We start from the raw sequence: 144,179 nt of genomic DNA on the forward strand, positions 1-144,179 counted from the left end.
GGACCATATCTTTACTTCGCTTTACATAAGTCTAAATCCTCGGATTATTTCATTGCGCTATACACACGAAAAATAAAACATCCTCGTCTAAAAGACGATCGCATCTGAAATCCTTCTGTCACCGATGTATTTATAGGGATGCTGGCGAAATAATTAGCATAAGCCATTTCATTTACTTTTAGTATGGCTGAGCCTACATTTAGGTGGTCTAGCTGTATCTTTGCAACACGGTCTTCAAAAGCGAGGGGCATTTCAGAAGGATCCAAGCTACGTGAATATTTGTATACAGGGGACCCGAGCATCGCAGTGTGGCGCTGCGGGCGCAGACGAACAGCGGCATCTTCCAGTGGCTCCGCGTAACGTATCGAGCAGGCCGACTCGCTTTCCTGCTGACTTGCGTGTGTCTGCTACATCTGCACGTGAAAGAAATTTCTTTCGCGCTCGCGCGCGTGCGCTTTCTCGCTTGTGCTGAGGCCTCTATGAAAGATTTATTTGGTGCGCGCTCCCGTGGCTCAGAAAATTTATATTTTGCGCATATCTCGTCAGCCATTTTTTTTTCGTGAGGAAATAATAGCGTGGTATACGAAGTGAAAATTAAAAGGCTACCCTAAAAACGAATCTGCGTCACGACGGCGTTTTGTTTTTTTGTGTTTTCAATACCGTACTTCATCACTCGCTGTGCTTGTTCTCGCCGTGTTCGTGTCGTTGTTGCATTTGCATGTTACTTTTTTTCTTTTTCGTTTCTGCGGCGCTTTATTCAGTTTGGCTCCAGTGATTACTCTTGGCGCTTTTATTATGTGGACGAAATACAAAAACGCATTCTGCGATGTCATTGTACGTGAATGAATAGGTGGCTGGAATTGGGTAGTGGCTTTTCTACCGTTTGACCACGTCGAGAATGCAGTGCTGAGTTGGACTTGTGCTGGCATGAGAAAATTTGCCGTAACCGCCTGAGTTCGCGCCGTATGAACAACTCAGGACGCGACGTCGCAATTTGATGCAGTCAGCAAAAATTTCTCAGTTATTCTCAGGGGAAGGCTTGGGCTGACTGATGAAGACTTCGATCGCCTGCGAGCTCGCGCCGCATGAAATACCCAGGACTCGTCGTTGTGGTGCCGCATGTCGATGAGCGTCAGTAACAGCGTGTCCATTTTTATTTTTGGGAAGTCGTCTGCGCTAGCCATTTGACCGTCGACTGGGCACAGCTGTCTGTAAAACCACCCGCAACGGCGCCAGCGTGTTCGCGCCTTTAAAATGGCTTCTAGTCTCCTCCTCGGCATCTCTGCGCAACGAATAAGTCGCGTGTGCGATGCGATGTGAAGATCTCGAACAAAAATGCTGTAGTTTAGCTCCGGTAAACCTAGTGTGTTGCGAAAGCTTTTACGCATGGCTACACGTAGTAAAGCTGCTTATTGTCGCAGCTTGCTTATCTTCTGTTTGCCGCCAGTTCAGCTAAGACGCATATAGGGATTACCTCAGATATGGGCTTCTCGGTCTCGTTATCGACTCGCCTTATACCACGCCGCCACTTTAGAATCTGTCACGTGGCTTCCCGTAGTCGCCGTTGATGTCGGTCGCAGTATACATGTGGTCTTTCCAATGCTTCATCCATCGTTTATGTGAACAAAGAACGCTTCGCATCCTCCTTACATAAGTGTTCGAGTAATGACATCATCTGTGGCTACTGCGCATGCACGACGCGCACAGCGAGCCTGAGGAGTCAGCGGTGGCGCAACTCTGACGTTACGTACGTCGCATTTGTAGCTACTGCTTATGCACAGCGCGCGCAACTAAGCTGTGCGGACGGCGGCGGCCGAGCGGCGCACTGTTTGGCGCAGCGAGGCTGCGGAGTCATCAGAAGCAGCGGCGGCGGGGCAACTGTGACGTCAAGCACGGCGTACCTTTGCTCGGCGCATGCGTAGTACCGACTTCGTGTCCGCACTGTGACCTGAGCTTTACATGGCGTAATGAAGCTTTTGTTTCAATAACCACACTTATTTACGAGCCCGTCATCACTGTTCTTGGTTCAGCATCTTGCCGAAAGAAAAGAGAATGCGCCGAGGACATCTGCGTTGGGCGTTTCGTTGAGGCCGCGATCAGGACTAAACCGAAGTGATCACTGATTAGGCATTAAATATAAAATGTTGATTCTCCGCCTAGGGCCAGGTGCACAGGGGACCCCTTCAAGAATAAGGCCGGAAATTTCCCGTTCCAGTGTTCACATATAAATAAACCTGCTAAGTTCTCTAAATTTCGGTGCGCCTCTGCTTCGGCGACCGCCACCATATATATCTATGTCCGAGTGCCTGAAGACAACGCCTTACTCAGCCCCTGGCAGCCTTGATGTGGCCGTGGTTAGCGTATTTAACATAAGGGATGCTCTAACAAATCTCTAGTGATCCGGAGCGCTCTAATGCGGCTTTGCCCACCCGCTACAATTGTTCTTGGGTCGTTAATCTCTAAAACTACTACCATGATATTGTTTTCGTAGGCTTAATGCGGAATCAGTTTTTCGGAATCACGGCAAAGTCTATAAAGTGTAAGGGTTATAAACTGCAGAGGTGCGCTGCTTGCTACCCCATATGTACGATAGAACGCTTAACGGCAGTCTTCTGAAATGTGACAGTTTTCTAAGTACTGTGCAGAGACGCATAGACCACAAAGGGTCGTTGGCACCAAATGTGTTAGAGAGGCACGTAGTGAACGCGCGCTATGGTGAGTATGACTACTAAGGTATTTTTGGCATGCGCACTAATGTTACAGTAATATTAGTATTAATACTGAAATCAATTAAATAAGAAAAAAATAAGAAATCGCGCAACGAAAGGCGGTGCTTAACGCGCTTCTCCTCTAGGCTTAAGGCGAAACCTAAGTGTCCTCTTAACGATGCTTTTTTGTTGCACTTACTGAGTAGTAATCACACGCTGATTTGCACCAATGTTTCTTTTAACCACCCTGTACTAACTTGTACTAATAGGTCATGGGGGTCGTGAAAAAAGAGCACGTCAGCGTAAGCTACAGCTGTAAATTTAGAGCGGAGGTTTGCACTTCGACACCTTTTCGAACTCGAAGTTCAGTAGTTTATTTACTTTGTTTTGCTCATTTCCAAAGTTTTCAGAGGTCGTTTTCATGGTATATGCGCTGGGGTTTGCGATGGTTGCTCATAAAATAATGTTAATTTTCCTTACACTGAATTTTAATTCTGTTTCTTCCGGGACGGTGAGGTAGAGCGACGACGATTGATGAAATACAGGATACGGATAGCGACTCTACTCGGATATCAAAGAGAATAACCTGAAGTTTATGTACACAAAACTTTCCATTATTTACAGACCCTACAGCAAGGCTGAGCGAAACGTAGGTCTAGGTATATGAGCCTAGCCGAAGGTGACGCGTTAAGCCACAGCTCAGATCTCTTCACTGGACCTTCGAGCTTAGTTTCAATACCTGGGGTCCTAGCCCACACTCGAATCGTAGCCAATTGCAGCAAACATGATTGATTATTTGCTGCACACCACATCCCTTTCGACTTTACTATACTTCGTCTCACAAGTTGTTTGCAGCACTGTAAAAGGCAGGAGAGTCCTGGCCCATTCAGGATCTCGCGCATTATGACAGGTAATGCTCGCACGTCCCTGCGCACTACATTATATTATTGCGCTCCTACTGTCACCGCTACCAATTCGGAGAGTGAGAGACGCGCAGGAGCACAATTAGATATGGTAGTGCGCATGATCCTGATTGGACAAGGTCGCCCCTGCCTTTTGCAGTGCTGCAAACAGCTTGTGAGACCAAGTGTAGTACCAGACTCCTTCAGTATTGAAGGACTTTGCTAGTACTAATAATTCTCTCCCGAGACACACGGGAAAGTAAAAAAAGAGTATGAAAAAGAAGTAAAAAATTAAACATGCCAACGGCAGTGATTCGAGCGGTCAGAATTTGCCTGAGAAGCTATGGGCTCTGCCCCACAACCTTACCCTTTACACGGGTCCCTCTCTTACAAAAAGAGGGAAAACAAACACGGGAACTCAACGTTTTCTTTAGCCCCGTGTAGCCTACGCGACGACATCGCACCTCAGGCCACTTCAAGGCCACGGTTGTCAACGTCAATTTGGCGGCGGCGTTTCGACACATCCTTGTCTGTACCGTCTGTGATCTTTACCCCTTCGGGCGCATTATTGTTGCTTAAACGACACGCAATGTACCCCTTCCCAGCAGCTGCAGCTCTCTTTTGGCATACACGGGCTTGCCGGTGCTGACTCAAAGCCTCAGTCGTTGGACCTTCTTGCTCCTGTCAGTGTAACCGCCTTCGTAGGTGCCCTCACCTTACACCGCGCGAATAGCTCTGCGCCGACAGGCCCCATTGAATACTATGTATACACCAGGAACTATTACGACCGGGGCCTAATACTTCGCAGTGTCCTCCACGTTACCGCGTGGCTACACTGACCTTTACGCTCACCATCTTTCATCATGCAGTTGTGGGGGGACTAGTGAATTTGCATGACATCATTAAAGACACCCTTCTCCGCCAACTCCAGCAAGGTGGGCTGTAAATTTACATCTGCTAATCTTAATATAATGTTTCAGTTTACGACGGTATGCTAATGAGTACGCTTGAGATAATAGATTCAGAAATAATGGATACTGATTAAGCAAGTAGAGACGTGCATGAAAGCGAAAGATTATCGGCAAGGGGAGCTGGCAGATGGGAGCAATTAGCACTGTGGCGTCATACCCTTAAAAGCGAAGCTCAAATGTCTGTCCAATTTTTTTCTAAATCGCGTTTGTTAGGTTGCTGCTAGTCATTTGCGGAGTGGTAAGCATATGGAACAGATTGCCAGATAATTGAGCTTAGCGGTGACAGACCGTTGCACGCTTTATAGATGCAGCTATGACTCTGGCTTGTGCCATAATAGTTTTGGAATTTGCAAACTTGTCTATATTGAACTGTTCAGCGTATATGGCTTTCACTAAGGGCTCGCTCAAATACAATATACCGGGTGCATCAGTTAAAATTAACCAAGCTGTTAATAAAGATGGAGCCTCCTAGCCAAGTGAAACCAACCGAGGACTGTTGAGGTCGAACGCCAATATATGTGCTGCAGTACAGTTTCCTATCTCAAAGTTAATATATCAGTAAAGCGTAAATAGCCAACGTACTAATTAGTACTTAAAGGAATAAAGTATAGATGCAGAACATGTAGACCGTCTTGAAAAATAGAATCGGGGCGAAATATTTCCACTAATGCACAGTTTATTTAAGGTAGCCTTTGTTTTTTTTTTTTTTGCGCTCACCCAAAAGTAATAACGCACCAGACGACAAATAACTTCCATATGGTACAGGTAATGTTTCAGCGCCTTAAGACGCGTCTCAGAAACAAACTCCGCTTTTCTTTGGGACACTCTCCCAGGTGAGGCTTTGCGTGCGTATTTTGCTAGAGATATGAGCCAGCAGCTGTTCACTTGATAGTTTTCTTTCATTGTTGGTAAATCAAGCTCTGTATATTGTACCTTGGAGAAAACATTGCAGTCAACCGTTTTTATAAAGGCCATCTAGAACTTAGAATTTCCGCTTTGTTCTTCAAGCCAATAAATAGTTAGACAATTGGTCATTAATAATATGCTGCGTTTTAAGAGTGAAAAACATATGACAGACTAGGCCAAATGGCTCTCAGCAGACCTCACACGTTTTTTTTTTTTTTCGATGCGTTTGCCATCAGGCATAGTGAAAAGGGAGCGGCGAGTAGGAAGAAACTAGAAGAAAGAGTGCAAACAGGTCTCCCTTAAATAATCATACAGGCTTTACTTGCTTAAGTTACTTTGCATATACCTATTAAAACCTCGGTTACATTTAGCTGGAATGCTGGGCATGAAAGACGAAGAGTACACACGACATGGGCACGCACAGAGTGTTGCGATCGTGGTTGGCTTCTGCACTGAACTTTGTGATCTGTGGGGACTTGCATCGCATCGTCCACTTTCAGTCGCCTTTCCTACACAGCCGCTGTAGTTAGCCTAACTATAAAGAGAGGGCACTCGATATTAAAAATTATCGGCAGCACAAGCGACCCCTACTCGTCATGATTCCACGCTTGGACCTTAGGCCGCCGGTGCCGCTCTCAAGAGCGACGCAAAGCTTCGCGGAAACTTTCCCCGCCATGTCACCTTATCCGGCCTCGAGAGTATATTCCCTGCCCTGCGTGTGCGAACATTTGCTATCAATCTTGACGGTGAGCCGGGCAACTCATTTCCTTAGCGTATTTTATTGCCAGGTGGCGTCGTGGTTATGGACACACTATACCGCCGTAAAGGTGGCTATGGACGCACTATACCGTAAAGGGACACATTATGCCGCCGCAATATGCGACCTGATGGCGTTGAGCTCTTGATCGTCGTTCCGAAACATCTGCGCTCCATCATCCTGGAACAATTTCATGATGCTCCCACTGCTGGACATCTTGGCGTGTCCCGCACGTATGGCAGCGTGCGCCGACTTTTTTGCTGGCCGGGTCTCTATCGCTCAGTGCAGCATTATGTGGCCGCATGTTAGCTGTGCCAGCGTCGTAAAAAACCATCCGTATTGCCATCTGGACACCTGCAGCCAATCTCCATCCCGACTGACCCATATTTCCGTATTGGTGTTGATTTGCTTGCACCCTTCCCAGTCTCTGCCTCGGGCAACAAATGGATCGCTGTAGCGACCGATTATGCTACGCGTTTCGCTATTACCCGCGCGATACCGATTAGCTGCGCTACAGACGTCGCTGATTTCCTCCTCCACGACGTGATACTACAACACGGTGCCCCTCGTGAACTACTCACAGATCATGGTCACTGCTTCTTCTCCAGAGTGGTCGACGAGCGTGTGTGCACCGTCCGGCACACATTTACCACCGCATATCATCCTTACACCAACGGCCTCACAGAACGCCTCAACCGTACGCTCACAGACATGTTATCAATGTATGTCTCCGGCGACCATCGAGGTTGGGACATTAATCTATCCTTTGTAACATTCGCCTATAACTCTTCTCGGCATGATATTGCTCACTAATCTCTCTTTTATCTGCTTTTTGGACGACACCCATTACTCCCCTTTTATACATCGCTACCCGCTACTGACACCACCACTAATACTTACGCTCGTGATGCTATCTCCCGCGCTAATCTCCATCAACTTCCATCTCAGCGCTAAACCTTTCGCACGTCCAACTCGCTTCAAATACGGGAAAACCTCTTTTTTTTTTTTTTTCAAGACACTCAAGGCATCCCTTAACCAAAGGATGAGCGTGCCTCAGTATCCTAAGTTTACGGTGTCTGACCTTTACAGGTTCGGTTCTCATCAAATTACCCCAATTTTCTTTCGAATGCAATTGAAGTTTGAGTTTTATCTTCAGTTTCCCCATGTAAGAAACTCAAGGAAAGGACCAAAAGGTGAGAGGTTGAGGTTGAGGCTGTTGCTGGCTACAGGTGGAATTAGCTCTGCACGAGTTCTGCCGACGATTGCTTCACCATAGCGCTTAAATAATAAATATCGTTCAGAAGTCAGTGACGGCTAATCACACGTAATAGATAATAGTCACTCTTTTGTCACCATCTGGATTCCAGGTCCGAGTCCTGCAGGAAGGTAAAAGAAAGCATGAAACCTTCTTTCTACAATACCGGTTTCTGTCCAGGTAGACTATCTCCTGAAATTAAGGGTGGAGGACTCCTATTTTCCTGAGGGAAGCGAGCAACACACTCACTTGCACCTAACCAGGTTCAAGATCCCAGATGATCTGTATTTTGGGGATTCAGCGGCATACAGATGGAACATGAAAATATCGTTTTCTCTGCATAGAAAGATAAAAATAAATAAATATAGAGAAACAACCATAGTAGACACTCAAAATACTTAAAATTTTGACACCAGTCATCTCGAAGCGCGCGCACACACACACACACACACACACACACACACACACACACACACACACACACACACACACACACACACACACACACACACACACACACACACACACACACACACACACACACACACACACACACACACACACACACACACACACACACACACGCACACGCACACGCACACACACACGCACACGCACACGCACACGCGCACGCGCACGCGTACGCGCACGCACACACACACACACACACACACACACACACACACACACACACACACACACACACACACACACACACACACACACACACACACACACACACACACACACACACACACACACACACACACACACACGCACACGCACACGCACACGCACACGCACGCACACACACACACACACACACACACACACACACACACACACACACACACACACACACACACACACACACACACACACACACACACACACACACACACACACACACACACACACACACACACACACGCACACACACACACACACACACACACACACACACACACACACACACATTTCAAACAGTTTGCATGTCCACACTAATTTACCCATTCTAACAACTTTCTCTCTGCGAAAGAGGAAAGTACATAAAGGAAAACTATAATGCATTCAAAGCACGCTTGAACGTATCAAGGGATGTGTGCCGTTCAATTAAGGTCGCAAGATTGTTATTTTTGTTCAAAAGCATAGGTGTTTGGGATCTTAGGCTTTGTCCACAATAATTTGTTCTCAGCTTTGGTGCTCTGTATTTTATATTTCTTAGATAAATTTTTTTATCTAGGATGATACACGTTTGTGCAAAATGTTCATGGATGTTTTTCTCACTTCACTGTATTATATAAGTTCCAAGCTGGCTTTCATAAAGCCGGTCGAATGTCCTGTACTCCATAGCTATATCGGCATAAGTGGATGCTTTTGCTAAATTTCAAACTTTCTATTGCCAGAATTGACTTCCATTTTGTGATAAAGATGTTTGCCGTATTCGTAGCAGTAATTGTGCACCATATGAGAACAAAGTAATATATATATATATATATGAGACTGAATCATTGCAGAGTAAATAACTGATCTAAGTGTCTCGGGAATTTAGTACCACTCCATTTCCTACCTACGATTCCTACCACTCGAGATAGTTTCAATTTCAGATAGTTTGTGTATGCATTCCACAAGAGATGCTCTTGAAAAAGCACAAACGTTTTATGGCATTCTTGTGCTCTACGACACCATTTTGAAAATGAAAGAAAAATTCCCTAGTACGGCTGGGGTTACATAATCTAAAATTGATGTATTTTGCTTCGACCAACAAACATCGGTAGTTTGTTGAGTAAAATTAGGTGGTTAACAGAGTCGAAGGCTTTGCGTGTACCAAGAAATATTCCCACTCTTAATAATTTGTATTCAATATTTTCTATGAGCCTTTCCTTAACATACAAGAGAGCTAGATCTTAGACTTATTTTTCTGAAATCCGTACTGATACGAGGAAATTATTCTTAATTTATCATGAGAGTCTGAAAATAGACCATAAATAACACGTTCTATAACTTTCGAAAACGTACAAGGCACAAATATAGGTCCGTAACTATTAAAGTTATGTTTGGCACCACCTTTATGCATAACAGTGACTCTAGGCATTTTAAGTTCATCTGAGAATAACCCTTCTTCGAGCACGCAGTCAAAAGCATATATTAGCGGCCACGCAGTCTGAAACCCACCTCTTCAATTGGTCTAATATTAATTTCATCCATTCCTGCTGCTGTACTGTTATTCAGACAGCTAATACCATTTATGATTTCCGCTTCATCCATAGGTTTTAACCCTTTGAGTCTGTCTGTCGCTGATGTGTCTGCGTAATCTCCAGGATCATGTGCTGGTATTGCGGTATTGCTTGGTTTGCCCGAAGAGAGAAAGAGTTCATTTAGCCTTCCAGGCAGTTCAGTTGTAAGTTCCTTTACACTGTTGCATGTCTTACTGAGGTCTGAGTCATGTTGCGACATTAAATTAATCTTTTATCTGATGTTTTAGCCAGTTTCAATTTGCTATGACGTCCCTACCCTACCTGCTAGTCCGGATTTTCTCAACGCGCCAACTAATACGAAGCCGGAATTTCCGCTGAATGGCACCCTTAACGCTACTGCTTCAGTACGCAGCTTTAGAATAGTGTCGGATAGCTTAGAGACATACTAACCGGAACTACATATGCACACCTCCCGCTCTTTCATTCTAGCATTGTGAGCACGATGGGTCACCCTATTCTATAAATTCGCTAATACGGTGTTGATGTGACGGCCATACCTGACACTCATTTTTATGGGGCAAAGCGCACCAGGGTACAGATTTTTTTACACATATTTATTAATAATGTTTTTGTAGATATCCGGTTAATATATTATCAACACCAAAACTAACACGCGGAAGTCTTTCCGGCGAGTCGTTTGTCTATATGCAGGCGGCAGCAGCCGTCCAGCGGTGGCCAGCGGCGGCGAAGAGGCGTACGGCCCCACGCCATGCGGCCAGTTCGGCGGCCGGCAAAAGGCGACAAGTGCTTCGCTGCCGCAGCTGCCGCTCTGAGTGTTGTCTTTGTCGGCTCGACCTAGATAGAAGTGTGTCCGCGCGCTGACTGCGCGCTGTCGCGCATGGTGTACGCGCGAGCCGGCCCTAGGCGCGCACCGCCTCGTCTATCTTGTCCAGCACCACGCTGTACAGACATCTATGCGCACATACACACTCGCACACTCACGCACGCCGCTCGACAAACATGTTTTCGGTGCACTCGTTAGAGCGGACGGCGGCGTCTGTTCTTCGTCTGCGCCGCGGCTGCGATGGCGTCCACGTACCAAAGCTGAAGCGCAGTTGCTCGCCACTGTTTTCCCAGCTCTTAATTCCCGGGATTTATTCTCCTCTGGCGAGATGCAACTCGTTCGTGTGCTGGACACACCGCACTGCTTGATGCTTTTGGCAATATACCGAGGCTCGTAAAAGAAGGGGGTGATAAAGAGTGGTTTCGAGAGGTGCTTCTGCGGTCTTATTTATGGCCTCATACTATGTGGCGATAAATGCAGGTAGTGCTATATATTTATACATGGCATAATTGTAGCTTATTCGTGTCCCTTCATACACGAGGAAACACTCGAATGTAGCCGCAACTCACCTGCTTGCGTGAGAGGCCCGTTTTAGGTCACAGTATACCACTGGGAGGTCACTGGTTTTCTAGCGAACACGAGAACTTCACGGTCGGAATTCAGGCCTTTCTAGTGTTTAATGTGCTGCTTGCGTGAATGCTTTTGCGCGTCGCATCAGTTCCAGTTCTTATATGAGACATGGTACAGGTCTCTTGTCCCCGTTTGTCCAGCTCTTAATTCCGGGGATTGTTTTCTCCGTCCGCGAGATAAGACTAGACTCGTTCTCGTACCCAAATCCTTGCCGCGCCTGCATAAAACGTATGGACAATAACTCGCTTGTAACGTACTGTCGATATCATTACAAGTCTTATTGAATTCCAGGTCAAACCATGATCCTTATGGCGATTTTCACTGGTCGCGCTGCAGAAGCGTTTCTTGTTCCGCGATTGCGATTTCGAATTCCACTCGTAGACCTAGGCAGGTTGCGCGTATTCCGCCGGTCGTTTAAAGCAACTCCTCTCGCAGCATAGCGCTATATTTCCACCCGCAGACCTGAGTCGGATCTCGCCGGAACTTCTAGTCGTCGATGCCGTCACTTCCTGAGGTTGCCGGAGGTTGCCGGATTTTTTGGCTCTGTTAAGTGGTTTTAGAAATTTCGGCAGAGGACGCTGGAAATCGTCATTTTTGTCGCCCGCTCATATCGAAGTGTGTCTATTAAACAACGTTTGTAGGGTTATATAACATGCGAACACAATTGCAGAATTCTGCGCCACCGGCTATTCCACACATCTTCACACATTTTAATCTAGAATGTGACCATAACTTCTGCAAACGGCTCAGCATTACTTTCGCCGTGCGCTCTGCCTGTTGTGCTGGTCGACGAAAGCTAATTTGCTCTATAGAGATTTAGGTAGCTCTGTTGTGATTTGGGCGCCTCGCTCCAATCGACCAGTGGAAATCGACATTAGAATCCGTCGTTGCATGCGATGTCTTCGAAATAGGTGAGAGCTAAGTGGCCTAAGTGTAATAGTTTGAAAGTTTATCAGGAATTAGTTACCAATTCACATTATGCACCTATTTTCTGATTTCCGACAACACTGATGCGATTGTGCCGCAGAAGCCGTCTTCATATCTGAAGACGCATATATTTTGAACATTCTGGTTCGCCTTCGCTGGACTACTCAGTGTAGAGTACGTTAATCGCTGTTTTCAAGACACCACCCAGTCGGAAAAAACTACAGAAAATTTTCTGATGTTACGACAGAATTTCTGTGCGGTTTTTGACGGGAAACCTGTTGTGACAACTAAACATTCTGTCGTAACATCAGAAAATTCTGTAGTTACAACAGAAAAGTGCTACAGAACTACAGGCAACAGAAATATACTACAGAAAAACTACAGAACTACAGAAAAGTACTACAGAACTACAGAAAAATCTGACGGTTACGACAGAATTACAGGATATTTTGTCGTATTTTTGACACAGCTCTGTAGTTTTTTTCGACTGGGCAGGACAAATCACTCGTGCCCACTTGTGAAATGCGTTCATAACTATACGATTTCTTCCGATGATATATCCTTACAAGCTCACGACGATGATACCTATCCTTACAATAATGCATGCCGACTTTATACTTAAATTCCCATATCTGTCAATATAAGTGTGGAAATTACGTTGACAAGAAGGTGGGTCTCGGCTGCTGCAGCGTTAACAGCATGTTAAGCCCTTGTTAAGAGGTGGCACATGTGTTTCTGTTGAGAAAATGCTGAATTAACACAAACTTCCTGGTTATATGTTTACACATCTTGAAATACTGCAATTTCATTTGTGCTAACCTTTTATCAATGAACAGCAAGAAGAAAATGTTTGGTTTTAGTCTTGTAGGGCTTAACGCACCAAAGCGGCTTAGGCTATGACACGCCGTAGTGGAGGACTCCTGATATTTTGACCACTTGGGGTTCTTTAACTTACTTTAACATCGCACAGGAAACGGATGTCTTGCTTTTCGCCTCCATCGAAAAGCAGCTGCCCCAACGGCATCGTAAAGCGGCCGCCTCGGAATAAAATGTTCAAAATTATTGCTTCTCCAGCAGCAGCCTATCCGGTTTGCGTGAGTGTGAATGTAGCGGAATACATTGCCGCACGTGTTTCCGTACATTGTTGAGGCCGTGATCCCGGTGCTGCGTCAGAGTAACAATACTCCAAGATTCTGTAACGGATGGAAGCAAAGAGCAAACCTGCTTAGACATTATTAAAGCGAAAGCCTTCAATGCCTCATTGTTGTCGACAGAAGGTTGTCAGCAAAAGGTTTTCAACAGATGTGTCACGCTTCCAAGATCGAAAGTATTCTGCACTGGGAATCGAACCTCCATCCTTTGGATCACCAGCCCAGCGCTTTACCAACTGCGCCACACCCCATATCGTGAAATGCTCTTCATAATCCCCCTTGTCTACCGTGAGGATGATAGCGGATTCCGTGAGTGACAGATCCTGCGCCTTTAATTTTCTGTAAACGAATTATAGAACGACGGTGAACTGTGGTTAAGTTCGACAAGGGGCGCGCGATGTACCGTCACGACAGGTCATGACGTCACTAGGCGATCCGTGCGTGTACGAAGCTGACCCCGCCGGACGTCCGATCCAGGCGTCCGTGCGGCGCCTTTCATTTGCCGCTTCCTCGAACGCCGCACCACACAGCAAACAGAAGCAGACCCAGATGTCTAGGAGGCGCTAAGTACAGCAGGCATAAGCCGCGTTTGAAATTGATTTACAGGATAGAAAAGCCGCAGTGTCTCCCCAATTCTCCGCGGACACATGTACCAAGCCGTATAGGAAGGCAGGAAGGTTGGAGTGAAAGAAGATAGGGAGATAGAGGTGCCGTAGTGGAGAGCTGCGGTCCACCGCGCTATAATAGATTTCGCCACATCGCACTTTAGTGGTCAAAAGTACCCTCTACAATTTTTTTGCTGAGTCGGATAACGAGCGCAGACTGGTCTCCGCACGAGGTCACATCACGGGATTACCCTAGACATGTCCGCGTCACAAGTCTGCACCAAGAGTCCCCACACTGCGAGCCCGCACCCAAAAAGCCAGAAGGCGTCACTAAATGGCAGCAGTAATGCTGCTCATTGAAGTGCCAAGTGAAGTGTCCCTTGGCGTCACACGGTTGCCAACATAGCTCTTGGTATCGCACAGCAAGCCGCTTGTACAGAATGCTTTACGCTTAGAGGGAAATTGGGAGCGCATTACCACATCGCTTTTGTAAAGCGCTGCAGCCGAAAGTCTGGGAGAATAGGCGGCAAAGGTGCGTAATAAGTATAGTTGGCTGCTTTTTCCGCGCATGGCTTGGTGCCACCCATTGTCGCCGGCTTACGGCGGCAGCGGTTCTGAAAGCATGGAAGTCATGCGCTCCCACTTTACTTTGTGAAACAGCCTCTACTATACATTCTTTTTGGCGTCGCAGCGCTTGACACGAAAGTCACACGTGTCACATCCGATTAGTCACAGCTTCCCGCTTGTCTGCCCACCCATCCTCCGAAGCGGTCCAGAAGGGTAGCGTTCAGGATGCTGCCCGCAGTGAAAAGCGCTGTTTTCTGTGCTCGTCAACTAATATTTTCGTGCTGACGGACACCGTAGGCGAAACATGGGCGCAGTCCGAGAAAAAAGTCACCGAATTTTGCTCCACGCAGTTAAAAATCACTATCCAGCCACGCGATAGCGAACGTGCGCACAGGCTGGGTCAGTATCAAGACGGCAGCAACATACCTGTAATCGTCAGGTTTTCCCACTTCAAAGATAAGGAGTCAGTTCTTGGGGTTGCCAAAAACTTCAAGGGATCTGGCGTTAGCATCTCCGAAGATTTCTGCCCTCGAACTCGCTCCGCCCGAAAACGCCTTCTACAATTTGCAAAATCCGAAAATGCTACCTAAAAACTCCGGTACGATGTCCTAAAAATTGGAGACAAAGCTTATAAGTTTGATCATAAAAGCCAGAAAGTGTTAGAACGTTTACCATAGCAAACCGCATTAGCTCAACCTCAGAACTGTGGCTACATCTCTTTTCTTTTTACTAACGTCCGAAGCCTCCTGCCGAAGAGTGATGCACTAAACAGCCTTATCAGCACATCCCACGCAAACTTAATAGTACTAACAGAAACCTGGTTGAACTCATCTATTAACGACTCCGAAGTTGAATCCTGCTTTCCAGATTTCGACATTTTTAGATGCGACCACTTCGACCGGAGAGGCGGCGGCGTCTTTATAGGTGCTCATCCCACACAGCTGTGCACTCGTGTCCGAATAAATTCTCCGCTGGAAATTCTTTTCATTAAATTCAATGCCGCGCATCCACACTTAATCATCGGTGTTTGCTACCGCCCCCCAGACACAACTAATACTTTTGTTTCCGAGTTTCACGACGCCCTGCATGCTGTAACGTCCCAATTTCCAAACGCGCCCATCCTCATGTTTGGTGACTTCAATTTTCCGTCAATTATCTGGTCCGATCTCGCAGCTACAATCGAAGCAAACCATTGAAAGTCATTTCATTCACACGTGTTTAACATTTGCATTATCACAAATGGTCAATTCACCAACTAGAAGCACCGCACGCGTTTCTAACATACTTGATCTCATATTAACATCGCATCCCGATAATCTCTCTTCCCTCAGTTATCTTGCCGCCGTTAGCGACCACATAGTGATACACGGAACATTTACCTGCATGCGCAAACGTCCGAACGCTAAAACTAAAAAAATATCATTATACGACAAAGGTGATTACATATCTATCAACACTGAGCTCGAAGAATTCTGCGACATATTACTTTCTGAATTTAAAGAACGTTCAGTTGATGTAAACTGGTAAATGTTTAAAACTAAAATGCAGTACCTAGTCAAAAAGTACATACCTGTGAAGATTATTCGCGACCGTCCTTTATCACCATGGTTTACATCATCTCTTAAACGATTAAAAAACAAAACAAAACGACAGTTCAGAGGGGCAAAATCTACTAACACCCCACGTGCATGGCAGAAGTATCATTCTACATTAATACTTTCTCGCTCGCTCCTAGTAAAGTCTAAACGATTATTCTTTTCATCGACACTACCTTTATTAATCCGCAACAACCCTAAACAGTTCTGGAGGATTATTAACCCAAAACGTTCAAATACACGCGTCTTCTTAACTAACGAGTCAGGCATTCCTTTACCTGATGGCGACATTGCTGAGGCCCTCAATTGTGCATTCAGTGCAGTTTTCACTCGAGAGACTAACGCAAATCTCCCTCCCTTTCCCATTTTAACTCTTCCGAACATGACGGACATCACATTTACACCTCATGGCATAGCAAAAATGATCGACTCTTTGAAGCTCACATCATCGGCAGGAGTTGACGGCATCAACACAAAGGTTTTGAAGAACAGCAAGCATATAACTAGCATAATCCTAACACACATTTTTCAGAAGTCTTTATCATCTGGCACAGTCCCTCAAGATTGGAAAGTGGCAAGGTCGTTCCAGTTCCTAAGAAGGGCTCAGGTAACACTTTTCGCCCCATTTCTCTCACAAGCGTATGTTCTAAAATAATGGAACACGTTATTTACTCACATGTCGTCAACTTCCTAACATTCATCAAATTTTTCCATCCCAATCAGCACGGTTTTCAGAAAGGCCTTTCTTGTGACACGCAACTTGCATTGTTTTTAAAGGACATTAGTTCCAACTTAGACCTTAATATTCCTACTGATGCACTCTTCTTAGATTTCGCAAAAGCATTTGATAAGGTTCCCCACAAGCGACTATTACTAAAACTGTCAAGAATTAACTTAAATGCATCTGTATTTAATTGGATCGAAGATTTCCTTACTAACCGCTCCCAGTTTGTTCTCGTTAACGATTACGCTTCCAGCCTCACCCCTGTTCTCTCCGGTGTACTTGGTCCTCTTCTTTTCCTTATTTATATTAATGACCTACCCAGCTCCATCTCTTCTAATATCCGCCTTTTTGCCAATGACTGTGTTATTTACCGTCCCATACATAACCCTACTGATAATTTGGCTCTTCAGGCCGATCTGGCGAAAGTCGAGGAATGGTGTCGAAATTGGTTAATGACCTTAAAAGTTAACAAAACGGCCCTAATTACTTTTCACAGACGCCAACACTATTCTTCGTACAACTACTTACTAAACGGAACTACTATCTCCTCGGTATCTTCTTTGAAATATTTAGGTGTCACAATTTCCAGTGACCTTACATGGCATTCTCACGTTACATTCATTACTAACGATGCTAACTGCACACTTGGCTTTCTTCGGCGTAACCTAGCTCAGGCACCTTCTTCTGTTAAAGATCTAGCTTATGTAACCCTTGTAAGGCCCAAAACTTGATATCTACCATTGAATTAACACAAAACCGTGGAGCTAGATTTATCTTGTCTGACTATTCTTTTAATACTAGCGCCACTAATCTAAAAGCTAATGCCGGTCTCCCAAGCTTGCAAGCACGCCGTAAAATATCTAGACTGTTTATTTCATAAATTTTATCATGCCTTATCATCTAGCACAGCAGTCATCATGCCGATTCATCGAACATCCAGTCGCATCAGCCACACCTTGGCCGTTTATCCGCCACATGCCCGAACGACAACGCACCTCAACTCATTTTTTGTAAGGACAGCCCTCGACTGGAACGATCTTCCAGCTGACATCGTCGCTCACTCTTTCAAGCCTACCCCTCATGTAAAACCCCGTCCTGGGGTCTTTGAGGTATTGGAAATAAAAATAAAATAAAATAATATAATAAAAAATAAAATATAATAGCCGTGGTCTACAAGGGCTTTGTCTGCCACTCTAGGCCTAGGCTTCAGGAGTCAGGAACACATTCAAACCAAGCCTCGATGAGGTGAACACCTAACCTTCCCAAGACTGCCAAGCTCAATTTTCTGCCAATGGCTCCTTTGACGGTTAGGTGCATTACCAGAACAGCCAAAGTCACGCTTCTTTGGCGTTGCTGATTTCTTCTATCCCATAGAAGACCGCTGCGGAAGCGGCCATGCGAACCCGATGAGAATACCGAACGCTAATACGACAGCACGCCCAACAAACGCACCCTAAAGCTTGACTTAAAAATTTTCCCCAAAGAAAGCGATTTGAAATCGGACTTTGATAAAAGATCTTGAAAAAAAAAAAAAAACAGAATTTAGCGACAGTTACTTTAAAGGAACCTCATTATCCTTGGAGAAGAGATTACATGCGCTTGATGGAACCATGCAACTGACTTCCTCAAGCGGAGAGCAAGAGAGCCCGAAAGCCACCTGAACTTATTTGTTTATCACATAAGCAGGAGAGGCACGGTACAAAACAAAGTACAAAAAACTGACCCTGGACAGCATTGGTATTGACAGAACACGCACGAAAAAAAAAAAAAAAAAACGAACAATGAATACTTATACAAAACTAAATGGGGTGAAATTACGCATCAAAAGACTACTCTAGTTGAAAGAAACTCTCAACAATTCAACAACACACCGCATTACAGACAGTGTCAATTAATGATGCAGTCACTCGTCTGAAAGAAGCAGTGGGGAATCATGCGGCAGTGCATTCCAATCAGAGATCGTGTGAGGAAAAAAGAATTTATAGACATTTGTGCGAGCAAAAATAGGTTCTATGTGGTGCTTGTGCTTATGACTGGACTTCCTTAAGGAGTGTTTAGTTATGTATTCTTGTAGATCAATACCTAGTTTCGAAAAATATAAGCGATTAAGGAACTTAATTCGCAAATTTTTCTGCGTTCACTCCAGGTTTGCGTCGTTTAACATAGCAGATGGAGAATCTCGGCGTTTATAGTGGTTATAAATAAAACGAATGGCCAACCTTTGAAGTTTTTCTAGTTTTGCTATTTCTACCTTTGTGTGAGGGTCCCACACAATGCTCGCGTACTCCAAAGAGGGTCTCAGCATGGCTTTGTACGCCTTGTTTCTCAGTGCAGCTGTTGATCTGCCTAATTTATGTTTTAATAAACCTAGTTTTTTACGAGCTGAAGAGCACACGTTATCAATGTGCGCTGTCCATTTAAGCCTGGATGTGATTGTAACCCCTAAATATTTATATTCCTCAACTTGTTTGATTATCTTGCCATCCATGCTGTAAAGAAATTCCAGCCTGTTTATTTTATTGGTAAGGCACATGCGAACAGTTTTGTCAAAATTAATTATCATGTCCCATTTGTCACACCATTCTGCTAGCAATTTTAGATAATCGTTTAGCTCAAGTTGATCAGGAAGAGAATTTATGGTTTTAAAAATGACACGGCCATCAGCGAACAGCTTAATTGATACCGCTGGATTCAGTGAATCGACGAGATCATTTATGTAAATAATAAATAAGATCGGTCCTAGTACAGATTCTTGTGGCACCCCCGAGTAAACGTCTAAATGTTCAGAGCACGCTCCGTCTACCCCTACATACTGCTTTCTGTTGCTGAAGTAAGATGATACCCAGTTGATTATTTCAGAAGGTATGCACAATGCTTTCATCTTTATGATTAATTTATTATGTGACACCCTGCCAAAAGCCTTTGATAAGTCTAGAAATATTATATCTACTTGACCGTTTTTATCTATAACTTTAGCAAATTCATTAATGATTACAATTAACTGCGTGTTAGTAGAGAAGCCCCTTCGGAAGCCGTGTTGTGCTTTAATTATAATACTATGCTTATCTAAGAAAGTATTGAGATGTTTCACCAGAATATGCTCTAGCACCTTGAAAGAAATACACGTAAGTGAAATAGGTCGATAATTACTGATTTCTAGAAGGCTATCTTTCTTAAAAACTGGAATTGCACAAGCCAAAAACCAATCGGTCGGTACTTTACCAGATTCTAAGGATTTATTGAAAATTATGACGTGAAATCTGCCCATAAGCTCCGCGTATCTTCTAAGAAATATGGCAGGAATTTTGTCCGGACCTGTTTGTTTTTTTCGCGTCTAGTCGTAGTAGCAGTTCAATTATACCCTCTAAGGATATCAATAAAGTGCCTGATTCATTAGGTGCGGGAACACCTTCGCAACACTTGCCTGACTTTGAAAATACATTTTGAAAATGATAGTTGAATATTTGTGCTATCTGCCTGCTGTCTGCAACCATATTACCACCTACTGCTACAAGCTCAATCCGCCGATGAGCCTTGTTTCCAAGAAACTGCCAGAATTTTCGGGGGCTTTCTGAAGCGAATCTACCAAGAGTTTCAGTGAAATAGCGTTGTCGAGATTCTGACATTTTATGTTCTATGGTTGTTTTTAGCCATGAAACTACATTATAATTAATTCGCTTCAATTTTCTACGGCGTTTTAGCCTGCGTTTTATCTGGAGTAGCTCTCTGGCTACCCAAGGGCTCCTTCGATCAACCTTTTTTAATCTCTCAGGAACACATTTGTCTATAAAATAGATACAACAGGATTTAAACATAGTCCATAATGCTTCAATGTCATCGTCATGAAACGAAAAAAGCGAATTCTCTAAATAATGCGTGATTTGGAAATCATCAGCAGCTGAGTAATTCTTGACAAGAACAGGTTTCGGCTTGCAAGATCCCGAACCCCGTGGAAAAACGCAGGTAAAGTAAATGAGGCTATGGTCAGAAATGCCATCGTGAACCTGTGTTTTAATGCTGTTAGAACAAAATAAAAGATCTAAAATTGAGGAAGCAGCATCTGTTACTCGTGTTGGGACAAGAACTGTTTGGGTGAGGTTATGTGCAAGTAGCATGTAGCAAGTAGCACTAATGGCTTTTACGACCTCTACAACCTTCAGCATGTAACACGTGCCTTTGTTTTAGCCATTACTGCCACACGTCGGCGCTTTGATTTCACGAAGAGGACGATCGTTCATGCTCCTTTGGGCTTCTGTGCCCTCTTGTGGATCCGGGACATCACTTTGTGCTTGCGCAAACAGCTACGGACCAACAGCATCAAGCACCTATTTCGTACCTATGTCAACTGCTGTACCTCCACGCGCTCGTTCTCCACGTTCAGTTACAGTGATGTATCCGTCTGCCGCCCACTGCGTGCATGAGACTCCGTTCGGCGGCTGCTGCGGTAGCGTTTGTTCCTCGCGAAGCGCCTTGGCCGCATTTCACAAATCTGTACTTTTTCGGCACTAACTATCGCGTTTAATTTTCATAATATGCAACGAGCTGTCATGCGGATTCTCGTAGACTCAACTGGGCTCTCCTAAATTTTTTATTGTTGACGGATCAGTCAAGCGAACACTTTGAATGGGCACTAGTAGCAATGAAACGAAGGCGCTAGTGAGTGCTTTTTCGAAGGAGAGTTTCATTCGAGCTAGCGTTATGGGTGCCTGTATTCTGTGAACATTACCGTCGGACATTTTGTGCACATGGTGATCATCCTTGTGGCACATGTTTTATAAAACTCGGTGCTCAGCAAGGTGCAGTTAGTACCACTCACTGACGCGCTCCATACTGCTCGCTTCTCATTTCTAGCCTCTGCTTCGACGCTCTGGGCACAAGCCCTGTTCGCTGTGTTTTGCGGATTTCATTCTTGTTTTTGTGCGCCCAACGCAGATGTGGCGCGAACGTTATGATATCTGCTGGCTTAGGGTTCGCGTTCTATTGCTCACTGTTGCGGTGACGTGGAGCGGCCATCTGCAGCTTAAAGTGTGTACTCTCGGCCTGCTTGACTACTGCATCTCCAACCATCTCGTATGCCTTCTCATAGTTTGATTTATCTCATCCACTGTTGTCTGCTTTAATCGATATAACATATCTTTATGAACAGGCGCACCCAGTACGCTAGCTCGAATAAAACTCTCCTTCGAAAAAGCACTCACCAGCGCCTGCGTTTCATTACTACCAGATCCTATCGAGAGTGTTCGCTCGAGTGATCCGTCAACATCACGGGGTTTTTGGGTTCTTGTCCATTTGCTCTGATCTGGTGTTCCCATCGCGCATTGCAGCCAGATGAAGCTCGTGGGAGGTAGTCCCAAACTGCTTTGCCGCTGCCTTGACTATCCTTACACGCAGCGCTTCCGCTATTTTCAGCCTCCGCCAGAGATTCTTGATTGCTGACTCCTTGACTACCAGCGTATATTTCGCTTTCACCACCTCTATTAATAGCCTCAATCTTTCAATCTCTCTTTGGATTTCCGAGCTACTTCCTCCATGCGTCTGCGACGTTACTTTCTCAGCCTCTTCTAGATGTGCTCCTGACATCTGCGCCACAATCTCTAAATGCTTGAATTAGATATGGCTTCCTATGAATGTTCCCCTCATCCAGTCCCAGATCCTCGCAGATCAGTACTATAGGTGCGGTTTTCTCAACATTTTTAAATGAATGGTTACTCCGAGGAAAGGCTCCTGTTTTGCCAAGCTGCCGGTAAGGGACCGTAATAAACACACACCTTCAACGAGCACCGACTTTGCACCCCTTTGACAGAGAGAAATTTCATGCCGCATCTGTAGCAAAGGTCTGGTAAAATCTTACAGAGACCAGAGCATTCACGAGTGTTGCAACCACTATAGTTATAGCATTTCCGTTGAGCGGTGTGGCCCTGATCCAATCGCTGTATTAAAGAAACACTTCGAGCTCTTCTTGGCGGGGGAAGGGGAAAACAAACTTGCATTTACAATATTTAAAGGGCGCAGACAGACGGCTCTACATGACACCGAGCCCCACCATGAGACCACGCAGGATATGCTCACATTATGAGTCGGCATCATGCACAAGGAGGAGGAAGAGGAAACGAGCCTTTAATTGTGTTTGTCTTCCTAAGTGGAGCCCTCTGCCCAGGGCCCCAGCGTCGTCCCTACCCAGTAGGCCCACTAGAGCAGCTGGCGCTGGTATTGCGGATTGATGCTGGAGAGAGCAGTCTCAGGAAAAATAAATGTTTCTGAATCCATAGTCGCGTTCAACACCGCTATTTGCTCGGCCCGCTTGACCATTCGGCATTGATTGCTTGGTTCGATGCTAGCCAAGGCTCGTTCCCAGGAGGACGGAGTGGGGAGATTTATAGGTGGAACGTTGCGGGGTGGTGCTGTACAGGCCCAAACTGATTGATATAGTGTAGCTCTGCATTGTTGGCAGCAGGGGCATTTCTCTGGTTAGCAGGTGGGGAAGAATGGTATAAGTATTGATGCTGGAGAGAGCAGTCTCAGGAAAAATAAATGTTTCTGAATCCATAGTCGCGTTCAACACCGCTATTTGCTCGGCCCGCTTGACCATTCGGCATTGATTGCTTGGTTCGATGCTAGCCAAGGCTCGTTCCCAGGAGGACGGAGTGGGGAGATTTATAGGTGGAACGTTGCGGGGTGGTGCTGTACAGGCCCAAACTGATTGATATAGTGTAGCTCTGCATTGTTGGCAGCAGGGGCATTTCTCTGGTTAGCGGGTGGGGAAGAATGGTATAAGTTATGATACATATTTATTTTCGATACTCTCAAGCACCGAGGAATAACAGTGGGGAGTGGGCAAGCAAACAACGCACGAAAATATATATATATATTTTGTTAAAGGCGGCACAACAACGTACGTAGTTAAAATGTAGCAACACACAGTATTCGAAGCAGTCAAGGAAATACCGAAAACAAAGTACAGAAACAACCGCTGTAACAAATGCAACGCAAGAAACTGAACAAACATAGCAGAAAAAAATATTATAAAACAAAGAAAATAACAAAGCACAAGGGGAGGAGGAGGAGGAGGAGGAGGAGGAGGAGGAGGAGGAGGAGGAGGAGGAGGAGGAGGAGGAGGAGGAGGAGGAGGAGGAAGATGAGGAGAAACAGGTTTGCTATCCTGCACTGGGGGAAAGGGGTGAGTGCATATAAAAGCTGTGAGAGAGGAATGGATGAAGTTAGTACAGCCACATCACATCACGTCAGAGTCATATCACGGTACATAACAGCAAACTCATAGGCTTTTGATTAGGCCTGTGCTTTTCATAAAGCGGAACAGTGCCTGGGAGGCCTTCACCGCAGAAGATAGCCGTGGCCAGGGACCTAAAATCTTAATTTCAGTCAATGGGCGTCCATCTAGATGCTCCAGCGCGCGGCATAGACACTGTCTTTCCTCACTGTATATGGGGCACTCACAAAAAATGTGGCCTATAGGCTCGTCGCACCCGCAGTTTGTACATGCAGGGCTGTTTGCCATGCCTATCATAAAAGAATACGAGTTTGCGAATGCTACACCAACCCACAGGCGGCACAGCAAAGTTTCTTCGCGTCGGGGTAGGCCAGGTGGAAGCCGGAGCTTCAGGTCAGGGTCCAGGGATTTTAAGCGGCGGTTCACAAACTGGCCAGACTTCCACAAGGAGAGCGTGTGTTCCGGCGCAAGTGCGCGAAGTCTGGCCGCTGCGTCTGCCCTGGAAAAGGGAATCAACACACAATCGCCGTCTTGGTGGGCTGTTCGTGCGATTTCGTCCGCCCGAAGATTGCCTGCTAGGCCACTGTGTCTTGGAAGCCATTGGAAGATGATGTCATGGCCTCCAATAATTGCACAGTGATGAATTTGTCGTATCTCCTCGATAAGTTGTTTATGGGCTCCACGGCGAAGAGCCGCTTTGAAGGCTTGCAGGGCGGCTTTTGAATCTGTGAAAATAGACCACCGCAGAAGGCTTTGCTCACTGAGATGCCTAACTGCGACACGAAGAGCGGTTAGCTCTGCAGCTGTTGAAGATGTCTGGTGAATTGCCCTAAATTTTATTTCTGTATTAATTGAGGATATGACCATGGAGCCTGAAGAACTCACGGTATTCACTGAACCATCAGTGTAGATGTGCAAACGATTGGCATGGTACTCATGGAAGTATTCAACAGTGATTTGTTTTAGTTCTGTCGGCGACAGCTCGACCTTCTTCCTTATGCCGGGTATTGAAAGAAGCACGTGTGGTTTATGCAGGCTCCGTAGTGGAGAGGACGGTCTGGATGTGGGTGTAAACTGGGACGGTAAAATAGCGCGATGCTCATCAACGGTCTCTGTAAACGATGTACGCGGCCTGGTAATAGGAAGACTGGCCAAATGATGACATGGAACCCGGGAGATGTATCGGAAACGTGCCCTCAGGGCGTCAACTGTTAGGTAGATATGGGATGCTCCTGTGCAATTAATATAGTAGCAGCCGTAGAGGCACATTTCGGCCATCCCAGGCAGGTTCGCAGAGCTTGAGCTTGAACTCTCTGTAGAATTCCTAAGTTGATTTGCCTGATATCTCCAAGTGCAGGTTAGCTGTACCGAAGAAATCCCATAAATAATGCACGGTATAGTTGGAGCATCAACCGCACGGACGCTCCCCATGAATTTCCCGCAATAAAGGCAAGTATGTGATCAATTGTGGTCAGCCTCTTTTTCATGAATGAAATATGGGGAGTCCACGAAAGATTTCGGTCGATGATCACTCCCAGAAAGTGATGGCTGCTTTCGTAGGATATTGATTTAAGATCAATGCGTACGGAGTAAGGTGACATCTTGCGTGTAAATGCAACTAGCGAACACTTTTCAGTTGATATATGTAGACCTTGCAGGTGGAGGTAGGCCGCAACTATACTTGCCGCCTTTTTAAGCTTCGCTCTAGCCTATGGGCGCGTAACTCTTGATGCCCAGATACAGATAACATCTGTATATATTGAAAGTTGCGCCGACTGTGGTATTAAGTCGACAAGCCCGACAAGACTAAGATTGAAAAGCGTTGGGCTTAGTACTCCGCCCTGTGGGACTCCACGGGAAGTGAATGAGAAGATGTTGGGCCATCCTCAGTCTGCATAAAGTGAGATCTGTTGGATGAATAACTGCGTATCCAGCAAAAAACAGGACCGCCAAGCTCGGCGGCTTCCAGAGCGTCCAAAATGGCCTGGTGAGTGACGTTGTCATATGCGCTCTTTATATCCAGGAACAACGACACGGATAAGCGCTTCAAAATTTTTTGGCATTGTACAGATGATACCAGGTCCACCACGTTGTCAATTGAAGCACAACACAAAGCACAAAGAAACTAACTATTCGCATCAGATAAAAGATATGAGTTTGTACCTGGCGCCATGCCACAGCTTCGGCCTTGGTGAGCGTTAGCTGCAGTGTGCTGGTGGTGGTAGGAGACTACACCTCGAGCCCATACTCGCAAGTCTCCGTGCCCTGAACTCGCACACTGCTGGCGTCCGGTGCCAGTCTTGTATAGCCGCTGTAGTCCTTACGAGTCCCCGGATCGCCTTCAGACGCTGGTTTTACTCCTGGCAGGCGCTTTCAACGCAGCCGCAGCTATTTGTCGATTCTGCGTTCAATGCATCCGGTCTCGGGGGACAGGGAAACCACGCCGAGTGCATATTTTCTAGCAGCAGCTCCAGCTCATCTTCATCTTTGAATTCTCCTTCCCACCGGCCACGGTTGTCCTAATGTTGTGGAGGTAGTGAACTATACCGGCCTGCAAAGATATGCAAGTTATTCCTACCTTTTTTAATTTATCTTATGTGCAGTACACTTAACGAGGTCCACATGCGTATGTCTAGGTCGCCTACATTAACATCTGACAGATCAACATGGAAAGTCGACCAATTTGGGAAGTGCACGTTGAATGCTTAGAGGGCAGATGAACCTTTTGCAACTAGTTCGCTTATGAGTATGGCTATTTATTTATTATTTATTTATTAGAGATACTATCAGTCCGGTCAGGACCAAGATAGGAGCGATACAGGGTACAGATTACAAAGGCGGAACACGACAAACAAAACACCAGCACCATCCAGTCGGTGCCAAGTTTTAACATATCAAAAATGGAACTGACCTCTAGGTCCCCTACATTAACATCTGACAGGTCAACATGGAAAGTCGACCAACTGTGATAGTCTGTATAGGTTCAACGCGTTGATGCCTCACTGCACAACAGAAATAAAGCCGTGAGTAAGGGCGTTTTTTGTAAAAGCACGGTTATGAATCTTCCGCATATAGAGATCATTGCATCATTGACAATCATTTCTTATGCGAAAAGAATAGCTTCATAAGTTTGCCTGCGTATGAGCAGGTACTGCGTTTTCACTGAGTATAAAGTGGTAGAGTTGTGTTTACTCCAGGCATGTCTGGGGTACGTGTCTTTTAACTAGTTAACTCTAATACGTTTAACAATTCAGACAAATGATAGAATGCTGACCAATGCTTGCCAAAATTTTGTTGACTTTGCCATGTCAACATCTTTGCCTTTCTGTTTAGTTAGCTGCGTTGTAAGCAGATAATACTGGGAGAAACCAAGCAGAGAGTGGATGCGTGTTCTGCTTATTTGATTTCCCTGCCAACTATAGAAGAAATACTGTTTTTTTTTACACAGTTGAGGCCAACCTCTAGTAATCTCCTGCGCTCATAGCCCACAGAAGAATTGCAGAAAACTGAATTTAAGCATTCAGATTTTGTGACCTGAATAGGCATTAACTTGATGTGATCTTCCACATGAATTGGAAAAGACAACTATAATTTGCATCAAGCAAGATATTCTCTATGTTGAAGAAGTTCGCTATATTTAAACCGTCGGATAAGGTTAGGCGGGAGTAAAATGCAATGCATCAGTGATTGCCCATAACTGCCACAACATAAGTCATTTTTGTGTAGCTTGTAATTTGGATGGGATATTACCCTCAATATCCCGGAATAGTAAATTCAGTAGAGTACTTGCCATTTAAGCATTAAAGAAGACATGCGGTTTTGTGTTTCAGCTAATGAACTTCTAGGCTTAAGTTTGCGGTTTGCATACGTTGTAAAAAACGACAACTAAGAACTGAGTCCTCCCCCCTTAAAAAAAAAAAGAAAAAAAAAACCTTACGTCAAGTGCAATCGATATTTCACCTGCTATTAGTTCAGCGGACTCAGCGTACATTGAGTTAATGTTCCCTTTCTATTCAATATGGGCTCAGCAATGCATCAATAGAGACTTAAATGCCACTTTTGTAAGGGCTAGATCGGTACAGCCGCATTCTGTCCCAAAAGAATTACCTCTGGTCGAACATTGCAATAGCTCCCCTTGAATGAAGACAATGACGGCTTGTTTAGAGGAGCAACTGACGCGCCTCTACCGAAATTCGCGTGGAGCGCGCGCGCGGCACGGCGACGTCACGTCGGCCAAAACGCGACCTGCTACACTCCGGCGGCGCTCGACGCCGGCGCGTTCTAAAGCCCCTTGATACTTGACTTTAGCGCGTTCGGCGGCTTCCGGCGAGGTCCGACGGCGCCCGGCGCCGAATGCATGCGGATGCATTTCGCGCGGGTCCCGCCGTGGTATTGAGAGAGTGTTGCTCGGGAAGGCCGCACGTGCACCCTCTCCCCTCGTTGCTTCTCGCCTTCTGCGCATGCGCCTCTCCAGCTGCAGGCGTCTCTCCGCGGTGGAACCGCTTTCACTGTTGGGAGCTGGTTCCGTGCCTGGTGCGGCGTCGCCGACTTGACGTATGCGACTTCGACCGGCGCTTGCCTGCACGCCGAAAACGTCGGAGTATAACTCCGCCTTAACTGTCCGCAAGAACTCGCGACCGGCTAGGGAACAATACAGAACCGGGCCACTGATTCGAGAGGTTGAGAGGACATGCCAGGAGAGCAAGCGCCTATTTTTGAAAGTCGCGCTTCTCAAAACCGTACCCTGACTTGAGCACTCCGCCACCAACTGCCAATGACGATAGCAACCTGTCCGGCTGCAAGACGCCGCTCCACGGTGAACAAAGATACGGTAAAATTTAACGTTTTGAAAACCATGTTTGTAAGCCCAAAATGCACGAAAGAGAGAAAGTAACCCCAGCCAAGCCGGTGTTTTTGCTGATATGTCGCCAAGGGATTCACCCTGCCTGCGAACAGAGCAAACCACGTTGGAGAATGTTCTTGGTAGCTATGGCTCATGTCGCTGAAAGTTATCATGCCGTGGCAGCACCACAGCGGGCTGTCTCGTCTCTCTGACGTTCGTGAAGGGTGACAGGCAAGTAGGGAACTAGTCGGTTCGGAAGTTTTTCGATGCCTCCCCGATGAACGCGTTTGATGATGTCGTTGATGAATTTCGGCCGTGTAACTCTACTTTAAATGTTTCAAGACATGGCGTTAGTTTAACATGTGGGGAAGCATATTGTTGTATTTTTTCGTTTAGCTCGCGACTGTACTGCTTCAAGATTGGTTGGAAGGGAGCGGTGTCACACTGAGGAAGCACTTCATAAACTCTACTCGTCAACGCGATGCTAGCGTAGCGCTGGCTACCCTTTCACCCCGCGTCTACAAGAACTCTTTGGAAATGCGCCTCTTCCATCGTGTGCCACGTACCGGAATCTTCTGTTGTAACAAATCGAGAACTCCTTGCTTCACCGGAAAAAACAATTTCGGCGGCACTTGATCGCTGCCTCTGCGTCGTTGCCGCTCGCGTGCTCTGTTTCGTGCGGGTTTGCTTCGTGTGTACAGCCGCTGAAAGCAGACATACCCTGCGTTGTCAAGCTGATTACCCGTTTTGCAGCAAAGACCTGGGACGAATAACTACCGTGTGCAGCTACTGGAGCAGTTGCTTTGGTGATGTTTTGTGCCACCGATTCCGGTTCGGGCTGCGCATACACATGAGAGAAAACGAGCCTACGCGTTCGGCTTCGGCGCTCTTGAAACGGATGAGTGCGGTACCAATTGAAGGGCCTAAGCTACGCGTGTCCCCTCCAAATAATTTGGAAGAAATAACAGAACGCAATTCTTTGTTACCATCAAGACAGAGGGACGAAAAGTTTGACCTGTAAAATCCGATCCCTACTCTGTGTCACGATCTATTTAAATAATCTGTTCTTGAGTCGGCGCCGACGATACCACTAGTCCATTATGCCCCACAAGAACTGCGCCTCGTCGACCATTGCGATAGTTCGCATTTTTGACTGAAAACGGCGGCAATAAATTCGCACGAGCAACTCGCGCACTCGCTGACCGATACCCGTGCAGAGTTTAGAAACCTAGAAAGCAGCGTCTCGAGGAACCTGGCCGGCGCCGGTCAAATCGTAAAAAAAAAAAAAAAAAAAAAAAAAAAAAAAAAAAAAAAAAAAAAAATTGCCACTGCAGAGTTGGTAGATCAAGGCACCATGCCATAGTTGAAAGGAGCCCTTTGGAAGGCCGTGATTGTCAGGCATGTACGGTAATTTGCGCACAAGAATGAGGCGGATATTGGCGGGGAAGTGCTTCCCCAGATCCGCCTCAACCACTAGCCACCATTGTCGACGGCAGCGTTCCCGCTTGCATGCTTGCACCCGCCTGCAAGACGCCTCTGCACAGCAGGCAACAATGCGGCGAAAGGAAACGTTTTGAAAACCACCATCGTAAAGAGGAACGACACAAAGGCGGTCGATCATCTCAAAATGCGTGCTTTGGTGGTCGTGTATTGCCAGGAAGTTCGCTCGGCCAACGATCAGGAGAAACTGTGTTGACGAACGCTGCTTCTCTGTAGTTGATGTTGCCGAAAGCTGTCATACCGAGGCAACAACGCAGAAAACTAATAACGCAGCAAACTTTCTCATTTATCAGCCGCTCGTACATGTGACAGCTTCTCCTTTGGCCCGATAAAGAAAGCCTGGCTCTCGTTCGCTCTCTTCTTGACGTGAGCAAGGAGACGGATCTTAATTCTTTAGCCTGTACCCTCACCTGAGGTGGTGGAAGTCAGCCAGCTAGGTGCAGGTACACATGCGTCAGACTTCCCCTTCCTAGGACAGGCCTTAAGCCCCGAGGCAATGAAGTGTGCATGATGGTCTTTAGCGATACTGGAAACTTTCAACTTCCTCCGGAGGCGTTTACTACCCTTCTTAAACATGACTGCTCTCAGCTTGGGGCACACAAAAAGCTTTGTGGTGCCGCGCCCCGTGTGTTCTGCGGCGGTTTGGGCTTTTATTATTATTGCGATAGCGTTAAAGACTCGATTCGCCATAAAATCCGGCAATGACGCCGGTATTGTGAGCGTGAAATTATGTGTATACCTCTGGCATGTGGCAGTTGGCAGGTGACATGACCGGATACTGATTGGTCGATCCCGAGACTTGTCCTGAGACCACATGAAATGCCTCAGTTGGCAGGCACGGCTAAATCGGGCTTCGCCCTTGGGATGGGCATTCATCTCACCGGTACATTGAATCCTCTTTCATGCTTGTCAATCCTATGGCACGTTGGAACGCTTGTATGGTTCGACTTTATACTGCCACCTGGTTTACCATCTGACAGAGAAAGAATAAGGTGGTCAAGGAGAAGCAAAGAAGCTCGCACTGTTACGTTCTATGAGCTTTCGAGGAGGTACGAGGCAGCTGACACCGAGGTACACACTGATACCAGCAGCTCAGGCTGGCATGAAAAGTGTGATAGCGTACGCGAGCTGCACTCTTTCTTGTGCTGAACGAAATTATTCTACATCGAAAAAAAAAAAAGCCTCTGGCCGCTGTGTGGGCCATTATGAAGCTCCGGCCCTACCTCTACGGTCCCCATTTAAAGGTGATAACCACCACTATTCCCTGTGCTGGCTGACGACTCTGAAGACGGCAGCCTCTCAATAAAGTTGAAAGTTGGCGCTGGTCCTAGTGTATTCTCTGTCCTCGTCTCTTTCTGCCGCGCCTCTCATGCCAAGTAAGTCTTTTAGACTCATCTTGGCGCCTCGCCCGGTGGAATGCGGTTACAGGAATTCGATTGCATCATTCCCTGTAAATCTGGGAGAAAACTTGAAGACGCCAGCACGTTATCGTGTGCTCCTATAGAGCAAAATGATGACGGGATGGACGATGAGACAGATGAAAGTCGTTTCCTTGATGTGGTCAGTGACACACAATTGATGGCACGACAACCAGCATACGAAGAACTCCGACCTGTTATTGACCACCTGTACGGTCGTGCTGCTGAGATATCCCGTCATATTTACAGATCTCTTTCTTTGTTCTGTTTGCGCAACGGTATTTTGTTCAAGAGGAACTAAAATAGTGAAACTCGATTCTATCTTGTCGTTGTTCCTTCAGACCTGCGTGACGAAATCCTCCTTGCTTGTCATGATTAACCGTCCACCGGGCATTAGGTTTCGCCCACACTCTTGCCTGAGTTCGTCAGGACTACTACTGGCCGAAACCGGACGACAGTGTTCACCAGTACGTCTGGGGCTGCCGCTAGTGTCAGCGCCCTAAGTCACCACCGCTGAAGCGTGCAGGTTTGCTCCAGCTAATTATACCACCTGGTACTCCATTCAACCAAGTTGGTATCGATCTTCTGAACCACTTCCCTAAGTCTGCAGCCGGTAACAAACGGGTAATAGTTTATACCGACAATTTAACGAGGTATGCGAAAACTAAGGTGGTGGAATAGGGCACTTCCGAGATCGCCAGCTTTTTTCATGCGGCAAATTAGGTTGAAGCATGGTGCCCCATCGTATGTGATTACTAATAGAGACAAGTACAGCGTTCCCGGCACAGCTCATTCGAGACGTGTTCGAACTGAGCCAAACAAGCCACCGCAGGTCTACAGCTTATTATCCTCAAAATAATGGTCTAACAGAAATGTTTGGTTTGGTTTGTGGGGTTTAAGGTCCCAAAGCGACTCAGGTTATGATAAACGTCGTAGTGGAGGGCTCCAGAAATTTCGATCACCTGGAGTTCTTTAACGGGCACTGACATCGCAAAGCATACGGGCGCGCGCTTTTCGCCCTTATCGAAAAGCTGCCGCCGCGGTCGGGATCATTGCCGATATGTTATCGACGTATACAGACGCGAAGCACAAGAACTGAGATTAGATCCTTCTTTATGTGACATACACTTATAACACCTTTCGTCTTATCTACGGAAGGGACGTCCAGACGATATTGGACGCCATGATACCGAGTACTTCTGACGAGAAGCCTTTGGCTCTGAAAGCTGAGCTATTCTCGTAGTGAACTGAGGAAGCGCGCCAACTTGCACGCCTCAACATTCAAGATAAGCTGTTTGTGGATGCGCGCCGCTACAACCTTAGGGACCGGCACGGCAGGTGTGCACCTGTGGAACAAGTTTGGGTTTGAGCCCGGGACTGTCGGAAAAACTGATGTGCAGATGCTCCGGTCCATACTGCGCCGTGTAACCGACGTCACATATGAAGGGGTTCCCGACGACATTAGCCAACCTAGCCGTCGCCAACTTCCCTCCGATGCTGTGCACTTTGCCCGACCGAAACCTTTACTTTACCCGGTGATGTGTAATGCCATTTTGGTTCGGGTCCGTTTTTGCATACACCATTTTCGTTATTGCTCTCCGCTTCTATTGACCAACGTTATCCGCGCGTCGATTGCCTAGTATTACCGCACATGATGCTTCCGTGTTTTTGTCTTTTTTTTTTTTAGAGGGAGGGAGAAAAAAACGCCACCTTGTTTACCAGTTGGCAGAGAAAGAAGGAGATGCTCAAGGAGAAGCAACGAAGCAGCAGCTCGCGCAGTTGTATTTCATGAGCGCGGACCGCAGGGTATCAGCTCTGCTACCTTTCTTTGAATATTTGTGACATTATCTTTATATCTGTATCAGGTCACACCAGGAACAGAAGCACGCATTGCATTATGTTGAAATTTATACTTATTTGAAGCAGTATGTACAGGTTTGCAGACCAGTGGAATTTTTGACGTTTGATGCAAAAATCACTGCCTATGCCATAGTAGGGAGTATACTTAAGAACATCGCACATCGCGCACAGAAGCTGCCACTGCGAGTTCGTTTTGTCGCACCATCGAGGTGAACAAATTAAATCTAGTTGCTGGCCATGCCTCTGAATGGCGTCACGAAAACTGTGGTGTACCGTTCCGGCCGCCGCGCACGTTCTGTAAGGACGGCAATTCACGTTGCGCTTGTCGCTTCACTCGTCCAATACCGCCAGGAATGCTAGGGCTGCGCCGCTTGGGTTGCAAGACAGAACATAAACTCCTTCGCGCGTAGGCGGGCCTCGTACTCCACGGATTAGAAAGGAACTTGTTGACGCATGCGCTGCTCCGGCGGCATGCAACATAAATGCACAAATGGTGACCAGTGAGAACACTGAACCTCGTTCAATTTCGTCTTCGTGTTCTTTCGACTCACCTTCGTATTCTGCTCCTGTCCAGTGCCGTGTGTTTCCTCCGCGGCGCCCGCAACAGACGCGTAAAGCATTTCGTGCTTATAACAGTTATGTGTATTTCGTATTACAGTGCTCCTGGAGCTGCACTGGTGGCTTTTAACGTTACTACTGCAATGACAGATCATGCCTGCTACGCGACAGTTAAAATAACCTGCGTCACCTTTTGAGAAAGGCAAGAAAATGTACCGCGACCATCATTACCAACCTAGTTAAATCCAGTGCAATAGAAATTCTTGTCACAGTATTTCCCACCTTCGCCTCCACCGTCTCGCACCAGCCGCGGCTAATCGCTTCCTGCATTGTACAGAGTCGCTCACGGCTGAAAGGGAGAGCGGGGGTGTGCAATGAAGCCAAATCACTGGTCGGCAGACCGTCAGACGACAGCGGGGCTACATTATGTCGCGGGTGCCAGACGTGCCGCTGAAACTACGGCAGCGAGCCGCACTGCTGAAACCTGCGTTTCTAGCATATGGCGGATTTGTGTTCACTCTAAGAGTAGATGACCGAGTACGTTCCTGCTATGATCGCAGAATTAAGTACTAGTATTCGTAAATATAGATGACGGCCCATAGGACTTTTCTAGCGGATGGTTGATGTAGTGCGTCATTTTACTAGATATGTGCACATATTATCCATGGAGCATGCTGCTGCTTCATTCGCGAACGCTGTTCCTTTTGCAACAAGAATTCTTTTTCACAGCGCTTGGTGAATTCTTTTTGTTGTTGAGCATGCTACATAAGTTAACTATAGTGCTCTGCCTGTAGTCCGAACATCGGAGACTGGCGAATGATTTGTTGCAAGGGTGACTCAGGAAACTGCGCTTATTTGCACAGTGACTGCACAGCAAAGAGCGTTCTGGGAGCTTGAGTGTAGGGTGTGTGTGGGAGGAGGAGGACGAGTGGTAAAACACGATCTGAAGACGGGAATGTCGTTCCCCTTCTCTACCAGCTGTGATGGGCTGGTGCGGTTTCGGCTGCTAGGCTCTGTCCTGCTGTAGAAGCCAGCTCTCAGTATGGATGCGCGCCGGTGCCCGCACTGCGGAGTTGCCAGCGTGCTGAAAGCGGGCTCCCTGCGACATCGTGAGCGTGCCTTAGCCTACTTAACGCACTGCCTGAGGGAGAAGCAGGTGCGAAGGGGTCCGGACTGTGCACATAAAATCCGGCCCCAAAGGCAAAACAAATTCAAACTGTTCTCGGTGCGAAGAGCGCATCACGCAGAAGCATACGCGTTTGTTTCCGATTCCGCAGAGATAGGATCCACTCGGTGGCCTCGCGGCTTGGCCGAATCAGGTTCCCCTTGGGACTAACGAAGAGAAAAACGTCGGCGGTAACTTGGCCAAACAAGGTGGCAAGTAAGCCCCAAACTTGGGAACATGCTAGTATTAGCACTAAAGTACTTCAGACGCAAGAAACGGTAAGCCTAACGAAACCACGGAACAATTAGGGGAGTGGTAACACCTTGCTTACTTCTGTAGGTGCGGGTCCAGAGAATTGAAGAACTGAGGCTGATGGTGAATGTTTGTAAGGACATCTGGGATGGGGAGCTTGGAACATAGCCCCCTTACGTGCTATTCTGGAAACGAAACCCCGGAGTCCATCTTGGTGTACAGCAGGGAATTCGCGCACTTGCCTTACTACATTGAATTAGGTGTGAAAACCACCTAACGATTGCGAAATACGTCTCTCTAGTACTTGCAGCACAGAGGGGGTGGCGGGATCTTACTGGATGGAAGGGGAACTCCAAACGCAGTCCACTATAAAAGCCTGCCTCAGACGTTTGGAAACCCAGAGAACGTGGTGTGGTGATAAGAATTAAGCTTGTGGGTTTAGGGCCACAAAATCGGCTTAGGCGAGTGCTCGCCATTTACATCTAGATGACTGAAAAGAAGCTCGACTCTATCTGTTCATGGGAATAAATCACACTCTGTCTCTATTCCCACCCAATTTCCATAACCTAATCCTGACAATCCTAATTCCTTTTCCAAATTCTGAACTCCTCCAACTACGCCCCAGGGGAGATTAGGGAAGTCTCTACGGGCTCGCTCCCCGGCTGTGGGTCGCTGAGTAGATCCCCCTTCCCATAAGCCCCAACCCCTCCCTTTTGGGGCTCTCGGGCCTTTTCGCTTTCGGATACAGACAGAAACTTTATTTTGGCACCAAATCTTCCATTATTACGTTGGGTTGAGATTGCTATAAGCCAGTGGTATGGGCTGGAACCACCTTGGTTTACGTTCTTTTTTTCTTGTCCTACACATCTTATGTTCATTTTGTAGGGGTTCGGACAAGGGGAGATGTGGCCTGCATCTGCTTGCGGTACCCTTTGCCTAGTGCGGGCGTTTGTGGCGGCTTCCCCGCTTGTGTCCAGCAGCAACGACGAGAAGGGGGGAGTGGCCAGGAGCCATCCTTCGGGCTGTATACTTCATGGTAGGCTGCAGCGGCTATCATACAACTGTGAGGGCCACTTGCGCCCAGGAGGTCCGATGTCTGAGTGTAGGCAGCCCCGAGTTTCTGATTAGGTGGGGTCAACAAAACTTTGGCGCGAATCTTAAATACGCTGTGGTCTCCTGGCCCGGGGGACGTTCCTCCCGGCCATAGACGCGGCGGTTTCTGGCTACAGAGAGGCCAGGGCTGAGGCCAGGGCTTCGCGGGGGTTTTCATGGTAGCTGGGCTCTGAATGACTGTACTGAAGGGTAGTGGCTTTAGTATGCAGCCGCATGACTGTAAAAACCGTTGCTGGATGCCAAAATAAGGTATCAGGTGTGGAGTACCGGCGTGTAGAACCGGGTATACCCTAACCCCGGTTATTGGTTCTTGGCGTGGTCAGTCCGGTCCTGAAGGCTAGCTCGCACGTTGGTAGGTGCGGAGCAGGCTACGTGAAGAAACAATATATGTAAGGAGGTTCGTTAGCAAGCGTGGATGAACCTCCGTGGTGTATCGGCAGGATGATAGCTTGTGAGGCTAGCACCCCTGTGACCTTATGCAGGTTGCATTGTATAAATTCCTCGGTATCCGGAAACCGCAAAAAAGATATTGAGGCAGGAGGAGGGGTGTAAAGCGAACAACCTCCTCGAGTTGGATGGACCGGCGACCTGGGCCTGTGGCAGGTACGGGCTGTGGAACCGGGTGTCGGGAGGGGCCCCAGCTCGCCACACCCCGTCAGGTTTTTCTTTATACGACGTTGGAGCATGGGTGCGCTTTGCGTCGGGGCCCTACAGTGAAAAGGTTGTAAAATCACTGCATGTGCTGGCGCCTGAAAAGAAGATTAGGTTCCTGGCATGCGCAGGGTAGGACGTTAGAAGACTTTTTTTCTCTTTATTACAGCAGAAACAAACATTCTAAAAACAACAATCACACTTTGGCTGTTGTTACATTACTAAAAGCGTTTGAAGTTAGCCACCTCGTCTAACACAGAACACCTAGATGGTGGCTCTTTTTAGCCTTGAAAACTTATCAAACATATATGGCACATTCGGAGGCAAAGCTGGGATGTTTTCAGCTGGCCGCCGCCGTTATTCTTTCCCTTGCGAACTAAGCAGCCTGCAATAAATGTGACCGTGGTTTCCCTTGCCAGGCGACCTCTGCACAGTTTTAGTGTTATCCCTTCTCTAGGGCGGGAGGCCTGAAAAGAAGTCAAGCATTATCAAACATACCACAATCGAAACTTCCTGCTACCAGCCTCACCCACAACATATACCTGATAACCAATTACCTCTCTTGGAAGAAGGCAGCAGAGTAGGTAACAACAACACAAAGCGCAAGAGGCACACACACGCACACAAGGACAACGCTGCACTGACCAACTAGCTTCTCGTTCGACTCTATTCTTGAACCAATTACCTATTCCTCATAGCCCAACACATCCCACTTCCTCTCAGAGGATTATCACATGAGTCTCCCAGGCCCCGCTTCCCCAGCTGTGGGCCGTTATAGTAGGTTTTTTTTTTTCGTAAATATTTTTGTCTCACCTTGAGTGGGACTGTCCGCCTTCGAATGTGTTGAACTCGAGGATCTCTCATTTTCTATTGGTCCAATGGACCAATTCAATTATGCATGTTGTCCGCCAGCTGTACAGGAGGGGGCTAAGAATCTTTAGTGTTTGACGCTAACCCCCAACCTATTGAATGTTTATTTCGTAGTGCAGACTGCGCATTTTGTTTTATGTTCTTTTACCAGCTCAATATGTTACTTGTCCACGTTGTAACTGTGAACAAGAGCGTAGAAAACAGTTCTAACAACTAGCTCCAGTAGCAGCGTTAGGTGTTGGAGCGTGAAATGCTTACTGTATGATATGCTGGTATAATATAACCTTTGTTATGCTGAAGCCATGTTAACCTCTGTAGGTGCTTCAGACGAGGCCCCTCACTTATACTATGAAGTCCTCCGTCTAGAAAGTGTAGACAAATCGTGTGTTGGGTCATTGCGGTTCCGATACAGAATTAATCTTTGGAACCGCACAACAGGCACGACACCTTCAAACAGCTTGTCTGCATAAACCAAACTTGCTCCATAGCCATGCGTTCGACACACCACGCTATGCTTAGATTGTGAGAAGCCTCTCTCAGCAGAAGAGCACAGATTGTTGGGCGAGTTGGTGCATTGCAGACACGTTCTAGCGCATATGAACGAGGACGAGAGAGATGTAGACAACACGAGCGCTAACTTTCAACTGATGATTTATTGACACCATTGCACAATAAATACAACCTGCATCATGACGTCACCCGACATAAACGCCGACATCGCGTGGTCCCGGACAAAAAATTTAACTCTTTGGCTGTGAAAAAAACAGATGGTGTGCTGACACAGGATGCACCCGCTTTTATAATCAGATCGGCCTCGATTACTTCCCTGACATCTTTACACACATGTTTGGCTACTATCTTGCACGCGTTATTTATTGTGCAATGGTGTCAATAAATCATCAGTTGAAAGTTAGCGCTCGTGTTGTCTACATCTCTCTCGTCCTCGTTCATATGCGCTAGAACGTGTCTGTCTGTCTCTCAGCAGGCTGTGGTTTTACTTCAGGTGTATATGCTTATCTTTGGAATGCCACATTTTATCATCGTCCCTCTCGTACATCTGCTCATTCTGCAAGTTGTTGCGAAATAAAAACCTTGAAATCTTCCTTTTATATTTCCCCCCTTTACTTCTTCCTCTATAGTACTTCTGAAGTGGTCACTTTCAGCGCGATAATTGCGGCTCCTTTCATTTCCTCATAACCTGTTCCTAGAAACTAGCACGTTGTTTCTAAACATAGGAGGAGGTCGCGCGTCGGCTGCGCCTTCGTCCGCAAGAAATCGTGCCTTTCTTATGCCGCTCGAGAACTGCGTTTCAAATACCTGCGAGAAACTATCCAGCATGCGGTAACATTTAGCACAGCACGAGAAGTTCGTTGCATTGGTAGAAATGCTCAGACGATTAAGTGCCAAGGCATCATGAGTGGTACATCGAGCATAGCACCATTTATCGTGACACCATAAAAAGCTGTAAGCTTTGAAACGACGCCGCACACTCTTACAGTGCTGTCTTAAATGTTATTTCCGATTGTTAATGAACGGCGGCCTCAATATAGTTGCAATGTGAAATTAAAAAAAAAAATATTGAAAGTTTTGTTTACATGTCTGTCTGTGGGCCTGGCTCCCTCCATGGTACCCCCGTCCTAGGTAGAGCTCGTTGATCATACCATTCGTGGAAGTTCATTTCAAAAAGTGCTAGGCACAGTTTCCACTCTTCGGAAAACGTTGGCGGCGCCACCAGTATAAGAACAATATGTTCTGAAGAGCGTTTTTCTCGCTTGTTTTATATCTCAATATACATCTTGTCGATGCATCTGTTTCACTCATTTTGTAGCCAGGCAACTGTGTGTTTATCAGCAGTCTAGCTTTGTAACTTGAACACAGTTGGAGCTATTTACCATATTTCTCACGACAATTTTGCCCTGATAAGCTAAACATGCAATCCCTATGGGAAGATGCTCAACTGCTAAGATGAAAGCGCTCTGGGTTCCGGAATGTTGTTATTCACGTAAAACCGGTAAGCGGGTACTGAAGTGTTTTAGATGTAAGCTTGGATACGAAGTTTCATACCTTCACATTCTGATGGATTCGGCTTTCTTTGTCGAAGAGATGACCTCATAGGTGCACTGCGATGCCCGAAAAGTACTGCCAATACTTTTGTTTGGCTCGATTTCTTGTAGCTGAATCCAAGGTGTCAGCCCCGCGCGTGAGCAGCAACACCACCGCAGCTTGCTTACAACGCGGGGAGGCGATAACCTATATACTGTTCCTATCTATGCTCCCTACACATTTTTGTTGTGAACTTAGCGTTTTTTTTTTAGTATAAGAGGAGGAGGAGGCGCTTAGACAAACTTTAAGAAGCACTAGGTTTTACGAGGTTGCCGCCTCTAGAGGAAGCTGGCTCAGAGGAATGAAGGATATACTTACCTTGCTGAGAATCCGAGCGATGAGTTGGTTACCTATCAACTAAGGGAGTCGGACAGCTTACCTTCTGATTGCTGCTGGTTGAGATGACGGAAAGGTGAGTGCGCGCAGCTACGCCGCGGTTAGGGGATCTCAGGCCACGTATTTCTGTCCAACACATTCAGCGGCGACGTGTAAGGTTCGCGAAATTATTCTTTGTATCTTAGTGCGCACCGGATGGCTTACTTCAAGAGTGCAGTCGTCGGATGTATTCGCAATGCCTATAGCATTTGAAACGACCTGTCAGAGACGACAACGAACCAGACAGTTTCTTTTGCTTCTCAGCCGGTGAGCTTCTTCGTCTTCAGTTTTGATTTGTCGCACTAGTGCCCGTTCCACAAGTGGGTTTCAAACACCGTATTTGCCAATTGCGCGGCTAGTGCAGCTATGCGAAATTTTCCGAAATGGTTTCGCTCAAATGCCATTCGACTGGACGACACATCGCGGACATATTCGAGAGTTTGAGTTGCCTTCGAAATGCGAAAACATGTGCCCTCGTGCGCCACTGCCCTCAAGACGTCGCTTTGAAGGAAATTACAAGTAAATATGTGCCGCCATGCAAGCTGCACAACCTGGCGGCTCCAGTGGTCATCTCTACTTCGTCGGCTTCGGTTCTTGCCACCCCAACTTTAGCGTCCAATGCATAGTATCAGCTATCCTCAAAAGAAACTTAAAGCCGTCATCGCAAGTGCCTCTCACCACAATTTGTAATTCTAAGACTGCAGGTCTGACAAGCGAAGGAAACGAGGAAACGTAGAAAAACGAAACTTGACAGCAGCAGCGTCACTGCACTTTACAAGTGAATGCATATTGAAGCTCTGAACTGCCTTTGGAAATCGTCGCGGAACACCGCGGAACTACATCGAGCCCGAATGCCTCCCGTAGCATCGAGTGTCATTCGACTCAAATGTCGTTTCGACGTGTCCATATAGCCTGGGCATCAAAGACCACCGGTGGTCTGCTCTAGGCATCACATAGGATGTCGAGACTGTTTTTTTTTTTCATCGATTTCAGATAGGATATCATCCCACTTCCTTTCACTCTCTCTTTTCACTGCCGTACTTTTTACAGCCGTAAAAAAGATAAAACATAAAAAAGAACAGGTCAGTTGTAAACTTTTTTTATTCTCTACTTGCACACTTATTCTCTAAAGTGTGTCAGTTCTTCCCAGGCTTCTTCTGTGTCGGCGTAAATCGTAACTTCAAGCGAGCAAGCCCAAACGACATGGCTAAGTGGCGCTCTCTGGCTCTTTGGTAGGGCGCCACTCTGCCATGTAGTTCTTGACAACGACACTGATGACACACTTGTGGCAGTGTTCGGCTTCTTAGCGCCAGTTTGTGAATTTGAATCGTCTGGCAGCGGCCTTGGTATAATCAAGGCAAAGTGCAAAATGCCGTGCACTGTTTTTTCAGGAGTTGTACAAAAGCCCCAAGGAGCAGAGGCTAATTCGGAGCTCGCAAGTATAACGGGCTTCATGGCCCAAACATTTTCTATGGCACTTAAAGGCCCATTAACTCAGCAATCAACATTTGTTTTTCACAGGACGTCATTCTGAACACTTATCTTTTTAGACGTCGTAATATTTATGATCACCCTCGGGTTTGTGCTTGGTTGAATGTATTTATTCTTGTAGAAACCGATTGCACTCCCATAACTACGAACAGCGACTGCTTCAGTCAGAAGCACTAAATGTTTCGGAGTTAGGCATTTTCGTGCTAATACGATGAAATTAGTAGTGACTGCAAAATTGGCCGCCTTTGCCAAACTAAGGACATAAAACGTCGTTTGTTTATACCAATGATCTCAAAATGTTTTGATCTTTTCTGCATGTTTGGTTCTATGTAACATGTACTTTTTATAACAAACTACTCTCGCCGTAAACATTTAATTGCCTCACTCTTTGCCATTGGTTGCAGATTCATAACACATTCTTTTTAAACTTTGCTTCCCGGCACGGTGCCTATGTGTTTGGAACGCTCAGTTATTGAGCTAGGGCTCCGTGCTCGATCCCTACCGCGGCGACCGCGTTTCGATGCGGGGCAAACAAAAAGCGCTCGTGTACTGTACGACGTGAGTGAAAGCTTAGTAACTCTAGGTGGTAACAAATTATCCGGACCTTTCCATTACGACGTACTTCACAACCCGTTGCTTTGGAACGTCAATAATCATTTAAAATGTGCCTCTTTCGTAATGTAGCCATGTTTTACTTTTTGTATTACATTATTTGAATGTAGTTGCGAACTTAATTATGCCCATTCAATGAGCGATCTGATTGCTTGCGTGTGTGCATGTGTAGGTGCCTGTGTATTTAGGGTGTGCGTTTATTTTGTTTATTTACTTGATAAAAGAGCGTAGTTCATTCTCTTCAATCTCATTATGGACCTTGCTATATATTTATCGAAATGTTTGGTCCGATAAACAGCCAACACCACTGTATACCAAACTGGAAGCAACATTATTCCATAGAAAAGAAGAAAGACCGCTTGTTTACGCATTCCTGTGTGTGTCTATCAGTGGGTACTTCCACGATGTGAAACTTTAAATCAGCTTAATGGCAAAATGAAGTGGCAAAAGCTGCACAAAATGTTCACTGGAAACGACGAAAGCAGCTTGGTTAAAGCAAATGAACATAAGGCGAGAAAGCTATGTATGCTAAAAAGCTGTTTGCTGATACATTAGGTGAAGACATTCCAGCTTTTGAAGTCAGTCAAGAGTTTGACGCAAAACTTTCAGGTCTGGATGGAACAAGGTGAAAAATAGACGGCATCGACCAAAAATGATGAAATGGCTTCATTTTATCATTTCTTGGTCACGGCCTGTTTTGTGATGCCTTGTTGAAGCTGAAAAATCATTTCATCATTTTTGACAGTGACGTTTTGTTTTCTTGTTTTATTGTTTTTGTTTGCTTATTGTTGGTTTTGTGGGGTTTAACGTCCCAAAGCAACTCAGGCTATGAGAGACGCCGTAGTGGAGGCCTCCGGAAATTTCGACCACCTGGGGTTCTTTAACGTGCACTGACATCGCACAGCACACGAGCGCCTTGCTTTTCGCCTCCACCGAAAAGCTGCCACCGATGCCGGGATTCGATCCCGCGTCCTTGGGAACAGTAGTCGAGCGCCGTAACCACTGCTCCACCCCGGCGGGGTTGTTTGCTTATTGTTCTTCAACGAGAGCTTTGCCACATGTTGTCTGTAATTCTCCAACCTAAATTAGTCCGGGAGATTGAGTTAACGACGACAAAATAAGTGTCATAGTGCTGCCAACTCCAGGGATATTTCCCTTAAACTATAGAAGTGAGCATTGTATAGAGAGGAAGGAATTTTATTTTTAAATACTCTAGAAGTCATTTTTCTTCAAGTGGGAAGCCAGCACATATCTTGTCTTCGGTACTTCTCCACTACTAGCACGTGATGTGCGCTTTAAATTGTTACGTAGGCGGACGTGCTAATTAACACTTGCACTCTCATAGACTCACATTTTTATTGAGTACGCTCTGCTGTGGCTCAGCGTATACCCCCTCCACTAATCTCCCGCGCCATATTTTCACACTGTATTTGAAGCCCGTTTATACGATGTGCTATTCACTAAACAATTATATAAATTTCCTATCTGATTTTTTAAAAATAGTTTTTAAGTATGGAAGAAGGGCAGCATACTTTTTTTTTTGAAGAAGTGAGCACTAATGGAGAAATAAACAGAGCAAGCGTTCTGCGACAGTTCGGCGAAAATGTGGGCAGCTCCAAGCTGAACTTTTCAGTCCTTTTCAGAACTATTCAGAGCTTTTATTTCAGAACTTTTCAGTGGACGTTTCACTCCTGTTAGCCCATTCGATTTCTTGCCGTTGCTAAGTTATGAAGTTCATTCCAAAGCTACATTCAAACTTTCTCACTTGAAAAAGCTGCCCTTCTCATGCATTGGCTGGGAGATAGCGAAGCCCGCCTTTTGGATTTTTTCGCTGCCTCCCCCATCACTCAGTTTGAATATAGAGGTGTTATTATAGTATATCCGCATTTGTTTTGTTGTCTTTTTTTTTTTTTAGTTTCGATAACCAAGTGTTAGCACGACAGCATGGCGAGCTAAGGTGAAATGAGGTAAAGAAAAAAGCTTTAGTAGATGCATTTCAACATCGTTTTAATCCCTTCGAACATCTACGTGAGCCGCTCCATGAGCCAGAATGACAACTAATGGCCAACAAGCTTAAATGCACCCGTGTCCGTATGCATCGCTCAATCTTCACTCATCTAGTACGTGGTATTCAATCTCCGCTCGAAGTTTCCTGGTAAAATGACGCAACACTAGAATAAATTCAGTTATAAATAACTTACCGGATAACAACGAATTTCGCTAGTCATTGTATGTTTACAATGTCGTGCGCATCATTACAATGCAAGAATGCGAACACAAACTATATGACGTCCCTAAGCACGAAAGTTTAACCCTGCGTCGGTGGCAAGTGGGTTGATATATTTAACGAAGTAAAATAAATGATTTACCCTATAATAAAAATGTATTAATTAGTGGAAAATGTAGATCGAACTTTCGCCCTTTGTGTGACGACGTGAGTGCGCTACATTAGCACCATGTTGGCACATAGGTGCAGTCTGTAATGTTGCAACTGGGTTTGCCGAGGCAACTAACTTCATTATGTCAGATGTGGAGAGATCCATCTGGTCGAGTTGGTATTGCGTCAGCTGCGCGACGGCAAAGAGAGCGGATGAAAATCATCGGGTAAGGCTCCACTGTAAATGGTTTGATAAGGTGGACCGGAGAGGAGTTTTAAATCGTGGAGTCCCCGCATGCTACCGCTTTCAGGATTATCAATGCGTCATTGAAGACCTCTCCTGCAGAGTCATTTAAAAGTTCTGCCTTGTGTAAAACAGCATTTACTGTAAAATTTTGACGACAGGTAAAATGTTGTATAGGATTCGTTTGTTAAATATTGCTGCGACTTATACATTGTGCTCAACAATGTTATAAAAATTAAACAAGGTCCTTCATTTAAATATTACGAAATGCCTCATCAAAGGGAATCTACGGAATGAATCAACTTCAGACTTAAGTAATCAAGTTTTTTTTTTTTTGTCCGCTTTGATATTAATTTTCACACTGCGGAAATATAGGTCATTTCCATTTCAAGATTAGAAGCGAAGTGGCTTTGGAAGCTGTACTTCTGCCATACGCTATCGCCTACATAGCTTGAGGAGTACTGAGCAGTAAAGTTTCTTTACAACGCACTCGTGGAGATAATTTAATTTGTAACTAGAAGTTCCAAGGGCGATTTCGCAGCTTTTTCTTTTTTTTTTTTTTTAGCTTTTACGCCATTGAGCTGGCTGGTTCATCTTCGGAATTGCTAATCCGTGCTATTTTGGTCGTTGCCATTAAGAAAACGCTTCCGGTGGAAAAGTATATAATGGGGGCGTACATACGAGATATCTAATTCCTGGTATTCCCGGCACAGGAAGCTGGTCCTCCACAATTTCATTTCAGCGAAACTTTCTTTTATTGGTTGAGTTGGCACAATCTTGAATAGCTCACCAGGCACGTGCTGTCACTTGATCGCCCTGTTTGCTCATATAAGGGGACAGAGATTTGTGCTACTTCGTAACCTTGCATGTGTTCGTACTCACTGAAAAGAAATAAAGCAAAAAGGTCTTCTTCTTTTCTTTATTGATCATTTAACATCTTTTCTTTTTGCCCCAACAAGGAATGTAACAACACTCTGCCGACAGTCACTTTACGGATCATGCACTATCCGGCATTTCTTATATCGCTTGAGATGTCGAGTAACGCGAAGCGTTTTCACTTTGCAAGACGACATGCACCACAAACGGCGAACACGCGCTGGGTCGGGTATGCAGGAAACGCCTGAAAAGGAGCAGCATAAGATGAAGGATGAGGGAAAGACTGGAGTCCTCGAGTAACCTCTTGTTTATGCTCATGAACGTCTTTCAACCCCACATAGATTGCGATGCAATTTCTCCCACTGAGCACGGTTTTCCAAGCAGTCACCCACCATCACTTTAATAATGCCGCTTTATATTTGTTTGGCACTCACACCATGCGACGGTGAACACACAGTCAATCTGGGAAACTACTAAGTTCGCGGAAACGTGCTAAGCAGTTTAATGCTGGTACGACTTAGCGTTTTTCACAGTGGAGCTGGGGCCTGAATTAAAATGAAACTGTAGTGAAAACGAGCAAATCACGGCGTATGTACAAATGCAGCACATTTATTTGACGGGATAGCTTGAAGCCTACTACAGATGTACAACGAGCGCACAAAAGGTGTCTATTTGGTTTCAAGGGCTGGGTAAGGTCTAGGCTTGTGCCGAGAATGTAAACTTGATCATATGCGTGTCACGTGACTTAAATTCGTTAATGTCGCAAACGCCTAGTCGCATACAACTGCTGTAATGAGAGCAAATGAAGCGAGTTTAAGGGGGTGCAGTATGACGGCGAAGATACCAATAGCTTAGAGATGCACACAACTCTGCTGTCACTCATGCATTAAACATCGCTGGGAAACGCCATGGAGCGTTCGAAGCGGAGGTAAAAGACGGAAAGCACGCCAAGAAGAAGCTGAACATGTGGGAAGAAGACAAAGAGCTTTCTGATCACAAGGGCAATGGCCAAATCACCCACATTCCCTCTGCAACAGCATCTCGCTTTTAACGCGATGGCGCTTGAGGATTCCATTCAGCCGAAAGTCCGTTGTCATAGTAGTTGGCATTATATCAAGAAAATCTGTATTGATCGAGAGAATCGTCGCCTCACGCACAATGGAAACTGATTAACATGTTAGATAAATTGTGGTTATAAGGTTGGACACTGACCTAAACATCATCACGACGTGTAAGAATGTGAAGTAAATAATTTCGCCGGAAAGTTGGGGAAATTGGACGACAATCGAAACTGTACGAGATCCTTGGCTCTTAAGAAAAACAAGGTCCCCTAGGCCATCGAGGCACCTTTGTTGGACTTGGTGACAGAGAGGTCTTAATTGTCTTGTGGCAAATAAAACAAAAACGAAAGAATGTCTGCGCGTGCGAAACGTTTGCGACAAGAGGACCCTGGTCAATTCAAGGGCCCCATCAAAGCTTTCGTGTCACGCTCTTAAGAAGGAGCTTAAGTGCTAAGCAAGCGTTTGGTCATCCCACTCACTGTGTATTTTTTTTTATTTTGTAAGCACACCGCACAAACTTACACCATGAATAAATGCTTTTAATTTACGCATATATACTGAAGTTGTCATCAGGTAGGGGACGCTAAATCTAGTGAGCTTGTTCTGAAAAAAAATAAAAAAATGAACCGTTTCTGCTCTGTACATCGGCGCGCAACCTGACTACGCTGCATGGAAAAGTAGCGCAATAAAGAGCAGTCTCATTCGGTACTGACTACGTGTCAGATTGTGCAAAGTCATCGGACATTTTGGTTTGTTTCAGCAGGCACACGTTGGTTCCTGTGCCTCATCTTTTTCAGGCCCAACTGGTGTGAGTCTTGCTAGTAGCTCGATCATCTCCCCCCCCCCCCCCCCCCCACCCCTAGTGATAGAATCGTACACGTAGTGAAGAAGTAACTACAGTCAGTGAAAAATGTCGGCGTAATACTTAGCACTCCACTCGTGCAGTTCGTACTACCTACGGCGGTTGACGTGGGAGTAGATGGTGCCACACAAGCGACTGTGTAGATGATGTAGAGCTACAGCGATCTTTCAGTGATTTCTATCAACTTTCCAGTACCCATTAACCTGTTCTGCATGCGAAACTGGGAACATTTTTTGATGAGTTTGGGAAAAGTCGAGTTGCCTCGTACTGCTGCACAGTACCGCCCCCCGCTGATGGTGGTGAGGTCAAAGAGCACGTATGCGGGCACACGAAGGCGCACATTGCGACACCGCACGTGAGTTCGAGATCGGTGAGCGTTCATTCAAAAGAAAGGCAAGCACGTCGCAATTACGGCGCTCAAGCGTCCTTCAGTGTGGCATAATACACCGGCCTACGTACACCGAGGCGATTGCACATGTCCGCAATTCACGCTAAAGGTAGCGCCGAGATCCATCGCTGTGCTTCGGTGGACGCCTCTTCAACGGGGTTGGGCCCAGTGCAGACTTCGTTCCTCCTGGCTTCTCGTCAGCAAGCCGGCGTTCTTCGGTATCACCATCACACCTGTGTGCTCGCTTTCAGGGGCGAGCCTTTGAAGCTGAGTCGGAAGGAATGCCGCATGGAGACAATGATGGTCGAGTTGTTGTCTTCCTGCTCGTATGTTGCGAAGCGGCTTTTGGCTGCTTTGTAGCGACTGGAACCGCAGATACAACGCGTGGCGAACTCGCGCTTGAAGCGCTCCTGGAGATACGAAGGATGAGGGATATTGGTAAAAAATACAAGACAAAAAATTGTGAAGGTGACGTATTTGGTTAAAAAATATAACACGCCAGAAAACGAATACCATACAGATAAAAAGACGCATAATATATGCTACCTGTATTCTTTGAATGAAAGAAGACTGTAGTAGGTAGGCAAAAAAAAAAAAGAGAATCACTTCTCGCCATTTCGCCCCCTGTGGCCTGTAAATTATAAGGAAATATCACAAGTAGAACAAAGCATTAGTTACGTTACCTGTGAGGAGACCTTAGTGGAATGCATTGAGCACATGGGTTGCAGTGTGCCGACCAGCTTTCGCCAGAGTCATGTTGGCTTACATGTTTTTCGCATAAGATGACGCAGATGAATGTTACTGCGCGTTTCTATTCTCTTTAGCAAATAATTTTTCCACAGAGATGGTTTGCGGGCGAGTTTTTCATTCTTATTAACCTACTTTATCAGGTCGGCTAATCCTGCATTGCAATCAAATATACCAGTGATGCAATTTCGGTGCACTCATTTTGAAGAAAATAATGCTGCATTATCTGCAGATCATAACCCGCTGCCGTGACTTCATCGCTATATCGTCCTGCTATTCAGGACAGGGCACGAGTTCGATTTGTGGCAGCGGCAAACGTACATAAGTGGGGACATAATGCGAAAGCGCCTCCAGAACTGTGGTTTTAGTTTGCATTCAAGAATGCTATCTGGTTGAATGAGATTCGAAGTCCTGTAAAGCAGCGTAACTTGTTATCCGCAGTGTTGCTTCAGCACACAGGTTGTTCAAGATCAAGAGCGCAGACAAAATGCTAATTCTACACGCGGCAGATTAACTAGAACATCGAACCTACCAGTGCACCCTGCCCAATACTGTGGCTACTGGTCGTTCCACATATCGCGGACGTGTTAGGCGATATACACGTATAATGCGACTCTACCACTTGAGACAGTGAAACCGACCAGGGTCGGGAAATACATGTTTGCACCAATTCGCTCCAAGTTCACCAACCTTTTAGTTTAGTCATCACTTTTACACGGGGTGAGCTATATTCCTAGCACTATAGTTATAGCTCGAGGAGGCCATGTATCACCTATCGCAATTAACACCAATTACAAAAAAAAAAAATGAGAAAAAATTAGGATTGTGTTCATTTTCTTACAAAAATATTTCACATGTGTACTTGCATTCTGTAGAGGAGAATTAGCTGTAATAAGATAATAACATCAGTCTTGCGCATTATACATACCAGCCTCAAAGTAGTAGCATTTTGGTGGCCTAATATGCAAAAACCAACCAAATGAAAAACAAACAGATACATTTCGTTCCCAAAGATACCATGAATTCAGGCCAACATTAGCAAGTGACTAATGCGGCACCCACTCTTTGTTCTGATGCCCAAACGTTTGGGTTCGATTTAGTCATCACCCCGACCCAGCCTGCGTAAAGTGCAGGTCTAGGGCCTTTCCCCTTTGTCTCTGTCCGCCACTCTACCCACACATGTTTCATATATAATCTCGAGTTTCGCCTCTCCTTCTGTTTTGATTTATTACCTTGGCATCAACTTTGCCACTCAGCCAGGCAGGTCTGTGATGATGAATTTATTTATATGGTTGGAGACAGCGACCCCGTCATTCTCTTGGTCCCGCAAGGGCATTGTAGCGCCCGTCACCCAGCGTTCAGGGCAATGTCAGTCATTTGATTTCGTTCCGCAATACACGCTTGTTTCGTTTTGCCTCCTTTCTTCACCGAATGTCATTATTTTTTGTACACCGCCGCGCAGTGGTAAATGTAACTTAGGCGTCTTCGTGAGCCTCCAAGTTTCGGGCTCAAACACAAATACTGGCACGATACGACTGTTATATACTTCCTACGGATATGCATAGGATGCTCAGATCTTGAAAGCCCTTGCGAGATGCACTGCAGCTCATCATTTTTCTCCTGAGAAATCATTTCTTTTGATCCGTGCTTATAATACCTCCACCAAGATGGCGACTAGCTTCTTGCTTTGCAACGCCCTCCTCCCCCCCCCCCCCTCCTCCCACCCCCTTTATACAAGAAACAGCAGCATAATACAGTCAATGTTATGCAAACTGCCAGCTTGCATAACTGCAAGTAATGACCACCGGACTATATACACAACTTATGCCATAGCACACATATGACAAGCCTAACTCGGGTCTATGGCCAAAATTTCTGCTAAAATGAAAATAATAAAAACAACAACAGATTACTAAATTACATGCTTACAACAAGCGATAAACTTCGAAGAAGATAAACAATATCTTACAATATCTGTTACAATATCCAATAGTTACTCTGATGTGGCAGTGATCAGTTCCGCCACCGGACAACAATAAGTCCACCTTGTGCGGCAAAAGCCCATTATGTGGCCCTTTTGAGACCTATGACCCCTTTCCCAAACTTTTCCCCCCAAGGAGCTGAGCACCAGGCCGGGGAAAAGCTTGTACCCATTGAAAAGCCGGTGGGTACCCGGCGGCACCAGGGATAAAACCTGGTATACATGTTATACGTTCTACCTTCGCGTCCTAATTGCGAAGTGCGTGTACGACTGCTAACGTTGAAACGAAATCAAATGTTTTCTCGTTATCGATGAAAGGTGTATGTAATAAATTTACTGCATTACGCGCATTTTTAATGCTATAACAAAATGAATGAATATAACTTATTCTCGAGTATCATTTTTAAAATCGCGAACATAAAGCTCACCTTTATTTGACATCAGTTTCCTATGTGAGGCAAGAGTGGAATATCGTCAGGTACTGCTATGGTACAATCTTATGATAAGCGGAAAGGTGGAGTTCACGGAGATCTTTGCATTAAAAGCAAGGCGATGATTTCCGGGCATGCAAGTTTAGAATTGCTCAGATTCTAGAAAGGATACATTGAAAACTTACCATCTAACATTACGACAAACTTTAGCTAATTTTTAACTGTGTTATTTTCCGAATATATTTGATAATAGTCCCCTTATAGATAACACTATCTTAACATTTTTGAATGATTCTCATACACTTTAAATCCCCAGGAAATGTTTATATAGGTTTGCAAGCTTTCTTAGTACAGCATTTTGGACGTCCTTTAGCAGATTTTGTGATATTTGATACCACTATTTTGATTACGCTCCCAGCCCCCCCCCCCCCTCCCCCCCTCGCTCTTTTTTTTAAGTGTCGACAAGAGTGGCCCTGTTGCCATTTTAGTTGCAATGATATTGTTAATTTCTTCGGCGTAACCATTTAATAGAAATAATCGTGCTATTATTAGTTTATGCTACAAAAATACAGATTTTCAGTTTTTTTTTTATTGATCTTACCTAAATTGAAGGTAACGTCACTGCCGTTGTCTCTTATTGAACATTTTTGGGGCCAGGACATGCCTTATTTCTCTCCTTCTTTGAGACGTGCCCAGTGCATTAGGGATTGCCGAATGCTGCACGTTTCACGGCTTTGTGTCGACTGTGCCGCCCTAATTATTTTTTACGGGCCTGCATCTATCTTTGCTAATCGATTCGGCAGCTATTTGTAAACCGGAGTGAGCCGTTATCCAGGACAATCTCAAACTAATGTAAGAGTATATGAGTATGTGCAAAGGACACTTGAGCAGATGGGAGTGAAACAGCATCACATAGAAGGAAAATGAATTGCACAGAAAAGAACACCGAGCAAACCCAGCGCTTATACAAGGATCTCCTGATAAAAAATTACATTCGGCATAACGCGGTTTCAAAGGTATGCCTTTCTGGAGTGCTTTACTCAATTTACTCCAATGAAATTAAATGTACTGAAACCTTGTGAGCATGCAAGGTAGCAAGGAAGTCAACTGAGATGCTCGCGCATGTTGTGCGCGCAGCGAGGGTTGCTTAGGTAAGGGGGTTCGCGCACATTTTTTCATCGCTCTTCGCTAGACCCGTTCCTAGCGATCCACGTACCTGTGTGGTTTCCCCGACTAGCCATCCCGTACCGAAAGAAGCCGCGCCCAGGCTCATAGTTCGCCCTCACTTCTCACTCTGCTAGGTTTGCGGGGAATGATCTGGACAGAGAAAAGAGCCCGCACGGGCAGAATTGGCATTACAGAAGGGAAGACCATCCTTGGGCCAGAGGCAGCCTCGTGCTAAGAGCGCTGACGGGCTCCGTTAGAAAGAAGGAGAAGCAACGTAGAAAGGCAGAAGCATCGTGCGTACGGTCCTATTTGTCAGCATTAACGACATTAGCGAGACGCTGTCGCCACCACTCAGCCTTTTCTTTTTTTGTACCAGTTTTTCTCTCGTGGCATTTTTATTTTTGCACTCTTGCATATTTGAGTGCAACCAGGGGGTTTGGCTAATGGTTAGCCCGAAAGCTCCACTCGCTTTTTTAGTTTTTTGCCTGTGCGGTTGTTTGGTATCTGTTTGGTTGCCATGCATTTTGTTCGACAGTGAACGTTTATCTTCCTCGCCAGCAATTTATTCTTTCATTGTCAATAAGGCGTTGTATCCCAAACTATCTATATAGGCTCACTACTGAAGTGAAACAACTAGGGCCAGACGTTTTTCCTTGCTGCTGTCAACATTTTTTCTCGTGGAAGAAAACTTTATGAGCAAGGGACACTTCCTTGACCAGTTAAATGGCCTAGAATGAGTCATCTACAATACATGATAGTGGCGGGGAAGGGAAGCAGGGGTAGGATTTCAGTACTTCCAGCTATGGGACAGATCCGCAGTGCTCCCGGCCCCAACCGTTAAGTAATTTTTGCATTACTGGCTTGTATCCTACGCCGGAAACCCTACAGAAGGTCGTGTGTACTGGATGCAGCTTAAAGCATGGCTTTCCCACTTGAGATCCGTATTAAACGTACACATAGAAAATGTGAGGTCGCATTACTTTATCTCTGCGCGATAAAAGCTCCAAACATACCTTCCCTAACTTATGTTCAAAATACTTTTCTCATAATCTCTGTTTTTCTCACTAAGTGAAGACTCTATATGCATCGAGCTTCACAGTACATAAAAAAGTTAAATATGTCGTAATGTATTTTGTTTGTTGTGATATCAGGCTCTGCAGTGAGCTACGCGCAAAAATGGAGCGATAAAATCAGACTGTCAGTTTCGTCAAAGGTTGAACGCTTTGTAGCACAGCCAGAGCACGCATGCCACGAAGCGAGAATGTTTCAAGCAAGCAGCCGTAGGGAGCCCAAAGTAGTATAATGAGTGATACTCACGTTGTAGATAGCGTAAATGAAAGGATTGTAGCAGGAGTTACTCATGGCCAGCCAGTGCGTGCAGAACCAGATGATGTTTATGTACTTGTATCTGCAAAGAACGCAGTGACGAATTCAGATGTTGAAGAAAACCCTGTTACCTCTGCCCGAGATTATTATTCAACTCATGTAGCGCATCAAATGTTACCAAGGCTCGTTATATCTGTCTCCGTGCCACCGTCTGGCTCCGAGCCATCGATAAGCTGACGTGTGCCGAAGGCCTCGTGTTAGAACAGCGGCTCTCTCGTTTTGCTTGAAGCCTAATGTTTTTCCAGCGTACGTTACCGAAACGCAAAGCTCTCAAACTATTGCTCAAATAACATAATTTTTCAAAATTTTATAACATTACACTCTGATCCTTCTTATTTTCTCAGTCCTTATATAAACGCAGGAGACACAAAAGGAGCTTAGTGCGGAACTTATACCAGTTACAGCAGTGCTGAACACTGCAAAAAGAAGTTGTCAGCATGTTTACGACGAAGTTCATTTACTACAACAGAATTCTGGATGTACAACAGAAAATTCTCATGAGTAGGGTTATAGTTTGGGCCACTTACTTATCAATCTTGGGGAACACCTCCCGGAGGACATTGTAGAGCTGGTATGGAAGCCAGCAGAAAGCAAACAATGCCACGATGACGAACAGCATCTTGATCACCTGCAGTTACGAAGTATAAGAGAAAAAAATGGTTAGCGCTTTTGTTTCGTTTCGTGTAAGGCATACGAGAATGGGGCCATCCAAAGGGATAATTTTATTGGCGACAAAATTTGCCCCAGGAGGCAGGACTAATTAGGCCGATGTTCTATCCATGCACGCTATACAACCCCTATAAGTGTTGACACAAAGCGTTTGTCCAGACAGACTGCAGCAGAGCGAAACCAAGTGTTGACTTTTCCTATGCAACGAGGGCTGCAAGACAGTCCTGCAGCAAGACTTGCTCTACAACAACAACAACTACGAAACATACACCCAGCCTTTGATCTGTTTCGGTAATTTCTTGCTGCAGAGACGCAGTGACGCCGTCCGCTAATGGACAGCCTTATGACGTGAAATGTGTTGCCTGCATTGAAAGTTAGTGGAATAATTAAATTAATGTCACATTCCGGCTTGTTCTGCGCATAATTTGCCACTTCAGCCGCAGCATTTGGTCAAATTTGCGATTGCAGTTTGTCCCCCACTGTTATTACTTGTTTCAGCGCTGTGAAGTGGCAAATCTGTGAAAAGATTCAGACGAGTAATATCTCAGGACGCATGCAGGTTATTAAAATCTTACAAAATATAATGTCTTCGAATGCCGCTTCAACGAGTTTTCAATATAAACATGCGTGCTAAGAATATAGTAAGCTATAACTCCCGAATTCGGCGGCAAATGCCCCTCATATGAGGCTCTCCAGTCAATAGCGTCAGTTCTCAACTCTACAGAGGGAGGGACAGCAGCCGCTGTCCATGCGTCCCTAGTCTGAACAGTTTCTTCCTTTCCTTTATTATGGGCACTGAGCCCCGGTAGCCAATAGAACGATCTTAAGGACCCTACTGGTATGAGAGCGAAAAACCCATTGTGTGCCTCAGTTGGGTGTTTCCTCCCCGTCAATGCACTTGGTTGGGGCTCTTTCCTTGAGGGGTATTCACCGCTGCATTCTTCAGTTGTGAATTATATCACAGTGAATAAAATGTAACAAATGAACTTTAGTTAAAAATGAGTTTACGATGACAGTTCTTATCGCATTTTGTGTCCAACGGGTCGTATAGTCTATTTACACAAGCGACTTATGTGTACTGTTCTTTTTACATTTTTTTTTTAATTTGGAAAGTTTAACTTTTATCGCTTTACAAGTCCTACAAGCATAGTACAGCGGACGACTTTCCCCTCGGCTTCAGAGGATTCAGGGGACCATTTCAGAGTTTAGAATACTCTACTGTCCGATTGCATCCTTCAAGAATAATTGGAACTGTAAGAACAAATTTCTTAACATGTTATGTAGTTGACTTATATTTTATTTTTGCGAGATTTTTTACCTATGCTCACTTATTTGTTGTTTTTTTTTTGTACTGCTACACTTTTATTATGCTTATGTTCTAACATCAACCTTTGTATTTGCCCCTCTTACAAAATGTCTCTTAAAACCTGAAAGGTATTTGTAAATAAATAAATAAATAAAAAAATAAATAAATAAATAAATAAATAAATAAATAAATAAATAAATAAATAAATAAATAAATAAATAAATAAATAAATAAATAAATAAATAAATCACATCTACGTTAACATTTTGTATAAATGATGCACCCAGTATAATAGGAACAGCGCACGAAACCTACCAGCCCCTCGCAGTTGCGTCGGTACCGCTTAACCAACGGGGAGAAATCTTACTGTTTCTATTACTAGTTCTGAAGTGTTGGAGGACGCTGTTAACGCAAAAAACTCATAAAATTCATAAACATGGCATGCTTATGAGTGTCGGCACAGCGCTTGAGAATGCTACTGTAGCTGGCGCACCGGTCAGTAGGCGGCAAGGCGTGAGCTAACACCTCTTAATGTGTATCCTCACTCCTTACTGGTTAAGGTTGCTGTAGTTGCAGAAGTTTGGGAACTTCAGAGGTAAATTATAACTAAACGCTGCACGCTGAGGCCCCTTCAGCAGCCTGCCAAAGTGGAAACGAAAACAGAAAATACATTGCTGCCGTAATCTTCCTTGCGGAGATTGCTCATCCATACATACTGGCGTCAGTTTTTCACAGACTGGCGCCAGCTCACCCAGCTTTCAGGTAATATCCTATCATATGTTACCCTTTTTATATGCTAGTTCACACCCTTAGCCAACTCGTCCTCGTCTAAATTTCTCCCGTATTCATCGCTTTATCCATGCGCAGCAGCAAACCCGCTTTTTTCTATTTTTGCCGTTGGATGTTGCCTCACACATCAGCATTATTTTCTGCAGTAGAAGTTGTAACAGTGCAGATGCATTGGGATCAGCGGTTGATAATTGCTTATGCGCTTAATCAATTGGTTTCTTACTCTCTCGCACCTAAGGCAAATCCCAGCGGCTAAGCATGTGCGAAAACTGCGGGAAAAATATTCTAGGCCTGAAGAATGCAAAACAATGCGTAGTGGTGATGTGCCAACAAAGGGCCCGTACTGGCGAAGAACGTTTTACGGGCGGCAGATGGCCTGTGACCGATTCTTCACTTTGGCAGTTTCTGCGTGTTTGTTCAAAAGCGTGTTGTCACAACGCCTACTGTGCACCGTCCTGAGGCATTTAAAAGCAGTAAATATGGGATGCAACGATTTATGTAAAACAAGGCCGCCTCTCAGTGCCACACACTGGCGCTGGCTACGCTCTATAGAGCCTCCCACTGAGGGCAGGACGAGGCTATGACCAGTAAATAAACATCCTGCTCAAAGAGCATAGCGAAGGTAAAAAAAAAAAAAAAATTCTAGTGTAGCAACTCCATCTGAGACGTTTCCAATAGATGAGATGCAATAAAACCAAGCGCAAACAGGTCAAGAAGTGTGCGTTCTCCTGATGGATTGATAATCACGTTTCCGAGCATGAGCTGACAATATCATGGTTAAGAACGGCATGCTAGGCTAGTTCGTCGGCATTGTTAAGGGTGGTGAACTGTACGAAAAAAAAAAGAGAAACGAAAAAGACAACACACAGCGCTTGTCGCCTGTTGTCTATTTCTGTCCCTGTTTTTGTTTTTTTCGCGCTGATCATCACGCTTAGAACTGAGAGTTTTCCGCGAAAAATATAAACCCTTTAATTAGCTGCTCCATTGGGCAGGCATTACTACAATTGGATGAATGCTAATAACAAGTTAACTTCGCGCTTGTAGTTGCACGTTATATATTCCGTGCAATGACTTGCATCAAAAAATGGCAGTGGCTTAGCTAGGCTATGCCTGCGTAACAGAGGCACACAGCTGGGCACGCGCCGGCGCTGGTGCCTCCGACGTCACTCCTCTGGAATGCGCAGACCGGCATGCCGTGTGACGTCACTGCTCCTCGCGCTTGCGCAGCACACCTCTCCAGGAGCCACGCGAAATTGCTTAACCTCGGCCCCAGTGTAGCTATAACGCTACAAAAGTTCCTCTTTCAATGCATACCGCTGCTGCGAAAGCTCTTCGACTTTACGAGAATTGTATGTCGACATCCCTTCATTGTGGCACCACCGTTTGGTTTGCTTTTGCATTTAGAAGGGATTTTGCAACAACGCGTAGCGTCTGATGAAGACAGCCTCACGTGCGCTCTTTCGTATTAAAATTCGTCGCAAAGGGCTTTGGCCAATAAAAGAATTGCTTTCAGTGCCCGATTTTCGCGCTCATCGCTTGCTGAATAAGCAAGAATCGGGCCATGTAAGGCTACTTGATACAAACACAATCTATTTTGGCATCGCACTGTTCTTTCTGCACCCTGCGAGCAAACGCCCGACGGCTTAATCCTATCGCTTCCAGCGAGCTGCTCCCTCGGGATGATGCTTTTCCCGCCGAAGCGTTGTGCTTGCGAAAGAGTCAGCCACACCAAAGAGGGGCGCCCTCGCAAAAACCTCGACTGGTGGTCTGGTCCGCAAAGCCCGATTAAAAGTCTGCGAGGCTTTTGGTTGACTGGCAGACCGACCGGAAACGCCTAAATACCTTCATCCTGCATGGTTACTTGTGTTAATCTCCTGAACAAAGCGCAGCATTTTTGTTTGGTCGCCCTTTCGGCGCTACTCATCTTATCCAAGCAGAAAGAAGACGGAAACAAAGGGAAATAATCCCAGAGGCAATGAACACTGATACCAGATGGCTCGCTAAATCTCGACGCTTTCTGCAGGCAGAAACTCTGAAAATTATGCAGCATCGAATCAAAGATGAATGCATTAATCCTTATATCATGACGCCTTCTTCTACAGCAGGCAAACCGCGCGTGCTTGTAAAAAGGCGCAACCTGGTAAATGGAACAAGGATGTAGCGCCGATTTTGCCTGCTTTCTTCAGCAACGAGTGTTTGCCAGCGCTTGAAGAAAGAGCGGGGCACGAAGTCTGAATGCCGAACAGTGCTACGATTTTTTCTTTTAGATTTTCCGGCAGGATTTCCTGGCTCAGTAACGCGCAACGTACTGAAAAGTGATCGCAACGACATAACTTGCCAATGCACGGTTTCATTTAGTTCTGACAAAGGCACCAAGCAGAGTTGTGAAATGGGACGGCAGTAGTCGAGGTGAGTCCAGCTAACCGTTTTATGCTTAGCTTGCAAAAGAAACATAACGAGCTACGGTTAAGATAGAATGACGTTAATGAGAGTCACGTTCTCCCACGAATAAAGAAGAATATATAAACGCAGCAGTAAGCTATGGAAACATGAAGCATTGTTTACTTGATGCGGAGTTTCATATCTTCTTTTCTGAAGAGGTGCTAAAAATGGAACACTAACACAGCATTTTAAAGGGATGTGTAATCAAACGGAAAGAAGGTACGTGCCACTGATGACTCAGTAGTATTAACCTGCGCCGGTCAGCAAACAATTGGAAAATGAGGGGATTCGTTGTGGGATACAACAGAAAGGAGCTTCATTATAGCCTAACAAGTTTGCCTTTTCAAGAGGCATTATTTACTTATTTATTTGAAATACCTTGACGACCCAGCTAGCCATTCTATAAGAAGGTGGAAATACTAGATAGTGTTATTATGAGCAAAAATATAAGAAAACAAGCAAAAATGCAATGCATGGTAAAATATATGTACAGTGCTGCTCAAAAGAGGAGAGGCCACGCGATGCGCTGCGAATGCTATTTTTTATATAATAATGCGCTCCTGACAAAAGTATTCGGGCAAGCGGGCAAGCATGTCATGCGAGTTACCATGTGCAAATCATGAAAACAGCAACTGCGTCGTCAGAAAACGCTGGTAGGCAGTTTTGTTAGATCGCGTGGCCCCTCTACTTTTGCGCAGCACTGTACGTAAACAAACTGTTCAGAAGTGCAGATTTAGGGACACTGATATTATTGCAATAGTAGAAAAAAGAGATGTGACGCAGATTACAGCACAATAATAAACAAATATGGCCGATTTGAATAGTTAATCAGATACGAAGTAGGTGCGTAGCACCGCTTATCCCTGTTATACCTTTCATGCATTACCACACACATCTGCGATTCACATTCTCTCTAATATCTTCCCTCAGCTCACGCAAGAGGTGGCCAGTAGCTACAAAAATAAACAGCGCCGACGGTTGCGCTTCCAAAACACACAACACACAAACCTAAGGCCCAAACATTCCGATCACTGCCCTTGGTTGGTTGCGCGCGGGCGGCGGTTTCAAAGGGAGATATGTCCAGGCATCTTCCCGAGAAGATACCGACAGCAGCACCCTCTGCCGCGCATTCTCCTCAGCCCGTGTTTCGCTGCGATTTATGGCCTCCGCGCCCTTTCCCCTCAAACCGAGAGACAGAGCAGTTAGCGCCGAACCCACAACCACTGCGCTTACGCTGTGCTTTTTAACTGCTCTGGTTTGCCTCCTTCGCGGCACGGTCGAAGCTCTACTTTTCCGATAATCGGAACGGACCGAACCGACTGCTTCGCCCGTTTCCATGTGTTCCTATACCACTTCTGAAGAGCGGCCGCCTGCGCGACCGTCATAAATAAACTCGCGTCGAGCTGCCACTTGACCTTGGCCGCCCCTTCGGAATAGCCTTGTGACAGTGGACCAGCGGTGAACACTTCGTTTCTGGGAGAAGCCCGCAAACTTAGCTGTCGATTTATGGACCTCCGGTTTTCCGGTTCTGCCTTCGTAACCGTTGTACTTCAGCACGTCGAGCACGGCGAACCTGCGCCGCAGTGATAGATGGCCCGGCTTCATCCATTGCGACGCGAAGCAAACGCACGCACGCTTGTACAACGCTGCCCAGCGACGGCCGCCACGTCCGCAACTGACACGACCCTCTCTCACTGTCTTACTCTATGCGGTTGCTCCGCGCCCTCAGTGTTAAGTCGCGTGATGCGGGCGTTGCCACTTTCCCTTCCTCTTCTTCAAGTCCATGGAGAGATGGATGGACAGAGAGAGAGAGAGAGCGGCTTCTACTACAGCTCTGCGGCCGCTCCACCTCCTCAATACTGAGCCGCGAGACGCGCACATAGCCACCTTCTCTCAAGTTCACGAAGAGGGAGGGAGTGAGCGGCTTCGGACAGACATCGGCGAAATCCGTGATTGCGGCTAGTAGTGCTGCGCACTAAAAGAAACAATATGGCACATATCACCATTGCGCGGTGTAGCGCTGCTAAAACAAATAGGTAAGAGAGTGATTAGTAGCGGTACATGTTATACAGAGCTTCGTAACAACATTTGGCTACCCTAGAATGTCCCGTAGAGATTTATAAAGAATAGGGAAAATATTGCTTTTTGGGGCTGAAATAATGAACTAAAGCAAGCAACAGAAGAATATTTTACTAATATTTTTTTTGCTGTACCATAGAAAACCATGATACATTTGGATTGTGTTGAAATAAAATACTGAAACTTGTGATTTTTTATGAGAACTTTTGCACTTCTCTAAAAAAATTCTGGGGGCCACTTTGGACCACTAAACCGCGATGAGGAGAAAGCCGCTATTGCGTAGTGGTCCGAAACCCTCCACTACGTATGCAACCTCTTTCGCCCCGCCGGGGTGGCGCAGTGGTTACGGCGTTCGACTACTGTTCCCAAGGATGCGGGATCGAATCCCGGCCTCGGCGGCCGCTTTTCGATGGAGGCGAAAAGCAAGACGCCCGTGTGCTGTGCGATGTCAGTGCACGTTAAAGAACCCCAGGTGGTCGAAATTTCCGGAGTCCTCCACTACGGCGTCTCTCATAGCCTGAGTCGCTTTGGGACGTTAAACCCCACAAACCAACCAACCAACCAGCAACCTCTTTCTCTCTTTTTTCACTCCCACCTTCCTGCTTTTCCTTACGGCTTGGTTAAGGTGTCCGCGGAGAATTGTGATAGATAATGTGCCTTTTCTTTCCTGTAAACCAATTTGAAACGCAGCTGATGCCTGCTGTACTGCATCTGCTCCCGTATGCTGTGTGGTGCGGCATTCGAGGAAGCGCTAAATGTTAGGCGCCGCACGGACGCCTGGATCGGAGCGGAATGAGCTTCGTATATGCACGAATCGCCCTGTGACGTCATTACAAGTCGTGACGTCATCGTGACGACAGTTCCGGCTATGATGTCAACATTTATTTCAAGGCATATTACACTACTGGTGACGCCATTATTAATATCAAGGCACAACCTACTACACCACTGATGACGTCATCATTCATTTCAAGGTACGACATACACCACTGATGACGACATCATTTATTTCAAGGTAAGACATACTAAACCACTGATGACGTCATCAAACTAAAGCTTTACGGACGGACGGACGGACGGACACGATCGTGGCCGCGAGCATGGGCCATTAAATGCTTGAGCCTCAAAATTCGAAGCGTTGTCATACGCGTCAGAAATGGTTTTGTTTTAAGATATAGAGGCGAAATACATTTGATCGTTCAGTAAAGAGCCACAGAATTTTGGAGAAAATTGTACATGGTCGAACTCAAATTTCGATGCGTTTGGCATGGAATGGGCTGGAATTTTATTCCGTGTTAGCGCTAGCGTCATTGCTACCTTTCACGGGCAGTACTTTGCCGCGCAAGCACCTCTCCTTTAGCGGCAGCCACTTTCCAGCGCATTCGTGAGTTTCGAAGTTATTATGCAAACGCGTCATCACGTGTGCACGGACATGAGCATTATTTACTTTTATTTATCTCTGCTTCCTTCGCTCTGAAACGTCGTCTGAAACAAAGCGGACGAGTCCCGCAGACTCTGCGTCCGGGACCGGCGTTTCACTGGCGCGAGCACTCCTCCTAGAGCGGTAATCTGGGGGCTCCGAGCGGAGCCCAGGCATCGCACAGTCGAGACACGTTCGTGTATTTGAACGCCCCAGAGAGCGTTTCACTTCAACCACTCACTTTCAAGGTGCTCGGCAAGTTTCAACGTTGCCCGCGGCGAGCGGATATTGCAGTGTTCCTCTCGGGGAAACGGGGCGACTCTGCGGCCCAGCGCACTGACGCCGTGCGATGGAAGAAAGCCCACTTAGCCCAACGGCTTTGCCCGCTATCGCCACGTGTGGTGTGGCACGTGCGTCTAATGCCGCGGCTGCGGTAGAGCTAAGAGGAGTGAGATACTGCTCGCATTTTGTCTGGATTTTTCGCAGGTCTTTTCAGTCTCTCGGCGGGGCATAATTTCTCCGAGGAGCCAATATGCCATGTGTATTAAAAGCTGAGTTTATTTTTGCTTCTCTCTCTTCACCACTCCGACCCCCTCCACCCGTGACCCCTTGTTTCGCCTTGTCGCCGTACACAGGTTTTGCGATCCTCGGCAAACGCACGTAATGTACGAGGGACTTACATTCCAGCGGCTTCTGCTCGAAGGACGATAAGACCGCCCGGGACATTTAGCATAGCCAGCAAAATCTGCGCACGTCCGTTTATCGCTATTTTTGTTTTCTTTCTTTCGAAAGTCGCTGCCATACTGGACGGCGTTTACGAGCTTGTGACGCCAAAAATGCACTCCCAAAGGATCTAGATTGCATGCCAAGCTACAGTGTCATCTTATAGGCCTGCGGCTGTAGGAGGAAATGAACGCATTCCTCTATTCAGCTTGCGTAACTTGTTCATTACATCCCATACCAAGTACGCGGAAGGAACCGCGTGTTTGCACTTCACTTTCGTGTTGCGACACACGTTTGATGTACTGGGTAGCGAAACCCGTGTTGTCAATGATATCTTTGTTCAGACCAGTTCGCTTCAATCCTGATTGATTGATTGATGATTGATGATTTGTGGGGTTTAACGTCCCAAAGCGACTCAGTCTATGAGAGACGCCGTAGTGGAGGACTCCGGAGATTTCGATCACCTGAGGTTCTTTACCATTCAGTGACATCGCACAGCACACGGAGGCCACGCCGTTTCGCCTCCACCGAAACGCGGCCGCCGAGGCCAGGATTCGATCCCGCTTCCTTGGGCACAATAGTTGAGCGCCTTAAAGGTCAACTCCGGTGGTTTTTCCATCATTCTGTGTTTTTGCTTGAATTAGATTCCTCGGTACGTCCTGACTCGAACACAAAAAACCGTTTTTCGAAATTCCAATTAGAAGTATTTTTAAAATGAAAAAACAGCAAATCGAAACCGAAACTGCTTTCACGGCCAGAAACGACGTCCCAGGTGACGAAATGGTGACGTCACACTCAGTATTAGAGAAACACTCGTACATGCGTTGGATGGTGAACATAAAGTATGGAAATCATGAATCATTGCATAAAATGTCTGAGGTAGTTCGATATAAGCCTCACAATTTCATAATCATGCGGGAAGTGGACAGTAACGCCGGTATACTGTTTGTGACGTCAGAAACTCAGTGTTGCCGGCAGAAATAGTCTCAACTTAAGCCATAAAAACAGCATATTTTAAAGTCGTGTTGCGCGCGAACGGATTATCGTACGGCGCCCAAATTTTGTAAAATGCGTCAGGACGGAGAGGAGAATCTACAGTAAAAATTTTATTAGAATATTCGAATGTCAAAAAACCCCCGGAGTTGCCCTTTAACCGCTGCGCCACCCCGGCGGGGCCGCTTCAATCCTGAGAAAAAGGATTCTTGCTCTGTGAATAATTTGTTGTTTTTTTTTTTTTTTTTTTTTTAGCAGCTGGGACACTAAAGCCTCGAGGTAGAATGACAAACGTGGAGGTAATTACGTGCTAAGAACCTGTGTTTGATAGTAATTTTTGTGCCCTATCTTTTTACACGTGCGCACTATAACGTCTTTTATATTTTATTAACATGATTTTTCCATCGCATGCACCTAAATACAATGAAGCGCTTGGAAAGGGTTCCGCAAACATGCAAAGCGTGTGAGAGAAAAGAAAAGGACGCAAGCACAACCGCTGCTGCCAGGTGGATTTAGTTATCGACAATATCTTGTGATTTATCGCCAGCAACCTGTGATTTAAGCGACCGTGTGGGAATCTATCTACCCTGTAAGCATGGAAAATAATATTTCGAAGGCACAATGCATCTTTGGTCCAGATTGCGACAACATACTCTTTTGATGTTTTTCGTAAGGATGTAAGCGCTGTAAACTGAGCGATGCACAGAGCCAGACCGACACGAACGATGCGTACTGTTTTGAAGAAACAATTCACCGTATATATATAATAAGCATCTTTCGCGAATTAACCAACGTCTAAGAAAGCTATGGAAACCATGGGTTCTGACCGACTTTCTTAAGCGCAGTAGAGGAGACGCGGGAAATAAAACGGCATATTGACTCAATTTTTTCAAATTTTCTATTGGTATTTTATAGCTCTCAATTCTTCCCGTATCTTGTGAAAAAAAAAAGGAAAAAAAAAAAAAATGAAACGCAGCGAAACCTGTAGTAGTATTTTAAGAAAACATTATTATATATATGAGGTTCAAATCTGAGAACAAATTTCGCTTCAGAAAGATCAAAAGGTCAGACCTTCCATTGGTTTTGATGACTCTTTTGACTGTAAGCAATAGCGTATGTGAGGTTAATAAATGAGGTGAACGAGTGAGTGCGCTTTAAGGTTGAGTTTCTCAATTTTCGTTTTATGTGTGGTTTAAGCTGCTCATTCATGCAATATGAGTAACTAGTGGCAGTAGAATAGTTCTGTTTGCTTCGCATGACTCCGAAGATATTAAGGAGGGAAATAAATCTGTTTATTTTTCTATACCTGCTTTTAAGCGCTACCAGAAGCCATTTTTGTAAAAAACAATTTTCAAAGTTACTAAGCGTTTTGAAGTTGCAGCAGTCAACAAACTTCTGGAAGCATTCTAGTACCTAAAGCTCGTCTATCTTCTCCCCAGTTGTTTAACGCTCAGAGCTCACTTTCCGACTGGGCTAACTGTAATTACTCAGCACTGTAGCAACTAGCTTAAAATTAAACCCTGTTCCTAAATTACAATAAAAAGTCACACAACTGTACGAAACTCAATTGCATTTGACGAATAAATAGCAAAAATTATTTTCAATTGCCACGTTCGCCGTAAAGAAGAAGAAAACCACGTAAGGCTTTTTTAAACTGTAAAAGACGTGATATTTCCGAAGAATTAAAAACGGCAGAAATAAACTGCGATAAATAAATAAATAAATAAATAAATAAATAAATAAATAAATAAATAAATAAATAAATAAATAAATAAATAAATAAATAAATAAATAAATAAATAAATAAAATGATTGGTTTGGTCAGACATTAGTATGGCGGCATAAGAATCAGACGAAAACAGAGAGCGGCTCGTCCCATAAAAAACTAGATAGCGGGTCCTGCGGTCGGTGATAGCCACTGGCCACGCACACCCGCCAACCACTGGCTGTGTCATGCACCCAATGCATGGTCCAGTTACCGGCGAGCCAATAATTGGCGGCTTCCAATGAACACTTTAAAACCGCGGATTCGTCACCCAACAACAGTAATTAATTTCGCGGAACTAAATGCATCTTAAATCGTAAATTGTTACTTATATGGAGTTTATGGCGCAAAAGCAACTGCGGCTGTGATGCGCCAAATTGTAAATGGAAACTTATAGGGCGCACCTCCTGATGTATATTAATATGGCCATCAATAAGATCAATCACAGTGGAAAACAATATACATGCAATAACCTGGCGAGGCATTTAACAATTATATCACAAAGTATATGATTGCATATAGTAAGATGCATATAATAATGCATCTTAATTTCCCCAGTTCTCATACCCCATGTGTTCTGTCATTTTACTTTATGAACCATTTTGATTAAGTTCAAATTCTACCACTGTTTCATTAATTGCCAAACTATTTTTTCAGCAACGTAATAATGTTCAGATTGGTCCCATTAAACGATTGATTAAATTTATCTCTTTGTCTCTGCCTCTTGCATTTATATTTAACTTGCGCATGCAACAGCAATAGTGCTGTCTGATATGCCTGTAACAAAGGTGACGATGCTCTAAAAAGAAAAAGGAAACAAGGGTGTCTGGTAATTACAGGCAATTAATAGACGTCGTGTTATTAAAAAGAAAACAGAAAACATTAATAATGGAACAGAAATGGTTCTGCTCTCCTACAACCTAATTAACTGCTCCCAGAAGGGATTATACAAACCTTAAGCATACAATGTACCTTTCTTCACCCAAAAATAATATTATTAGAACAGCTGTACAAAAAGTCAATCTTAGGGATAAATAAATATTTTTTCTAATAAATAAATAAACCATAATGTCCTGTTAGAGAAATGTAAATATACAATATCTGAGGTGAAGCTTTACATCTTATGCAGTGCTGCTAATCTTTTCAAAGTCAGTGCATTCAGATTAATAACTTTAAAGACACACTTAGTTCAGACAATGTCGATGCCCTGATGTCATTTGGGCTGTATCCTTAGTATTCTGCTCTCATTAATTAGATAATTGCTTTAATTATAGTATTGCTACAGTCCCTTCCACCCAAGTATAATATATGCAGACGATACCGCTATCGTTATACGCGGCAAGACCTGCAGGGATCTAAGCGTACACGGTAATGGCATATGAAATAACCTAAGAGAATGGTCGTATGTAAATTCACTCTGAGCGCATTTGCATCAGGTGTTTTTGTCTTTCCTCCTGAAAACAAATCATGGAGCACAGAAACAGACCTCTGTTATAAATCGCAAAGAATGGAAACAGTACAATCACTTAAACCACTCAATGTGCACTTTCACGATACTTTGCAATGGGACGATCATTTTAACCAAGTCATACTCAAGCACCAAATGTAGTAGGTTTCATATAGTGTTGAAAAAAAAGTTACCAAAAAATTAACTATTACATTATATAATCCCTTATTTTGCCTTCATCTAAATTACTGGACACAAGCGTGGACCGCAGCGACGTATTACAATTGCCTCAAAATAGCCGTTCATGCGAAATAAATTCATCGTGTTGTCGATAACTTGCCCAGCAGGCACACCATTTAAGATTTGATGACTGACCTGAGCATTGTTACCTTGCCAGTTCTATATTCATATAGACCTTTGAGCTTACATAAAACTAATCAAAAATGCTTATCGATAACATCTTCATTTTAGCTATAATCGATGCAGCTTTCTGATTAGTCCTAACTTTGTAGCAGTAAATCATAGTGGATTATAGCCACTACGAGAATAAATTATCACTTACAAACAGTTAAATACCAACAGCGCATTTTGCATTTTCCCGAACAGTTCGATTAGAACTGACGTCGGTTTTGCTCAGATTACGGTATCCCACCTCCGAAATATTATTGTTCATTTGAGCCAACATTGTTCTTCATATCTCGCTGTTGCAATTAAATTTATTTTTATTTGTTGCAGAATTCAATACATGACCCAGCATGCAATACATGACCAGCAGACAATACATGACCATGTTGATCATCATCAGCCCGACTATACCCACTGCAGGGCGGAGGCCTATCCCATATTTATCCAATTAACCCGCTTCTGTGCTAGCTGCATCCACTTGACCCCTGCAAACTTCTTAAACTCATCCGCCTATCTAACGTTCTGCCGCCCTCTGCTACGTTTTTCTTCCCTTGGAATCCAGTTTGTTACTCAAAGCGACCATCGGTTATCCTCTCTTCGCACTACATGTCCTGCCCATGCCCATTTCTTCTTCTTGATGTCCACTAGAATGTCAGTAACTTGAGTTATTTCTCTGACCCACTCTGCACGCTTCCCATCTCATAATGTTACTTCTACCATTTTTCGTTCCATAGCCCTGTGCGATGTCCTCAACTTAAGTAGAACCCTCTTGGTTAGCCTCCACGTTTCAGCCCCATAGCTAAGTGCAGGTAAGATGCAACTGTTGTATACTTTCCTCTTGAGCGATACCGGTAAGCTGCTAGTCATAATCTGCGAGTGCTTGCCAAATGCGCTCCATCCTAATCTTATTCTTCTTGTTATTTCCTTTTCATGGTCCGGATCTGCGGTTACTACCTGTCCTAAGAAGACATATTCGCCTACTACTTCTAGTGCTTCGCTACCTAATGTAAACTGCTGTTCCTTCCCGAGTCTGTTGAACATTACCTTAGTTTTCTGCATATTGATTTTCAAGCCTACCTTTCTACTTTTCCTGTCTAGGTCACCAATCATTATTTGCAGTTCACCCCCCGAGTTGCTTAGCAAGACAATGTCATCAGCAAATCGCAGATAACTGAGGTATTCTCCATCTACCCTTATCCCTAGCTGCTCCCATTCCAAGTCTCTGAATACTTCCTCTAAGCAAGCTCTGAATAGTACTGGGGAGATTGTGTCTCCTAGCCTAACACCTTTCTTTATGGGAATTTTGTTACTTTCTTTATGCAGAACTATGGTTGCTGTGCAGCCACTATACTATATATCTTCCAGTACTGCACTATACATATCTTCCAGCACAGCACTATATACATCTTCCAGCATGACCGTGTTATGAATACCCAAGCAACTCACGTGCGCATTATTAAATGCCGAAAATTCGATTTATCAAGCACTTCCATCGCAGTTCCTCCGCGACACTCTTCCACTTGGCGGCTGCGCTCTCATCGATTCCTCGAGGAGGGGCTGGGTCATCTATTTCGCGGATACCTTGTGGCGCACATATCTCCCCAGTCACTGTGTACGTTATAGAGGACGACAACCTAGTGCCCCGCAAGCTAGGGTTTGGTGAAAACCTTCACCCATGCAGTAAGGTTTCCAGCCGAATGGAAGAAAACAGGGCGAGGTGAAAAAAGGGCGCCCATTCCACTCCAGGTTTATTGCCAGCACCAAGAGCAAATGACTCGCCCATCTAACGCGAAGCACCAGGATTTCGGGAGGAAGAAACCCACTTTACAGCTCCGGTGGCTTGCACACACTATGTTTTTTTTTCGCGTGCTCTTTGTTTGTTCTTTTTTCCTTTCGGTGGCAACTTGAAATATTGTACTTTATTTAGCGCATAAGGCCATTGTGCCGTCCAGATGGTTTATTTGCTTTGTTCTTGTTCCCCATTGGATGCGCAGAGATACAATGCGACCGCGAAGTGCTCACATCACCGAGCAGCGCTCTCTAGCGCTGTGCGCCACCCTTGTCCAACGAGTAAAACTGCGCGTAACAACTAGTGAAGCCGCATCGTTGGAGGTTGTATTGATGTGTGTGATTGTTGTAATTTCGGCAGCAAGAAAAATAACCGTGAAAAACGAAAAAGAGAATAAGTTCTAGCTGACGAAAAACTCGGTGTTGCATCAGGAAGCGGAGAGAAAAAAAAAAAAAACAGACCTAAACAAACTATTGGCGTTCGGCGCCTCGATATTGTCGAGTCCATGTACAGAAGCCAATACCGAATCGCAGTGAGAGGAGGGTAGATGTTTGGGGTGAAGTTGTAGGGATCTTTCTTTTTGCTTTCGTTTTACTCTGTCGACGCTTTTCTCCGTGTATCAGAAATCAATTTTAGACCTGCGGAGCAACAGGGGGGAGAGCGTGAGACACTCATTCGGGTTCACGACTTCAAGTGACCCGACGCGTGATTTTCGAGGAATGTTGCGTCTTTCAAGCGTTCTTCCTAAAAGGGCCGCTCATCGCGAAAGGCTCAGAGCCGTATGGTCGGAAAGCTGGACACGGATATCTGAGGAAAGGGGTCGACGGAACAAAAGGGAACGGAGGCAGGTGAGCCTGACATCAACAAGCAACGCGCGCCCTCAGAATCGGGATTATTTTTGCGGCATCGACCCCGCTTTTCGAAACTGTACAGAGGGGCCTTGTGAAACAGGGTACCTTACACAGACAGTAGGGGCTTGGTATTTCTGCGAAAACGGCCGTCCATTGCGATGCCGTTGGCATGACAGAGACGACAAAATCCAAGTGACAAACGAAGCAGCGGCACCAGCGGCGCCATTACGCAAAGGTCCTGCCGTAGGCCAGGAAAAAGACAAAAGACGGGGATTGTTCGCGGACAACCCCGCGACTGCTATTTGAAACGCGTTTCTCAACATAGAGCTACCCTTCTCTCACCATTTCGATTTCACGACGAGCAGAGCGGTAAAAGCCAAACAAAATTAAGAAGCAGAGTGGACAAGTACCGTCGTCAGCACGGCTCGCTCGAACATCGACCTGACGCTTGAAGAAAGAGAAATTTTAGAGTAGGGGCCAGGTCCTGGGGTAGATGATGGCGCTAAAACAAGGGCACGTAGGCATACTATTTGAAATGACAACTTCACTGCACCCCTTACAGAGAAGCCCAGCCAATATCTCACTTTGTTTGCACCGTAGCCCACCGCTACAGCCCTCTTGACAGCCGTGCTTACGACTGTAATGCTTTTTCACATTCGGTTTCGGGCGGTGCCTTTTGAGACTGCTGTACATACGTGTAAATACGTGATCACGCGACCCCACTTGGTATAACAAGAATCGTAAGCAGTGAAGTCGTCTTATATATACCGTGCCTTCTGTGCTTGTAATATTCTTAGGAATTGTATTCATGTCGCGCTGTTTTGCGGCCATAATGAAAACAAATGCTCCAGCGGAACCCGAACCGTGCACGAGACGGGCATCTCGGCCCTTAGCGCATTAGGCGTCTCATTCAGCCAGCTCCCATGCTCAATTTCCGAATGATTTCGTCCGCTTTTCTCTCCAGGGCGTGCCCGAAGCGGCTCCTCCGAGGAGCCCCGGCTGGGCGTGCCAGCGCATTTTTTGAACGGGTCGCGGGTCATTAATAAGGCAGTACTTCGAGGACGCACCCGGGGTAGCACTGGACCTTGATGCGCGTTAATGTTTGATTCATCTTCCTTGCCTCGTATTAGAATAAAACCGGTGACCCCGACCGTGCTTCACGTGGCTCTGCACAGTAAATACAGAGCGTGGGTCGCCGGAGCATGTGTATTTTATTTACACGCTCAAGTGTGCTTAGAAAAACGAGGACCCAATTACAAAACAAGTAAATTAATAGAAGAATCTGCCAGACAACAAGGTTCAGCCTCAAGAATTCAGTCCCAAAGCTAGATTACGTCCGGATGAAGAGAAGACGAGCGATAATATTTGCGGCCGCGTTTGGGACGATTTTCAAAAGCATACGCGTTGCTATGCAAACAAAGCAAAGTTGCTTGGATTGACACTTAAAATATGCACGGCGCGCTGAGGGAAGGTTATCAACCGACACGACGGCGGTTGCAACGCTCCAGCTGATAACGGACATGAAGAAATTTATGCAGGCGCACTGTTTTCTATTTGGTTTTGTTTGTAGCGGGGCCCAGACCCCATACACTCCATAAACGTAGAGAAATTGAAATGAAAAAAAAAAAAAAACCTCTACAGCACCCGTATATCGCGCATGCATCATTTGACAAATTTTAATTGCAGTTATTTTATTATGAATAATTCAACCACCGCTTTAACATAAATCTATTCATACTTGACGCAAAACACTGCGTCATCATAATTTCAGAAATATAAAAAGATCAGTGAAGAAAATGCCATGTCTGTTCCCAGCACACTTTGGCGAACATAAAAGTTCGCATGTAAAAAAAAAAAAAAAACGGCCTTATAAACTGACTCTAGCAAAAGGGAACTAGTTGAATTAGTCCACTCAGTTAATATCGTGAGTCGCCAACTTTTATCACATGCATAAACATTCTCGCCTGTGCTGCGCTCAGAGCTACACGCGATAGCATCAGTCAAGAATCTTTTTCCTGGATGCTTATCTTCCGAAGTTTTCCTCTTTTGATGGTAATGAGAAGCAGAACAAAGCTGGTCTCTTGATAAACCTGGGATTATTTACTTTGCAACTGAAGGTTGCAACGGGTGTCCAGGGCTTTCTTCAATCTTGTTATTTATTACATTAAATACATGCAACTATGTTACGTATACGGTGACTTCAGCTCACTTGGTTCCGACTCTACACAACGGCTGGCCAGCCACACGAGAGCTGACCGGCCCTACAGGCAACGAAAAATTGTGGCCTACTCGACCAACCCGCACGTCTATCGTCCATACCAAAGTACAGAGCTCTCGCTCGAGCCCACCGCTGCCGACCCGTTCCCTCCTAACTCCCTCCATTGCCAATAGATTATTCGCTTTCCAAAAATCACCCCTCAACCAACTCACTGCCCGCCGCAGTGCATCAGTCGTTAGGGCTTGTGACTCATGAAGCTAAGGAAGCAATAGCGGTTCCGGCCGTGGCAGTCAAGTTTCGATACAGGTGAAAAGTAAGGTTTCCGCGTGCTGTGCGGTGTCTTTGCAAATTAAAGAGCCCCCAGTGGTCGAAATTTCCACGTCCCCTTCATATCCTGGGCCACTTTCGGACGTTCAACCCCATAAGCTAAAACAAACCGTTCACCAATAATTGGTTCTTTCTTCATTGTAGAGCCATGAGAAGATACTGCAAAAAAAAAAAAAAAATGAACAGACTAGCAAACGTAACCGACCCTGCTATCTGCTCTGGAAAGCTAGCCGAAAAAAAAAAAAAGAGACAAATGGTGGAAGCATATACCTTCCTGTCATCGTCTCATGTTCGCAGCGATTTCGAACAAATGAAAACCGTGTCTGATCCCTTCTTTTCTGCTGAAGAACACGAAACTCGCGCCTCGGCACAATTTAAGGGCCAAACCTGTCGCCTTCCCTTCACGCTTTTCCGGCGGCGTGTTTCCTTGCTTTCTTTCGGAGGTGCTCGTTGCGCTTTCCATGATGTACCCCAGCTGCGTCGTAACCGCTAATTAACCCGTCCTCTAGCTGGCTAACTAAAGTATGCTTTGCAGCGTGGGTCAACTCAGAAAGAGCAATGCCATTGGCTGCTTCCACTATATAAAAATGAGCCTTGTTCGGATGGTATAAGAGCTAAAAAAAAAAAACCTGTTCACGAAGCAAAATTCTGGAAGCGCTGAAGAACGCGGTAAACAAGACGATAGCCTCTATTATTGCGCTGATATTTAACGAGATAGACGCTCAAAGCGCGCACACCACAGCTGCTGCCAACAGCGTACTGCAGTTGACACACGCCATCGGAGTCTAAAGTTCCGGTTACGCAAAATAGGAAGCAGAGACAAGATAAAAATTGAGGGACAACAAAGTTCTGCCTTTAAGAGTATATGACGCGACAGCTTTAACGACTCTCGTTCGCGGCTTCCACTGCGGGTCCTCGTTTGCGTACACACCCTTTGCTACTTCAGCAATGACTTATAGGTTATATTGTGCCCCTATTATCTCATGGATAACTATTACCGTGTATTCGTAAACTGCCACACTATGCGAATACCTCCGGATGTAGACATAAATCTCCGCTTTTAGCCAAGGCGTTCGAACGTACTTGCGTTGCCTAGAGGGGCAACGCGTCTGACTTGAGACCCAAGGTTCACGAAGTGTTCACGAAGGGAAAGGGGGGGGGGGGGTGAGTGTGGAGAGGTTATTGCATGAATTATATCGCCAGGGGGCGCTCGGAGTGAAAACGACGTAGAAGTGAATCGGCTCTGGACTGGCAGAACGTACCTAAACCTTGGACCGTGTAATTCCACCTGTACCGGCTCTGTTAATCTAGTCCCAGTCGCCAACACCGTGACAATATCAAGACAGCTTGGCAGCTAAACACGCCCATTGGCTACTTTGATCGACTCGCACTGGAGAGCGCGCCTACGACCTCAAGCCGAAAGTGACGAATAACGAATGTGGAGTTGGTGACGGCCGCCGTGTCATGGAGTCGGCATGGTTCCGGTTGCAAGCTGCATGTTTTATTGATTTTTCTTGGAAGAGAGAAAGATACGTAAGAGATGAAAAGTATTACCATCTGCGCTTTTGGTTGCATAATTCTGTCCTGTCGGAGCGCATGCAACACGTGCTAGTGACAGGTGCTCAGGAGTCCTACAGTCGCCTGTAAGAATAGATTCTCAACTTCGTAATGAGGAAAAACTCCGTCTAATAGCTAACTTCTGCAACTTATCCAACAGGCTTGTGTTTACTGAGCGTGCTTTTCTCGAGCGTTACAAGAGCATTGGATGACTGTAGATGTTTACTGGCAAAACAGTTTCAATATTTATGTATTTTAATATATATGAATACGGAAAGTGCTGTATTGAACTATAAAGCTATTTCAAACAGCAAGTTTGGGGGCACTAACTACCATGAGGGGTGGTTTTGTAAGAGCTCTCGTACTCCCTCCACGCAGACATTCAGCGCAGAGCGACAAATATACTTGCGCTCCAAAGCTGTACAGGCTGTCGTGACGCTGGGGCTACGTCGACCCGGCCTTCACTTGGTAGCGTGCAGAGACTCGGGGTTGAAGTAGGATTGAATCTTCGAAGTTGGTGAAATATGTACAAGCAGGTTTAATGGCACTTTGAGAAACTTATTTACAAGATTATTTACACGAAAAAGAAGGGTACATCAGCAAAATGGCAAGCGTTAAGAGTTCATAGCGAGAAGCGACTGGATGAGCCGTTTACCCAGGGCCCAGAGCGACATTTCGTGCTCTGCAGCGTCCTTAAAAACCCCCTATGTCCAGCCCCTCTCTGAAGATGTTGACCAACCAAATCCAGGGCACGCCCCTCAGGTATCGGCATCCAATCGAACACATCACTGCACTGATGGTCTGAAGCACTGACTGGTCCGGCATTCATTCGTTGGGCGTGATCACTTGTTGGCGGGAAAAACTTGGGAACGGCGAGGAGAGGAGGTACATTTCTATTCTTCAACAAAGAAACCACAGGCTGGTTCTGAAAAGGGGTTTTACTTCTCAGAAACCCGAGTGCACGTGGCGCCGCATAGGGCTCCCAACATGGTCCCTTTTCGACAATTGCAAATCTTTCCTGCATTCCCGGGAAATCACTTAATGGCCGTATGAGTCATGCTCCTTTCTTGTCCTGCACGTCAGCGGACATGTCACTCTGTCGTCTCCTTTGGATAGGAGGCATTCATCACTGGAGGATAGCACTTCTCGACTGGAAGGGTGAACAAAAGAAAGAAAGCACTTCCTGCTATTTCCCGCAGGGGGACGTTTCTTTGTGTTTTTCCAGACGTTCTCTTGACAGGGTCAATTTGGCATTTGCAGGTTGTCCACAAAGCAAAACATGCTTACAAAACAGGATTCCTGGAAACAGGCTCACTTAGAGCCATTGGACCATCACCACATATTCACAAAACTTATCCATGCCCACAGGCGAACAATAGAGCGCGCAATTGCGGATGCTTGGTCGTAACAGCCTCCTCCCCCGCCAGAAGAGTCACGGAGGGCAGCAGTCGCCGCTGCTGCATGAAGAGACGACTTAATGGCCTGCACGTGAACGCTTGAAGCTCGCTGTTGCTTGTCGCGTTGTCTTGATTGTTGTAGGCCAAATTGCTCGAGCTGTCTGAAACTCAACCACATGTCTAAACAAGCACTCGGCTCCCGTCTGAAGAGACCAGGTTAAAAGAAAACTGCCATTGTTGTTCGAGAAAAGCCCACTCTCAAAACGTTCAGGACCCACGTATTCCTAGAAAACCAAACGTGCTGCTTTACATAGCCACACATATACAAGCGCACGAAAAAAAAAAAAAAAAACCTGATTATCAATTTGGATACATGGTGAGGAACATCTCGGACCGCTTAGAAAGAGCGGCTAAGCGCGTCCGCATTCCCATTTAACTTCCCCTTTTTGTATCTTATTTCAAAATTGTACTGCTGTAAAATCAAGCTCCACCTAAGAAGGCGACTGTTCTTCGATGTCGCAGTTTGCAGCCAAGCCAGGGGACAATGGTCCGTCTCTACGGTGAATTTGGCCCCTCCAAGATAGCACTGCAATTTTTGAATGGCCCATACAATGCAAGCGCACTCTTTGACGCGCAATAAGCCCTCTCTCTAGAACTCAGTTTTCTGCTCAGGTAGAGCACGGGGTGCTCATTACCGTCGTCATCTCTCTGGGAGAGAACAGCACCTAGCCCTCGATCACTGGCATCACACTGGACCGTGAATTCTCGGTCATAGTCTGGAGCTCGCAATACCGGACGGCTAATCAGCACAGCCTTCAGGTTTACGAAGGAGGCTTCCTTTTGTTCGTCCCACACTACATTTGTCGGTTCTGTCTTGCGGAGAGCGTCGGTCAGAGGGCTAGCCAAAGCTGAATAGTTAGGGATGTAGTGATTGTAGTACTCAGTCAGACCCAGGAATGCTCGAATTTCCGTCTTCGTGCTCGGCCGCGGGTAGTCTGCTACCGCAGAAATCTTAATCTCGCTGGGTTTCCTGAAACCTTGACCTACATTGTGACCCAAGTAGTCCACGGTCGCCCTTGCCAGGCAACATTTCTCGGCCTTTACGGTTAGTCCAGCTTGACGCAAAAGGCTCAGTACAGCTCTTAGATGTACCATATGGTCCGCCCATGAGTCGGAAAAAACCGCAATGTCATCTAAATAAGGCACCGCGAATGTTTCACACCCATTTAAAACCCTATCCATGAGTCGGGAAAAACAAAATGGAGCATTTTTTAGCCCGAAACTCATCATTGTTGGCTGGTAGCTGCCCGTCGGAGTGACGAAAGCCGCGTATCTGCTGGCGCGTTCAGTGAGCGGTACTTGCCAGTATCCTCGAGTAAGGTCCAGCGCAGTCACATATGCCGCTCTACTGACCTGTTCTACTCTCTCCTCAATATTCGGAATAGGATACACTTGATCCCTGGTGAGAGAATTTAGCTTTCGGTAGTCTACCACAGGCCTAGGGTCTTTACCTGGAGCTTCTACTAAGATCATAGGCGAAGCATAATCGCTTTCCGAGGGTTTTATTACTCCCAATTCCAGCATGCGAGTTACTTCCCTATCCAGAATTTCTCTTTGCCTTGGAGAAAATCGGTAGCACCTTGATCGCACTGGCACGTCTGAAGTCAGCTCAATATCGTGCTCAGTCAAATCAGTTCTGCCTGGCCTGTCCACGAAGCAGGCCTCAAACTCTGTTATTATCTCGCCCAGATCGGACAGCTGGGATTTCTTTAGTTCTCCTCTCTGCTCCGTCTTTTTGAGAAGCTCCTGAGCGTTGCTTCCTTTTTCGCTGAGGCAAATCAAGTTGTCCCCCATCTCCTCGGGGTTTAACGTTAGATTTACCACGGCTTGCTCCATAGCTAAGTCCTCTCGGGTTCCACTTAAAAGTCTTGTGAGATTACTAGACACTGGCGGCAAGATGTTACTCTCAAGAACGTCCTCATTCCGCGTCTCATCAAGCTCACTTTCAAGTTGACTTATCTGAGATGCCTCGCTCTCAAACTTTTCTGACCCGCTATTTTCCGCATTTACCACTGTTTTAACTGCCGTTTCCTCCGCTGTTGATTTTTCTGAAATGAGCAGTGTAGCTAGTTCTCGCGCCTTTGAACGTGTTAAGGCCTGCACATCTCTGTCTCCGAAAATCAGAAGGCAAGCTTTGACCTTCTCGTAGTTGTCCGCGTCCTCCTTGTTTAGCCGCGCGACAACCTCCGCTGCCTCGCAGGGCAGAACCGTCAATAATCTCTGAGACCACGTGTCTCGCTGGAAGGACAGTTCTTCGCAAGTTCGCTCAAAGTTACCCAGATACAGACCGATATCCCCTGATATCACATATGGCTGCATGTACTTTGACATCTTGAAATCTGCCTCCTTGTTGAGAAGAGGTACCGCTAGCTGGGGACAATTGCCCGACCTCTTGCTCAACTCTACTTCTAATTTCCGGAGCTCAATTTCTAGCTCCCGCTTTTTTGCTTCTCTCTCAAGCTTCTCACGTTCGTGCTCCCTTTCCTCTTTTTCCCTCTGACGTTCGCGCTCCCTTTCCTCTTTTTCCCTCTCATTCTGCTGTCTGAGCTGTTCCTTTTTTTGACCGATGAGGTTCCATGCTTCACTGAGCTCCTCATCATCGGCTCCCAAATCTGTGATTGCCTTTATAATCAAAGGTTTTCGTGCCAAACCACTTGTATCAATTCCCAATTCCTCACACAATTGCAACAGTTCCGGTTTCTGCAGCTTTTGTAGGTCCATGATCGCTCCGAGTGTCGGCTACTTCCAAAACAACAGTGCAAACTACCAAACCTAAAGGCGTTTCAACACTTTTTACCAGTTCTAAAATCTAACCCTGTTCTAGAACCTGGTCCACATCAGAAGAAAAGCCAAGCACTCACCCACACATGCGATCGATGTTCCGAGCTGCTTTCTTGTTGGCCGATTGTTGCGCCTGCTTGTTGCTTGAGATGCCACCTCCGATCACAAGATGTGGCTTGTAGATTCTGATCCACCTCGAATCACCAGATGTTGTAGCTTGTAGATCCAGATCCCACCTCCAGTCATCAGATGTTGTGGCTTGTAGATTCAGATCCCAACGCTGGTCACCAGTTGTCGTGACGCTGGGGCTATGGCGACCCGGCCTTCCCTTGGTAGCGTGCAGAGACTCCGGGTTGAAGTAGGATTGAATCTTCGAAGTTGGTGAAATATGTACAAGCAGGTTTAATGGCACTTTGAGAAACTTATTTACAAGATTATTTACACGAAAAAGAAGGGTACATCAGCAAAATGGCAAGCGTTAAGAGTTCATAGCGAGAAGCGACTGGATGAGCCGTTTACCCAGGGCCCAGAGCGACATTTCGTGCTCTGCAGCGTCCTTAAAAACCCCCTATGTCCAGCCCCTCTCTGAAGATGTTGACCAACCAAATCCAGGGCACGCCCCTCAGGTATCGGCATCCAATCGAACACATCACTGCACTGATGGTCTGAAGCACTGACTGGTCCGGCATTCATTCGTTGGGCGTGATCACTTGTTGGCGGGAAAAACTTGGGAACGGCGAGGAGAGGAGGTACATTTCTATTCTTCAACAAAGAAACCACAGGCTGGTTCTAAAAAGGGGTTTTACTTCTCAGAAACCCGAGTGCACGTGGCGCCGCATAGGGCTCCCAACATGGTCCCTTTTCGACAATTGCAAATCTTTCCTGCATTCCCGGGAAATCACTTAATGGCCGTATGAGTCATGCTCCTTTCTTGTCCTGCACGTCAGCGGACATGTCACTCTGTCGTCTCCTTTGGATAGGAGGCATTCATCACTGGAGGATAGCACTTCTCGACTGGAAGGGTGAACAAAAGAAAGAAAGCACTTCCTGCTATTTCCCGCAGGGGGACGTTTCTTTGTGTTTTTCCAGACGTTCTCTTGACAGGGTCAATTTGGCATTTGCAGGTTGTCCACAAAGCAAAACATGCTTACAAAACAGGATTCCTGGAAACAGGCTCACTTAGAGCCATTGGACCATCACCACATATTCACAAAACTTATCCATGCCCACAGGCGAACAATAGAGCGCGCAATTGCGGATGCTTGGTCGTAACAAGGCACGAAAGGTAATTCGTGGGCGGAAAGGTATCAAGAGTATCAGCCTTGTAATTTTTACATGCGTCTGTTGCCAGTGTATAGAAGTAAACGGAGGCCGCGTAATCAAATAACATGACAGGTACTGATACCCAAGAAAAAAAGATGTTCTCTTCAAATGCATGGCAACGGCACAGTGAGCAATGAAACACCACTTAGATGTTTCTTGGCCCCATGGACTTATCCTCCGCTCAATTGACAGGAAAGAACTTGGAATATCTCATTCTGTTCGAGAGCTGTTATTTGTGCAGTTTAACTCAGTGACGACGAGTGGCGTCTACCACGTCCAATTACTTTGGTATGTGTATTGATAGTGAGGACACTATTGTGTATATATATATATATATATATATATATATATATATATATATATATATATATATATATATATATATATATATATATATATACACAATAGTGTCCTCACGATAATAGTGTATATATACCTTCCTTACCTTCCCATAAGAAAGGGGAAGGTAAGGACCTTCAAAATTACAGACAGATCAGCTTACTGTTTGTTACGTGGAAGGTATTTACTAAGGTAATCGCTAATAGAATCAGGACAACCTTAGCTTACAATCAAGCGAAGGATCAAGCAGGGTTTCGGAAACGGTACTCCACTCTCGATCATATCCATACCATCAACCAGGTGATAGAAAAATGCTCGGAATATAACCAGCCCTTATACATAGCATTCATTGATTACGAAAATTCATTTGACTCAGTTGAAACCTCGGCGGAGATGCAGGCATTGCGAAATCAGGTGGTAGACGAGCCGTACGTGAAAGTGCTGGAAGATATATATAGTGGCTGCACAGCAACCATAGATCTGCATAAAGAAAGTAGCAAAATTCCATAAAGAAAGGTGTTAAGCAAGGAGACACAATCTCCCCAGTACTATTCACAGCTTGTTTAGAGGAAGTATTCAGAGACTTGGAATGGGAGCAGTTAGGGATAAGGGTGGATGGAGAATACCTCAGTAACCTGCGATTTGATGATGATATTGCCTTGCTAAATAACTCAGGAGATAAATTGCTAAGAATGATTGGTGTCCAAGACAGGAAAAATAGAAAGGTAGGCGGTGTTATATATATATATATATATATATATATATATATATATATATATATATATATATATATATATATATATATATATATATATATATATATATATATATATATATATATATATATATATATATTGTTGCGGACGACATCAAGGAAGAAGATGCGGGCAGTGGCGCGGACAGGAGCACTCGCGCTAGGCCCGGCAACATTTCATTAATCGTCATCTCACTGTCATCGACCATCTTTCTGTCCTCTGTTCTCCTGTTTTCATCGAATTGCAGCATCGTAACAATATATATATATCACGCACGCACACACGCGCTCCCCCCCCCCCCCCCACACACACACACGCACACACGCACACACACACACACGCACACACACGCACACACACACGCACACACACGCACCACACACACCACACACACACACACACACACACACACACACACACACACACACACACACACACACACACACACACACACACACACACACACACACACACACACACACACACACACACACACACACACACACACACACACACACACACACACACACACACACACACACACACACACACACACACACACACACACACACACACACACACACACACACACACACACACACACACACACACACACACACACACACACACACACACACACACACACACACACACACACACACGCACGCACGCACGCACGCGCAAGCAAGCAAGCAAGCAAGCAAAAACGCACGCACGCAAACCTTGCGCTAACCACGTTTCCCCTTTTCATATTACGTGAGCGTCGAGCCGCTGTCAGAAACACCGCCTAGAAGATAGGGTGGTTATTGCTTCGAAGGAAAGGTATCAAGGCAACGCCCTTCTCCGGCCCACCTTACGAAGACGTAGTACGTCGTTCCGCTTTCTCACTAGGCAAATATTTCAGTTTAGGCACAGCTGTCACGTGAGTCGGCAGAAAGCGGCTCCTCTCAGCGTGAGAGCAGCATTCGGAACGCGCCGTCTACTTATTTTTTAACCTAATCTCGTTCTGCTAATCAAGGGGACTTGAGTTAGTTTACGGTGACGTTCGGACGCTATTGATTCGCGACCTTTCGAAAAGCAAAATAACGTAATATCTGACAGCAAACGTAGCAAGTACAAATCGCTTTTGCATTAAAACAGTGTATATTCCTTGCATTCTCATTTATAATACTCCTGCATGAGAAAAAATCAGATTCCGCAGTTCCTAGAAATTAAATCTCGGGCAGCAGGAATATTGCTGTTATTTTACTTCTTATGACATTGGTAGAGAGCTGGATGAAAATTTCCTCTGTGCGCCGCCCGTCTTCCAGGAAAAAACAGAAAAAAATTGCCAGCTCTAACCTGCATGCCTGTTATGATATGGGACCGTAGAATTTTAATTTAATATATTTGACCGCCTCCTTCCCTTTAAGCCCGGCTAATAAAAAGCTCATATCTCTGGCAAGTTGCGGATTTTGTGAATTGTACGAAGAAATGCCATTATATGCGAGGCGTTTCATACTGTACGCGAGTACCGGGTATAAAGAAACTGAAGCCTATTTAGTTAAATTGGCCAAATGCGAAGTATGTGGTGAAAGCACGTCACGCTTCATTTCGCTTCCGGTTCGAGGCTTCGGGGAAAGATCGAAATCGATGACTGCAAACTTTAGTGGTAGCGCGCTAGCGAGTTTTGCAGCCGCTTGAGGCAGCTTGATAGGGCATGCGTTAGCGGTGTATTTGGGTCCATTGCGCATGGGTGGACGTTGATGAAGACGGCAACGTAAAATGCACACCGTGAGAGCGTGGCAGTTAACAGACGGGTTGAACAGCTGCGGCGATTGTTAGGAGGTTGCTCACTCGCTTCCCACGAGGAATCCATGGGTACGAGTCTGCTCCGATGGATGTCTTTCCTTTTTTCTTCGAAGGAGAAAAGTCGAGGGTTCCCAGATACCTCGCGCTTTTCCAGTTTTCCCGATAAAATAGTGCCTTCGCACTAAAATTGCAGCATGCTGCTAGACGTACATACGACGCAGAAGTTTTCACAGTGATCCTCCAGAGCAGGAGCAATGTACTTGGTTTTGCAGCACTTGTCTGTAATTCACGTCTGCAACAGGTACAGACGCGCTGAAATTTGATTTAGCCATCGAAGCTTTCCAAAAGCCGCAATTTTCTTAATGGCAGCTTATAGGGAAAGTGTGCGTATTTTTCTCGCTCGGGAAACGTTTCGTAAACTCCGAAGTTTCCGGGCGGGAGCCCGCGTTGTCGACATCGTGCGCCTGGCCGAGCTCCATCGGTCGATCAGCGCGGACAAACTTCGCAACCGCATTTTCTCTCACTAAGTACGGGCGTTTTGCAATCCTGCACACTCACGAGATTTTATGAATTTCTACATAGCGTGGCCCGAACCCGAGGAATCGTCATGTAAGTACCTTATAAATCGCTCAATATTTGTGTTTTTCCTCAACAATCTCCAATGTTCTAACCGAAACACTTTGTGCAACTTGAAGTGGTTGGAAGCATAAGAATTCGAGACAGCAACTATTTATGTTGCTGTTAAGAAAGTACTCCTCCTCGCCGTGACGCAACCACCTTTAATGTTCCATACCCTTTTTCTCCGTACGCCTTCACTAACTCACTGTCGAGGTAAATTTATCTACACGCTTCCTGCAAAGTGCAAGCCAAAACGACCACTTCCGAGGCGGACAAGTGAACTTCTAAATCCGATATAAAACACCAACGCGGTGCCCTGATTAATCAGAGACGTTGTTTTCAGCATTGAGAAGCTAGTGCTCATTATTTCATCGCGGGGAGAGAAACACCGGCTACCAGAATGCCGGGTATTATCAGCTCATAGATACAAGAACCTCGCGAAAGTACTCAACACATAGCCCACCCATGCGTTTTTGCGCGGCAGACAGGAGGAAATCAAGAATGCTATTGTCTTGTAACAGCATGTACTGATGCGTAATGTAAACCAAGCGGTATGAAATGCGCACGCTTGTACAGATTGCCGGGGATGATTGTCTCCGCATCATCGCTCCTGTTGGGAAAGGACGTAATTGCAATGGTGACGCAATAGCGTTCTCCGTTTACTTATGTCCGCGTCTGTGCATATCATCGTCGTTGTCGTGCATACATATACGCTTGCATATACACATGTAGCCCGCGCAGAGAAGAAAGACATCGAGAATTGTTTAGCGAAGCCTAATCAATGTTTGGCTAAATGTCGCCCAGTTGCGAATTGGCATTACGAAACGCGGTAAGTGTTTCAGAATATTCCAAAGACTAAGCCACGAGTGAAGCGCTACACCGGCTGTCAAAACTGCTGGCATTCAACTCACGGATTGCTCCTGTAGGGATCAAGGCGAATGACAATGGGACAAAACAGCGTATATTGGCGGCACGTTCGAAACCATCGGCGCAAAATACAAACAAACAAAAAAGGCGCCAGGGTCCATGGCCGCGCGTAACCCGCTATGCTCGCTTTCGCAAGATGCGAGGGGCGAAGCTGGCGCTCTAAACGGGAAATAAGATGGGTGGTCGGCGGTCATCCCGACGCCGCAAAAGTATCAAAAACGATCGGCCCGCGCATGGCAAAGGCGGCACCAGGGATGAAACATTTGGGGGGGTTTCGAATCCCCAAGGAAGGAACGATGCGTCGCGCCGCGTCGGGTATCACTTTCCGCGAGGGCATGGTTCCTCGGCGCTCTTTGCACGTATGCTTGTCCTTTTCCAAGTTTTTTTCTCCCCCGAAATGGGGTGAACAGCCCGCCAACCAAGGCGGCCTTATAGCTCTACATTCCTCCAAATCGCAGCAACAATGCCCGGCCGTCCCAGAGATGTATACGCGCGCCACTCATGCAGAATGAAGACACCTTCCGCTCCGTCGCTTTTCTTTACCCGCGACGTCCAGCGGAGTTTCAATGGCAGTCTTCGTCGTGGTGCCGGCTGCGCGGTTCTTCATCCTCCTCCCGCAAGCCGCACTAAGGCGCGCTGAAATTCGTCCCTTCGTTTTTGCGCAACCCGACTGGGAGGTCCTTTGCGTAACGCCTTGTCTTCCTGTCCCTCGCCGTCTAAAACCCTTCCACCTCGCTTTCCTTTCCGCGCGCGCTTTATATCGGCGGAGCTGCACCGCGCCTGCAGGATGATCAACGCGGCGCGTGTAGGCCGTCTGTCTAGTCCACTCGCTCTTTTCGACGCAGGAGCCGGCATGGTGTGCACGCCAAATAGACATACCCAATAAATTTCTGACCACTTCTGGGAAATAGTCCCTCAAACGCATTTTCACCTATTGTAGAGCAGCGCCATCTTAATCAATATATCCGGAGATACTGCCTCAGCAGTTTCTGCTATTTGTTTTCCAAAACGCGCCCTATTGGTTTTCTATTTCATTTAATTACATTTTATTACCTTAAAGACCCCTCGCGGGGTATTACATAAGGGGTGGGATGAGCAAAAAAGGTACAAGGCAATGCAATATATGTGATCATATACAAAAAATGTTGTTTAGATTGCTAGCAAACGATTGTGAGCGCAGCGCAAGTTTCATTAGCAAAATTTTGATACGCATCGAAGTCCTGCAACATGTGTATCAATATGCTCATAAAGGTATCTTACAATATCACGTAGTTTTCTCGCAACCATTTAAAGACGCCTCCATTCGGTTTTCTATGGCAGTCTTTACATAGTAGGTTCGAGTGCAAGAAAGCCTGAAAGCAAACTTTTGCTGCACATTGGGCTTAGACACTCTAGTCAACATTTACGCAACAGTACCTTAATATATCCCGCAGTGGGCTCACAATTAATTAAATGTTATCCTACAAAACAGGATTTGTGGGTCAAACGACTACTAAGCATGAACAGAGAGAGAGGGAGAAATAAAGTAAATACTCTGCGAAATGTCTTCTTTGCTCTCCTTTGTTTCTCGATCTCTGCAGGCTTCAATTTTCGCCCAGTGCGACCACACAGAGTTATCTTCGACTCCAAAGCAAGCAATCATGTACCAGCGCATCACTGTTTTGTCTCCGGGGCACTGCTACCAGCACGTTAAGCGATCTAGATAACGGGCTCGTTTGATTTGCGTTTGATGCCTTCCTTTGTTTATTTTCTTTTTTTTTTTTATCCTCTGTGCCACTGCATGGTGTCAAATACTGCGCTGTCAAAGAGGGTCCTCGCATTATGCGTGTATCGTTTCGCTACTCGGCGGACACGTTTTGTGCGTTCTTGCTTCCATTTTGTGCTGGTAGAAGCAGCAGGCGTTGCCCTGTTGTTAATTATCTCACGAACAATCACGGTTGATTAATTGCTCACCTGAAATACCCCTTCTAGCGACAGCAGCCTGCCTCTTTTTAACAACGCTTCCGCGGCGGCCGCATGCTTGCACGCGAAGTTCCCCGAATTTTCCGTTAAGCGTCCCCAGCGGAGACCGAGTACATGGGTGTGCGATGCGATATTTGCTTTCTCGTCGTGTCCAACACAAAAACTTTTTCTTTTTCATGCACATTGTATTGAGCTCGCCTTCCATTCCCTGCCACGCACCACCTCCGATGAGCCCTAATTTTTAATCCTGTCCTTCCTTGGCGATATTTATTGGGGCTGTAAAGTTAATGAACCAGACCAAGATTCCAATTATTGACTTCTGCCTGACTTCCCTGAAAGAGCATAATTTAAGCGCAGGCCGGCCGCCGCCTGCTCGCTTGCCCGTTCTTCATAAGGAAATTTTTCTTTTCCTTTCACTTTTTCCGTTTTATATTTCCATCTTTCGATAGCAGGGCAAAATAAGAGGGGAAGTTGTTAAGAAAAATGTCCTTGCTGAATGCAGTGCCTAGATGCATATCCATTATAAAACGATGGGAGCGAACAAAATGAGTTCTCAGTGGCGCTCTCTGTTACTGCGGGTGAGCTTATTGCAGTGTCTGCTTACTTTCGGGCTCTTTGTACTAGGGAAAGGAGGCATGCTACCCCGCAAAAATATGAAAAGAAAAATGAAAATAAGAATAACCATCGGAACTTCCATGATATAAGGCGATTGCGTTGGCCACTCGTCAAAACAACGCCGCGAATTAAGATGAAGATTAGCTCAAGGCTTTTCTTGATGGCCTCTTTAGAAATTGTGAACTAAAAATGTTTACTAAACGACTTGAATAAAAAAAAAGAAATGCTGACAGTAATCCATCTTTTTAAAGTGCGCTGGCTGCCGTACATTGGCGCTATATAGAAGACCTGTGCATCACAACCTTACTTTGGCTGCTTGCCCCGTTTTATGAGGATTAAAGTCGTCTTTTTTAGCTTTAGGTGCTTTGATAAACCAGTTTTTGAAGAAAGTCAATATTCCAGATTTAGACCCATCGGCGTCTGCTAACCGTTAAATGCTTAAAAGTCAACGTGTTATTCTCTTCTTTCTCATCTTGAGGCGTTCGGACAGACTCAGTATGTGCAGAGTCTGAGGGTGGCGTGCAGGCAGACCACGTGAATTGTCAAATCAGCCATTTGTGAGAATTACCGATGACTGCTGGCCCACTGAGCAAACATGGACAGTAGTCGACAAAGCTTGCGACATGCTAGCAGGGAAAAACGAATATGTCTAGGAGGTATATTTATCATCCATCTCCGCATCTAGAAAGGGCCGATGACCATGCATGATTATCAAGGCCCCACTTTGTGGAATCCACAAAAGCTACCTGGGATATATTAGCAATAGTATCAGGAATCGTGTAGGCGAGCTGACCGGCTAAAACATTCGTAACTCTGCAGCTGCTCTTGCACAGGGCTCGACGCAGTATCGGAAAGATTAATGCAATCCGGCCCTTCCATTCTGTAATGATCGACCCTAGTATCGAGTGTACCAGTTGGGAAGACGAGAAGGGGCCATACATACTTAAAAAAGGGAATTGCGCTAAAAAAACACACGGACGAGAAGAGGACATGGACATGTATGACCGACTAGCCCAACAACGTGCTCTATTAAATGGCGAGAAGGGGGTCTTTTTTTTTTCTTTTTTTTTTTTTTCTGGTCGTCCGACCACCTTTCAGTGACATCCCTCGCGCATTCAACTGGACATAGTGTTGTGTTAGAGTGCAATGATCGTTCTTTTTTTTTTTTTTTTGCGATTGCGGCTATACTGCAAATGCAAAAGGAATCAATAGCATCAAACTTCGGAAAGCGCTGCACGGCCCTAGGTGGTGAAAAAAAAAAATATATCACAATACAGAGGGGGGAGCCTTCTCACAGGTAGTCGTAGTGTAAAGTGCGAAAATCGAACTGAAAAGTTTGAAATCAATCCACGGTCTACAGGAGCAGTGCTACGCCGTGTTTTGTCGATTTCTGTGCCTTTCCCCGTGAATGAACAAGCCAATATCTCTTCAGCCGCTGTTCGCCATTTCAACCGTCGCGTGAAAGCTATTTGCGCACGTTTGCTGGCACCGAGAACTTACAGGGAATGACACGTTGAAGTTTGGAGCTAGATCCCGACCACGTCTCACCCGCTGTCAGTCTCCTTTATGTCGCTAAAAATTTAAAGCAAAATAATGCTATTCTACTTTCTGTAATGTTTGCGCCGCACTGTAAAACACGCTTTCAACGCTTGGAGAGTCGAGTTGTACGTAAGTTAGAACTATACTGAAGGTAGAAAAGACGACCTTATCATGTCTGCCATTCTTTTCTGATGTGCCACTCTCGTCTAGTTCATTTTTGTTTCTTTTGGGCCGACTTTAACTCGCCACAACGAAATAATTTACCTGCACACCGGAACTCAATGACCAGATAGGTCTGGCTATAAATAACCAGCAGAGCGAAAGTTACGAGACAGAGAAGACAAGGGCAAAGAAAACATGCGCCGAGGTTAAGGTATCCGAGAGTAATGCGTATTATCTCTTTTTGGAGCTGTCCTCGCCAGCAGTATAGGCCTCTATCGATAACAGAGACCCTTCTTTCGTTTAGTTTTTCATAGTTTGCGAAACCCTAAAGCTGAAAAGAAGACTCATCTGTCCTTCTTGTCACTAAATGGGACTTGGGTGCAATGGCAGCATTGAGGAAGCAGTCCAAAATCAAGAAATGAGAGCGTTGTATTGAAAGGAATGCTGGCGTATAGGCTAGGGCAGCCACATGTATGTATGTGCGTGCGCGCGCGCGCGCGCGCGCGCGTGTGTGTGTGTGTGTGTGTGTGAGTGTGAGTGTGTGTGTGTGTGTGTGTGTGTGTGTGTGTGTGTGTGTGTGTGTGTGTGTGTGTGTGTGTGTGTGTGTGTGTGTGTGTGTGTGTGTGTGTGTGTGTGTGTGTGTGTGTGTGTGTGTGTGTGTGTGTGTGTGTGTGTGTGTGTGTGTGTGTGTGTGTGTGTGTGTGTGTGTGTGTGTGTGTGCGTGCGTGTGTGTGTGTGTGTGCGCTTGCGTGCGTGCGTGCATGCGTGTGCAGGGGGCTGAGGGCTGGTGAAACAAACCGTTGAGAATAGAACTATTTCGTTGCAGAGCTTGGTTCCAAAGTCAGTCAATGGTTGCTTTTTGCCCAGCCCGGAAGAATGTCGCCAACAATTTTGTCTTTAGTATTTTTTTTTTTCATTTCAACGCAACCATTAACTTTTCCGGAAAAATAAAGGCGCTGTTCTTAATTTGAACATATATATACTTACTGCGCGAAGCACTGGCTTGCCTCGAACGACATATTGAATTATTCCGCTCTCCTTGGGAAAACAAAACCAAAAGCCTCGTCATTGATACAACACGTGTAGAGCTAACGAATAGCAACAGTGTGTTTTGTCGGTTGCCTTCGAGATACAGGGGTAGACGACGAACACGCCAGCTGCGGTAATACCTTGCTTCGCGACTGCCGAATCCCGGCGATCGATAATAACTGTATCCTCGGCACCCTCAGTAGCTTACGCAGCAGTGGCAAAATTCTCGTCCGTCCGCATCGGTGCTTAGAACTCAAGCAAAATCGAACAAGAGGAGTTTTCTGTGGTTCGGACACACATGCAAGCTCTCACATGTCGGAAGTAACAGATTAGGACGAAAGATGACAAGGGAATAAATCAGCGCTTGGCCGAACATCTTTAACTTCACGAAGAGGTCGAGGGTGTGGCTGTGCGAGGTTTGCCTGAGGAAAAATAACTCGTAATGACAGACCTTACTCCAGTGGCCGCAGTTTTATTCAAAATGTTAGCCTCGAATCCCCCATGCAATTTGTCGGAAAGCATTGTTCGAAATTCAAAGAGAATAATAAAAAAAAGTGTTAAAGAAAGGATTGGGACAGTTAGAGGCAAGATGAAACTTAAATAGGTACTTTTCCGTAGCAGAACTCCAATAAGGTGACCTCCGTCTGGCTGCACGAAATGTCGCCGCTTTAAGGAACGCAGCCGTGCAGAGTGCCCTACGCAGATCCGGGAGGCGTGCTCTTTGAACCAGGAAGCATTAAAGAGAAAGCAGAAAATCGAGAAGGCGAACACGACTTTTTCTGCGTTGGAATTTCAGCGGCCACGTTTTATGCCCCCGTGAAGACAAACGATCGCGCGCGGATGATTGGATCGGAAAGCCTTACAGTTGCTTTTCATGATCTCTTTTCGCGAAAGCAGCACGAACTTTTCAGAAGGGCTTTGCGACATTTAGCGGGGTCCGTTCTTACTATGTATATGTTTTTCATTTGTTACTGCACGAATGCTTTGTTTTGGCTCGCTCCTCTTTCGTACGTGCACTGTGGCTGCTTTGGCATTGAAGTTCGGCGCACTTGTAGGTTTCAGTTATACGCCATTTTTCTGTGTTTTTTGTTTCTTAAAAATAATGCGATCTGCTGCCTTGTGGGCTCGGCTAAAGCGGAAGCAGCACAGGATCACTCCTTTTGTATCACTCGTTAGTTGTGGCTGCTGTTTTTGCCGGCTATACCTCTTTAGTGGCACGTATGTCGGAGCTGGTCGTGGCTTCTTACTGCGTCAGTAGCTGTACAAAAGCTGCTCCGGGGAAAAGGAGCGCGCGCTTTCGAAGTATTGCGGATGACTCTTGTTAGAATCTGTGCACATGCTTGAACTGGGATGAAGTCGGAGGACCCTTCCCCACAGAAAGGAAGTGGACTCCAGACAGGAAATTATAGGGAAGCTACAGCGGCTGCAGACACTGGCCTCTTAACTTTTGAACGCCGTCTTCCATTTCTTCAGTGTGGTGGAACAAATCCTTGGCCCTTTGACGCTAACATACCGCGTGTTTCAAGGAGGCCTGTCAACGATTTCTGAAAATAGGTTTTGGAGGTAAGAAGATTACTTCCGTTGTGTAGTAATAGGTGCGCTGGCGGACCTAAGAATTTACAGTAATCTCAATAATCACGGAGCTAGTTATTTAGATTCGGAAATGAAGTTATCCACAAAGCTAGATTACCTAGATTCTGAAGGTCAACCTTTCAATTATTAGAAACAAGCGCCTAGTTGAAACTGAAGATTATAGCATGCGATGATAAGAAACGGCAATATCAGCGTTTAGAATTTAGAAAGCGCAAATACCTATCGTGCTCTGGTATTTTGTCCATATTTTTTTGTCCAATTTGGTCCATTTCTTGCGCAATTCGAAAATCGCGTGGCTGCAGAGAGAGCTCTCTCAGAGATGCTAGTCAGAATGCGACAAGTTCTGGCGCGCGTGTCACGTTATCTTCCGTCTGTAGCGCGGGCTGAAACTGGGAGGAACGGAGACGGTCACTGGCCCTGCGGGCCTCAGCGCCGCTCGATGACGTTCGCATGATTTTAGAATGACTCCAGAAATGGTAATATATATATATATATATATATATATATATATATATATATATATATATATATATATATATATATATATATATATATATATATATATATATATATATATATATATATATATATATATATATATATATATATATATATATATATATATATATATATATACTGTGAGGAAGAAGATGATAGAGCGCCGACACTAACGACGATGAAGACGCCGATCAGCTGGCGCGCGCCCTGAGAGCTCGGACTGTCTTGTTCGAACGAGATTTTGTTTCGCTCTACGATCATCTTATACGTTTCTCACTTATAATCTTCGTGCGCCAGCGATGGTATTACTATACCGTGAAATAAGCCTCATTACATTTATAGACGTATATATCACTAAACATTGGTGACCTCTTTCCCTCAAACACCTGGTATATTTCATTCAATCGCTTCATCCCCCGCAATGTGACTTAGAAAGCGTCTAATCTGAGAGCGAATGGCCGCAAAATATTCCAGTAAAAAAAGAAACACTAACACACGCGAGAAATAGTTTTGCCTGGGAGACGCCTGCACTGCGTTTTCGCATGATGAAGTCCCCCTTGTGTGGTGCCAGACAAGCCTGCCGCATGAACAATTGCCCTCCATTCCTCTGAGCTACATTCTTACCGCTGACAGATGAAAGGCGCCGCAGAAGAATAGTTCGGCGGCTAGAGTGAGCAGAACGCAAAAAAACAAAAGAATATCAATGCTTCAAAATTGTAAATTTTGTGGCCAAAAGATCAACTGCCACGCTGGTGTCCAAATAGTGCGCATCCTCATCCATCTCTTACATCCGCTGCGTAAAAAAAAAAAAAAAAAAGCCATCGATGCACGTTTCGCGGAACTGATGACTTCTTTCACATCTAGCATCCGCTCCAAGTTGATCAGGAACGCTTCGAAACAAGGCTGGGAAGTCATTTTCATTTTGGGAAGAGTTGCTTTTGCTACGAGAGCTGGGAGCCTGACACTGTGCAGCCCAGAAGAAATTGTACAGATGTACCCTTCAGTTCCAGTACGCTGCAGTGTGCTGCAACTAATGTGGCTAACCTACGGCAAAACGTGTTTAGCCGGTGTAAAACTACCGCGAGCGTCTCTGTGACCGCTTTCTGTCGGGTTTTACGCATGTAATTCCTGGTAAAAAAAAAAAAAAAGGAATGCGCCCATTTTCTTCTCATCGTATGCAGCATTTGTCTCTTTCGAGAAGCCGCCATGGGAGATTTTAGGAGATCAGGACGGTTCTGCAATTGATTTCAGCAGATGTTGAGGGGCCCCTGTGGTCGCGGTTGATTCTAAGCCCTCCAGAGCAGACTGTCCGTCAGCCCAGAACGTTGCTTTTTCAATTAACAATTCATCAAACCACGGAAAGCTTACTCTAACGCAACGAGATTCGATTCTGCGTCAGAGTGACTTAAGTTCAGCCACCGGCCGCTACTCTTAGAGGCAATCATAACCTAAATAAAGCAAGGAATGATGCTGAAATGGTTAGTAGCCGGGAAGCCTTTCGATCGTTTAGGTATGCAGGTAAATGACGGCGATTACTGTAGCGCTTGCTAACCTCCCGTAATCGAAAGCTACACCAGCAGCTGGTGGCTTCTCAGTAACATCATTTTACGCGACAGCGAACCGTACAAGGCATTTCAAACAATGTCACTTTACGATTTCAGCGGGGACTGTTAGTACTGGCAGAGTCCTTCAATGCTTTTTGAAGGACTCTGGTACTGGTTTCCCCACAAAAGGTTCCGAGTCTCGCAGCTATGATACTGGGTGGCGCTCTGTCTCTGACTGTCGCCGGGCACATGCTACGCCAACGTCGATTGCCTTTCTCACAGAAGCGCCTATATCTCCCGAGGCAGAAAGAAAAATCCTTCGCTTCTGTGATGGCAAGTGCCGCATGGCGCAAAGATGATGGCGCAAGACGCCTCCTTTAGCACTTTTGTGCAGTGCGCTCAAGTATAGCGCCGGGAATCAGTAGCTCTACATCGGCGAAGGGTTTGCCGTTGTTCGCGATAACCACCCTTCTCATCCGTACAGCGGGTGGTAGACAGGCACTTAACGTTAGGCTATGTTCAGATGATGTGGCCGCACCTGGCATTACTGCCACATATATAGTGTCGAGTTAGAAAGTAGCACTTGTCGGGAATTTCTGGTCCCGTGGAGCATAGAGCCGCATGAGCCAGAAGCAGCAGGGGATGCAAACTCAACGGCGAAAAAAAAAAAAAAAAACCGTAAAAAAAGAGGTTCTTAGTTGCTGTTTCTTTTTCTTTTTTTTCCCGGAAATGGCGATGATGCAACTTCTGACGATGTTTGTCAGCGCTCAACGCTACAGCGAGACAATGATGACATCAACGTGGGCATATACCGGACTACTGGAGAAGCCGGCTGCGCAAGCGTTTGGCCCGTCTCAGACTCTGAGAGTACGCAGGAGGCGACCGGTAATGCAGGTTATGTCTAATGCTGATACGTTCCCGCTATGCTAAAACCTTTTAGTTTATCTGCATTGCAGCTCTGCGTTATATCTACAATCATCTATCATAGTCGGGCTACGTTGGGTTTGCCTGAAAGGATGTGGACATTTCCAGTGTCGCTCAAACATTGATTTTATTCGTGGAACTCCACTGTTGCTTGAGAGCTACCTCTGACTTAACTCAGGCAATGCGTCGACAAAGAGAGAGAAAAAAAGAGCGCAAGTACCTTTATATGCATATTAAGAGGGTTTCTAGTTGGGCTAGTTGGTGACTGACAGGTTCAAACATCATTGCGCTTAAGAAAACCGACGTAAAGAACGATACGAAAATCAAGTTTCGTATCGTGCTTAACGTCGGATTTTCTTAAGCGCAACGATGTTTGAACACGTTTTTATATATATATATATATATATATATATATATATATATATATATATATATATATATATATATCTCGAAACTGCCTCTATTTGGTCTGGTATAAACGAGATCCTGCGTCCTGCTTACTGCTTTGCATATAAATGTGCGTAACCGCGTTTATTGCCTCCGATCACGATACAAAAGTATAAGGTGTGCATCAGGGAGACCGTTTTTATGCTTGCCATTATCACGCCCCCTTTTGTCGGCAGCCATAAAAGAGCCTGATCTCTGACTTTTATTGCCATTTGATCGCGAGTTCTCATCCTCGAGAGAACATATCATACATTACGAATCTCGTGTTGTTAGTATAACGAGTTTTTGACTACCGGCTCGACCTAACTGCCGGTGTTCCTCAAGTAACCCACTGCTAGCAAGAAAAAAAAAATAAAAAACAGCGGAAACGTCGTGCCAAGTCAAGATGGCATATTTTCGACCTCCCTCTTGTAATGCCCTCGCATTTCTGTCTGCTGTCGCAGTACACATTCATCGGACGACAATAACAGATAGATTGTCTTTGCAGCGCTGACGTGGGATCATTAAGTATACGAACAGACACAAACGCACTGCTGCGTAAAAAAATGAATAACCCTGAAAACATCAAATGGCGGCTTCGTATGCATAACAGCCCCGTGTGGTGCTCGTGCTCGGCTCTATTCATGCTAAACCTAGCCTGGATGCCTGAAGCCGGAGCTTGTATCAGAATAAGAACATTTCTGGCCGCCTACCTCTGTTTATAAATGACAAATGTAGCGGTTTCTTTTTTCTGCTTTATTATGTTCTCTTAATTTCGCGTATATCTATGGTAGTAGAGAAAAACAAGGAATCAGATATCAGAGGCAGATTTCGAAGGTGCACAAACCGATAGTTGAGAAACATTTCGCACGAAAACGATTTATCTGACGCCGATAACAAGACAGAAAAAGCCATTTGCAAAAACCTCGCTAACTCGCAAGACTTGGAGTGCCTTACAGCCTCATTATAAAGACCTGTGCTGACGACTTTCGTTCTTTATTATCTTGCTATGGGGCGGCCGCGCATGTACACACCAGGAATTAACGTTGCAGAAATGACAGAATTTCCCGTAGAAATGAAGCATAAATGATTAGAAATGAAATCTGAATGCCTTTTTCACAAGTGCTTATAAGGTGCCAGACGCTGCCGCTGATAAACAAAGGTTTCAGATCATTATCTGTAAAGCCCAAAATGACATGTACAGGAAATAAGGGAACAATCAAACGGGCATAGTGAAGTGAAGAGGAGAAAAAAGGCAAAACCAGGATATTTCAGACTCGTTTCGTGGCTTTAACTCAATTAAAAAAAAACACACAAATTTGGCTCCTTCGTCGTCTTTCAAGGTGAATACAATGGCCGTGTCGCAGAGCTGCATATCGGCTTACGATTGCCGGTAGCTGCGTTGGAAGATTTCGTCAAGAAACGACCGAGTCTGCGTCGCGGCACGGTAGTCCCCGGAGAAATAGATCCCTGCCTCTGTTCTTGAATAGGTCGGTGCGACTGCAGGGGATCCAAACGGGCGCAAGGCGGACGTTGGCAGTGCGCGGAGGAGGGCGGCGAGTATCTCTACAAAGCGCTTGGAGTGAAAGCAGTGAAAGTCGCTGCCCCCTAGTGATTTCCGGCCAGTCAGCGTCATCGCTACCGGGCGTTCGGACGGTGGCGAAAGAAGCTGAAGGGGTGTTATTACCCTCCATCCACCCGCAGTCCACTCGTTAACCGTAGCGGTGCCATTTCTTCCTTTGCTGCGGAACAGTGAGGCGCGGCTCGTTGATCTGTCCGCGTCTGGAGCTTGTGTGGACCGCTAGCAGCCATTACGCGGGCAGCGCGCGTAATAGGCCCTTTGTGTGAGATCCACTGTGATGGGAGGAGAGAAGGAGCCGAGACATTACTGACGCTAGTCTTAACGAGCTATCGACGCTGGACCGGCCGTCTCTGTAAAAGATAAGAATGACTGCGCCCGTACTTCACGCGCCGTCAAACGTCGACCTGAATCCTTCTCATGAGCACGGAACGTTGGCACAATGATAATGCACCACCAGGAATTGAGCGACGCTTCCGTTTCATTCGGTTGCTGCTTACGTATACAGCCATTTTGCTTATATGCCGGAACTCTTGCTTCTGTGCAAGCCGTGAGCTTCAGAAGGATGCGGCCGGGGCTTCCTTCCACTTTCAAGGTATACTTGACGTGGGCCATGCACAACAAGCCAGGCAGCATTGAGAGGATTTTTATGACATATATGCTAATGAGCTAAACGATAGCTCGAATGGTAAGTTATTCCCTGTTATAATTTATTTATTTATTTTATTTATTCAGGTTACCCCTAAAGGCCCTCCAAAGGAGGGTATTACATAGGGGGGGGGGGGGGGGATACAATTGTAAAAAACACGATGCAGTTAGCAACAATTACAATAAGAACCAATAAATATCACATCGAAGGAGGAAAGGCAACACCAAAATATTCTACACATTTCCGACACCGCGAAGAAGCTCTTGGTATTTTTTTGTTAGTTTCTGTAGCGATGTGCGATGGTAAGTTATTCCATTCGATGATAGTACGAGGTATGAATGAATTGGCATAAGATGATAAATGACACTTTGCGCGTTTAACTTCGAAGGCATGATCAAGTCGTGGAAAAATGACATCAGGTGACTGAAACAAATCACTGCGCAGTAGTGGATGGTGATAAAGCTTATGGAAAAGTGTTAACCGAGCGTGTTTACGACGACATGATAAGTCTTCCAGTTCAGCACGTTGTTTTAATGCTGTGACGCTAATGAAAGGTGAGTAGTCTGAAAAAATAAAACGCACAGCACGGTTCTGCAAGGATTCGATGTTGGTGATAACATAGTCTTGATCAGAGTCCCAAATAACTGCGGAATATTCAATTTTAGGGCATATTAGAGTGATATAAGCAAGTTTTTTAACGTGGATAGGAGCGTGTTTGAGAGTACGTTTAAGAAGACCAAGTGAACGGTTAGCAGCAGCTAGGGTGAGGTCGATATGGTGATGCCATGTTAGATCAAACTGAAAGTGCACGCCAAGGTATTTGTAAGTGTTTGTTAGTTCAACAGCATTGTCATTGAGCATGTAAGTGGTTGAAATGCGAGCTGTGAAAGATGTCTGTTTAGTTTTAGAAATGTTTCAAGTCGTTAACCAGGATGAGCACCATGAGCTTACTGCGTTCAGGTCAGATTGTAGGAATTGGCGGTCACTGTCATTAATAATGTTACGGTAAATTACGCAGTCATCTGCGAAAAGACGAACTCTAGATGTCACACAGGCAGGTAAATCATTAATATAGATTAGAAAACTTGTTAAAATTAGAATTGTTAAGACAAAGCAAATATTAGTGCAATGTTTTTTTTTTATTTTTTTTTTTGACCTGTTGATCATTTGAAAATTAGTAATGTATTCATTGTATGGCTGAAAAATGACTGATTGGGAAATAGAAGAGAAATAATCTCATACAACTGGTAGGGTCTGAAACCACGACAAACACGGGCTTCGTCTGCCGCTACGGGTGAACATTGCCTTGGTGAACACAGTCAAAGTTAGGTTCCACGGAACATAAACAATTTCGAAATAAAACTAAACAGCCGCTGCCATATGTTATTTCGGGGAGAACCGTACGTGACACACGGAGGTGATAGGTTCGAATTCTTTTGACAGCACTAAGTTGTTTCTTGTACTTTCTAAACAATTATAATTGATCCAGAAAGTAGTTGCTCTAATTTACTATTGAGCAATATTGTAAATATTGTAAATAATAATAGAAGCTTTTCATATACTTCTCTTTCCTTAGTGCTATTTGGCTTTATTAACATATAAGTCCACATGCTTGGAGCCATACCCAGGAACTCTGGACAAGCGCATTTTTCAACAAGAAGTTTACGAACGTAATTTTTCGCATCTATCAAAATTCTACTATATAGATCAGCAGGTCTCTCTTCAAGAGACGCGTAGTTCTGTCGATTAACGTTTTTGTCATCACCAGAAATGTGCCCTAATGGTTGCTTGCTCGATGCCAGCGAGAATGACAAACATTAAAAAAATAACAAGCGATTTTGCTGCTAATCGCAAGCTTGCACCATTCTGTTCAGTATTTCCATAACAATGCATTACAATATTTGATAGTTGCTTCCTAATTAAGACTGATGTTGAAGAAAACTGGACTTGTGGGGGGCCATTGACCTCTTTGCTTTTTACCGAGGATATAGAAAGTCGCACTGGACTGTTGAACATGCACCCTGATCATTGAAAAGGAATGCTTCTCGACTTGTTTCGTGAGCTCAGCATACTACGGGTCAAACGTTCTAGAGTCCCTGTAGAGAAAGGAGCCTGTCACTGGCGACGGCGTACCCTAAGCCGGAATATTCTCAAGGTTATGCTGGCTCATATCTGGGAACGAAAATAAAATTCTCTACATAATACTCCCCGTGGCTTTACATCGAACATCATTGGCATCGTATTCGTTGCTTGAGTGACAACACCTTTCATTTCATGTATTGTCCAACGATCCATTTCCTTCGGTCATCTACCGCCGGTCGCTTCTGCCGCCGTATAGGGCGTTAGAGAAGACGGCAAGCTCTTTGTGACTGAAATAAGACAGTGGTGCCACTAATACTCGCTTAAACGCGTCTTGAGCACTCATGTCACGCCGGTCGACGCCCACAAATAGCTAAGCGCGACAGCCCGTTTGACGCGCTTGACGCTGGCGTCGCCGCTAATCCAGTTTCAACAAAAAATAAAAATAAAAACGGCCTTCGCTCGTGATGAATTGGCGCTGTGTATGCTCGTGGGGTTCAGCGACGGTAAACGGAGCAGACCCGACCAGACCAGCTGTCTGTGATTGGTCTTTTGCTTATCCACATGCCATCGCATTGCATGATAAAATGAAATTGAACTTCGCAGAATACGTATCCAGGGGCTGTATTCTATAGGAAGTATTGCCCACTTTTCCTTTCGGATCTATTTGTGCCGCTGGCATTGGTCACTTTTTTTCGGTGACGTTGCTGCGGCTTTCCCGCGTTCATGGGGAGCGATCGGACCCTTGACCCCCTGACGACCGTACTTTGCCAATGAGTTTTCGGCGAATGCGAACAGTGTCGAAGGATAGCATTGACGCGGGGACTCGCTCTCCTGTTATTTCCATGAATTGCCACTTGGTGCTTTTGTATGATGTTGCCATCAGGCTGAAATCACTTCAACTTCAAATATATCCTCATAAAACACGTGCGCTGGCTATAGCCGGAAATAGAACTGGTGATCACAGTCTAAACAGAGCGAAAACGTTAAGAACTGCGAATTAACTCGTCGGTATCCGTTTCGATCGACGGCGTTTATTTCTGGATTATAGACCTTTTGTTCTTTCAAAATGTTTCCTTTTTTTTTTTTTTTTTAAATCCGACTAGTCTTACTTGCCCCATTCACAAAATAAAGGATTGTTTTTTCTGCCATGCCCCAGACATCCGAAAGTGAACACATTCAAGCATGAAAAAAAGAGAAATTCGAATTCACAATGAACTCCTCTAACCGGGTTTGAAGCGGTTTTCGAATGAAACTAAGCTAGGTTACGTTACCAGAGGAAAACGATATAAAAGGAAATTAATCGCAATCTATACAAAGGGTGAGTTTCACTGAGCGAAGCCTAAAGAGTGAACAAAGAAGAGGAAATAGAATTGAAGTACTGAAGAAGTGAAAAGGAGTTTAACTGGTTAAGAGGAAATAGAATTCGAGGTGAGATAAATGGGATGAAACTGAAGCAGAGAGACGCTGCAGGCAATAGAGATATTTATCATAGCGGAGACGTACTGGCCTAGGCGTATAGTGGTTTCCCGGACGCCTCCTACGCACGCGCTGTGGCAGTGGTGAGGCAAGGTGTGACCACTGCTCCGGGAAACCACTATACGCCTACACGAGTACTTACGTCTCCACGCTATTCTAAAATTCCCTAGAAATTCCGTGCATTCTGTTCGACCACTCTGAATTATGCAGCCTAAAGTTGAGCTTGTTATATCGCGCTCGTTTTCCGCACAGCACATCGTGTTCCCCTGCTTTCGCTGAAAAGTAAGATCTACACTTCCGTCGTCATATACTGCACTCATTGCAGAGCTGCTGAGCAGAAAGGCTCTGACTGAATGCAAGTCTTTTCGTTATAGCTCCATTTGATCTCTTCGCAAGTTTGCTGACGTGAAAACGCTGCTGCAAAGCTAAAAAAAAAATATGATCAACGACGAAAAATTTATTACCCGACCTGTCGTCCAGAACTCAATCCAACGAGTGCTCAGGTGCGAGAAAAATGTTACAGGAAGCTATAAAATGGTACAAATAAACTGCAGGAGAGGAAACCTTTTACAGGAGAAGGGTTGATGCTCTATAACCAGCTAACCACCCGCGCTCTACGCGAGGCAGGTTTTCGGTGTCGTGACAGTCTCTGTCTGCTGCTTTACAGGTCGAGTGGAGGCAACAGATGGAGAGGAGGGGCATATACAGGCGGATGAAACGTGCAAATAAGGGCCACCATGTCATATATATATATATATATATATATATAGGGAGGGGGTTGAAGCTCGAATGGGTCCGGTAGGGCATAAACTTAAAGTAGGTGACACCTTATTCCGACGTTTCGGCCGGGGTCCGGCCTTTTTCAAAGAATGCCAAAGCACATCGTCAAAGCACATTCCTTGACAAAGGCCAAACCCCGGCTGAAACGTCGGAATAAAGTGTTGTTTTTTCCACCGTGTGTCACTTACTTTAAGTTTATATATATATATATATATATATATATATATATATATATATATATATATATATATATATATATATATATATATATATATACATACATACATATACATACATACATACATATATATATATATATATATATATATATATATATATATATATATATATATATATATATATATATATATATGCATGCTATCTAGAGTAGCCTATGATAATCTGCAGTGTTTTTTCGTAGCAATATTATTAATTAGTAAACACCAATTACCTATTTTTTAATTATTAGCTTGAGAGAAAAATTGTCAATGCAAAAGTTGTGCCTCTTCTCGAAAAACGGCTAGCTACGTTGTTTCCGTCAAGCTATTACTTACGTAGAGCTTTTTTTTTTTTTTTGTTATCAGCCGAAAAGAACGCATGGAGCAATAAAAAAAAAAAACTGCCTCGTGACTGCGGCGCCACCTTAAAGCCCCGAGCCGCGTCCGAGATAACAAGACCATTTTTTATGCGGCGCGCTGAAGTTCTAATAATAGGGACATCAAGGATAAATACTATGCAGGAAGTGGGACTAACCGTAATAATGTTCACGAAACCGAATCATGTATGCCAAAAAATATTTTCGCTTCTTCAAAGATAACATTCTAAGCATCCGTTTTGTACTCTTCGAGCTTCGTCCGCTGGCTTTTACATTGTGAAAATAAGTGATTTGGTTTTCTTCCCAGGGTGCTCAGAATAACTGGAGGATTCCTTAATAAGGTTAACAAACGTCTATTTCTTAAATTTTTATTTTCTTCACGGCAATCGTAGGATAGCGTAAAATTTCGGATTAAAAATCGAACAATGAGAATATGCTCGTTCGATGCATTTCGGCTTTATAATACGCTCCTTGAACCCATAATGGTTCCACGGAGACAAGCTTGCGTGTGGCACCATGCTGTGTACCACGTTGTAGATAGTTCAAAACTTAGTAGTTTATATATTCCTCCAAAAAGAGGGCGCCTTCAAGTACTGGTCGCCGATGTTGGGGAGAAGGGGTCTGCAGGTGGCGGTAGAGGACTGGTTTTCAAAAATCCTGGCATCAGCTGTTTACAGTTTTACCGATGTGGTTGCGTACCAAGAGTAATGATATATGGCGACATTTGCGAATGCAATGGGGCGCACTTTGTGGTGTCTCACTGAAAAAAGAAAAGAGGTGCAAGATAAGCGGACAGCGCTGACAGGATACAGCGGGCAGAGGCAGACTGGAAATGAGAATTGTGAAGAAGAAGAAGAGAAAGAAGAAGAAGAAGAAGAAGAAGAGAAAGAAGAAGAAGAAGAAGAAGAAGAAGAAGAAGAAGAAGAAGAAGAAGAAGAAGAAGAAGAAGAAGAAGAAGAAGAAGAAGAAGAAGAAGAAGAAGAAGAAGAAGAAGAAGAAGAAGAAGAAGAAGAAGAAGAAGAAGAAGAAGAAGAAGAAGAAGAAGAAGAAGAAGAAGAAGAAGAAACGGGCACAGCTAGACTCTTGCTGATATATGGGAGGCGAGATGACTATCTGGACCACTCTCCGGCCTAGTAAGGAGCACCCACATAGCGCATGGACCGTACCTACCGCGACAGTCTGACAACGTGATCACGTAGGGGACATTTTAGAGAGTGAGTGCCCCTGCCTTGCCTTTATAGGATTCTAATCGGTGAGCACGTCCTTAAGGCAGACCCTACAATACACGACTGATACCACACGCTGTGGCACGGATCTAGTCCCGAAAAACGATGCTCAAGTCGTTTACTCTAGATACAGATGCCGCTACAATTATCGTTTCAATAGCAAACAATTATCCACCGCTAGCTTCGTGTTCTACAATAAAAGGTTTTTCTAAGTACACGGTTCAAAGTACAAACAGAAATAAATGTACCAAAAATAAGGAGTCCGACATCTCAGTGAACAAATTCTCCCTAACGAGGGCACCGTTCGCTTTTTATTACGGCGCAGAAGCACAGCGCGCCCTAAAGAATGGCCTCGTGCGAGTGAATCCCAATTTCTTTCCTCCCCCAATCTGTTCCGTTCGAAGCTGGAAGCAAACGCTTATTTGGAATGTAGTGCAGCGCACCTATTCGTTGTTACGCTCTTTACACGTACGCCGAGGAGAAGCTGGTATATTAAGCCCCGCTCTGCGAGAGCTGCCTGACCGCTTTTGTGGCCGATTCCTGCATTTGGCTTACTTCCTCCTTGCCGAGCCGCTGTGCGTGTTGCGTTGGCAGCCTTAATTAACGGTAAAAGCCGGAAGTCATGGCATGTACCCCGACGGTGAAAAATGCACGCATAGACGAAGAAAATAAGGGGGAGAGCAAAAAAAAAAACAAAAAAAAAAAAACAAAGGTGCACTTTTGAATGCATTAGGAGGGCACGTTGTGGCGAGCTTTTCCTCTTAGGTAATGCGTGACATGATGCCTTTTAAATGAGTGCCCCAGGAAGAATGGCATTGTTTCCAACTAACGTGAGCTCCTCCGCCCTTCCCCGGTGTTCGCTTCTTGACTGCTTTATTCTCGGCAGTGTCGCTGTTTGCTCCAGACCGCATTTTTTTTTGTCTGCTTTTCGTACCGAACGACCAGCGTCTCTGTACTACGCGTGTTCGTACTATCGCCCACTCTAGTTCTTCGTTAGCGAACCTGCGGCCTGTCGGGGCTTGTGCACATGAAGTCGTCATGCACGACGCAAGGACGGCCTTTATTCCCGTCACGGCCAGCCTGAACGTCCTCCCTAAACAATGTTTAACGACGGCGACTCAACGGAAAAAGTGCCTCGTGAGCTCGTGCAGAGCTAGGCCAGCCATCAAACTGTCGTCGGTGAGAGGGGACACATGCCTGACATCGATCACACTAGAACGGCGTCTAAGGCTGCGGAATTTGGACGGGCCTCTCATTTGAGAAGCATTGCTTTTTTTTTTTTTTTTGTACCGGTTAAGATGTACGCCGTGGAAACAAAAACAATAAAGCTGAAAATTATTAGAGCCGGCGTGAATGGCGCCGAAGAAATAATAAGCTGCACAAGTTATAGATATTACCAAAAGGTGCGGAACAAACGAAATAAGAGCTGCACTAGAATATGGCGGCCATCTTCTGAAACCTGATGGTTGTCTGCAATTATATACAGCACCCTCTGCTCAGCCAGTCAAAATGAACAATTTTCAAACAATTGGCTTTTGGATGGATGCCTCTGGAACTTCTCCATGAGTGGAAAAGAATCTGTTCTTCAATACTAAGCAACGTGAGGCCTGAAATACGTGCCATAACGTTATGCGGCTACAGAGGTGCTGTGGGCGTAACAATGTCGCTATATTCCAGGCCTCACCATGATGAGTATGAAAGAACGCTCAAAGCTCACACGGGGTTTTGCGTGGAAGGAGGCAAGAAGCCTTACATTAGTGGGCGAAGAAAGATAGGTTCAGTACCCTTTTTTGTTTTCTTTGCCGACCTGCCGAAATCGCATGCGAGAAATCGACGGAATAGTATATGCACTTACACTCTACAAAACGTCATCCTTTAGCGTTGCGACCTATTCTGGACTTTCATTGTCGCGACGACCCACGTATGTGCAATCGCGTCATTTAAGTAGTACATCTCGTTTTGATAAAATAGGGCTACCCCTGAATGTACGCCTTGTGAAATGCTGTCCACCGACCCTCGACTTCCTCACCCTCTGACTCAGAGACGTTAACATATTAGGCAAGCTTCGTATGGGCAAAGATATATGACGCAGTGCTTGAAAATTGTTATTTATGAGCAGAATTTCGTCCGTGATAACGAGGGCTGGGCAGCTGGGCAGACAATGGTTCCTCCGTCGGCATTGCATCCGGAGGGTATAATTTGAAAATGGCTGCATCTAGCCTTCTGGAACATGTGGAGTAAAGTGGCTGGCCTGGAAAGAACATAGTGCGCTTGTATGCGAGTTGAAGCTAGCAATCAAATCCAGCGAACAGGCGCACTTCGAACTCTCGCCCTCGTAATTTAACTCGGCGAGCTGGCCACACGAGGGTTTAAACACTCGGTCGGGGTGGCCGGCACCGGTCAGGTTTACCGTTTGGGTGTATCAAATGGAATGCTGCATCTGGAGTCACCAGTGTGCTTTAGAAAATGTAAGTTTGGTTCGCGCTTTCATTACTTTCACACTGTGGCATTGCTGAATAAATATAGTAACCGAAAGCCCGCAGTGCCCACACTATTGGATTTTATCATGGTGTGTAAATTTTATTGCGATAGCAATAGTTCGCCAGGTTTTGAGCCGTCGGGTAGTCCCGGCGGAGGGCCCGCTTGACCTTGAACAGCAGAGGAGGAGGAGGAAGAAGAACAAGAACAAGAAGAACAAAAAAGAAAAGAAGAAGAAGAACAAGAACAAGAAGAAGTAGAAGAAGACTGGTAACTTACGTTCTCGCGTCCTACTCCTAAAGGATGAGCTTAAGTGTCCCCAATGAGGTAGCACCTTACACTGATAGGGCGTGATAAGGGAATAATGTAGCAGAGGCCGTTACTATCTCAATTCAACTAGGGTTAACCAGAGTTAAACCACAAGTAACGTTTTTTGATACCTTTATTCCCTGAAAAGCTTTCTTCGTCCAAAGCGATGCCTAACATTTCGCCTGATTGCACAGTTTACGCGCTTTAACTGTTATGGGAAATGAGCAGTCAGCTCGTACATGTTTAAAACTCCTTTATTCTTGTGCGGTGTAACTTTCAGGAACTATTTTTTAGAGCAATTCCAACCGCTTCGTCAAAAAATTTATTCTTAAATAATAAACACCCCGGTCAAACTCGGCAACTGTTTTGTGGGGTGGCTTCCAGGAATGCTGGTTTCTATAGCACACACTGCCCGTAGAAACGGTGCACAACAGCCTAGAATCACCGGACTGCTACGCCAGCAGCGAAAGGGTATTTCTGTCAATTGTACTTAATCGTTCTAGACACGTTGCACTTTCACTGGTATGAATATAAATACTAAAGTTTTCGATACCAGAAAACCTTTGTCGTCGGCCGTTGTGAGAATATGTCATAAATTCTATAGTTTTTATAAACGTGCACTCAGGCGTATTCACAGGTGGCGCTTTATCTGGCGAAGCGGTTATCGGTAGGCAAGAGCACACGCCGGATTACTGCTAAATTGGCTTGTTTCTCCCGGCCACTAACACATCAACTGACTAGCATAGGACTCAGACTTACATAACCTGCAGCAATAATTTGAATGCTAGATAATTCGATTCGCCCGGCTTGGACAACTGAAGAAGCAAAATGATCGAGCTTAGTGGCGATCTTTACCAGGGAAGCGTTTTAGTCGAAGCGAGACAAGGTCTGGCAAAGCAAGCAAAACCAACTGTGCAAATGAAGAATGACCCGGCTTTGAAATTTGCACATTTTATAGTTGAACACGAGTTACGTGCTTGATTTCCAGCCCCGGTGGCTATACGTTTCGACGCTGGCAAAGTGGAGTTATTGATGCTCTGTATTGTTCTGAGATTTCGCTGCAGGTTAAAGAATCTCAAGTGGTCAAAATCAATCCAGATATTTTTATTATGGCGTGCGAAAAAGCCCGCAATGTGGTTTGGCACCTAAAGCATATGGTCCAATTGGTCAACCAATGACCATCGTGTTTACATGCGGAGTACATATTTAGGCATGGTAACCTAAGCGTCTAGAGTTTAACGCGTGAAGTGACAGATGACATTGTCTATATGACTAAATGAAAGCGCAGAAGAATTGTGAAGTTCTTAGCGAGAATGTTAGATAAAATGTGGAGTTTAATTGAGATTGTCGTGGAACAAGAAGACAAAAAAAAAAAAAAAAGCGGTACGCTACTTATTACTAAAACATCGTGCCCTGAAACCTTGCTGTGGTTTCGTGGGTGCATGCGAGTATGCATCCCGATTTTGAGCGTGGTCAGAGTGTTAAACAAAAAAGGCTACGTTTCTGAGGCGCGGTAATTAGGCGATATCTATCGACTGCTGCTGACATTAAGGGAGGCCTGCCAATTACTAAGCTCTCACTCTTATGCAGAAAATGTGCGCTCAGCCACCGAGACAGAAAGGAACATCTGAACTGGAGTCATGACCGTACTAACTAAACACGCCCGTGATGATTTAGATATTATACTAATTGACTATTTGAATAGACGATTATATGTTTCAGTGTAATCGACTGATCAATCGAACCCTCGATCTCGGTGAATAACCATAACGTGAGCCTGAAGATGAAAGTTGAAACGAGCTACGATCGATTAAATGAGTTTTAATAGATAAAGAAATTTGTTCACCTAATGGCCTAGACATATGCAGCCCGTGCGTTAAACCGCAATAGTTTGTTAGGCATAAAGCGCATTACTTGTCTTATATTTCCATCTCAATCACTTCCAAGATAGCGGTTAAGCGACACTGAATCGCTGTTTGAAAGACGCGCAATGCACAAAAGTCAAGAAATCTAACATATACAATATCCTTTTTTTTTTCGGCCCCGGTGCAAGAAACGGTCTAATTGGTCCTCGTGCTATAGTTCTCGTTGCTAGATGCGGTTGAGTGTGCACAGGTTTGCGGAACTTGCTCGCTAAATATGCTTTCAGCTACATATGCGCATGTTATGAGTACGAGCAGAAAATATAGGTTGAGTACCTCCTCCTTTATTCCGCCCCCTCGATACCAGCATGCCAGGCAAATAAAACACTCGATGCCATCAAGGGGGAAAAAAAAGAAGGAATACCAGGAGGGATATATATATATATATATATATATATATATATATATATATATATATATATATATATATATATATATATATATATATATACAGGGTGTTCGCGTCGCATTTGACGGAAGTTCATCGTTTACGCAATAATGGATGCCAACTTCTCGGGCACCAAATTATTTACGTCATTGAGGTAAAAGATGAAGGCTGAGTTTCGCAACGACGATAGTTTCGGGTTGTTCAGCTCCTAGTATGCAGTTATTGCGTTTGCCAGCTTTGTTGCGTACATACACGAGAATCGTGCGATGCCCGACTTATAAAACTCGGGGGCACTTTGGCAACGCCTGCAGCTATTGCGCAATAGGGAAAAAAACAATCTTCGTTTCAGTAAACAACGAAGATGAGTGACATTTTTTGCCTCGTGCGATACAAGCGGAGAGACCAGTCCGGGCTCACTGCTGCACTTACACTGACGTGACCAGTCCAGGCATCAGACACAAGACGGAGCAAAGGTTGCTACGGGAATGTGCACTCGTAACAACTCAGATTTGGCATGCTGGGACCAGACCATCGATTGCTCAAGTACATCGATACTGCTGAGGAATGCACGTTATGAATTACTTGAAAAAAAAGTGTGTGTGTGTGGGGGGGGAGGATTTTTTGATTCAATGTCATTGATGTCTCTGGAATCCATCGTTGAAACGACAGCAACAAAAAAAAAAAAAAACGCAGCCGAGTGTGCTTAGGTTATATGAACACCCGTCGCACTATAGTCAGCGTGTAATATTAGCATTCAGCATGTTTAGGAAACTTATACACTGTTTCCAGGACAATGCACTTAAAGAATGCAACACACGCACTTGCTTACAGATGCGCACATTGCCAGTGCACGCTTCCCAAGCACAGGCACTAGCGCGCGTACACTAACGCATTACAGGAAGTCACTTTTTGTATGCTTGTGAATAACGTGTAAGGTATTGTTTGAATATTTCACGTGTAAAAGAGGGAGGGTGTAGAATGCGCTGGTGTTGGCGTCTTGAGTGTAATGAATGTAGCGACGACAGGAAGTGTAGTGGCCACAGAAAGCGAGGACATTTTGTGCATTAGTTTTTTATGCTCCGTTCCAAAATGGGCGCTGGTGCAAAACACGGTAGCTCCCCATTTCAGACAACGTGTCTAAGAAGCTTAGACTTTGTTGGACCCCAACACATTGACTCAGTGGTTAGGACGCTGGATTACTGAGCCCAAGAACTCGGGATGAAATCCCGGCCGCGGCGGTCGCTTTCGATGGAGGCGAAAAGCAAGGCGCACGCGTGTACTGTGCGTTGTCAGTGCAAGTTCAAGAACCCAGCTGGTCGAAATTTCTGCGGTCCTGTGTTGTAGCTTCTTTCGGAGCCTGAGTCGCTTAGGGACGTTAAACCAGACATGCAAAATCAAACCTTTTCCTGGCTCTTACTACTACCATAAAGCATGATCTAAATGGCAGCCAAGAATAATTAACCCTCTAATATGCGCCGCGAAGTATAAAAAGTCGAGTTCGACATGCATGTGCAGAGCCAGATGTCTCACAAAAGCCATTAGCGCTCCTTTTGTTTATTTTTGCGCACTTTAAAGTAAGCAGACAGCTATATTTCAACGTGGACCGCAGTTTATGGAAGTTGTTTTTGAGAGACCCAATGCTTACGCAGCCAGCTACGCTTGAAAGCAGCTGTTCGAAGTCCGCAAAGCGCACCTACGAAGAGCATCAAGGCCCCTCTATATTCACATACGCTACCATGCATATTCTTTATTTTTCTAAGAGAGAAAAGGGCAGGAATGCGAAAAAAAGTTATAAACACGCCATGAAACCACCAGCACTGGAAACAACAAGCAGGTAGAAGAGGAGGTCGATGGTGCGTAGAACCGCAGTGCTGCTTAGCGCTTAGGACATCCGCCTCACCAGCGGCAGGTGCGTGGTTCGACGCTCAGTGCCACCCAGCACACACCGGGGATACTTTGCGTGCCAGCTTTCCCCTGGCGAGGTGCTCGGCTTATGCGGAGTGAAATGCTTGGGAAAGGGTCTCTGAACCTTATATTGGTTCTAACAAGACATCCTGTGCCAAACCGTATTTTTGTAAAGATTGGTCAACGTCATCAAACTTCTAGGAGCAGGATTCTGGGATACCTTTTGATTGGGAGGCTAATGTGTGAGGTTGGGCACACATTGATGGGAAGGGTCTTAATTTTAGAATGTGCGGTAATAATTTGCTTCCAACTGCCATAGAAAACCAACGCGCTGCGCTATGTGCGTGCTTGTCCGTGTTTCTATATTCGTCCTGTTTTCTTCACGCAGTTTTGTATTTTCTGTGTTTCGGAAAATAGGTGCAAGGCAACTGCAAAACACTCTGAGATACCTTTTAATAAAATTTTAGATATTGCCGCGAAACATACAAAACTGTATTTGTTGTTTTTTGGCAGCTGCCGGCATGCGGCCTTATCACTGATTCTGGATCGCGTATCAGTTCTGTATTCTTTGTTTGATAATGTTCGATGTCGCGAGACACACCTTTATCAACTTCGTTGTCACGCAAAATGCGCCGAGATCTGTCTCGAAGATTCCGATCACTCGTGTATGTTTCTACAATGTTCTAGGCTGTGCTAGTAGCAGTTTGCGACGTTATCTAGATTGTTCTGAGCAGCCTTTAAATTGAGCGTTGACGATCGAGTGTGACGGGCATTCTTAGCTCGTCGATCGACGAGCACGGTCGTTGCTATCGCCGCCGCCGAGTTGTTTGGTTCTTTTGCGGGCGCCAGTCCGCCCAATAAAAAGTTTCTTCAGTGCAATCACCGACTGTTCATTTGTGCCATCGACCTTATCACCACCACGTGACAATATAAACGGCCGGACCTTCAGATGCGTAACGGTGTTTTGCTTCTGAACTTCGTTCTGAAGTTTGTACCACTATAGGAAATGAGAAAACTGTGAAATGTTGTAGGATGTTGAACATATTCGCAGAAATGGTTTAAATGTCTGATGTGCACCAAAATTTAGCTTCTGAAGTTTATGCTGTGCTCATAACAAAAGAGACAGACCGCTGTATAAAAGCAATGGGTGAAGTTATCAAACTTGTGGATCCATGCTCCTGTCTGTCTCCCGCACATTGAAACATTAAAGTTACCTCAGTCAAATATGACTGAGGGTTGTTGTGTGTGTATTGTATATTTTGAGCGCAATAAAAATCGCAGGGACAGCTACGGCGTTCCGTACGCGCTTTCCGCGTGAAATTCCTTCATTCTAATGCGCGCTGCACCGAATATTTTTTGTTTTTTAATTGTCCGAGCTCTCCATACACAAGCCATGACATTATTGGTCGGGTTTGACTGTGTGAAGTAGGGCTTCCGCACTAAAATTATCACAAGCTCAATCTAGCTAGACCGACGATACCGTCCGAAAGCTCCGCCTGAATCACTCGCGCCACTATACGTGAGGTATGACATCCCGATTTGGCGGAGTCATTCAGGATTAAAGCACACAAGATGCAAGATCGTGTCCCGGTTCTGGCTTTCGCATGACTGCCTTCTCAGAAAAAAAGAAAAAGAGAACAAGCTCTGTTACTTTCTAGTCCGTTTCTTGCTTGGCGTAATAATGACTGACGTCGAGACTAGCAGATATCAAAGTATGCCAACCCGTATAAGTTTTCTGAAAATTCTTCAATCTTTCTCTACTCACAGATGCTTTCTGAAGAAGTTGGAAATACTGCACATGCACAATACATTCATGAAGTTCACTGGCTACTGGACATGGTAAGAATGACTTCTGCGGAATATAATGAATAAATGAAAAGCTACGGAATATAAAATAGCTTTTGGAGTTGCAGCTGATGAATAAACCAATTTCCCCGCTAACACAAAAGTGACTTTTATTTTAAACCTGCTCGTCCGGCGCATTAATGCGCATTTCTTTAATAATGTACAGTCACGAGAAAAGGAAAAAAATTTTAGCATAAAGTTGTGGATATTTTCTGTATATTAATATTCAATACTATGCCGACATTTAGATATTATGCATTCAGAGAAAAGTTAGTTGAAGAGTGCAAAAAAAAAAACAAACTACGCTTCTCACAAGTAATTACGGAGTAATCGGTAAGTTAATGCTAAAAGTTTGTTCCCTCTTATACTGCTCATGACTGTACAGTCCTTACCTTCGGTCAAGGCAGTGCCTTGGCGCTCAGCCAAGAAAATAGAATTTTTTCACAGACAGTTGGGTTTGGAAAGCTGATTAGTGTTACTCGAAGTATCTAAAAAAAGGACGGCTTTGCTTTTGACCATATATAGCCCGGCAGCAGGTGTAAAGCAGAATAGTGATTTACTGATTGGCTAAAAAACTGATCAACTCATCAATATATAGACGTGCACACTGTAATGAATGTTTAAACAAATAAAAATAATTGTATGATTCGGAAGAAATCAAAGTTACAGCTATCAGGCTACGTGTTTTTCTCAAAACTATCAAATGCGTTTTCTTCAAAATGGTATACCAGCTTTGTTACCTATGCCCCCCCAACCCCCTTTTTTTCTTTCAGTACACAGTATCGATTGCCTATTTTTAGTAATAAGGCCTGCACACCGGCGTTATATCTCCAATAGTCTAAGCCTTCCGTCTTTCTACTAAGGATCAAGTGCTCCTCGTAGTGAAAATCGAACCAATTCGAATTTCTCTCTGCCGCGACCAGGGTTATACTTGTGGTCTCGAATCCATAGTATAAAAGGTCGTTATCATCTGGGTATCTAAAGTACCATGACCTAGAACGTGCATGGAATTTTTACAGGGAAGATCATTTTGTAGTTTGCATCCAAACTATCTTGATCTGAAGCAGTAATTGGAGATATATCTGGAAGATGGTGCATTCGTATATCATCCTTACTCTGTATATTTCCATAATGCACTACATGCCTCTAGAGCGCTCTCGTCTTTTGCGCACTTTGTCCGGTTTTAAGAAAGTTGCAGAAGGTTTTATTTCTGCCTTTTGACGCACGCTTATTATAAATGTATTGGTTCTAGCACCAGTTTGCCCATTTCCGCCATTAGTACCTATATCCGAAAAGAAAAAAAGGACGAACAAGGAACATTGCTGCTGCTACTGCCTATAATGATAGGTAAACTCCCAGAAAATGTTTTCTGCCAGCGCAGCGAGGGCTAAGGAGCTGAAACACGCCCACTATTCCATCGTAGTCGAATATAGCCCCCGCGTAGTATATTGCCAATATTCATTGTTTAGCGCATATTTTCAGCGTTTGAAGCTGAGGAAAAAAAAAAAAAAGTCCCCAGAGACACCTAGGTCCACTCATGTTTGCGAAGGTGAAAGCTCGCTCGCGAGATGCGCTGCCGCGATGCCCGATTCCCACGCTTCCCCCTGTGACGCCCGTGGCCACGAGACCCATAACCCGTTGCCCTTGCACTCTCTCTACTCCTTATTCTCCCATAACAACGCCCGCTGGGCTATGCCCCGAGGTATAGTGAGGTGATTAAGGCCTACAATCAGAGGTAAATATGTCGTCAGTTCGAATCCCTGTCGTAAACTAGACTAGTATGCTAAATGGGAAGCGAAATGGTACGACGACCTCCGGAACGCTGCAAAAAGAAAGGTTGCGTCATAATTTTGATAAGAAAGAACGGAAATGTGCTGGTTCATTAGTGATCCTGTACGAGTAAGGGGCGCACCGGAGGCGACAAATAGGGGACTTTTCCACAGGGGTATCTGTAGTGCATGTATTGCCCGCTTCGGTAGCAAGACGGACGATGGTAACGATAATTTCTATAATTTGTTATGTTTTAAAATTTTACAGTTACGCCACAAGGTCACGTGTGTTTTGTACCACTCTCTGCTCATGTCGCTAAGCCAAGGAGAAAGGCAACTAAGGCTTTCTCCTTAAAACAGTTATAGCATTGATTACAACAATCTTTCTAAGGAGGAATAGTTACAAGACAATTTCAAAGATGCTGCCAGCTGCCGCAGTCATGGCGTAAACCTACAACAGAAAGAAAGAGAGAGAGAGAGAGAGAGAGAGAGAGAGAGAGAGAGAGAGAGAGAGAGAGAGAGAGAGAGAGAGAGAGAGAGAGAGAAAGGAACGCTCTGGGCGGCCAGGCGCACCGGTGTGGCCGAAATATTTGGCTCAATGACATACGGAAGCTCTTCCTCTGTTGCCTTCTTTCCGCTGGTACGAAGTGTAGGGCAGGAATCAAGTTCAAATAAAACACAGAAAAAAAAAAAGAAGGATGAATACAGAAATATTCTAGTATGTTGTGCCACTGTTGGCTTCTTGCTGCATCGTCACTAATCGGGCGTATTATGTGAAGTTACTACTTGAAGTACCGGCAACGTCTCATTCGAACCGCGGATCGTTATGAGAGCGAAAGGTGATAGCTGCTTGCTGGTGGGGTATTTTTATAGTTAAAATGGTTTGCCGCGCAAAGCCAAGTGAGGAAATTCGCGAGCAGAGTATACGTGGCTTGCACGTGACGTCACTGCGCAGTAGAGGGGCCGCGGGGGCCTTTCCTCGTGGGCGCTGTTCCTTTCGTGTGAAATGCCACCTCTGCGGCCGCTTCTCAGCAGGCAGCCTTTAGACAAAATCCACCACTCAGATCTTACCGGATCTGAGCGCGAAGAGCATACGGCTATGCGGAAAAAATTGCGTCTTTATGATAGCATCGACCCCTTCAAGCTACGACCGTGAACTGACATGGCAAGCGATGTAGACATGTTCCCGGAGATTTGTTCAAGTGACACATTCGATTACCGTGTTTTCTCTGCAATCTTTCTGACCTTTGAGGAAATGAAGGTGTTTAAGTCGACCTAGCCACATAATTATTTCTCTAGAGGTTGGGTGAAGAGTCTGTCGGCAAAACAGCCTCAGGATGACGAGGTGCCTCTGCTTGGAGAGCTAAGCAGCAGGGCTTTATCTTTTTTTTTTTTTTTTGTGATAGAGCTCGAGAGAGAGAGAGACAGAGAGAGAGGAGATATGACGTTTCGTTTTTTCACATATGTATTTCGGCAATGTCTGACGACGCACATGTTCTTCTTTTTTTTTTTTTTTTTTTTTTTTTACGCGCATATGATAGGAATTGCTGGTTTTCTCACGTTGCAAACCTACCGAGTTATTGCAGGAAAAAGAAACGGCCACGCGTGAGAAGACTGACATTATTCGCTAGAGATTTGCCGACCAACCATTTATCCTGCTCTGCCTTCTCCCCAAGTCTTCATGGTCTGCCGAAAGATGGAAGATAAATATGAGTCGAGAAATGAGATGTCCTGGTGTGCTTCTATCACGAGGATAAAAAAAAAAAAAAAAAGAACAACGTTGTTCCTGTGCTTTTAGTCCATCCTTTTGGTGTTGAGATCATCGCATTTCATCCGAGCCAACCAAAGACCCCGTCGCTTTTAGCATAACTCCTAAATGAGGTAACCTTGATTTTCGATGATCTTAGGGAAACAAAAAAAAGTTAGTGTTTGTTGACTGCGCCAAGTAAGTGCGTAGGAGCATGCAACGAAAGCGCAAACAATCACTGCGACATGTCGAAGGTTCTACTGCACGCGAGAATTGCATCAACTTCACCGCGATCCCTTTGACTGCATCAGCATGGCGGAATAGTATCTCAAGGTTCCTAGCGTGCTCCTAGCCATGACATCAGTGCGAACTACGTATATGCGACTATGAATGCAAAACAGCCGCTTGTCGAAGCATTGGAGTGTGCTGCGCTACCCCTAAACAATTGTTTACCTAGTTTCGTGTTGTTTCGCCCCCTTTCTACAGTGCCTGCAACTAAGTTAGCCGGGAAGGTAGCTTTTGTTTTCGCGAAATTAACGCACGTCAAAAGCAGGTAACCAAGAACCGGCAACTCACTATTAGGAAGACAAATTTCCTGCTCTCGAGAGAAGGTACCACGCCCACTTCCGCGTTTATGGAAGCATAAGGTTCTGGTGCGGCGTGCAGCTGCGGAGGCAACGCGCACCCAGGTGGAGTTTGAAAATCTGGGAATTGAAACAGCATTTATTTCTGCCCCGCAGGGCCGTGCTTAGCGCAGACTAACTGGATGCACTACAGCGCTACAAGTGGTGTGCATCCTTACGATTCTGGAGTAGAATTGGCCGAGCGCTACCTCGCTCGGAGCTTGCACAAAGGGCCACTCGTTGTATGCAGCCGGTACAAGTGACGGCATTAGAAGTCAAGGCTTGTCGTTGCATCTGCACAGTGTCGCCCATTGCGCACGTGCCGAAAGATTCTGCCTCGCCGGTCGAGCATGTGCGTCGTTCCTTTAGCCCTTAGCGGCGCTCGGCAGCGCCGGAAGGGGTTGAACACGTGCGAAGGAACCCTTTTCACTCGGTGCGCAACGGAGCCGCGCCTCCGCCAAAAGACACGCGAGTTGAGAGCTGCCTCACCAAAAGGTGAGGACATGCCAGCCTTACGTATACGCTACCGGCCGCTCAGCGTCGTGCAATAAAATGGTAAGAAAGCGTGCACTCAGCCGCAAAAAGGCAGGTGCAAACATCGCCCCACAACAACATCTTTACGCTATCTGCGCTCGCCCACACACGCGCGCGCGCACGCACGCACGCGCGACCGCTAGCGCGAGCAAGACACGCGCGCCGGCCTACTTGCAGGCGCAACGCCGAGGATTTTGAGCCTCTTCGGCTCAAAATCCGGCCGCGGGAGACCGCTTCGCGCTCGCGAAATGCACCCCCAGGGAGGACAAGCGCATCGCGGGAGGAGACGAAAGCGTTTCCGTTTCTTCCCCGTGCTCTCCTATGCCAACCTGTGCCAACCTCTCCTGTGCCGCTCACTTACGGCGGCGTCTTCCACGAGTTTGTTTGAAGGGAAAGGAGAAGATGGTTGATTTACGAGGATGCGAAAGAAAACAGCTGAATAGAAGCGACAAAAGAAACATCCAAGGCGCCAACGGTAGCTTGTTTTCGGTCATTGTTCAGAAACGATTCGCCGGAAACTCGCACACGAAAATCATTTTTTTTTTGTAATGCAATGGTTTACAAAATTACATTCCAAGAATAATGCGTACTATATGTTTTCAGAAGAAGTGAGCCAAATTTGACGGTTTGTTCTCTATAGAGACGCCGCGGCCATTGCCGCAGTAGCGTGTCCTTGTCATTTTGGTTCCTTTTAACCTACCTTGCTGTGCATTGTGAAGAAGCGTTGGGTCTTTTGTCGAAACAGGAAAGCGCCATATGAGGGGATTTAAGGATTTTTTTTTATGTCTTTAGGCAGTAGTGAATGCTCTGACTGAAAGGGTCTGGCTTTTGTCCCGCAGCATAACGTGTAGCTTACTAAAGTACACCAACTTAAGTTAGTGAATCGGTCGAACAGGCTGCAACGGGCAGCACAGATGTGCACTTGCGGGGAAGAGAAGCTGCGGTTGCTGTATTTTTGTTTGTTTTTTTATGTTTGGAAAGGGGCGAGCTCTCGGCCCATCTCTGGAGCGCAGGACGGCGCCCTAGTGTCTTTTGCTGGAGCTGCTCCTTGCGATAGGGCGCTCGCGCTGGTCTAGCGCTGGCAGTACCTGTTGCTTTGGAGCTGGGGCAGGAGGCGCCAGCTCGACTGCGGGGACGCAGAGTCCCCTGTCACTCTGCTTAGCGGTCGGCGCGGCCGACCCCGACCGCGCCTAGTTTTCCTTTGTCAATAACACTTGCACCACCTCTTGTTTTATTTGTACAAAATACTCCGGTTGTTTATCAAGTTGCTCCACCAGCTTAGTGGCTTGCTCCCAGCGTCCAGTTAACATTCAACACCGAACCAAAAATTTTACTGGGATCGTTATGAGCTTTTCACGAATGCATTTGTGTACAAATGGACGTTCTGCATACCACAATAACTAGTCCCCGCGGACAGTTCGGCAAACCGTGAAATCGCCAGTTCGCCGCCCGTGTGACGCAAAAGGAAGAGAAGTCGAGAATACAGCCGGGCCTCGCAAGCAGATAGGCTTACCTTCATCGTGGAAATCAGGCAACCGCGCTAGAAAACACGGACACCAGAGAGAGAATTGGACAGGCCTGTTTTGCTCCTGTTTCTGCTTCTCGTGTAATTTCCCAGCGCAGTAACCTCATTTCAAAGAGAAACACCCAGCTCATTTTGCCGCTCTACTGGAGTGTTAACTTGCATGAACAGGGTGCTTTGCTTCTCAAGTGAAGGGTCGCGCAGGAATGTCGAAGAAACGCCATCACCATAAGAGGCCCCTCTACCCCTCCATGTTTTTCAGTGCGCTCCGATGGTGGTTACCCCATATCTTTGCCGGCTTTAACTTTTCGTTTTATTCTCAGATAAGCTCATGTCTTCAACAGTGGAACGTTCAGCCTGTGCGCCGTTATTCATGGCGCATAAAGAAACATAGAAAACACCACGAACCGTTTCCAGTTTAAGCGCTCGCGAAGACTCAACAAATGGAGTAAGTCTGGCGAAAACGATACGGCATGACCGTCGACTAGTGAAGCCTTGTATAGTACGAACGCCTCCTGCGAGCTTGTACTACTGCAGCGGCGTACGAGTAACCCAGACAGGCCGAATGGACAGAATGCGAAGCGAGGGGTGCTTCAAACTCTATTATCGGCAGCGGTCTATTATCGGCAGCGACGAAGGTTGCCTTCGTCCTATTTGATAGTGCGTGGTGATCGAAATAGTGTTACGATGGCAATCAGTGAACCGACCATGACTGGCGAGCGGGTGCAATGACTGCAATACATCTAAGGCATCGCTGCATGTCTGTCACATCTATTTGATTTGTTGTTATAACTCAATGTTCAGTAAATATGAGCCGTGTGTCATTTAGGGGCAGTAGTGCAGTATTCCAAGTTTAATTTCTCATTTCTCGTGATGGCCGATCTAGTAATAAAATGCCTATGAGCAGAGTGTATCAGGTCCCAGCAAAGCTTATGTCGCAAGATCGCGCTTAGTCATCGTCTTTTACTGTTAAAAAGAGACATGATTCACCTTTGGTCCAATTGAATTTTCGAAACGGCACACGTGGCCTGTGAAAAACAGAAGCTTATAATTCAGATTTTGGTTTTGGCGGTATAGTTATACTCGATGATATATATATATATATATATATATATATATATATATATATATATATATATATATATATATATATATATATATATATATATTTTAATGTTTACAGCTTTCTAAAAACAAATGAAATCTTAAGACGACATGGACGATAGCTTTAGTCGGTGTGCTGTATTCGGTAGGGGCAAGGTAACGACATAGCGGTAATGGCTATGCTACTAAAAAGTCTAGGTTTGTTAACCAACCTTTTAATTACCAACGTTATTCTATATATGCTGTAACTGCTTTCCTGAACATTGCAATAATTATAGGCTGATTCAATATACAAAATTCGCCAAAGTGCAAAGTACCTGGAGACCTATATTACACTTCGGCAAATGCTTTGCCATTGAATTAGACTACTTAGCCCATCCTGTGATATTGGAATTACAACGTACAGTGTAAAGTGATTGAACTAAAATATTAATTAACAAATTTCAGATAATTAGTCGCATAATCGTCCCATCTGCTTTGTTATGCTGCATTACTGGAGTCCAGGACACAGTCAGTGAAAACAGCATCCACATTATCATCACCGTCACTTTGGGGGAAAACTATAACGATTAACAAAAAAGAAAGGTCATTGCATATAATTGTTCTTTTTTGAATAATGCGTTCTTGACAGTTCATGCATTTATCTCAGGTTCGTGTGTTACTTATTCTTGAAGTTAACTTGTCAGCCGGATACAGTAACAGTATAGCAACACTGAAACGAATATAAAACTCTGCCATCAGAGCACAACGAATTTGAGCTCTGGCATTTCTCGTAGGGAAGCGAGTATGGAATTTCGAAGATTTTTGTCTTAATAGCCTTTTTTTCACAACCAACACAGGCTGGTCGACGTTTGCAAAAATGAGAAGATTTGCATGAAATAATCCTAATTATAAAACTTTCAAAGTAATCACTTCTTCAAATACATCGATAAAATCAGGCACACGAGAATGAGTTTTCAAAACATCCATTATCTGCCGAATAAAATCCCGATATACTCTTCGATTGGTCTGACATTGAGATCAGCATGGCGAGCAGCCATTCGGCGTTTCCACACGCTATGCAAGCCTAATAACATTATCGTATCATATGGAACACTGTCATCATTGTCTACAGCCAAGAACAGAATTCTATAGGAGTTTAAAGGGAAATGCTTGTGCAAAGTTCGCTGTAGGACATCCTCAAAAGAAAACATCATCCCAACAATTTATAAGCACAAGTTCAACGGTCTCCGTTTTTCTACACAAAATACAGTTCACAAAACATGACACAACGATTTCTTTTTCCGCCATCCATGTCTTCACGGGCAGAACCCCTAAGTACAATTTAAAAAAGAATGTCTTCACAGCAGGGTGTGCAAGCATTCTTTTAACATGTTTCAATACATTTTGCCCCCGTCCCGAAGAGAATAATTACCGGTACACAGGAATCGGCAAGGATATCTCAATAAGATTTTTATAGAGCCATTTTCTGGTTGGCATTAGTTAAACATTCGATTCAAAATTGGGTACATAAAAACCGTGTTGCTTGCACAATTTCACGAAAATAACCATTCGTTCCAACAGCCATGTGACAAGCAGTTGACACCAAGAACACTCTTAAAGCTCCTGCCAAGCGTAATCGACAAACAGCACGTAGAAAAGGATCCTTTACAGCTCATAAGGATAAGAAACGGTTAACAACTTGACACAAAATTAAGTGTGGCAAAGACAATCCACCGTCGCCTACTCGGCCAAAAATGTTCATTCGACTTTTTTTCTTATAAATTGAAGCCCAGATAGGCTGCCAGGACCCTGTGTATCCTTTGTATATTCACCATTGAACAGTAAAAAACCTGCATAACATACCACGCTTTGCTCACAAAAAAAAAAAAAAAAGAAAAATGCATGTGGTCGCACGACCAAACATGGACAACTGTTTTGCCCCTTTCTTTCAGCCTTATTCCGCTTATCATTTGCCTCCTGTCGCCAGTATAGGTCCCTATCCCTTTAGTTCTCATGTGGGACTCCGAGATACTTTTTGGAGTCGATAATCACGTTATATTCTCGAATAAGTGAGGATTTGTTTCCCATCGCCCTTGCCAGAATCCAAAAACTTTATGCCAATTGACAGCGCTCTCACTAAGCTCGCAAAATTCCTTAACCATATTCACTGCCTAACGCCTTCCTGATCTACGCAGAATATGGCTATATCGTCATCATATGCAAAATTTTATACTTCACATGACTGCAGTGCAAACCCAGAAATTAAATTACTTGCGAGAATGTGCCTGCAAAGCGATTTCGCTATCGCCGCTTACTTTTTTTTTTTTAATTTTTAAATTTATTTATTAGAACCTCAAGGGCCCCCAGATGGGACATTACATGCGTCTATTGCCTTTATTTCACAACCACTACAGGCTGGTCGATTTTGCAAAAATGAGCCCGTTTACATGAAATGCTTGTAATTATAAAACATTCAAATTGATAACTTTCCCAAATAGGTTGATAAAGTAAGACACACAAGACTGAGTTTTCAAAACTGCACAGTTTCGAGCTGTGCACTGCATGTCGTCATCTTCATCAACTTCTAAACACAAATCAAAATGAGCCGACGAGGCTAAACACGCGCTTTCGCAACTCTACTCAGTTTACCTACGTACGTGAAAACACTACCGCATTTTTACAGAAGTATCATGTTTCAGTCTCACAAAGACCATATCAGGCGCATTATTTGTGCTCCGAAGTAGCTTGATTTTAGGATCAAGTGTCGAACGCAGCTGGACACTGCTTTCTTCTGGTTGCTTTCAGCAAACCGTTTGGCCACTGCACTACATCATGGTGCGGAAAAATATCTGCTTCCTTGAGCTCCTTTGCAATCCTACTGTGTGAGTTGACACCGTGGGTGTTTAATTCGTACTACAGCGGATCAATGTGCAAAGAACGTTTTGCTAATATCTCTATGATTCATCTCATTCAGAGAAAAACTGAGGAGGAGAGGGATATGGAGCAGTGGGAAACTCGCTTCTGCGTCAAGTAGGTTTCCATGAGGCTGCAATCAAGATGAACGCATGACTCTTCAGCGAAGGTTCACGGATATGCGTCCGAAAGAAAGGAGGAATGCGTCTCCCAACAAACCGTTAGCAGCAGCCCTCAAGTTCACTTGTTTTCAAAAGAGTCCTCGCATCATCACGAGCGTTGTTGATCACCAGGGGCCTTTGATTATGTGCCTCTATTGTTCGCTTGGCGGTAATTACTCGGGAATTACTTCGCCTGAGACTTGGGTAAGCGCCTACCGTTACACGAGCTCACAGACTCCCTCAAACACGCACGAACGGTCATTCGCCACGTGGAACCTAATTGCGGAGATTAAAAGCCAGCAGTGGCGCTTGCCGTTGAAATTGTACATGAACGAAGAAGTAATTGAAAAGCGGCAAGGAAGTTTTGTTCTGAGATTTTCTTCACCAGGATGACGCATAGAAAGATGATTCTGCTTCATATCTAAGTGTGTGTGCGTGTGTGAAATGTTCGGAAAGACAGGGGCAGAATACATTCAACTTGACAATAACGGTACTTCTTCCAGTGGACGCAGCAAAATGAATTTCCTTTTCTCGTTGCTCTCATCAGTGGTTTTACTTGAATGTTTCGATTGGAATCTCGAATCAAGGAACAAGGGCGGTCTGTCTTATGGGCCAGGGCAAAAAATTAAACCAAGTTTTTTTTTTTCTTTTTTTTTGTGCAAGCGACATCCAAGTGGAAATGCATTCACCTCGTGTTCCGGAGATCCTGGGTTCGAATCCAGGTGCCGCTGCATCTGACCCACATTAACGAAGGTGGAAAACTTTGTACTAGCCAATTTCAGATAATGAAAGCGGGGCAAAGGGGCCGCCTGTTTTCTGCAATGAAACTGCGCGACAACGAAGAGCTGGGGCTTAACGGAAATAACTTTGTTCATTCCAGGACAAGATGTACGTGGCCCCTTGTCTTCGCCCCCCCCACACACACACACTTTTTCCTCTCCGCCCTGCGCACATAAAACTGCAGAAACGTGTATTATAAGGTAAGCTCCAGATTATTTTCGACAGTGACCTAGATGCGCTGTCGAGACTATTCATCATCCTTTCTTCGCAAACCTTTCGTTTCGCTGAGGCATCTAGCAGTCATAATCCTGTCGTTACATGAAATTCTTTTTGGCGGTAACTCAGTCTGTATAACTTCAACGAAGATTTGATACTTAAAGCTTATCATTCGAACGTATCGGTTAATAACTCTGTCTGTAGATCAAGAAGAAATGAACTTGAGACAAACTTATTTGAGTTCTTGCGAGCAGAATCTGATTTTTATTTAGACAGGAAACCCTCTTCGTCTGTTTCTGGGCTCGTGCAGTATAAATAGTGGACCGAGTCAGAAAAGAAGTACAGCGTTCAGCGTTTTTCTTTTTCTTTTTTCCTAAATATATGCAGGAGTGAATATTAAGCGCCATTCAGCATAGTCTGTCGCGAGCGAAAGCATTTTCACCTTTTTCAAAATGAGAATGAAGAACGCTAGCTGGAGATGTTTTTCTGCTATATTTCACTGATCTCAGTTGCTTTAATATATGCGACCTTCGCTCTGCCTCACATCTTAGCCTGACAAGACAGTGCAATGTTGTTGGTTTTCTGCGTTATTCGCGCTCATTGTCTACGTGTTCGTGTGGTATTTCCGCAGCTCCTTACGGACAGTAAGATGCATGAATTCCAAGCCATTTTTATTCGTGAGGAAAGGAAGCGACCGATCTTTGCTTCAGGACAAAACAAAAACTTTGCGTAGAGTCTAGAGTTTACTGCGTACGCAAATAGTTGCGTCCCGGAGCAAGAGACGAGTTTCGTGTTTGCCGTCTCCATATAAAGTAGGATTTTATCGATGTAACGATCTCTTCTTAGTCAATGCCATTTTCGCACGTGTCGTATATTCAATGAATTCTTGAGCGGAGCCAAAATATTTATAAAGATGGCATATAATACTATTATAAATATACCGCGATTTCACATTATGAGGTATATCAACGGAAATGTTATACAGCTTTTGCAACATTCATCTTCAGCTTCTCGATATTGAGAAAGTGCTGATTCAGAAGCCCTCGCATTCGGGGACGCGGGGATGGGCACAACGTTTCTTGGAGTTTCAAGGCAAGATGAAACTAATGACTGCCGGGATCCATTGCGAGTTTAAGAAATGAGCATGCTGCTCTTGATGAATGCTGAGACATTGATAATGCGCATCCTCTCTCCTCCAAGTTCGTAGGGGCAAGCCTCAGAACTAAACACAGCTAATAATGCTTAGACAACGCCGCAATTTTTCGGAGGCTTCACACCACTGCACTTTATTATTAAGATTGGGAGTCGTTGTAAGGCATTTTTTTTTTAAACCAATATTTGCTCTTTAGGTACTACAGCGCCGTTACAGTACCAGGACTGTTAAGCAGTACAACAAATATTATGTACTTTCTATCATTCAAATGCAATCACAGGTCAATTCTTAAATATGAGTTAGAAACAGTGTTTTGGGAGCTCCTGTCAGCTACATAAATGCTCATTAGGAACGCAGATAAGTAAGACGGTAGCAAATTGGTGCAAGTTAAAGTGTTTGTTTTATTTTAACAATGGCATGCTTACGTTTGGTTCGCGGAAAAAAGAAATGTAATGCGGGATGCCTTCCGCTGCTAATATTCAACCACTCTAAAATCTACACGCAGCGTTGGGTATCACCAATTAACGCTACGCCAAAGGCAAAGCTCCGCGAAACGTTCATCCCCTTCGACAATTATTCTGATCATTTCAAAAATATTTTGCAGCTTTCAATGTTACTTGAGTTTAATATTTCTACCGAGGCTATTCTACACCCCTTTTGCAAAGACCTACCCAGTGGATTTGAACCTAATGTGCTGGAAGAGGTGAAGCAGTAGCAGGTCATCTCCCTGGTCGCGCTAGGTTAGGCAGACGTACTATATAGTTCTTCATTGGAGGCCTTCCTGTCTTACAGTACCCATTGTAAACCTATTGGAGATACTGGCTAAGCACTCAGACCCTCGTGCGCCCACAGGCAGCAGCCGCCACTTATGCCACAAGCGTCCAACGAATTCAGACGCCTTTCAGTCGTACAAGGGCGACGCAAGCTAGAACGCCGGAACTAGCAGTCGTGGAAATTGAGAGCAAGTAATTTCCAAACGGATATCAAGCCGCGAACGCTGTCTTCTTTTTATGGCGACGTGTGCGAGATAATCGAAAATTATCGGGAGGCTTTCGAACTGGTCGCAACTACAACAGCTGCTGCGACGCCCGGTGTTTGGTAAATCTGGTTCGTAGAGAATCGATCCGGACATAGCTGATTCAGTCATCACAGTTACGCTCGGATATATTTAGTGCATGCGCCCGGTGTTTGGTAAATCTGGTTCGTAGAGAATCGGTCCGGACATAGCTGATTCAGTCATCACAGTTACGCTCGGATATATTTAGTGCATGCCGCGACTCAGGAACCAGCCATACGCCCACAAGTACTATCAGCCCAACGTATCTCCATCTGCGTGGACCAATGAACATCTGGCCTTGAAGCAGGCAGGATAGTTTTTTTTAGTCCATCATTCAGTCTTCTTACGCAGTCCTCGTTCCACCAAGTGGGCATTGGACCACTGACATTTACAGAAATAAAATGGGAAACGTTGTACTGTTCTCTACTTAGCACGATGCGGCAGGACAACGTCGCTTGCCCGACTGGCTGTTATTAAAGTAACCTCTTTTTGTCCATAACATTTTATATTTTATTTCCTTCTGGAGCACCTGCGGTTGCAAATACTTACTGTGGGACTGCATTTACAGTCCACCTAACCCAGTACGCGCTGTCTCCGACGCACGCCTCTTATTCGGGAGACATCAGACTGGAGTCATTACCCCCCCCCCCCCCCCCCCTCCTCGGTTTTCTCGGTTTTGTAATGGTTACGAGATTTCCTCCGACATTGTGGTCGGTTCTTCTGGAGTGAAAAGCTTGGGAAAAGAGTCAGAACTGCAAATATTCTTAGAGCTGGTGATATCTGACACAGTTCGTTCCCAACTTGTTGGCCGCAGCGTGCCCTCTGCATGATCTTCTCCAGGCAAATGTAGCATGGCACCGGGCAAGTGAGCGCGCATAAAATTTGAACTCCATAAAACGGAAGCTCTCAACAGCACCCGTACAGCATTACACTGACAAGTGTAAACAAAGCACAATTTTAATAAATGTTAGCCCATACTGCATGAGATCGGCCCACTAGTTGGAAAGCAAACCAACTGTGTATACTTTTGCAGTCCTCATGAGCTCCTAGCAGAGCTGTGCACAAATAGAGAAAAAACTCTTAGTTGTGGCATTTGCATGCGAACGGCTTCCTTATTACACTTTCGACCATTTCGTAACAGTAGAAAAGGACGCAAACTTCCAGTTGGACTGCTGACAAAGGACATAGCAAAAATATCACAAGACTGTAAAGACCTTTGTTCCGGCTTCAGTGCTACAACACTGAACCTGTATATACACCACAGAAGATGCTGACTGGCTGACGCAGTCTCACAATCCCTAAACCTAATTCACGACTGAAACTGCACACGTTGATCGAGGACTGTTGGAGTTAAGTATGGTTCAAGAATTGTCTACCAAGCTCAAACATATTTAAGGAGTAACAAGTCAGGATCTAACCATGCAGCAGCTAACCAAATATATCGGAGAGGGATGTCCAGATCGCCTTTCCGATGTTTCATCATCATCATCAGCTTGACTACACCCACTGCAGGGCGAAGGCCTCTCCCATATTTCTCCACTTAACCCGGTTCTGTGCTAGTTGCATCGACTTGACCCCTGCGAACTTCCTAATCTCATCCGCCCACCTAATTTTCTGCCGCCCCCTGCTACGCTTTCCTTCCCTTGGAATCCAGTTTGTTACCCTCAGCGACCATCGGTTATTATCTCTTCGCACTACATGTCCTGCCCATGTCCATTTCTTCTTCTTAATTTCCACTAGAATGTCGGTAACTTGAGTTATTTCCCTGACCCACTGTGCACGCTTCCTATCTCTTAATGTTACCCCTACCATTTTTCGTTCCATAGACCTCTGAGTTGTCCTCAACTTAAGTAGTACTCTTTTCGTTAGCCTCCACATTTCAGCCCCATAGGTGAGTGCAGGTAAGATGCAACTGTCTTATACTTTCCTCTTGAGCGATACCGGTAAGCTGCTAGTCATAATCTGCGAGTGCTTGCCAAATGCGCTCCATCCCGATCTTATTCTTCTTGTTATTTCTTTTTCATGGTCCGGATCTGTGGTTACTACCTGTCCTAAGTAGACATATTCGCCTACTACTTCCAGTACTTCGCTACCTAATGTAAACTGCTGTTCCTTCCCAAGGCTGTTGAACATTACCTTAGTCTTCTGCATATTGATTTTAAAGCCTACCTTTTACTTTTCCTGTCTAGTTCAATCATTATTTGCAGTTCATCCCCCGAGTTGCTTAGCAAGGCAATGTCATCAGCAAATCGCAGATTACTGAGGTATTTTCCACCTACCCTTATCCCTAACTGCTCCCATTCCAAGTCTCTGAATACTTCCTCTAAGCAAGCCGTGAATAGGACTGGGGAGACTGTGTCTCCTTGCCTAACACCTTTATTTATCGGAATTTTGTTCAGAACTATGGTTACTGTGCAGCCACTATTTATATCTTCCAGCACTTTCACGTACGGCTCCTCTACCCCCTGATTTCGCAATGCCTGCATCACCGCCGAGGTTTCAACTGAGTCAAATGCTTTTTCGTAATCAATGAATGCTATGTATAAGGGCTGGTTATATTCCGAGCATTTTTCTATCACCTAATTGATGGTATGGATATGATCGATAGTAAAGTACCGTTTCCGAAACCCGGCTTGATTGCAGTCTAAGGTTGTCCTGAATCTATTAGTGATTACCTTAGTAAATACCTTATACGTAACAGATAGTAAGCTGATTGGTCTGTAATCTGTAAGGTCCTTAGAGTCCCCTTTCTTATGAATGAGGATAATGTTTGCATTCTGCCATGGTTCCGGTACCGTCGATGACACCAGGCACTGCATAAGGGTGGCCAGTTTTTCTAGTACGATATCCCCCCCCCCCCCCCCGTCCTTCAGCAAATCTGTAGTTATCTGATCCTCTCCAGCTGATTTCCCCCTTCTCATACTTTCTAGTGCTTTCTTGACCTCGTCCTTCGTCACTGATGGAACGTCTGACAGTTTTTCCCTACCACCAATCTCATTACGGTCCTGACTACTTTGGCTACTGTGTAGATCTGTATAGCGCTCCTCGGCTACTGTGACTATTTTGTCCATATTCGTGATGACGTTGCCCGCCTTGTCCCTTATCGCATACATCTGGTTTTTGGCTATGCCGAATTTCTTCTTTACCGCTTTAAGGCTTCCCCCGTTTTTTACAGCATGCTCAATTTTCTCCGTGTTATACTTCCTTATATCGGCCACCTTGCTGATTAGCTTTGATATCTCGGCCAATTCGATCTGGTCTGTTGAATTGGAAACTTTCATACTCTAGCGTTTCTTAATCAAATCTTTCGTCTCCTTAGACAGCTTACCTGTATCCTCTCTAACTACCCTACCGCCTACTTCTACCGCGCACTCAGTAATGAGGTCTCTGAAATTATTGTTCCTTGCTTCTAAGGTAATGTCGCCATCCTCGGTTAGAGCTGAATACCTATTCTGTAGCGAGATCCTGAACTCTTCTGCCCTCCCCCTCACCGCTAATTCGTTGATGGGTTTCTTTCTTAAGAATCTGTTGCGTTCCTTCTTCAGATTTAGGCCAATTCGGGACCTCACCATCCTGTGGTCACTGCATCGCACTTTCCCGATTACCTCTACATCTTGCATAATGGCGGGGATTGAACACATTATGAAGTCGATTTCATTTTTAGTCTCCCCGTTAGGACTTTTCCATGTCCATTTCCGGTTCTTCTGTTTGCTGAAGAAGGTATTCATGATTCGTGAGTTATTGCGCTCTGCAAACTCAACTAGTAACTCCTCCCTGCTAATCCTAGAACCGCTGCCATAGTCACCTACTGCCTTGTCTCCTGCCTGCTTTTTCCCTATCTGGGCATTGAAGTCGCCCATAAGTACAGTATACTGCGTCTTTATTTTTCGCATTGCCGATCCTACATCTTCGTAGAAGCTTTCAACTGCCTGGTCATCATAACTACATGTAGGTGCATAGGCCTGTACAACCTTCAGTTTATACCGCTTATTAGGCCTAATTACAATGCCTGCCACCCTCTCATTAATACTATAGAATTCATCTATATTACCCGCTATATACTTATTGACAAGGAAACCTACTCCTAGTTGTCGCCTCTCTGGTAAACCTCGATAACACAGTACATGCCCATCCTTCAGTACAGTATATGCCGCATTTGGCCTCCTAAGCTCTATGACATCCCATTTCATACCCCCCAGTTTCTCTAACAGCACTGCTAGACTAGCTTCACTAGCTAGGGTTCTAGCATTAAATGTTGCCAGGGTCAGTTTCTTAGCCAGGATTCTTAGCATCCCCTGCTGCGTCACAGGTCTTACCACCGCCGTGGTCAGTTGTTCCGCAGCCGCTGGTGACTGAGGGCCGGGGTTTTGTGGAGCTTATCATGAGAGGTTGCGGCCAATTACTGCACCAGGGTGGCCAACTCCTGTTCTGGTGAGGGAGTGCGTTGCCGGAGGTGTTCACCGACGAAGGTCGCACCCCAAACCTGTTTATGCAATTCCATCGACACGCGGATTTTTTTTTTTTCATCCGGTGGAGAATTGCGCGGCGCCGGGATTTGAACCCCGGTCCTCTTGCATGCGAGCCAGATGTTCTACAGCTACGCCACCGCTGCACCTGTTTAAGTTTATGCTCTGGCAAGACGATGTTTCCCCATAAGGAGCGAACTGTAAATCTCTGATGGCTTCATTTCCTATGGTCAACGCCTTGTCATTCCAGAAAGTGCACCAAGATGATGCCTTTCAGAAATTGCACTAGGTGCACTGTGGTATTGTGACTCGTAAGGGATTAGCGAGCCAGGATATTTGCAGTATAAAAAGGCAAACCGTCAGCGACCCCTATTTGACAGGGCGCCAGCGCACCCATGGAACAAGTTGTCCGCCGATTTCTTCTAGTGTTAAAGCAGTACTTAAACCCTAGTTGATAGTCATTCTAAGTATGTTGAACTGAAACGTATGAAAACTACAAAAAAGGGGTGGGCGGGAGGGGGGGGGGGGGCAACATAATTCCTACTTTGGTTCCAAGGAACATTTTTGCACACACTGATATCCACAGTGTGCTGATATTTGAACTGGGATCACCATTTGACTAGGAAGCCTTTAGGTAATTCCTGCAATAATGGGTGGGACATTAATCGTGAACCAACATCATCGCTCTTCCCAGGTTCAATCGGAAAGTAGCGCAAACCAGAGTCAATATTTAATCAAATCATACAGCGACGGTAAGGTTTTGTCTTTGTCCTCTTCGTCTACCGCGCCACCCTAACCGCTGGAGCGAGTATACGTATCTCTGCAAAATAGTAGATGGGCAGGAAATCGAGAACGTTCCTACCAAGTTTGCCGTAAAGCTTGCAACCTCTTTACTCCACTGACGTGCACCAATCAGAAACTTCTCAAACGCTGACAGACTGCACAGCACAAATATGGAGATAGCCGTACTTGCACATTTCCGATGCTTCAGAAGCAAAATTATGTCTGGGAATACCTGGAAAAAGACAGTCTTCATTCGTGTTGGCACTCAGCCGAGAAGCTGCACAGTGTAAACCATAAGTGTACATGTGTGACCACCTTCACCTTAGGCCACTTGCTCAGCTGGTACGCGGTGCCCCCTGCTTAGCAGAACTACATTGTCGATGAACTTGTGTCAACCGCAAGTGCAGACAATGCTCATAAACATCCGTAATAATTGAGGCATGTGCTGGAAGACGCATCCGTCCACCGGTCAACTTCCAGGATTGAACGTAACTCAGTGTTTTGTGTTGACCATAGCTAAAAATTTACCAAAAATGTTATCTATTGTTACTTGTGGCCCCTACATTTTCTACTGTCAAAGCAAAGGCTAGGAAGCTGGGGCCGGCAAAACCAATCCTCTCAACTTGTCTGTCACTTGCGGCTTTGTGCCGCAGCATCTTAAATGCTGTGAACATCATATCAAGAGCGCGAACAGTATACACAAGCCAGCTGTTTTAATTATTGTTCCGCAGCTAGCAACATACGCACAAGGAACTATCAATTATTATTTCTAGATACACCACACATTTCTTTTTGATGCGGTTCGCTTTTTCAAGCTTCATTCCCGCCATGTTTCACATGCTTGTACGGTTGAAGCCTCGTTCCCTAGGTTATGGAGACCTGCAGTATAAACAACTGATTCATAACGGTAGTCAGCTTTCGTCAAACGCTGCTCATAATATTTGCACCGCAATTAAAGGGCGTTTTTTTTTTTTTCCTTTAAGAAGTTGCACAATTACCGCAAGCGTTCAAAAGCGGAAGAGTTCCGCTGTCGCAATGAATCGCACTTGCATCCCTAATGCACGAGACTAAGTTGAGCGTGCGAAGTCAGCTGGATCGTTCAGGAAATCTTCACGTTTCCACTGATGTCAGGGCCGATTCCATTTTCAGCATCCGATTCGAAACACGATGTGGCCATAAATACGTACATTTGCAATCGGGGATAAGAACCATAATGATGAAACTGATCCCCTAAATTTGGACGGGAACCAGGGAACTTAATCCGCGAAGCCGCTTCTGAAAAGACTGAGCTAGCACGGGCATCACTAGGCTAAGCTGAGAACTGCGTCTTGAGTCATTTTCTATGCTTAATGGCTCATAACGTACTAACTTTCACAATGCACGCTGCAGTTCGCGTGGGACCTTTTATACACGTGCCACGCATCAAACTATTCTAATGGAAGCAGCGCTAAAGCGAATGCCGTTTGCAGGAGGCTCGGCGGCTTGCACCGACGGCCCTGGCTCATTATTGAGGCAGCATAATTAGGTGTGTCCACCGGCCATCGACGCCTCATTTGTGCAGTCGTGTAGTGAGCGGCACAACAGATGAGCCGGAGTTGCGCATAACTTCCACACAGATACGCCTATAGTACGAGCGGCCTGGCCCCTCCAGATGAACTTCTGAACGCCATTACTGGGCACGTCAACAATCAGTCGTCCCATTGTTGGGTGGCAGCCACGTCCTTACCAACCGTATTCTACAGCCGCGTCCTCGCACGGTAGGCGGGCATTGCGGCATCCAACCAGACGCTACGCATATTTGATTGTTAGTGTATATAGAGGCAGTACAGACTGCATAAAGGTGACGACAATGCCAGTGACTCAAAATATGTAACTATGTTTACTTATGTATTTTAAGCGATAGAGCTTCGAAAGATTGCGATTTCAATTGTTGACGCAAACAAATAGTGTGTGACATCTGTATATGTCTATGGCAAGTAAACGGATCTTACAGCTGTTAGCTCAGACACATCTTTCGTGCCAGATAGTAAGATACCATATTGTAAGCGCATGGCTTTGTGCATGTTAGTCGCTTAAGAGCATCCTAAGCTTGTAGTCAGTGGGAATGCTGTAAGCTTGATTAAAGACCGCCTCAACGAAATTTAGCCAGTCACTCGATATAGGAGCCCATGAATTTCGTTCTCAGTCTTTGCTTGTTTCAAATCCGTATTTATTTATTTATTTTCAAATACTGCAAACCATTTCGGCCCAAGCAGGAGTGGCACAATACACAAAAACTAGCTGCCAGCTTAATACATGAGACACATTGCTCAGAAAAAAAAAAAAAAAAAGCTCGTCAAAAACATACAAAACAAAATCTCGGTTGAAACTATGGTGAATGATTGACAATGCGAATACAAACTAGAAAAATGGCGTGATATAATAATCTTCGAGCTACTTTGCAAAATATTTGATTCACTTATTTTTACCGGCATGGAATTCCATACTTGAGAATGCGACGAGCATGGAAAGCTAGGCGCTTTCCCTTAGTGGGGCTTTGAATGCGGAAAGACGTATCTCGGGCGGTTCAATGGAGTGAATCGAGGAGGATTTTCAATGTGCATATCTATACGGCAAATATTCGTTCATGTTCCAGTGTACCTAAGATCGTCCGCATTAACAGAACAGCTGGTGTCTGACGGCCTCCTCAGAGAGGAATGTTTTTAACGCCGTGACGGAAAGAGCTTTCACATTCTTTTTTCCAGTTTCTAATATATCACACGATGAAGGGAAGAGCAAGCGCCTTAAAAGGCACGCCATTTGTGTCAAGTGATGCGCACTCATCTAATGATAGAGGTGAGTTTGCACCTTGACCCGATGCTTAGTCAGCCAAGGATGTCATATTAATTTAGAATATTATTTACGACCGAACCCTCCTTGAAAGCTTCGCCTGCAGCTAATTTGGTTGTTATCTGTTCTCGTGGGCGGAAAGGTGAGCGGTTTCTCAGACAAGTTCGTCCTTCTTACGCGAGTACTTCCTGCGCTCAACTTTTTCGAACCTGAGCCTTTTTCGAACCTCGTATTATAACAATTCTTTGCCGAACGACATCAGTAAGCACCCCTGAGGCGCATAATAGATAAGGAGTGTCCCTGAGGGTTTAGAAGGTTGTATCATGCCGCCACGTACCAAGGAGTATAGGATGACGGCATAGCGGCTTCTAAGGCCCTGTCCTACTCCTTTTCTTTCCTCTTCCTGTCACTGGCACTTGTAGAGGCAAAAAAAAAAAAAAAAGAATCTGCGTGGCGATGCAGGTTCTCTATCAAGAAAATAAAAACAGTAAAAGCAGCTCTGGATACATGGTAGAGACGTGTGTCTACAAGTAATTTTTCCCTCCCCCCCCCCCCCCCTTCCCCCATACCCACGTATTTACCCTGTTTGTGCAATGAAAGCGCGACTTGCAATAGAATTCACGCATTGAGATTTCGTTTCTGCCAGTTATCGGCAGGACTCCGTTCTTTACAAGGTGAACCTAACGTCAAGTAACGTAGTGCGTTCTCATTGTTATTCGTATGCAGTCCAAAGTTCCTCTGGCGAATGTTTAAATTTTTAACGCCGTCGTTTAAATGGGCCTTGATTATTCCTCTAGCCTAAATAAGCACCCACAGAAGTCGAAGGATGCAGAAAGTCATTTCGCTAGTGTCAAGAATGCCTTTGAGAAGTTGGAACTGTGTGTTTTCTGTTGAAGTTTGCTTCGGTTTAGTTGAAGAATGCCTTAAACGAACGGTTTTGAACGATCAGATCTAAGATTCAAAACATCACGTAGATCAAGCAGGGAGCTTTCTCGCCAAACTGAACAGATCTATTTTAACGGCTGCACCGAAACGTCACTTGCCGTTTCTTTAACTATGGCTGCGATGTTGAAGATAAAAATGGGAGAATCTCGACTTCAAACTAGCAGACTTATGGCACACGGTATTTTAATTATCTTGGTGACTGATTAAAATACTGGTGACTGGTGATTGAAATGTTATTGAAAACCAAGCCGCGCGGTGGGTAATTGCTAAGAGCTACGAGCGGGGAGTTCGGCGACGTTCACGTTTCTCCTAGACAGTATTTGCTCTCTTGCTTTTTTGTTTTTCTTTTTGGGTGTGTGTGTTTTTTCCTATCTGAAAGCTGCCTCGTCTTTGTTTTATCTCGTGCAGTTAACCAGGTGGTGTTGTGACGATAACTCAAGAGCCATTTGATGCCCTTACTCCAAATCTTTCGCGATGGTTTCTAAACTAATCGTTATTTAAAATTCGAGGCTTCGAGGCAGATACCGGTCAGAAAAAAAAAGACAGAAAAAAATGAAGTGTAAGACAGCGGCGTGCCCTAAGGTCCACGGGGTCTTCATTCCTTTCGCTGTCTTGCACGTACTCGAGTTGATGCGTAACGACAGGGATAGCCGCGAAACGAACCGGATATAATAATTTGAGAAACTCGATCTGGCGAGCTAATTAAAGTTCGCATCGGGGCTGCCAGACGCCTCCACTGTGCCAAAATTAGATTCTCCCCTCAGAGCAGTAAAGTAGTGAGGAGTTCGAAGCCAGGCTCGGTTAGCAGTAGGTGCACTGGATCCTGCATCTAGGTTTGAATCTGTCTCTCGTTTACTTTTGTTTCGTCAAGAAATGCCAATTTCAGGTTCAGCGCCGGAGGGCTTCGGTTTGTTTTTCTGTGTTTGCATCTGAAGCTGTTTTAGGCAAGCGGACGATATATGGAACAAATTTGAATTGCAAATGATGCACCACGAAGCGCCTGCGGGAGGCGCCTTTCAGTATGCTTCATCATGCGGCTCTGGATGAGATGAAAGCCATTTGTCGTAAATAAACGATGCTCACTCTAATGCAAAACGTTAGCCCTTTCGACGACCCAAGATTAAGGTCTTCCGACTGCGCTAGGCTGGACTAGTCAGATATAGCGGCCCCGATCTTTAAAGAGGGAATTCATTCTCTATTACCATGATACTCTTTGAACTAAATTTAAAGATATCTTTTTTTTCTTAGCGATTATGCAGAATCATTCAATGTGAACAAAAGTCCCCACGTAGAAGAATTCACGCGACCGTTATCTGTTCCTCCTCCGCCAAAGGACTCTAAATGCTGTGGTCGGGGCGACCGTTGTGCAGAAGGAGATTTGCCCCCGACGAGGAGAGGAGAGGACAAGGGATGAATCGGAGAGAGCAGGCCTTAGTGTTTCACGTGTTGCGGTAAGAAGAAATAGGAGCCAGAACAATTTATTTCGCTACTGGCACCGAAGTCGTCGCAGTCATTCGCAACATCTTTTCCGGGTATTTATCATGACCTAAGGGCAGCCCAGTGACAGAGCTAGTCCTCGCATAACAACAGCCTGTTTCTTAATTGAAGTGCAGCGTATCGGATCTGCTTGGGACCACTGTCGCTTTTCATTCGGAGGGGACATTGTTTCAGGAAGGATACAAAGCGAGAAACAATAGACGTCTACAACTACATGCCCTCGGAATGAGTGTAAGATGCGTCTCCACACTTGACCTAATTTCAGCATTCTTTATTCTGGAGTTGATTACTCTGGCTCTCAGAGTCCACTGGGAGAGCTTGTCCGAGGTCGGCGCGTGTAGGCAATGAAAGCCCGGCTCCTAAATCGAGTAGTGAAGCGCTCTGAGTGAGTAAATACGGCGCACAATAGTTATACGAGCCTGCAGGGCAGACGCAGTGACATGATGGTTCTCGACGGTCATTCTGTGGGCGTCTTACCACTTACTATGTCCCAATACTTTTGCGATTTCTAACCCCAGCCATTGTGCATGTTACCCCAGTTCTATTTATTGGCTATAATAATAATTGGTTTACAGGAAAGGAAAGGCACAGTATCTGTTACACTTGATTCTATGGATACCTAACCACGCCATAAGGGAAGAAAGGAAGGTGGGAGAGAAGGTGGAAAGAGAGAAAGACTAGAGCCGGTAGTGGAGAGCTATACGGAGTAATTTCGACCACCTGCGGATCTTTAACGTGCAATGACAACGCACAGCACACGGACGCCTCTTCGTTTCGCCTCCTTAGAAACGCAGCCGCTGATGGTCGGGTTAATTGGGTCAGTTCAGTTCAGTCGTGTCCGACTCTTCGTGACCCTATGGACAATGTCACGCCACGCTTTCCGGTCTCTCACTATCTTCCTAACGTCACATAACTTCATCTGCAGTGCCTCGGGGATGGCATCTAACCATCGCGTTCGCTGCCTACCCCTTCTCCGGCGACCCTCAACCTTTCCCAACATCAAATCTTTCTCCAGCGACTCCTCTCTTCTCATCAGATGACCAAAGTAGCTGAGCTTAAACTTTAGAATTTGACCCTCCAATGAGCAGTCAGGGTTTATGGTCGACAATATCGGCTGATTTGATCTTCTGGCAGTCCAAGGAACTCTTAAGAGTCTTCGCCAGCACCACAATTCAAACGCGTCAATTCTTCGGCGGTCAGCCTTTTTCACAGTCCAACTCTCGCATCCATACATCACAACTGGAAAGACCATAGCACGAGTTATACGGATCTTGGTTGGCAGACTAATGTCTATGCTCTTTACTAGGCGGTCAAGGCTAACCATTGCTCTCTTTCCCAGAAGCAGGCGTCTCCTAATTTCATGGCTGCAGTCTCCTTCCGAGGTAATCTTGGAGCCCAAGAAGAGAAAATCTGTCACAGCTTCCACTTCTTGTCCATTGATGCTCCAGGACTTGATAGGGCAAGACGCCATGATCTTTGTCTTTTTAATGTTCAGTTTAAGCCCAAACTTCTCACTCCCTTCTTGTACGCACATCAGAAGTCTCTTGAGTTGCACTTCACTTTCTGCCATTAAAGTGGTATCATCCGCATATCTAAGGTTGTTGATACGTTTTCCAGCAATCTTCACTCCAGCTGAAGACTCGTCCAGACCGGCCTTCCTCATGATGTACTCAGCATAAAGGTTAAATAGGCAGGGCGACAGTATGCAGCCTTGCCTCACTCCTTTCTCGATCGGAAACCAATCAGTAAGACCATGCCCAGTTCTGACTGTGGCCTCTTGTCCTTCATACAGGTTCCTGAGGAGACAGATGAGGTGAATTGGAACTCCCATCTCTTGGAGAGCTTGCCACAATCTGCTGTGATCTACGCAGTCAAACGCTTTCGCATTTTCAATAAAGCAGAAGTAGATGGGTTTCTGGAACTCTCTTGCTTTTTCCATGATCCAGCGAAGGTTGCCAATTTGGTCTCTAGTTCCTCTGCCCTTGCGAAACCCAGCTTGCACGTCCGGAAGCTCCCGATCCACATACTGCTGCAGCCTACCTTGTAGGAGTTTCAACATCACCTTGCTAGCACGCGAAATAAGCGCGATCGTGCGGTAATTGGAACAATCTTTGGCACTGCCTTTCTTTGGAATGGGGATGTAAACTGACCTTCTCCAATCCTGTGGCCACTGCAGGGTTGTCCAAATCTTCTGTCATAATGTATGCAGAATGTTAACAGCGCCATGGTTGAGGTTTTGAAGCAACTCAGCTGGAATGCCATCAATTCCGCTAGCTTCGTTCTTAGCAAGGCTGGCTAAGGCCCATTCAACTTCACTATTCAGGATGCCCGGCTCGAGATCAGTAATCACAACCATCTTATGTTGGGTTTGCACATTCGGATCCTTCTTGTACAATTCTTCTGTGTATTCCTGCCACCTCTTCTTTATCTCTGAGGATTCAGTGAGGTCCTTGCCTCGTTTGTCCTTTATCACGCCCAGCTTAGCACAGAAGCTTCCTTTGATATCTTTGATTGTCTTATACAGAGCTCTTGTGTTCTTTAATTGGCTGTTGTCCTCAACTGCTTGACACTGTATGTTCAGGAAGGCATTCTTATCTCTCCTTGCTATTTTCTGAAAATCCGCATTGAGAACCTTGTATCTTTCTCTTTCCCCATAACTTTTGCCATCCTCCTTTCCTCAGCTATTTGCAAAGCCTCTTCAGATAACCAGTTTGCTTTCTTGCATTTCTTTTGCTTTGGAACTACCTTAGTAGCAACTTCTTGTATTATATCACGAACATCAGTCCAATTCTTTCGGGCTCTCTGTCTTCTAGATCTAATTCTTGAAATCGATTCCTTACTTCCATAGCATATTAATGGAATTTGATCCAGATCATACCTGAAAAGCCTTCTAGTTTTATGCGTTTTCCTCAATCGAAGCTTAATTTTGCAACAAGAAGCTGATGATCGGTGCCACAGTCGGCCCCAGGCCTTGTTTTTACTGCTTGTATAGCGCTTCTCCATCTCTGCCGGCAAAGAATATAATCGATCTAATTCCTATACAGACCATCCGGTGAAGTCCATGTGTACAGGCGGCTCTTGTGCTGTTGAAAATGAGTATTCGCTATGGTCAGGTTGTTTTCTTGACAAAACTCTACTAGCCACTGCCGAGCTTCATTTGGCTAGCCAAACTTGCCTATAATTCCGGATATTTCTTCACTCCCGACCTTAGCATTCCAGTCTCCTATGAGAAAAACGACGTCTGATGATGGGGTGCGGTCTAAAAGGCATTGTAGGTCCGCATAAAATCTCTCAACGTCAGCTTCTTCAGCAGTAGTGGTCGGTGCATAGACTTGGATAACTGTTATGTTGAAAGGGTGACCTTGGATCCGAAGTGAAATCATTCGGTCGTTTTGGGTGTTGTACCCTAGCACTGCTTTGCCCATTCTTCTGTTTACAATGAGAGCGACCCCATTCCTTCTCTTGGATTCGTACCCACAATAAAAGACATAATGGTCGCCGGAGTTAAATTCTCCTATTCCGGTCCACTTGAGCTCGCTGATACCCAAGGTATCAATGTTCAATCTGTCCATTTCTTGCTTGATGACATCCAGTTTACCTTGCATCATAGATCTTACATTCCATGTTGCTATGTGATATATCTCCTTGCAACATCGGACTTTCCGGTCGCTTCCCGACATATCCACAATTGAGCGTCCTTATGGCCTTAGCCCAGCCGCTTCATTCGTCCTGGAGCCACTAGGAATCGCCCTTTGTTCATCCCCAGTAACATGTGGGACGCCTTCCAACCTGGGGGGGCTCATCTTCCGGCGCCATACCATTATTAGTATTGTGACTGGCCATGTCTACTTAGGGCAGGTAGTAACCGCAGATCCGGACCACGAAAAGGAAATAACAAGAAGAATAAGATTGGGATGGAGCGCATTTGGCAAGCACTCGCAGATTATGACTAGCAGCTTGCCGGTATCGCTCAAGAGGAGGAAAGTATATACGACAGTTGCATCTTGCCTGTACTCACCTATGGGGCTGAAACATGGAGGCTAACCAAGAGAGTTCTACTAAGTTGAGGACAACCCAGATGGCTATGGAACGAAAGATGGTAGGGGTAACATTAAGAAATAGAAAGCGTGCAGAGTGGGTCAGAGAAATAACTCAAGTTACCGATATTCTAGTAGAAATTAAGAAGAAGAAATGGACATGGGCAGGACATGTAGGGCGAAGAGAGGATAACCGATGGTCGCTGAGGGTAACAAACTGGATTCCAAGGGAAGGAAAGCTTAGCAGGGGGCGGCAGAAAGTTAGGTGGGCGGATGAGATTAAGAAGTTCGCAGGGGTCAAGTGGATGCAGCTAGCACAGAACCGGGTTAAGTGGAGAAATATGGGAGAGGCCGTCGCCCTGCAGTGGGTATAATCAGGCTGATGATGATGATGACTGGCCATAGGGTTTTCTTGGCAGGAAATACTGGAGTGGGTTGCCGTTACCTTCTGCAGTGAATCACATTTTGTCAGAACTCTCTGCCGTGACCTGTCTATCTTGGGTGGCCCTACACAGCAGAGCTCACGACTTCATCGAGTTTCGCAAGCCCCTCCGCCACGGCAAGGCAGTGATCCATGAAGGGGGTTAATTGGGTATAAAATCATATTTCATCCCTTGTTTGAAGCGGCGTACTAGAAACGTCTCAAGCTACCTATGGTATCGAGACTGTCAGAACCGGGGTTCCTGTTAAGCTATTGGGCAGGCAAGTGTAGGGAAGTGAGGGGATCGTTGTGACATACATTTCAAGGAAGCCAACAAATACCGAAACGGAGGAAAGCATAGGAGATTTTTTTTTTTATTTGCGCCTTTGGTGGAACAATAAGAACGTAAGTTTTTATTGACGCCATGAATGCGGATCCTACAAGTAACTGATGATTGTTTTTTCTTCAACTTTCTAATCAGTTATCTTTCAGCCATAAAATAATTACTTCATGATCCCGACGAGTAAGAAAGGAAAAGACAGCAAGGAACGAAGAAGCTTGCGATGCGATTTCGCGTCTCCTTAGCGATCAAAAACTTTCGTCTTGCATTATTGCGTGATGAAATGAGTGCATTTGAGACGTGTGTGCGCGACTAATTGCCAAAACTGAAGAGATTACAGCTTTCGCTGCTCATTCACTCAAACAGCCACTAAAGCTCTGCAATTCTCATATTTTGTTTTCATATGCTTTGGGCTTAGTCTGTGTCAAGTTCGTGCCTCCCATTTTGTCCCCATTTCTCCCAAGAAGCGCATTCATCACGCATGGCTGGATTGAAATGAGTTTTGGGCTCTTTAAGTGGCACCTTAAGTTGGATAATAGACAGATAGATGTATTTACTGAAAGGAAGTGCAGAGAGGTTGACCGGAATGATTAAAATCTGGCCTGCTACTCTGCACTGTGGAAGCGGAAGGGGAGAAGAAAGATCATGATGGGTGACGATGTGAGAGAAGGCATGTGAAATATATATACAGGCACGGCATCTTGCTTTACAAGCGCGAGTCAAGTCCGGTGGAGGAGAAAAACGGCAAAGAGCCCGCACTGCCTGAACACCCTTCCTTTTGTCCTGCCAAGCACCCAGTAGCAGTGCCTCTGACCGAGGCCTCTTGTCCAAACGCTTTAAGGAAGCGGCTAGCACATTTCTTTCACACGCATACACTGGGCACACCAATAATATATGGTCCACAGTTTAGAGATGCTAGAAGTTGAACATTCCGGGGAGTCCACCCGTGCAATTAAATGTAAGTACCTGCGCGTGAAAGCCACGTTTAAACGAAGTTTATGTAGCAAGCATGCATGATGACGCGGAGCATCATGCGGAACATAAAATTTCAATGTTCCGTCGAGCCTTTTTAGACGAATGTGTCGGGCGTCTGGCTGTGCCCAGCAGGCTGCTGTAGCATTCTTCATATAACTCGTAAGAAGGCACGTCGCATCCGCTCTTGAAAAAGGCACAGTTGTTTCGAGCCCATTGCTGAGTGCACTTCTCGCTTCAGCATCGGCCTGTTCATTTCCGTGGAGCCCACAGTGGGCAGGGATCCATTGAAACATTATCCTGTGGCCTTGCAGTCGGGCAGGTATGAGGAGCTCCCTAATGTTTAGGGCCAGAGACTGGTAGGCAGTGTGGCGTAAGAAATTTTCCAAAATTTGCAATGCAGTTTTTTAGTCCGTGAATATGCACCACTTTTAAGGTGGTTTCCCACATATGTAGCGAATAGATTCCCGAAGGACTAGAAGTTTAGCAGCGGTTGACGTAGAAGTATGCCCCACAAGGAAATGTAGAGTCGTTTTCTGAGCTGGCATGACCACAGCTGCAGCGGATGCCTCTGCTGACACAGATCCGTCAGAGTATGTGAATATAAATAGGATATTCTGACCAGGTGTGTGCCAGAGTAAGTTGTTTGAGATCACTAAGTGGCACCATAGATTTCTTTAGTATCCCGGGAACATAGAGCTGCACCAAAGGTTTATCCATCACCCATGGTGGTTAGGCGGGACGATATGGGAGGGCATATCTTGTTGGTTTCTTTTCACGGAAGGCAGCGAAGTGCACTTGTAAAACTGCTGTCCAGCTGCTCGTCCAGAATCTTACTGAGTGGGTAAAAACAGTGTCGTGTAAGTGCTTGTGAATATACACGAAATGGTTAATGTGACAAGTTTATGGATATTGGGCGAGCATGTGCCTCTTCAATTGTACTTTTGTTAGAGGTGCATCTGGGCAGCCAGGGCATATTTTCAGTGCCTGCGCTTTCACGCTCTCTAAAGTCCGGAAGCAGGAAATGCTCATATTATAGAATACTGGGAGACTGTACCGGATGTAGCCAACAGCCAACAAACAGTCTCGTAAAGCCGTAGTAAGGAGCGTTCAGTTGGACCCCATTTGATGCCAGATATGAAACGAAATACATGGCAAAAATTCATTAGCCTTTTCTTCAACATATTAATATGTTTCGACCAAGATAGTCTGTGGTCAATAATTACTCCCAAGAATCTGTGCCTGGAAACGTACGGTATTACAACTCCATGAAGAGTAATCGGGTAGCCGCCGATACATTTTCCCGTAAATGCGATCACTGCACACTTTTCTGCAGCTAAAAGCAAACCTTGGCGCCCTAAGTACATCGACGTCGATGACACAGCTAGTTGCAATCTCGCACGTAGTTGTGGACGCATCGAACCAGAAGCCCAGATGCAGATGTCGTCAGCATATGCACTGATGTGAATGTTAGTTGGCAGTTCACTCACCAGGCCAATTACCGCAACGTTAAATAAAGTTGGGCTGAGGACTCCTCCCTGCGGAACTCCAGGACCGACCTGATAGGGGGTAGTATCTCCACCAGGCGTAGTCATGTAAACAGAGCGGCCGTTGAGATAGCTCACAATCCACAAGTACAGCCGGCCACCAACTCCCACGTCGTCAAGTCCATCAAGGATAGCATCATGGAGGACGTTGGCGTAAGCCCCCTCACTACCTAAAAAGACAGCAG

General features: G+C 45.3%; 1 protein-coding gene across 1 annotated transcript; it reads right to left on the bottom strand.

Moving 5' to 3' along the window:
* Positions 1–48,203: 48,203 nt before the first annotated feature.
* LOC146203468 (neuromedin-K receptor-like) lies at positions 48,204–112,597 on the bottom strand. The gene is made up of 4 exons (XM_084585637.1): positions 112,517–112,597; positions 54,827–54,927; positions 54,231–54,321; positions 48,204–48,997 (listed from the first exon to the last, which is right to left on the bottom strand). Exons 2-4 carry the CDS (start codon positions 54,916–54,918, stop codon positions 48,815–48,817), a joined length of 366 nt encoding a protein of 121 aa, XP_084441763.1. The 5' UTR covers positions 54,919–54,927; positions 112,517–112,597; the 3' UTR covers positions 48,204–48,814.
* Positions 112,598–144,179: the final 31,582 nt, after the last annotated feature.

The sequence above is a fragment of the Amblyomma maculatum genome, chromosome 1 (assembly GCF_055883805.1).
Source record: "Amblyomma maculatum isolate TAMU_Amacu chromosome 1, ASM5588380v1, whole genome shotgun sequence".
NCBI classification, from domain to species: domain Eukaryota; kingdom Metazoa; phylum Arthropoda; class Arachnida; order Ixodida; family Ixodidae; genus Amblyomma; species Amblyomma maculatum.

What these genes read in the sequence shown, in the direction of transcription:
- LOC146203468 (XM_084585637.1), bottom strand. Translation starts at nt 54,918, where the DNA reads ATGCTGTTCGTCATCGTGGCATTGTTTGCTTTCTGCTGGCTTCCATAC. An exon ending in GTGTTCCCCAAGATTGATAA is followed by an intron (nt 54,322 to 54,826) that starts GTAAGTGGCCCA and finishes CGTTCTTTGCAG; the next exon opens with ATACAAGTACATAAACATCA. An exon ending in TCATTTACGCTATCTACAAC is followed by an intron (nt 48,998 to 54,230) that starts GTGAGTATCACT and finishes TCGTATCTCCAG; the next exon opens with GAGCGCTTCAAGCGCGAGTT.